General features: G+C 41.6%; 8 protein-coding genes and 1 long non-coding RNA gene across 12 annotated transcripts in view; 5 read left to right on the top strand and 4 right to left on the bottom strand.

Moving 5' to 3' along the window:
* Positions 1-16,371: 16,371 nt before the first annotated feature.
* On the top strand, positions 16,372-21,021 carry LOC134329437 (uncharacterized). Of its 2 annotated transcripts, none has more exons than XR_010014872.1 (4): positions 16,372-16,431; positions 18,101-18,169; positions 19,448-19,493; positions 20,461-21,021. It is a non-coding gene; the product is annotated as an uncharacterized LOC134329437 (long non-coding RNA). The 2 variants fall into 2 exon arrangements; XR_010014871.1 differs by lacking the exon at positions 16,372-16,431 and adding an exon at positions 17,870-17,989.
* Positions 21,022-21,962: 941 nt separating this feature from the next.
* On the bottom strand, positions 21,963-58,830 carry cenpe (centromere protein E). Of its 2 annotated transcripts, XM_063010365.1 has the most exons (59): positions 58,739-58,830; positions 57,171-57,277; positions 56,947-57,036; positions 56,727-56,845; positions 55,046-55,165; positions 54,870-54,951; positions 54,709-54,776; positions 53,865-53,939; positions 53,687-53,738; positions 53,328-53,415; positions 52,903-53,032; positions 52,351-52,470; positions 52,119-52,271; positions 51,296-51,443; positions 51,103-51,202; positions 50,317-50,596; positions 49,946-49,993; positions 49,612-49,821; positions 49,435-49,509; positions 48,738-48,806; positions 48,515-48,646; positions 47,144-47,321; positions 46,902-47,056; positions 46,063-46,356; positions 45,542-45,754; positions 44,519-44,680; positions 44,012-44,224; positions 43,284-43,394; positions 43,103-43,186; positions 42,288-42,581; positions 40,898-41,119; positions 40,728-40,814; positions 40,525-40,608; positions 39,116-39,277; positions 38,315-38,536; positions 38,010-38,225; positions 37,251-37,469; positions 36,389-36,607; positions 35,593-35,790; positions 35,083-35,304; positions 33,734-33,955; positions 33,333-33,443; positions 33,157-33,240; positions 32,162-32,245; positions 31,525-31,641; positions 30,015-30,227; positions 29,769-29,903; positions 29,593-29,673; positions 28,618-28,713; positions 28,096-28,284; positions 27,738-27,953; positions 27,415-27,621; positions 26,912-27,115; positions 25,813-25,959; positions 25,168-25,280; positions 24,987-25,084; positions 24,788-24,899; positions 24,168-24,433; positions 21,963-22,294 (listed from the first exon to the last, which is right to left on the bottom strand). In XM_063010365.1, the coding sequence occupies exons 1-59, from the start codon at positions 58,792-58,794 to the stop codon at positions 22,182-22,184; spliced, it is 8,685 nt and encodes a 2,894-aa protein (XP_062866435.1). In that variant the 5' UTR covers positions 58,795-58,830; the 3' UTR covers positions 21,963-22,181. The 2 variants fall into 2 exon arrangements, with proteins under 2 accessions (XP_062866435.1, XP_062866436.1); XM_063010366.1 differs by lacking the exon at positions 49,946-49,993.
* Positions 58,831-62,586: 3,756 nt separating this feature from the next.
* Positions 62,587-67,197, bottom strand: grk1a (G protein-coupled receptor kinase 1 a). The gene is made up of 7 exons (XM_063009672.1): positions 66,496-67,197; positions 65,483-65,610; positions 65,171-65,328; positions 64,507-64,590; positions 64,219-64,343; positions 63,358-63,559; positions 62,587-63,022 (listed from the first exon to the last, which is right to left on the bottom strand). The coding sequence occupies exons 1-7, from the start codon at positions 67,195-67,197 to the stop codon at positions 62,730-62,732; spliced, it is 1,692 nt and encodes a 563-aa protein (XP_062865742.1). The 3' UTR covers positions 62,587-62,729.
* Positions 67,198-69,118: 1,921 nt separating this feature from the next.
* On the top strand, positions 69,119-74,177 carry LOC134329420 (potassium-transporting ATPase subunit beta-like). The gene is made up of 7 exons (XM_063010676.1): positions 69,119-69,230; positions 71,231-71,359; positions 71,442-71,555; positions 72,209-72,414; positions 72,497-72,559; positions 72,641-72,733; positions 74,019-74,177. Exons 1-7 carry the CDS (start codon positions 69,119-69,121, stop codon positions 74,175-74,177), a joined length of 876 nt encoding a protein of 291 aa, XP_062866746.1.
* Positions 74,178-77,885: 3,708 nt separating this feature from the next.
* On the bottom strand, positions 77,886-86,890 carry tfdp1b (transcription factor Dp-1, b). Its single transcript, XM_063010827.1, has 11 exons — positions 86,834-86,890; positions 86,693-86,759; positions 84,800-84,906; positions 83,506-83,633; positions 82,310-82,469; positions 82,066-82,212; positions 81,006-81,074; positions 79,986-80,134; positions 79,303-79,469; positions 78,876-78,930; positions 77,886-78,386 (listed from the first exon to the last, which is right to left on the bottom strand). Exons 1-11 carry the CDS (start codon positions 86,888-86,890, stop codon positions 78,248-78,250), a joined length of 1,245 nt encoding a protein of 414 aa, XP_062866897.1. The 3' UTR covers positions 77,886-78,247.
* Positions 86,891-96,924: 10,034 nt separating this feature from the next.
* tmco3 (transmembrane and coiled-coil domains 3) lies at positions 96,925-108,085 on the bottom strand. The gene is made up of 12 exons (XM_063009646.1): positions 107,660-108,085; positions 107,313-107,492; positions 107,032-107,226; positions 106,194-106,322; positions 105,649-105,741; positions 105,023-105,209; positions 104,833-104,950; positions 102,846-103,041; positions 100,891-101,041; positions 99,572-99,651; positions 99,331-99,480; positions 96,925-98,336 (listed from the first exon to the last, which is right to left on the bottom strand). The coding sequence occupies exons 1-12, from the start codon at positions 108,083-108,085 to the stop codon at positions 98,223-98,225; spliced, it is 2,019 nt and encodes a 672-aa protein (XP_062865716.1). The 3' UTR covers positions 96,925-98,222.
* A 3,574-nt stretch (positions 108,086-111,659) lies between these two features.
* On the top strand, positions 111,660-119,514 carry dcun1d2b (DCN1, defective in cullin neddylation 1, domain containing 2b). Of its 2 annotated transcripts, none has more exons than XM_063009648.1 (7): positions 111,660-111,747; positions 114,137-114,353; positions 114,536-114,704; positions 114,858-114,988; positions 115,103-115,185; positions 117,069-117,165; positions 118,795-119,514. In XM_063009648.1, the coding sequence occupies exons 2-7, from the start codon at positions 114,179-114,181 to the stop codon at positions 118,872-118,874; spliced, it is 735 nt and encodes a 244-aa protein (XP_062865718.1). In that variant the 5' UTR covers positions 111,660-111,747; positions 114,137-114,178; the 3' UTR covers positions 118,875-119,514. The 2 variants fall into 2 exon arrangements, with proteins under 2 accessions (XP_062865718.1, XP_062865719.1); XM_063009649.1 differs by lacking the exon at positions 111,660-111,747 and adding an exon at positions 112,679-112,691.
* A 6,564-nt stretch (positions 119,515-126,078) lies between these two features.
* On the top strand, positions 126,079-132,043 carry adprhl1 (ADP-ribosylhydrolase like 1). Its single transcript, XM_063010683.1, has 7 exons — positions 126,079-126,292; positions 129,240-129,404; positions 129,508-129,633; positions 129,778-129,918; positions 130,127-130,254; positions 130,870-131,002; positions 131,886-132,043. Exons 1-7 carry the CDS (start codon positions 126,079-126,081, stop codon positions 132,041-132,043), a joined length of 1,065 nt encoding a protein of 354 aa, XP_062866753.1.
* Positions 132,044-135,681: 3,638 nt separating this feature from the next.
* Positions 135,682-143,373, top strand: part of grtp1a (growth hormone regulated TBC protein 1a) — a 16,752-nt gene continuing 9,060 nt past the window's right edge. Inside the window, exons 1-3 of the mRNA XM_063010597.1 lie at positions 135,682-136,202; positions 139,011-139,162; positions 142,330-142,488. Of these exons, the coding sequence (XP_062866667.1) occupies positions 136,120-136,202; positions 139,011-139,162; positions 142,330-142,488 (394 nt within the window). The 5' untranslated portion in view covers positions 135,682-136,119. The remainder of the gene's footprint in view (positions 136,203-139,010; positions 139,163-142,329; positions 142,489-143,373) is intronic.

Raw genomic sequence — 143,373 nt, forward strand, 5'->3', positions numbered from 1 at the left:
TTCTTCCTTCACTACGAGTTTACCACGTTTTAATAATTTACACTGGTATCCCTCCACCCAAAACGATGTGGTGCATCTCTATACTGACCACTGCTTCTTATGTCTCTTTCCAGTCAGTCCAAATGAGTATCAAAGTGACTTCAACATCAACCCAAACACCGGGGTCATATCTGTGACCAAGGCGCTGGACAGAGAGGAAGTAGAAGGAATCTCACTCCAAATACAGGTACAGTTCATCAGAATAGTGCAGTTTACAGTTGATAAACGTATGACAGCTGTATCATTCCAGTCTCCAGTATCTCCAGTGTCTGTTAAATTCCAGCACAGACTCATCTCATTGTCTTTGTGAAGGATGCATGATGTTTAGGACTAATTTACACTACTTGCACAATCTAATTTATATGTATATGTATGTGTATATAAGTATATGCGTGTATACAGTTTTTATACATATGTATGTATATGTATAGATTAGTATTGTGTATTTATTATTTATCACATCTGTATAGCATTATGTTGCACAGTTTCTGCACTACTTGTCACTTTACACACTTGTTCACTTTAAATTGCTCTTTTTAATTATATTGTTAATTTTTCTAATGTTTCTAAATTCTTACTTTTAAAAACATTCTATATTTTTTGTATAATATATTTTTTAACTATCTTGTAGTTTTTGTACTGTCTGAGCAGTCACTAAAGCATTTCACTGCCAGTTGTACTGTGTATGACTATGTATGTGACAAATAAACCTTGATTTGATTTTGATTTGATGATGTGTACAAGCTATGTACAAGGATCTCCTAGAAGAAAATATCAAAAAACTAAATCAGTCAGAAATTAATCAGATGTTTTTTCTGTATCTGTGTGTATTACTAGGCAGCTCAGGATGACGACAGCACGAAGACGGCGGCCGCTGTAGTATTTCTAACCATCGAGGATGAAAACGACAACCCACCAGAGTTTGACAAGACCGAATACGCCGCAGTTATTCCAGAAAATTCTCCTGAAGATCTGTACGTGCTTCAGGCCAAAGTAACCGACTTGGATCAGGTTAGAATTCACATTAAAAATCACAATGAACACCCAACACTTCACTAAATAACCACGCAGAACATCCAACCTGCATTAAAAACAGATTAATCTGCCCTGTAGGGGGGTTTTGTAGGGACGCTGAGGCTTATTCCAGATACAGTTCCTTTCTCCATCAGTCCAGATGGGTTCATCAGGGTGAAGACACCGGCCGAGCTGGACAGAGAGACCGTCAGCGGCTTTTCCTTTCAGGTAGGGGCGGCAAAGATCTGTATTATTCTTCTACAAATGTGAATAATCCACGGCTGATTCGACGAAGCTTGCAATTTTGTCCAGTCTCCACAATAAACACATGCAGCCGAATTCAGTGGTGCTGAGGTCAGCGCTCTGTACATTTACATTTTCGGCATTTAGCAGACACTCTTATCCAGAGCGACTTACAGAAGTGCTTCCATAGTAAAGATTTAATTACTCTAGTTTAAGTAAACAACAGTCCAAGAACACAAATCTGCTAAAACCTGTTAGAACCAAAGTTTTTTTTTTCCAAAAAAATGAGTAAGAGCGTTAGTAAGTAAGTACAAGTCAGCTTAAGTGTTTAGTAAAGATGTGATGAATCGTTTTTTAAAGACAGCAAGAGAATCAGATGTTCACAGACAGAGGAAGTTCGTTCCACCATTTGGGTGCCAGTACAGAGAAGAGCTTTGATGCTTGTCTTCCTCAAGTCCTGGGTGGGGGATCGAGTCGAGCGAGACTAGTGGCTCGGAGGTTGCGTGGTACAGCGCAGGGTTTGATTAGACCTCGAAGGTAGCTTGGGGCTGGTCCATTTTTGGCTTTGTAGGCGAGCAACAGGACACTGGAGTTTTTTATGTCTGAGTTTTTTTCATGTCTTTATAGAGCTGGAACAGGAAAGGGCCTTCCCTAAACTGTTGCTGCAAAGTTGGAAGCATATAATGTCTTTTATAGAATTGATTTATTACACCTGTAAGCAGCAACTGTTGTGGTTGGATCACATTTAATTCAGTCATTATTAGTGAAGTCCCAATACTTCTGCATATATTTACTTTTTTGGCATTTAGCAGACACTTTTATCCAGTACTGTAACAGTAATTGAGGGTTAAGGGCCTTGCTCAAGGGCCCAAAAGTGACAACCTAGCAGTGTGGCTTGAACCAGCAACCTGATTACTAGTCCAGAACCTTAACCACTAGGCTTCAACTATACACTACATGCCTGTCTGTTAATGAAGTTCATGTCTTTGTTAAAACACACAGATCGAGGCGAGAGACGATCCTCCCTCCACTCACAGCACTACAGCCCTCGTGAACATTACCCTCTCGGACGAGAATGATAACACCCCCGTGTTCGGAAGCGCCAAGTACGAGGGCGAAATTCCCATCGATCAGACTGTTGGCATGCTGGTTGTTCAGGTGACGTCTCCTTATTTATGATATTTGTGTTTTGTTTTGTTTCTAAGCACGGTGACTATCAGCATGTGACACACATTTATGACCAAGGAACCTGAATCACTGCTGTGTCTTAGGGTTTTACAGCAGGGCAGGGTTCTCATATATCGGTATATGACTGCAATATTTTATTGGTTTAAAGTGCTACAAGAACTGGCCTTTTTATTTACTGATATACGTTTATGAACAAGTAACCGGCCACTTTATTAGAAACACCTGTATGCATCCTCATCAATCAGTCGGTTTATGTGTTTGAAACCATACATACAAGGAATGAGAGCTTAAAGTCATGTTAAATCAAGCATTAAAATGAGGAAAAAATAAGATCTGAGTGAGATTAACACTGACATGAGCTGGTTCGAGTGTTAAAGTATAAAAGTTATAAGTTTAAGTTAAAGTTTTCTGGACGTTAAATTTGTATTAGAAATAAACCTGACCACTTCTGACATCTCAAGTTTGTGAATTCGAATCTCAGCTCTGCTAGAATTGACTCATCTAGGGAGGGAGGAAGGGCTGTAGAGATTCTTCATAACTGCTGCAATTATGACCTCTCCTGGCTGATCGATGGCGCCTGCACAGAGGCGAAAGATAATAAAGGTCAATGCACGACTAAGTGTGCAATTCGAATCTCAATATGAACCTCATGCAGGTGAAAAGAAGTGGTCGGCTACTGCACACGTGTCGGAGGGGGCGTGTGTGATTTATGACCCTCCATGGTCAGGAGTGAAAAACGATCGGTGAAATTGGATACAACTATATTGAGAAGGAAAATTAAATAAAGTTGACTTGCCCTGACTGTGTTTTCTTATAACAATGTACAGGTAGAAGCAACTGACCTGGATGAAGGACCAAATGGGCAAATTAGTTACTCCATTACGTTTGGGAATGAAAAAGGCTACTTTGATGTAAATAAAAACACAGGCGAGATCACACTGAAGAATATCGTCCCTCTTTTGGAGAACGAGATCCTCCAGTTCTCATTATATGTGACTGCAGAAGACGGTACGATATCAACGCTTCCTTATTCTCTTATTTAATAAATGTATGACAAATGAATGTGGAATTTTAATTTCTTCTTCATACTTATAGAGGGCGTTATAAGCAGATCTTCATCTGTTATTGTGGACATTAAGGCACCTGGAGATTCTCATCCACAGTTCATTCAGAAAATCTATCAAGGAAAAGTGGAAGAAGAGCAAGAACCAGGAGCTGAGATTGTTAAGGTGACGTTGTTTTTATTAGCGGTGCTTCCTCGTCTTTACTGGAAAGTAACGCCGCAGTATCTATCTGATACATACTAGTTTTTCTTCATTTCCTTCAGGATTATTAAAGTATCTATCTATCTATCTATCTATCTATCTATCTATCTATCTATCTATCTATCTATCTATCTATCTATCTATCTATCTATCTATCTATCTATCTATCTATCTATCTATCTATCTATCTATCTATCTATCTGCCTGCCTGCCTGCCTGCCTGCCTGCCTGCCTGCCTGCCTGCCTGCCTGCCTGCCTGCCTGCCTGCCTGCCTGCCTGCCTGCCTGTCTGTCTGTCTGTGTCTATCTATCTATCTATCTATCTATCTATCTATCTATCTATCTATCTATCTATCTATCTATCTATCTATCTATCTATCTATCTATCTATCTATCTATCTATCTATCTATCTATCTATCTACTAAGTTCTGTACTTGGTCCTCATTTGGTTTTCATAACTCTAATCTTCTCATGGTTTCTCTCACCATTCCTAAATAAAAATGAAAAGTGTTTAAGACTAAAGTCTGTGCTTTGATCCACAGGTAGCATTTTTATCACTGTCTCCTGTCGTTCCCATCACTTTAACCCTTGATACTGAGGCTGACAAGTTCTCCATCGACCAGCTGACTGGAATTCTAACAACAAATATCAAGCTAGACTACGAGACGCAGAAGAACTACACCGTCCGTGTGTCTATCTCTGATGGAACCAGCCGGGATGAAGCCTCTGTCCATGTGGAAGTCTTGGACATCAATGATAACAGTCCCGTATTTGAACCCAGTTTAACTTCTGTTACGATCCCAGAAAATATTGGGACTGAAGAGAACGTAACACTGGTATCAGCCACGGATGCAGATTCCGGGCTAAATGCTGAAATAAGCTACACACTGGAGGGTTCCGCCGGGATGTTCAGCATTGACCCAGAAACCGGTTTAATAACTGTTGCAGCAGCACTGGACAGAGAGACTAAGGAGAAGTACGAGCTGACAGTGGTCGGCCAAGATCTGGGTCGTCCCCCTCTGTCTGCAAAGGCTTCTGTGGTCATCACGCTGAGCGACGTTAACGATAATGCCCCCGTCTTCACCAAGCAGCAATACGAGACCTTAGTGAAAGAGAACACCACAATAGGAACCGAAGTGATTAGCGTCAGTGCTACTGATAAAGATGAGGGTCCCAACGGCAATGTGACCTATCACATCATCAAGCAAGAGCCGCATACTGAGCCTGCGATGTTTTTCGTAGACGCTGCTTCTGGAGCTGTAAGCCTGGCTCAGAAGCTAGACTATGGCCAGGCTAAAAGATATACTCTGCAGGTAGAAGGGAGGGATGGAGGTACCCCTTCTCTTACAGGAAGTACGGCGGTGATTGTTTGGGTGGAGGATGTCAAGGACAAACCTCCAAAATTCAGCAAGGATCAGTATGATGTGGACGTGTACGAGAACATCGCACCTGGGTCTCCACTGGTGTGGCTGGAGGTTATAGACGAGAACGAGGTGAGGTTACAGAAACGGTGAAGAAATAAAAATGAAAATATGAATTTTTATATGCATATATATATATATATATATAATGTATATACACACTGATTAGGCATAACATTATGACCATCTTCCTAATATTGCAATGGTCCCATTTTTGCTGCCAAAACAGCCCTGACCCAGCCTTCGCTCCACACGTGCATCAATGGGCCGCCCATGACCCTGTCGCCAGATTACCAGTGTTCCTTCCTTGGACCACTTTTGACAGATACTGACCACTGCAGATCGGTAACAGTTTACAAGAGCTGCAGTTTTGGAGATGCTCTGACCCAGTCGTCTAGCCATCACAATTTGGACCTTGACAAACTCACTCAAATCCTCACACTCGCTCATTTTTCCTGCTTCTAACATCAACTTTGAGGATAAAATGTTCACTTGCTGCGTAATAGATCCCACCTACTAACAGGTGCTGTGATTAAGAGATAATCAGTGTTATTCACTGCATCTGTCAGTGGTCATTATGTTATGCCTAGTCTGTGTGTGTGTGTATATATCTGTATATGTGTGCCCTCCATCTTACCACATACGAACTTACTGTTTTTCAACCTTATTTTTTACCCAGTGTTGGGAAACATTGGTTTTTTTTACAACAACAAACAAACAATATAGGAGGGAAATGGCTAGCATGTGCTTCCTCTAAGACGTTTTTAAACTGCAGTGCATTTGCAGGACGGCACCACCTACTATATACAGTACACAGTATTGGCTATTATTGTCCTGATTTATGTCATAAAATGAAGAAAAGGGGGGATGTGGGAGAAAATGTTCATTTACACACAGGCTGTGTCTGCCACATCACACTACCAAGTAGCACCCGTGTGTTGTGAAATAAAGAACACGTTATGCGTCAGTAAGAATATGATCTCAGTGAAAGGTTGGAGGTTTGGAGGTTGAATGCTTTGCTCTGTATAGATTCTCCTCTGCTGTGTTTCTCTGAAGGGCGGATTCTCAAACGGACACTTTCTTCTGGACAGTGATGTTTTCAGCATTAACAGTGCAGGAGTGATTTACCTTCTGAGTAACTGCAGCCTTGACAGAGAGACAGTAGATCACTACATGATAGAGGTAAGCTGTTTTTTGTGGGTTTCAATTGAAGTGACTTTTCAGTTAAACATTTAATCAATATAAGTGAATAATATCCTATATGGTAAATCATGAATATACTGTAACTGTCAGATGTGTTTATTTCTTTTTATATTCTGTACTGCTTTTGTATATGTGTAAGAGAGACAATTCCACACAGTTGGACCTGCAAGTCATTGTGGAAATAGGTGATTGTTTTTTACAGCTTTAGGAAATAATGGAACCAAATGGTAAAGGGACCTGTCAATCACTGTGATTGTTTTTCAACATGGGTAATAATGTGAAACCAAATGGTGGGAAAGAGGGGTCCATGTCATAAACAAGTGATGGATAAGATTTTATATTGACTTGACAGAAACTGTTTCTTGATTTCTCCTCTGCAGGTGGTGGCTGTAGATCAGCCTGTCGACGGCTTGAGCTCCACAGCTCGGGTCAACGTGACCGTGCTGGACGTCAACGACAACAACCCACAGTTCCATGAAATTGAGAATCCGTTCATGATCCCAGAAAACAGGAGGGGTGAAGTGACTAAGATCAAAGTTAGCGACCCAGACTTTGGTCGGAATGGACACGTCAGTCTCACCGCTTACTCTCAAGGCGATCTGTTCGGCTTTACCATGGTGAGAGAACAATCTGCAGAACAACCTCAAAAAAATCATTGCTCTTATTTGGAGAAGGTTAGTTCAGATCCCTCATGAAGCTGTGAGGTCATATATACGCTCAGTGACCAATTTATTAGGAACACTTCTAAATCTGAGCACGACAAAATGGTTCAACAATACATTTGCAGCATTTAGCAGATGCTTTTATCCAAGGGCCTTGCTCAGGGGCCCAACAGGGCAACTTGGTGCCTGTGGTGCTTGAACCAGCAACCTTCTGAGTACGAGTCCAGTACCCTAACCACTGAGCTACCACAGCCCTGAAATGGTCCTTGGTGGGTCTGGCAGGAAACACTTCAAACAGGTTGCCAATCCATCACAGTGTACACACGCGACCCGGACACAGGGAGAACATGCAAACTCCAAACAGAAAGGACCCTGGTCCCCTGGTGGTTTTCATCTCACATTTAAATGGTTTCAAACGCATCTTATTTTTAGCACGTTTATTATTACTGAAACTCAATAACACACACACACACAAGCCAGACCTGCCCCCTACCCCCCTCACCCACCTGTAACAGAACCTGCAACAGCATCGTTTGTGTCGTGTTCATGTAACATTCGTGTATTCGAGTAACATTGATGATTATTAATTGCATTTCAGGATGGCACCATGTTTCTGCGTGAAGAACTCGATCGAGAAACACAAGAAGAACACGACGTCTTCATCCTGGCCATAGATGACGGCTTACCACAGAGACACGTAAATCTTTCTTTTTTTACTTGTCTGACTGAACCGCAGCAGGACCTTGCTGTGACTATAACTGATAATAAATAAATAAATAAATAAATAAATAAATAAATACATCACAGCAGTAGCAACATCACATGCATCACAGCCACTTTCATCCTGTTCACCACACCAAGTCTGGTCACTGTTCAGAACTTTTGGCTTCTTATTAACCATCATTGCAGCAATTAACAGTTTAATTCTTTGCTTTTTGACTTATTTTAACTAATTTCCTGGAAATAAGTCACTGATTGATCAGCAATGTTAACTATTAAGGTTAATATTTGGTTTTAGAGTGGAGCTGTACACATCACGCCTGGGTAGAGAAAGCTACTAAAATCTGATTAGACAACAATTGACGAACCAAAACGTGTCAGACAGGTTATGCTGAATTCTGCACCCCTTATAAATAATTCACATTACATCCAAGGATATTTTCTTCTATGCCTCAAAATATAAACATAGGACTCTACTTACCATGTTTTACACTTTATGGCAGTGCTGTGCAAACATTTTGGCTCAAGGGCCACACTGGGTTTTAAAATTTGACAGAAGGGCCAGGCCAGTAGCAGATGTGGGGATGAACTAATGTAAATTATCACTCAAAGAATGAATATCTGTGTGTAGAGACTCGATTTTAGCGACGGTCGGTAGTGTTTGAAGTACGTCATCTAGTGGAATCAGCTGAAAGGCAGGGCACTGCATAAAAGGGAATTTAATCTGGACAATTTTGTAAATACTCAACAGGCCAGATTAAACAAGGTCCTTAAAAGTCCACACCAACCATCAAAGCGTGCCTTTAAATACCTTGATTTGTGCACAGGGGAAACAATCAGGCTGGAACAGTAAAGGGCCTTCCCCAAAGTGCTGCCACACAGCCATCAACACCAGTGCTCTTAGGATGTAGTGTTTGTTTGTTTATTATTAGGATTTTAACGTCATGTTTTACACTTTGGTTACATTCATGACAGGAACGGTAGTTACTCATTACACAAGATTCATCAGTTCACAAGGTTATATCAATCAAACACAGTCATGGACAATTTAGTGTCTCAAGTTCACCTCACTTGCACGTCTTTGGACTGTGGGAGGAAACCGGAGCACCCGGAGGAAACCCACGCAGACATGGGGAGAACATGCAAACTCCACACAGAAAGGACCCGGAGCGCCCCACCTTGGGATCAAACCCAGGTCCTTCCTGCTGTGAGGCGACAGTGCTACCCACCGAGCCACCGTGCCGGATGTATTGTAACATGAAAATGAAAATGATTTTCCTTCTGCAGAATTTTACAAACCTGAAGATTATCGTAACGGATGTTAATGACAATCCTCCAGTGTTCAGCCAGCATTTGTATTCAACACGCGTCCTGATTAAGGATGTTAAAAAAGGAGATCTGATACTGACTGTGACCGCTACAGATCAGGATGCTGGCAACAACTCTCTCATCACCTACAGGTCAGTTAAGTACTTTAAAAAAAGGGTTAATGAGAGCTCGGATTTCTGTATTCGCCAATTGAGGTTTGATTGTATTTATAAATAGTTTATTAGTTTATTCCACCCAAAAATAACCTGAAATTGCAGCCACACACTTACAGTTTTATTCTGCAGTTCACCTCAGGTTATTTCCTTTAAAATATACAAACCCCATTTCCAGTTAAGGACACTTTTTAAAAAACACGATAAAAAGTACAGACAGTGTCATTTATTTGATCGCTCAAACTTTATTTAACTGATAAAAGTACAAAGAAAACATTTTCACTGACAACTAACCCTAACCCTAACCCTAACCCTAATAAGGTTCTGTCCGAACATCTGAGTCTCTTTAAAAAACGATTAAAAACCCACCTTTTTACTAAACACTTAGGCTGACTTGTACTTATTTACTAACATTTTGTTCCATTCTTTTCCATTTCCCAAAAAAAAAAAAAAAAAAAAAAAAAAAAAAGGCACTTTGGTTCTAACAGGTTTTAGCAGATATATGTTCTTCAACTGTTGTTTACCTAAACTTGAGAAATAAAATGTTCACTATAGAAGCACTTCTGTAAGTCGCTCTGGATAAGAGCGTCTGCTAAATGCTGAAAATCTAAATGTAAATGTTATATAAGCAACACTGTTTTGGATGGAGGCTTCCACAATTAGCAGTTTAACTGGTAACAGGTGAGATCATCAGGACTGAGCATAAAAGGAGCGTACACCAAAAGCTTAGTCTATGTAAGCGGGTCGTGGTCCAGCAGTTTGTGTCAAACTTTGGGAGAGAATATTGTCAATCAGTTAAAAGAGAAAAAAATACCATCTTTCACCATCTTCAGTTCATAATACATTATATTAAAAAAGAAAAAATTATAATAAATAAGTAAAATACAATAAAATAAAATAAGATTATGGCCTCTTAAGTACATCCATAAATGCCCTCCAAACAGAAAGGGATCGCCCCAGTGCAACTGCACTGGAGCACCTTAACTGTTCTAGTTGAGCAACCTTGGTCATCTCAGATAGCCATCTTCTGAGACTTGGAGCCTGAGAAAATTTCCAGTTTAGAAGAATAATTTTCTTAGCTGCAACCATGCCGGTCATAAGAACCTGCTGTTGTGCTGGTGAAAGAGAGTTCATTGAGTCAGAGTCAGAGTGCTAGGGCAACACTGGGATAAATGCGACCATAAAATACATCTGACAACAGTGAGAAAATATTGGTTCAAAAGCTGTGGAGTACAGGACAAAACCAAAACAGGTGAGCTAGAGTGCCCTGTGCAGTTTTGCATTTATCACACAAAGGAGAAACAGAAGGATATGTTTTACTTAATCTGGTTTTTGAAAAGTAGAATCTGTGAAGCACTTTGAACTGCATTAATCTATACCTTGAGTTAACAGAGCATTGTGGAACTCTAGACAAGCTTTCGCTCCAGTCCTGCTCTGTACCATTTTCCCTGGCCCATTCCTCCCTGTACTAACTGGTATCTGGGGATGGAGATACAAGTGACACAAACTGAGTAATTAAATGACGTATGAGGGGACTTGAGAGAAAAAAATCTGAAATTGGGGGAGCGGCAGGTTTGGAAATGTAATTTGGGATATGATGCTGAACATAACATCTAACCTGCAAGTGAACATAACATCTAACCTGCAGGTGTTCAATGTCATTTTTAAATGATTTAATAGGAGGGGAGAATGTAAACCACATAGCCAATCACGTCTGTGTGTAGACATCTGACCAGCTGGTAGCACCGATGGGTTAGCGCGGCTGGGGCATATTGACCAGTGTCCAAAAATTTTTTTTTCTACTTCTAGATTCTCTTCTGGCTCTGACCTGGTGGATCTGGATCCTGAGACAGGAGCAATTACCTGGAGCCCTGACCTCCCTGACCTCACTAAGGACATGGAGATAGAGCTGATGGTTATAGCAGAGGATCACGGATCACCGCCGCTGAATGATACAGGTCTGAGCAGAAAAAAACAAACCACACGTTCACTGTTTCTCAACACCGCAAGAAAAAACTGTTAACATGTATTTTTAGATGGACACAGCTCATGGATTTCAATAGATTCTAGCTCATGGAGGCCTCGTGTAGGTGGAATGATCTCACCATTTTTCTCTCTCATTAGCGACGGTCTTGATCGAGCTGAGAAGCGACTCTTTGTCCGATGGCCTCGTCTTCAGGAACTCCACCTACTACTTCTCAGTTAAAGAGAACGAACCAGCAGAGACGGTAGTGGGTGAGGTCCAGGCCATACCAGGAAGCGGGGAGATCGAGGTCTCCTACCAGCTGATCTCACACACAGACCTGTTCTCCCTCGACAAAAAGGGTCTCATCAGAACCCTGAAGTCACTGGATAAGGAAGAAGAGGAAAAGTACATCCTCAAAGTGGAAGCGACCGACAGCAGGAGCCCACCCAACACTGCAGTGGCAATGGTACTAATCTGAGGACTAATCCACACCAACAGTCATAGATTTAATATCTTATACATTTAGTTTAAAATGTAAAAATACTGCTGCTCCCGTACTTAGAGAGATCTGGTCCAAGTCCATTTTTATGCCTGATGCCCTTCCTGACACAACTATTTCTATCTGGGCTTGGGACCAGTGCTGAGAGCACACTGACGAGTGCACTTCCCAATGGCTCGGCTGTTTCAGTCATCCCTCCCCTCCTCAGACATTAGCCAATCATGTCCATGCACCATTGTGATTCGAACCCTGAATGCCTAGAGCTCAGCAGTAGTGGGCTAGTGACTTAACCGCTGTGCCACCCGAGCGCCTTGTTTGTCTGCACTTTATATAAAATCCTCACTTGTTATGCCTCCCTGTGTTCAGTGTGTCTAACCGGATTGTTCTCATCTCTTTCTTCTTGTAGGTTCTGGTTCAGGTAGAAGACGTGAACGAGAGTCCTGAATTCACCAGTGAACAGTACACAGCAGAACTCTTCAGTATCTCCCCGTTCAGATTCCCAGTAGTAACAGTAAAGGTAATCACGCCTGTACAGTACAGGTATCTGTCCAGCCAGAGAGGTGGACAGGATGGAACTGGTCCAGTGTTTTACTTCTGCTTTAAATGTTACACATCAGGCTGAGCTTAATCCAGGTTTGTGTGGGTGCAGGCGTCGGACCCTGACGTCGGCGATGGTGAGGGGCTCAGTTACACTCTACAGGAGTCCAGTTCACTGCTGGGAGTCGAGAGCTCCTCTGGTCTGGTTTACGTACAGGATGTGACAGAATTGGGTGGGATGATGATAACCACACACGTGAAAGCAACAGATAAACTCGGACTGTCTGCTACTGTTAAAATACAGGTGAGTCCGCGCCATCACTGCACATAAAATATGTCTTACTGATATTACTGAGACATGTTGTCTTGGTCAGGGTTGCAGTATGTCCAGGAACACCAAACAGCACTGGGATTAAATCTTTAAATGTTTTCACTAATCGAGTTCATTGTATTTTTTTTTAAATATAAACACAATTAGAAACAGAAAGAAGAAAATAAAACAAAAAGTGGGTTCCTGTCATTTTAATACATTCCTGCCATATTAACAACTGATGGGAACTGATGGATAAATGTTTATTTATTATTTTTATATCAGTATGCCGGGGGTGGAGGAACATTTTTGGTGTGCTGTGCAATTTACTGTATATTGATTACGGCTTTGGTGATGAATAGCTCTGAATAGGATTCGTCACTTTGTTGAAATGCTGTTCACTGTGACAGCTGTGGTACAACGTATTTACAAGAAACTAAGAATTCAGTCTCACCTGTATGAGTACATACAGTAGCGTAGGGAAGACGAATAAGGTAATAGGCCGCTCAGGTTGCGCAGCGGTAAAAACACACGCTGCAACCAGAGCTGGGATCTCGAATACATCGTATCAAATCTCAGCTCTACCTGCCGGCTGAGGCTGAGCAGCCACATGAACAACGATTGGCCTGTTGCTCAGATGGGCGGGAGTAAGCCGGATGGGGTCAGACTCTGTCAGACTGGTGCAATTATGACCTCTGTTGGCTCATTAGAGGCGCCTACACAGAGATGAGGAAAGAGTGCTGTCAGGGTGTGTCTCTCCGTACACAACGCTAGGTGGCACAACACTCGTCAATGTGTGGGTGATAAGATGCATACGGCTTGCTGCCCACGTGTGGAGGGGGCGTGGGTTAGCTTTGATCTCCTCGGTCAGAGCAGGGATCGGCATTGGTGGAGAGGGAGCATGACACAATTGGGCAGTTGGACGCGCTAAAGGGGGAGAAAAAAGGGGAGAAAATGCATTAAAAAAATAAAAAAATAAAAAAAATAAGGTAAAGGATGAAGATAAATTTTAGATCTCCACGAGCGTCCTCAAGCTCGTCTGTCGGTCAGGCCAAACCCAAACGAACTGACCATCTGGGGTGCCAAATTAATTTAATAATTACCTTGAAGACAGGATTGTAAGTAGAAAAGAGGTTTATTCTTGTCTGCGGAGAAGGATTGCACTGACAAGCCTCACATAGAAACCTGAGCAGCGCGACCCACCCAAAGAAAGAGAATATATACATGAAGACAAATGTCTTTGTGGGACAGTGGGAAATTTCACATGTTGACAGATGTTACTTAGGTAGGAAACAGGAACTGTTTGAAGACAGCTACTACAGGATCTGTTAGTCGTAAAACTGTGAGCAACAGTTATTAAGAATTAACATTTTCTTCACACGGCTTAAAAGTCTTTGTGCGTCTTTTCCAGGTTCATGTAAAACACAGCAGCAGTGAAAACGTGGTTCTTATTACGCTGAACCAGCCAGTTCACACTGTTGAGAAGAAAATTTCAGAAACTCAGGAGTAAGTATAATGTGTGACTTTGGGATGTGATAAACAGTTCAGGTTCAATTTACCGCATAATTTGTGTGTTTCTGTAATGAATGAGCACAATTCTGTTAAAGAAGATACGATAGAGATGGCTCATTAGTTAAAGTGCTGTACTAGTGATCCAAAGGTCACTGGTTCAAGCCTCAGAAGCACCAATTTGCCACTGTTGGGCCCCTGAGCAAGACTCCTAACCCTTAATTGCATGCACTGTTATCAGCTATATTACTATTACTCATAGAGTCCATCGTCACCACATCCATCACAGTGTGGGGCAGCGCTATCACAAAACATGACACCAAGAGACTGCAGCGCATCATCAAGTCTGCAGAGAGGACCATCGGTGTAAAGCTGCCCACACTGCTGGACCTGCATGCCTCCAGAACCAGGAAGCGTGCAGAGAAAATCATCACTGACCCGTCTCACCCTGGTCATCACCTGTTTCGGTGCCTTCCATCAGGCCGACGCTTCAGCCACATGAAGACCCGAACGACCAGGCTACAGAGAAGCTTTTATCCAAACTCCATTACGCTCATGAACAATTGAACACTACTGTACTGTTAATACTCGGGACACTTGCACATCAAAAACTACCTATTTCATTTATGTAATGGCATACACAGGATTTTCACCTTTACTTGCATTTCATAGTTATATATTTTTATATTTTCTATAGTTTTTATATTGCACAAAACTGCACCTTTTTAAAATTACAATGTAAATTGCACATGCTAAATGTTTACAATGTTTTCTATGTTTACAGGTATGAATGTGTGTGTTAGAGAGAGAGTGAGCTGTGTGAATAAGATTGTCTGTATTGTATTTTTCGTGCACTGCAAGCATCTGTGTAACCAAAAGCAAATTCCTTGTATGTGTGAGCATACTTGGCCAATAAAGCCCGATTCTGATTCTGATTCTGATTCTGATTACAGTTATAAGTTGCTGAAATATTTTCCTCTCTCAGATCTCTGGAGAAAATACTCGGCTGGAGAGTAAACATCATCAGCGTGAGAGCTGTGACCCAAGCTCAAATGTTCACACTGGTGAGGAAAACATCAGCCAGGACTTACATCAGCTTTATAGCAGAAGATACGATCACCGGGGCCATCAGTGCCGAGGAGGTGCTGAAGTACGTACACACCACAACACACGGTCCAGTGCTAAAGTTCATAAGGTTTAGCAGATTTACAGTCATATACAGAAAAACTAAACACACATAAGCGTAGCCATGATTAAAATTGTAATAATAAAATCAAACTGCATTAAATTGTTTGAATGAAATCATACGTAGCAGATAAATGCTGAAACATTTCTCCACAGACATACAGTACATGGACAAAAGCATTGGGACACCCCTTCTATTTTGAAATCATGCTTTTCAGCCTCAACAGCTGCCAAGAGGTGTAAAAACACAATTATATAAAGGAAATTACATGCTTTCAACTTGGCAGCAACAGTTTAGGGAAGGTCCTTTTCTGTTGCAGCATGACTGTGCCTCTGTAAGAGCACAAAGCAAGCTCTATAAATATAAAGACATGATAAAGCTAGGTTTAAAGAAACTGCAGAGCCCTGAACAGCTTTGGCTCACTTTGCTGTCCTCTTTTGACTGAATGGGCACAAATTCCCACAGACAAACTTTTAAGTCTGTTGAGAAGCCTTCTCAGAGGAGTAGTGGAGGTTGCTCTATTTTAATAACCTTTGTTTTTGTAATGGGACGTCCAACAAGCTTACGGTCTGGTGTCAGAATACTTTTGGTTGGCCGCTCAGGTGGTGCAGCGGTAAAAACACACGCTGGAACCGAATACATCGTATCGAATCTCAGCTCTGCCTGCCGGCTAAGGCTGAGCGGCCACATGAACAACGATCGGCCTGTTGTTTAAATTTAGCGATGATCTTACAAAGGTTTCATTTACAGAACCTGGATCTTAGAATTAGTGAGCTAGAGTAATAGCTTCTCATATTTACTAAAATATTCATTAAATACTGACTGACAGCTTGTTCTGGATCATTGTGGAGAGTCAGTGGGGGCAGATGAACAACTGCATCAGTGATACTACAGATACTCTAGTTTCCTGGGTGGCTCTGGACCCACAGCGACCTCATTCAGAACAAGGCAGTAATGAATGAATGAATAAGTATTGAGCTGAACGTGTGATGTGTACAGGAAGCTGGAGAGCGAGAGTGAGAGTGTGAAAGCTGAACTGGAGAAAGTGTTTGGTTCTGAAGTGGAACTGGAGAAAGTGGATGACAGGAAGTCGGGAGACTCTGACGACACGGCCGCTCTGGTTCTGGGTTTGCTGTTAGCGTTCAGCCTCATAGCGCTGATAGTTGTGCTGGTGGTGGGCGTGGTCAAGTAAGTAAATTACAAACTTTTTACATTCCAATGTGGCATTTTGTTCGTTTTGTGTTTGTCTGATTTCAATTAAATTGTGTTGTTAGTTTGTAGTTTTCTTCTCTTTAGGTCTTTGTGCATGAGTGGGAACTCATAATGCCAAAAAGATAAACTTAATACAGATATCAGGTTTAAGTTACACCCGGAAATGTAACTACTTTTTAGCACCGTTTACATTTATTTAGTCAAACTAGCCTTATTTACATGGACACACAGGAGTCACCACTTGTACTTAATCACATTCAATATTAAATTAAGAGGGAAAATTGCTATTATGACTGTGAACCTTCCAGGTCATTTTGTGTGTGTGTGTGTGTGCATGTGTGTGTGTTTTAATGGAGATTTTATGTTTAAAAAACTTCAGTTTCGAAATAATTTTAATTCTTCAGTGCACAAACCAAGTGTGGTATCTTTTGACTTTCGCTAAAAAGTAAACAGATGGTGGGTAGCACTGTCACCTCACCAAACAGCAGGAGGGGTCTGGGTTCAATTCCCTGGCTGTGTGGTCAGGGTCCTTTCTGTGTGGACTTTGCATGTTCTCCCTGTGTCCATGTGGGTTTCCTCTGGTGTCTTAATTGGCAGATACATTCACCGTTTATTTATTTTTGTTATGTATTTTCTCCCCATTTTCCTCCCGATTTAGCGCATTCAATTTTGTCAGATAAAAAAAAAAAAAATGCTTGAATGTGACTCAAAGCATTAATGTTCTCCAGTTTTTAGATAAACTCTTTAAAGATTTCAGGCACGCTGAGAAAATGAATATTTTTCACTGAGTTTAGAGGGAAGTGGGTATGTTTCATTTAAAGAAGTATAATAATCTTCTCATTAGGATTATAAACTGGTGAGTGAAATCTGCAAAATCTCAGTTTACACGACGCTGTCAACAATCGATCATCAGTCACTTAAATCAAAAGGAAGTGGAATTTTTTACTCCATCCGGCCCCCAACAAGAAAAGTTTGGACACCCCTGCTTTAAGGGGCTTGGGTGGTGCAGCGGTAAATTATGCTATCCCACTGGATTGGCGATCCGTTTGGGGTATGTTCTGGGGTAACTGGACCCACAGCGACACTGATCTGGATGTGGCGACTTTTCTTTCCTTGCATTCTTGGAAGGAGCAGGAAATTAAGATTAGGAATCAGTGAAATAAGATGAAAGTGGTATTATGCAACTTCTGTGGATTGTTTGTTTGTTTATAGTATTTTAACGTCATGTTTTACACTTTGGTTACATTCATGACAGGAACGGTAGTTACTCATTACACACGATTCATCAGTTCACAAGGTTATATCAAACACAGTCCTGGACAATTTAGTATCTCCAGTTCACCTCACTTGCACGTCTTTGGACTGTGGGAGGAAACCTGAGCACCTGGAATAAACCCACACGGACACGGGGAGAACATGCAAACTCCACACAGAAAGGACCTGGACCGCCCATACCTGGGGATCGAACCCAGGACCTTCTTGCTGTGAGGCGACAGTGCTACCCACTTAGCCAACATGCCGCCCTCTGTGGATCGTAATAAACTTTCTCTTCATTATGAAGTTAATGGATCCGTCCTGTTTCTTTAATCATGGAAACGTGTGATGCTGCGTTTGTGTAACTTAAATCGTTTTTTTACCGATTCAGATTTAAAAAGATGAAGGGAACGTCGCCGGATAAAGAACGGATCATCATAGAACAACAGAGACGTGAAGTGTGAGTACTGAATTTTTGAATCAAAGTACAACCCCAAATGAGAAAAGGTTGGGACAGCATGGAAAATGCAATTAATAAAAAAAACACAGTTTCTTACATTTACTTTGACTTTTATTTGATGTCAGACAGGATGAACCTGAGATATTTCATGTTTTATCTGCTCAACTTCATTTAATTTATTAATAAACATCCATTCCTGCATTTCAGGCCTGCAACACATTCCAAAAAAGTTGACAATAAAGCATTTAGCACTTTGTAATGGTGCTATTCCTTTTCACCACACTTAAGACATTTTGAGACATTAACAGTAACATTAACAGACATTAACAGTCTGGATGGTCCTTTTCGTCTTTGGTTCGGAGCACATGGCATCCATTTTTTCCAAAAAAGACCAGGAATGCTGATTCATCTGACCACAATACACGTTTCCACTGTGTGATGGTCCATCCTAGATGCCCCGAGCCCCAAGAAGTCGTCGCCGGTTCTGGGCATGGTTAACATAAGGCTTCTTTTTTGCACAGTAAAGTTTTAAGTAGCATTTGTGCAGTAACTCTGTATTGTAGAGCTTGATAAAGGTTTGCTAAAGTAATCCCTCACCCATGTGGTTATATCAGATATTATTGAGTGTTCTTGAAGCGGTTCTTGAAGCAGCGGCGTCTGAGAGATTGAAGATCACGGGCGTTCAGCTTCAGCTTGAGCCTTTGGGCTTTACACACTGAAATTCCTCCCGATTCCTTGAAGCGTTTAATGATACTATGCACATTAGAGGGAGAAATATGCAAATCCCTTCCAATCTTTCTTTGAGGTTCATTGTTTTTAAACATTTCAATCATTTTCTCACACATTTGTTGACAAACTGGATCCTCTGATCATCTTTGCTCATCAAAGACTCTCAGCCTTTCCTGGATGCTGCTTTTGTACCAAATCATGATTACAATCACCTGTTTGGAGTTACATCATTGTATAGTTTTTTTCACCTCATTACTAGCCCTAAATTGCCCCCGTCTCAAATGCAGGAATGAATGTTTATTAATAAATGAAAGGAAGTTGAGCAGATAGAACATGAAACATCTCAGGTTCATCCTGTCTGACATCAAATAAAAGTCAAAGTAAATGTAAAGAACACTGTGTTTTTTTTATTTTATCTGCATTTTCCATACTGTCCCAACTTTTTCTGATTTGGGGTTGTAGTTTTATATCAGTAATGATTTCGTACAATGCTGGAAAACACTGAAACATAAAATGAAAACCAGTTTTTCTGTTTCTATTCCATCACAGTTTGACTAATGAGGACACAAATGAGGATGTGTTCAAAACACACGAGGTAAAAGCATAAAATCTTACTGATGTGTTTCATGGTTTCTATTTAAAAATGAACTGAAATGTGTGTGTGTGGGTGTGCGTGAATTTGTGGAAAAATATCAAAAACATAAAAAATATTAAAAAAAAAAACATCTAAAGACCTGCAGACGTCAGCAGCCTGGAGTAGTCCCGCTCATGATCTGAAAGAGACAAGAAGGAAACTCCACAAACCTAATAAAATAGTGTTTTTGGCAACAAAGGGAAAATCAATTATAGTGTTTAATAGTAAAAATATTGTTGCTTAAGGGTGCTTTGCTGAGTCAGAACCTGAATGACATTATTATTATTTAAAATATTTTCTTCATGCATTTTCTCCCCCTTCCTCCTTTTTTAGCGCGTTCAATTGCCCCATTGCGTCATGCTTCCTCTCCACCAATGCCGATCCCTGCTCTGATTGAGAACGAAGCTAACCCACGCCCCCTCCGACACGTGGGCAGCAGCCGTATGCATCTTATCACCTACACTTTGACAAGTGCAGTGCAGCTTAGCTGCGTGTACAGAGGAACACACCCTGAGAGCACTCCTTTCCCATCTCTGTGCAGGCGCACCAGTCATGAGAGAGAGACCCTATCCGGCTTAGTCCCGCCCATATCTGAACAACAGGCCAACTGTTGTTCATGTAGCCGCTCAGCCTTAGCCAGCAAGGCAGAGCTGAAATTCGATACGATGTATTCGAGATCCAGATCTGGTTCCAGCGTGTGTTTTTACCGCTGCACCACCTGAGCGGCTTGACTTATTATTAACTGAACAATAAATGTGTACTGTCTATAGGAAATTATTTCAGGGGAACGTGAGGCAATCTGGCCGTGGGTTAAAGCCGAGGCATAACTAGCTTATACAGCAGGACAAAAACTCACAATACAAAAGCTTGTGTAGCTGAAAAGATGTTTTGTTTAATGACCTAAATCTTTTTCCTTTACTTTTATTAGGAGCAACAGAACCACTGCAGCATCCGCAGAGCATCAGATATTTTAAAGAAAGAAACCAGATCTGTACAAGTGGACGACAACGACAAAGTGACCTCTGCCCTCTGAGAACAGCTCTGTATCATGTGGCTGGTTTCAGAGCAGGTCCTGTTTGAGCCGCACGTTTGATCTGAAGAGGCGAACGCTGCTGCGCTGTTGCTTTTATCAAAACCACAGAATGGATTTAATCACCAATTCTACACGTAATCACACATAATGACAAGAAAACTCAGAGAAATCAGAAATCTCTTCTTTACAGGATTAAACCTCGTTATTCAGTTATTCAGTGGCATTATTGTGTATTTTATCAGTTTAAGAATTCTGGGCCCTGCTCCTGTTGGATGTCAGGATCACATCAGGACGATGGATAAATACGATATTTTATAACATGAACAAGAGTAAAGAAAATCAAAAAGTCTTTTCTCCAGTCCTCGACATGTAATCAGTACTAGAACCACTGAACAGAACAGTTCTAATAATGAATTATTTAATTAATTTCTATCTTATTGTATATATTCACCATATAACAGCAAATAACACTGATAACTTCAGTAAAATTCTTTTTATTTCTTTTCAATTCTGTTTCTTCTTTCCATATAGACAGTCTGTCACATTTGAATCATTTTCATCTTCAGTTTTTTTTTTTTTTTTTTTGGAATCAGAAGGTACCCGGTTGAAGCCCCACAGTTAGCACTGTTGGGCCCCTGAACAAGGACTTAAACGCTGTCTGTTCTCCTGCCTGTGATCTCAATTTTTACTTTTTCATCCCGAGCCAACATTATATGTATATATTTAATTTTTATGGTTTTCATGGTCTCCCTTCACAACGCTGCTCCCCCTAGTTATGCATCCTGACAAGTAATGGATGTCTAACATTACGTCCCCATACATAAATAATACGAACTCGAACCCTGTACTGCACCCCTGAATAAGGACAGAATTATTATTATTATAATTAGTTCCTGTATAGTCACTACTACAGTATACTTTATTACATTTACTTTGGTGTTTATTTCATTTGGGCACTGAGGAGACCAAGTGATTTAGTGTTTCAGATTTTATTGTGTCCTGTTCTTCCTGCAAACACGTCTTAAGATGTGCAACAGTACAGGGTCGTCATCATTTTCAGTGCTACCCACTGAGCCATGGTGCCGCCCCTAAAAGTGGACACTACTTAAAATAATATCCAAACACTTTCTAATTCCCACGCCCTGTCTCAGTCTAATCGGCAGCGTTTCTCTCCCATTGATAAAAGTACGGAACAAAGCGCATCCCATATCAGTTCAATACAGAACACCACGTTTAGTTTCCAAATAAGAAACAATTCCGTATTTTACGGGACAATTGGCAACCCTAGTTTGCACACACACACGATCGCAAGACCACCGTATCAGTTCTGGTGGGCGAACTGTTAGAAATCAAACATAATCACTAATGCACTAATCAGATGTAAACAAAATCAACAATAATAGAAAAAAAATCTTATTTTATTTCAGCATAAGAAATTACAACGTATAATGTAATAAATTTGTTGCAAAAGCAACAAGTTGAACATATTTAATTCAAACGTTAGATAAAGGGTTATTAAGTTTGCTAGTCGAGACAAAATTAAATCACAAAAACAGAAGACAAACAGTGGACAGACGTTAACGTTAAAATAATTACATTAATAATAAGAACAACGGTCACTGTGTTGGACATCCGTTTGCATCCATGTTAGTGTTTGTCTTGCGTGGTGAAGAGTTTGGAATGTGAAACCAGCTGTCCACATTTCCCCCACTGGAGGTGACTGGAGGATCTAAAAAAAACAAACATCATATTTAGCCAAGGAAATAAACATTTTATTATGATTTTAGTATTAAACTATTTCTGAATACTTAGGAATGGGAACTTTAAGAACTTTTAAATCTAAAATCTTGGTTGAGAAATACATTGTTTTTCCCTTTTAGCATGTCCAATGGCCCAATTGCGTCATGCTTCTTCTCCACCAATACCGATCCCTGCTCTGATCGAGGAGAACAAAGCTAACCTACGCCCCCGCCGACACGTAGGCAGCAGCCGTATGCATCTCATCACCTGCACTTTGACGAGTGCAGTGCAGCTCAGCGTTGTGTACAGAGACACACACCCTGAGAGCACTCTTCTCATCTCTGTGCAGGTGCCATCAATCAGCCAGCAGAGGTCGTAATTGCACCAGTCATGAGAGAGATCATCCGGCTTAGTCCCGCCCATATCTGAACAACAGGCCAATCGTTGTTCATGTGGCTGCTCAGCCTCAGCCGACGGGCAGAGCTGAGATTCGATACGATGTATTCGAGATCCCAGCTCTGCTTCCAGCGTGTGTTTTTACCGCTGCACCACCTGAGCGACCCGAGAAATACATTGTTTACATTGATACTTTAGGCATCTTTTTTCATCTCCCTCCAATTTTTAAACTATGGTTAGAAACTTCATATGTTCATATGGCTTTTCAAGTCTTTACTCATGATTGTAGCATCAACAGTGGGCTCTTGTATAATCTATCAATAACTTACAACATAGTACAAGGTAAATATAAATACAATATTGGATTGTCACACCATGAGTGTTCCTTAAATCCAATCATGTTTGGAACTTGCAGTGTAAAGTCTAAGATGCAAAGTTTCCCCACATAAAAGACAATTATCAAATAAGGAAATTACACTTAAAAATTTTTTTTAGCCACATTTATATGGTATTTATTAGATTCATTAATAAGTGGTCAAAGCCCAAAGGAGGTAAGTTTTTTCTGTAACCTAAGCCAATTTTGATTCAGTTCAACAAATTTGTTTGTTTATTAGGATTTTAACGTCATGTTTTACACTTTGGTTACATTCATGACAGGAACGGTAGTCACTCATGGACAATTTAGTGTCTCCAATTCACCTCACTTGCTCGTCTTTGGACGGTGGGAGGAAACCAGAGCTCTTGGAGGAAACCCACGTAGGCACAGGGAGAACATGCAAACTCCACACAAAAAGGACCTGGACCACCCCACCTGGGGATTGAACCCAGGACCTTCTTGCTGTGAGGTGACAGTGCTACCCACTAAGCCAGAGCCCCCCCAATCCACCCCACCCCACCCCACCCCAGGAAGTTTGTAGCCAGTTATAACTTTTCTAACATAGCTAAAGACGAATATATATTTTTGATGTGCACACTTGCAGAACATTATGATTGTGTTAATAATACAATTTTTTCCTGGGTTTAGTGTTAATATAAATACAATATTGGAATCTATCACCACAAATAAGTGTGTTAGGTGCTATATAAGAACAATTCCCATTCCATAAATAATTTTTTTTTTTACATTAAATTCACTCAATCAGATAATGATCAAGCCCTTCACATTAGACAGAAGTAACAGAATCCTTGAAACCCGACAGCACCACAAATGTAGTTTTGCACCTACACCAGTCCAAACTGTGAAACGTAAAAGTTATTACACCCCCAGTGCGTTAGTCAGGCAAACTTTAGTGCAAAACCATTACACAGTGGGTTACCCTCATCGCTTTCTGAAGATTCATCTGTAGTAGCTTCAACTGGTGTACACGAGACTTCTGATAAAGAAAATGTCAAGTGCAAATTTTGCAAATAAATCTGCTTAACAAAAACGATGACCAAAAAGAATGAGACTCATAACTGTGCCGTACCTGGCATGGTTCCCAGGCTGGAGTTATCAAAGAACTGTTTGGGGCACTTCAGCGAAACGGCCTCTGCTCCAGCACGGACGTCGAAGAACTTGCTTTTTGGAGAGTCGAGGAACACTTTCTTGGGGGAGTTCACTTCTGTTTCTGTCAGTGGAGGATGTCTCTTGCTCGGTGTGCGTGGGGAATGAGGAGCTTCCTTTTTGCTTTCCCTCAGCTTATAAGCTCGGCTCTTCCATTTACTGATCTCTTCTTGCTGCTTGCTTACAAGGCTGAGAAATAAATGACATTTTTTAAAAATCCCTTGTAGAAACTAGTGCACATCTTGAAAGAAGAACGCTAATACAAAGAAATTCATCAGAGCATCAATCAGTTCAAATAAAAACATTTCTCAATGCAAGACCGCAAATAATTGAGGTCTTTTACCATCTACCTTACATAATATTGTGAAAAGATTCAGAAAATCTGGAGAGATCTCAGTCCCTGTAGGGCACGAATGGAAACCACTACCGAACGTGTGCAAAACTCAGTGTGAAACACGAATGTTACTTTAATCACCACACAGTGTGTATGGTGGGCTATGTTATGGGTATCGTCATTTCACTTTAGTTTTTAACCATGGTTACCTTTCAAAGTGTGCAGTCTTCCTCTCCAACTCGTCAATCTTCTTCTCTTTGAGCCCAGCATGAGTTTTGGTGTGGGTACCTGCTTTAGGATGAGGTTCCTCTCCTTCCACAACTAAGTAGAACAGAAATACCATGAACATTCAACTACGTAAGTCAGCCAAACGAATGTAACGGTGCGATACGGTGCAGAGGCCCTTACATGAGCGCTCGTCCTCCTGCTGGGTTTTCCTGAGATTCTCCTTCAGCTTGCGATTCACCTCCTCTCTGTGCTCCAGCACCGAGGTTAACTGTGTGATCCTGCAAACCATTAAGAGAATGATTAATAAACCAGCTCCTGATTTTTAGTTTAATCTACGGAAGGCAAAATAAGAGACCCGTACTCTTTTTCATGACCAGTAGTTACAGCGATGTGGTCCAGCTCCATCTTCATCAGTTTGTCTTTCATGGCCTCCATTTCAGCAGCACTAGGTGGCATCTTCACCTTGGCAAGAGTCTTGAAAAAACAAAAAAACTGAACAATGTGACCCGATATCCTGACTAAATATGCAGATATGAAGATGTCATCCCAAGTGACAAAGCAAACTGTGTGCTTGCTAAACAACTTCATACATTTGCAAAGCTTATACATTTATATTTTTATTTAGATTCAGATATACTCAACTTCCCTTCCCTAATTTGCTAACATAAAAATGATAAACATTGTCCACTACCTACGTAGCATTGTAAAGCTTTGTTAGGATCTGTCGGCACTACCATCAGTTGATATGCCAAAAATGTTTTAGAATGGCCATTCTAAAATTCTAAACTCTTTATAAAAAAAAAAAAAAAAAAAAAAAAAAAAAGGCTTTTCCCGATAGCTGTGTACCCCTCAATGTTCAATTCATGGCTATAACCTTGGTAAGCTGATAACACCCCCACATCATGCTAAACATTTTTCTAATTGTAATAGGAACATGTTAAACATGCCCTGACCCCACAACTGCTCGAAATGTATTTGGTTATAACTGTAAGTCACATTTAAGCACCTCAGTCTCTTTGAGCTTGGCCTGCAGGATCTGGATGAGGTATTCCTTTTCCTTCAGGTCAGAGTTCAGCTCTTGAAGCCTGATGACGTGGTTCTTGTTGGACACATCTTCCTGAGTTTTCAACTCCTCCATTTTCTTTAGAACAACCTGACGGACACAATAACCGTATTTTTGGAATCTCATGCTAAGACGTACGCACTTAATTCAACATGATTGTAGGAATCTTAACTAGGTGATAATTTGTCAGATCATTAATACGTAAACACACTATATCGCATTTTAAGTCTTAAACAATCTGTTGTTTGTCGTGGAGGCTAAATTCTGTGTTTGTGGTAAAGTAGTACAATATAACTGTAGATATACATTATAAATATACAGTATACATTTGGGATTTTGACAGCAGACACGCCTCATAACACAAGAGACGTACCAGTTTCTCTTCTTGAAGCACAAACTTGTTTTTACTTTCCATCTTTCATTAAATTTCCTCCTTCTGCTTTAGTTTTCTCTTTTTGTACATTTTAGAATGATTTTCAACATCACTCATGATTTTAAAGTGTATTTTAAGACAATCATACGTCTTTTAAGCTTTCGGGCCTTGAATTTGACACGTGCACTGTATGGACTTTTATTGGTATTGTACTTTTATTGGTATAACAGTTGTAATAAATCAGTTATGTAAAGAAAATTAAATGACCATCACAACAGTTAAGGGAAGGCCCTTTCCTATTCCAGCATGACTCTGCCACTGTAAAAGCACAAGGCGAGCTCTGAAAAGACATGAAGAAAAGCTTGGCCTAAAGAAACTCCAGCTCTGGAATGAACTGGAACATCAACCGAGGCTTTCTTGACCAACATCAGTGCCCAGTTATACAAACACTCTGAACCAAATGGGCACAGATTCCCACAGACATATTTAGAGTTGTGTGAGAAGCCTTTTTCTTCGCATAGAAATCCATTTGTTTTTGACATGGCATGTGCACTCGATATACACTCAAATATCTATCTATACATGCCTACACACACCCTCAGTCACTCATGACGCCAACTAGAACAGATATTAGGGGCCACTGTTGAGAAAGAAAGACGGTGCCGTTACCTCCATCTGTTTTTGTGTCTGTTGTAGCTGGAGCGTGAGCCGCTGTTTGTCCTGCAGGAGCTCAGCCTCAGTTTTGGGTTGCCCAACATTGTTCGCGGCCAGAAGTGTCAGGTTATCACGTCTCTCCTCATTTAATCTCTGCTCGGATTCAGCCTCCAGTGACTTCAGGGTCGAGACTGCAGAGTCGTATTTGTCCAGCAGACCCTGCAAGGTAAAACCATTAATAAGCAGAAGTAATCATACAACTGTAACTGCCACTAATCATCTACCTCAATAGTCATAGTTATCCTGGTCAGGGTGACGATGGATCTGGTTCCACCATGAAAGCAGTGGAGGGTGCTAAACCACTGCAGGGTTTCAGCCTACCCCCACCCCAGACTCAGCCATTTATGTCTGTGTAGCTGCATCGAGATTTAAACCTGGATCGAACCAGCCACTAGTATGCCAGCAAGTGCCACTACAGTCTAAAACAGTTTTATTTATTTATTTAAGCTTGGTCTTACTTTACGGAAAACTCTCAGCCGATCCACCAAAGCTGCTCTGCGTGCGAGTTCTCGCTCGAAGAACTGAATTATAGCAGCAGCGTCAGCCGTCCTGCTCAGTGCCTTGATCTCCTCGTAGGCGCGACTCTGGGCCTGATGTTCCTCTGAAAGCGTGACTGCGTGTTTGGCTGCAGCGTCCTCCAGGACCTCGAGAATGCTCTTCATGTCCTATCAACAGTCAGGACAGAAATAATGCATAACCTGTTTCACCCTTTTATCATAAGACGTACAGAAAGCAAACGTATGCAACCTAAAGTTGGAAATGAAAACATCTAAAAGCTGACCTGCAAATAGAGCTTGCGTCTTCCCAACAACTCAGACAGTCTCTGGTCCCAGATCTGCTGGAAGTTCTCCTGGAGCGTCTGGAGAGATTGTGAAGGTGTTTGTGCTCGCCGTATGAGCACGTCCAGCAGCCTTCTCTCCTCAAAGGAAGCCACGTCACGTTGAACCTGCACCATGAAGTGGGACTTGTGCCGCTGTGCCAGCCTCTTCAGGGTCTCCTAAACAAATATATTCAACAATCTGTGACTCCGGAAGCAGCTTACAAATAAAAGATAAGAATCAGGTTCTCAAACGGTTCTAATTCTTTTCTTTGAGATAATCCTAAACTGTAATGGCTTATTATTGTTCTTACTGACTTACCGCTGTTTTCACAAGAACGTCGTTCAGCTGTGTCGTTTTCGCGGTAAGATTAGCGCACACTGTTCTATGAGTCTTTGGAATAAAAGGCAGCAGCTGACAGAACGAGCTCCATTCCCTGTTAATTCCCTCAGCAAGAGAGTCTTTCGGTGTTGGGCGATCGATGATGGTCTGGAGCTTCAAGAAGGCAGTCTGTGTGAGGCAGATTCAGAATCATGAGCAACGGTTCTCAACATCACCCACTAAATGAGCTAGAAAATCAAAAACTTGTAGTTAACAAGTAAGGGGCATCTTTAGGACAAGAAATCAGACTGTTCATACTGGGGCTGAGCATGTCTGATCATTAAAGAACTATATTTTAAAGCAGTCATATTCTCCTTTTATCTAAATGACAACAAATCATGCCTCCTGTAATGGAATAGCTGCTTTTAGATATAGACATTTGTCAGCTTCATTTGTTTAGACTAGTGTATAGAAAAAAAAAAAAGATGAGTAATATCCAAATATTAAATTGCACTTGCTTACCTTAAGCTTCTCACTACAGGTTTCGATCTCGGACATCACCTTGACCCGATTTTCATTAGATGCCACATCAGCATTTTCATTCATCTCATGAAGAGACTGGAGAAAGAAAAAAAACCCCAAAGTGCACATTAGGATCAGAATTTTTTCTTTTTCGGCTGCTCCCATATAAAGGAGTCACGTACCAGACTTACTGTTATTTCACAATGTCAGTCAGTCAAATTTATGTATATGGCACTTTTTACAATGGACATTGTCTCAAAGCAACTTTACAGAATCCAGGACCAACAGACCAAAAACCCCTACTGAGCAAGCAAAGGGCGACAGTGGCAAGGAAAAACTCCCTCAAAATTACAGGAAGAAACCTTGAGAGGAACCGGACTCAGCAGGGACCTTCATCCCCTTTGGGTGGCTTGGAGGATAATTTAAATAAATAGGATTTACACAAAATCATACAAACACAAAATTAAATTGAACTGAGAGTTCTTCATTGTTCAGTCCAGTCTGTGATAGTCCTTTGTAAGTTCTGGACATTTTATGTCTAGTAGAAGCGGCATGTCCGATGTCCTCCCTGACACGGCCCTTTTTTTTTCTATTCGGCCTTAGGACCCCCCTCCCTGGAAATTAGCCAATCGCGTCCCTGCTTAAGCCTGACCTGCTGATAGCACCACAGAGTTGAACCCTGGATCCCCAGATCTCAGCTGTAGTGGGCTAGAATACTTCACCGCTGTGCAACCAAAGAACCCCAGAAGTAAGATAGTTTAAAAACAACCAGTAATACACAAACCCTGATAAAATAGTTTCAGTTCAGATAATCTTATAATAATAATAATAATAAGATAATAATAATAATAAGATAATGTTCTTAGATTGTTTTGTGTTTTCACACACGTGCATTCCCACAGAAACATGAACTGCTGACGTTACTCCATTACACTTACACACACACACACACACACACACGTAGACGACACTAACCTGGTTGAGAGAGCTGACTTCAGACTGTAGAAGCACATTCTGCTTTTCAAGCCCCTGAACTTTTTCTTCAGTGTGTGTCAGCTGAGAGCAAGAAAAAAAAATCATTCATAATTTGCTGAATAAAAATACTGTAAATAAAAGTGTTTCTTTATTTGCCGTTTTTTTTTTTTTTTTACCTCGTCTACTCTTTCCTCCAGCTCTCTCCTGATCTGGTCTCTCTCCTCTCGGACCTGATCGGCACGAGTCTTCTCGTGAAGAAGCTGATCTTGAACACCACCAAGACACTCGAGCTCGTCAGTCAAACGGAGTCTCTGCAAATTCATTCAACCCAGTTCAGGTAACAAGCAGGTAAATACGCTTTACTACTAAATACTAAATAAAAAACATAGAAGCAAACATTAATTCCTATAAATATTTCTTACCCTCTCTTCACTCTCTTTAAGCTCATTCCTCAGTGAAGCTCCTTCCTCTCTGGTACATTCCAGCATTTCTTGGAATTTCTCTTTTTCCTCCATGAGAGAAGTAATGTGGGTTTGGAGATTCTGCAGCTCTGTGTTTAGATTCTGCGTCTCGGAGGTTTTTACAGCCAAAAGTTGCTCGCTCAGAGATTCAAGGTCTGTGTTTAATTGGTATATCTAGTGTATGAAATGAAACAAGAAGGAAACTGTACATCAGCTTTACAAATAAACTGTAAACTCTTTATTTTACAGGTAGATTCTGAACACACTGGATCGATGTTACCTAAAACAGGCTTTATTACACAGAGCAGGGCTGGAAACGAGAGGTATAGTATGACCGAGCAATTTATTAACGTATTCAGTTGAAGTTGGTCATTTGTTGGAGTTTTTTTGTTGAAAGTCACTGCTTTGTTGAGTACTAGATGTGTTACAATTTAATATTTACAAAGTTGAGTAAAGTATCCGCTTTAATCTGGTTAAAGATCCAATCCATTGTTTTGGAGGTACACGGGACACTTTGTATGACCGTGCAGAAAACTTATTTTGCACAATGTTTACAGGTAGCGAAAAAGTTAGGCTTGAAATCTAGCCAGGTTACCTCTGAGACATTAAAAAAGGAAATACAAAGGAACCTCGATTTAACGGACTGAAAGTGGGGAGCACTGGTCCGTAAAATGCGAATTGTCCGAAACTGCGAGGTTTCTTCCAGGGGTATGAAAAGCACTAAGGTCCACAAGTGCGCTAAACATGCACATATGATCAACAGTAAATAAATCTGTAAATATGCATTGTAAAACATGTAAATAAACATTTAAATTGGTGTTCTGTACTAGTGGGGAGCAATTTCAAATTTCATACAGAACCATATTCCTCACATACACAAGCCACAGAAACACAGCTTTCACTTTATTAATAATAACAATAATAATAAGTTCAAACTTTTCAGCAACAACTAGATGCTCCTTATTCGCTTATCACTTCTCATCTTTCGATGCCATAAGTAAGCACTAGAACTTGCAACAATTAGGCATAAAACACTGAGAAAAAAGCGAGAACAAAGTGAGTCTCCCAGCAAAACAAAGCCCATCACTAATGTAAACAGAGAGACGTGCACCGACTAGTGGACAGTTACTGAACTACAGGTTACTGAACTACGCTTCTTCCAGGACATTCTGTTTTCCAGATTTTGTCTGTTAAACCCGAAATCCGTTATGTCTGTTAAATTGAGGTTCTTTAGTAATTGTTTAAATTTACACCAGTGATGATCTCTATCCAATTAGTGATCATACTGGCCAAGTCGTCAGCTGCATCTTTTCACTTGCCTGCGATGGAGTCTAAGCGGGAGCTGCTTTGTGTCCAGAGAAACATACTAATCCATACTAACCACTGAGCCACTGCTGCCCTATAACTGGACCCTTCATTCAAACTCCCTGAATGAGTGTTGAATCTCCACCGCATTCAGATAAGAACTCACCTGCTGCTGAAGTTGCTCTTCCTTTTCAGCACTGTGGACCATCAGGTCAGAATTCTCCTTCTGCTGCTGCTTCAGCTCCTCCTTGGTGGAGTGGAGCAAGTTCTGGTAGGCTTTTGACTGGAGAGAAAAAAAAACATGAAATAAAAAGGAGTTTGTCACTGGTCACTAAGCCTGATGTCCATTTCTTAACTTACCAGGTGCTTCATATAAGCATCACATTCATTGTACATAAATCCAATCTCTATTTAAACCAGTCCTTTTTCAGCTGGGTTCACTGGAGGATGAGGATCTTTTAATACAGTATTTATACTGATGTGATTGTTTCAAATCATGACTGTTAGAAATCATGTTTCCGAACACACATGCTGCTTGTTTACTGTCCTGCTATATGGCTTCATGTTCAGATTTTTTTTTTTCCCCCCATTATTGCAGGATACAATCACCACACCATACAAACTTCAGTGTACAAAAGTACAATTGTATTTCATTTAATGCACTAAAGTACAGAACCCATCTCATATAAATAAAAAATAAAAAACCCACTACAACTTGGTAAAGCATGGGAACAAGATCCTAATGCCCGGTCACATCCAGTGCAAGTTGGACCAAATGATGTGAACTGACTAAAAGCCCATACCATTTCAGCAGCTTCCTGAAGATCTTTTCTGAGTGTCGTTCTCTCGCTCTTTAGAGTCTCGACTTTATCCTTCAAGGCCTGGATCTGTGTAAGAACAGGGGAAACATCCTGAAATGTTTGAAGATACTTTTACAGAATCTTCCCTTCAGCCCAAGTCTCAATGTCATTTCTCTCCCAATGTAGTCGGTTCTGGATTTGTAATTACGCTGCCTAGGAAAGCAGGATCACCACACATCCCTCTTCAGCATGTGTCCAATCTACAGCTGGGTTTCCACACAAAGCCAAGCAAGGCTCCCATTTGTTTAGACCCCCAAACACGGCATATCAAAGCAGAAACCTGGGGAGAAACCTCGTCCCACCTTTCGTCCCTCAGACGAGGCCAATTGTGTTTGTGTGCAAGCATGTTAGACTGCTGCACCACACGAGCACCTATAGCCCTCTTTATTTATTTATTATTATTTTTTTAAATGTATTTTCTCCCCATTTTTCCTCCCGATTTAGCACTCAATTCTTGTACTCCGCTGCTGAGACACCAGATCGCATCCAAGGAGAGCACGCCGCCGCCCATGCCTTTTTCACACGTGTACAGCCAGCCCTCCTCTTCTCGCCCGTGCTTTCTGCACAGACGTCTCTTCTGCCAATCAGGGTCCTTACACAGACCCACCCTCCAGATACGGTGGCCAATTAATATCTGCTGCAGGCACTGCCAATTATGCCCGCCAGATGGCGCCCAGCCGGCCGGTGGCAACACCGAGCTTCGAACTGGGGAGTTCAGAAACTCGGTGCTGGTGAGCTAGCAGAAAATCCCACTGCACCACCTGGGCACCAGCCCTGTTTATTTTTTAACATAGTCACAACAAATTATTTGCCAGGCTTTAGTAAAGAGGTTTAACTATACGGTTAATAAGGATGTGTACAGGAAAAAAGAATATCTTGTATGAAACCACATGTTGATCCTTTTAAAATGCATAAATTAGTTAAGAGAGTTCACTGACCTGCTGATGTTCTGTTTCTTGTCTTTCCCCCAGACTTGGTTTGTTTGAATCTTGTTGCTTCTGTTTGCCTTGGACTTGAATGAGCTGTAAAAGAAACAGCCCAGGTAAACGTCCTATTCCGTCTGTAATCTACCAACCAACGTGCAGTGCAGGAGACATTTGGTGTGTAATCCTACCTCTCTTACTCCTTGGAGTAGCTCTTGCAGCTGGACGTCATCCTCATTCACATTAGCAGAAGATCCAGAGTCGTTTGAAGCACTGCACTGAAGTTTCTTTAACTGCAGTATCTGTAAATGTAACGTGTGGAAAACACTAAAGTTTATTACTAGGCCAAAAACACCTGAACTTTTCAAATCAACGACCGTTTGTTGTTGTTTAGGTTGGGCTCTGTGTAGGTCAGCCGAGTTTTTACCCCAAACAAACTTGGTAAAAAAAACAAACAAACAGCAACACCAGATACATACATATAGTAATATACATATCAGGCCTTCACGGTTGTGTTCCACAGTCCAGTGAAAAACCTTCCCAGAAATAACCAATGAAAGAAGATCCTTAGCAATTTTACATGTTCCCCTACCAGCTCCTCTTTCTTGTCCAGCTCTTCTCTAATCTGGTTTTTGTCCTCTCTCATTCCCTGGAGAAGCTCTAGCAGTCGGTCTCTTTCTTCAGTCAACGATGTGATGTTTGCTTGAAGTCTTTCCAGCTCGCCCGTGTTATCCAGGTTGCATTTGTCATTTTCAGCCAGAAGACGATCCTTCTCGGCATTAGAACTCTGGACTTCTTTCCTCAGCTGCATCACCTATAGAAGGACGAAACGGAAAAGTTACGAGACGTCCCATGTAGTCGGGGTGTTTCTCACATGAATTCTTCGTTACACATTTACTGTTCAAAACAATGTACAGTTGTGACTAAATACAATACAAGCAACTGAGGGTTAAGGACCTTGTTTAGGAGTCGAACAGTGGTAACAGAAGTGGTGGGCTTGAACTAAAGGCCTTCTGATTACTAGTCCATTACATAAACCACTGAACTACCACTGTACTTTGTGTGTTCAGCATGCGACAACAGTAAATCTACAATTTCAAGTAATACACTACCGTTGTTTTTGTTGATGGGTCTGTGTGACCGATCTAGATAGATTGATCTACTGCTGCCATGTGAGTTTTGGACTACCAAGTAGAATTAGAAATGCAGCAGGATTTCCTTAGGAAGTTTATAAATCGCCACGAGATTATAGTTTAATTTTTAATGACAACTCTAACAATTAGACAATTCTAACGGTCACAAATTCAAAATATTGTTCGAGACTTACAGTGAAGGAAACTAAACACTTGGGACTTAATGTGTCTATAAGATGTTTCCCCTTTAATTGTTTTTAATTTAGTTGTGGTACCTAGTTAAATAGGTATTACACTTGCTGTGTATTAGAATGGTTAATTCTAGTCCTGGTAAAAGCAGAAGATAAATGAGAAAGTGCTGAGAGAAAAGGTGAGTCTTTAGGAGAGATTTAAATTCAGAGAGAGAAGAAGTGGAACGTAGAGGGGAAGGAAGAGAGTTCCAGAGCGAAGGGGCAGCAAACACTAAAAGATCGACCACCCACAGTACTCAGCCTGAACCTGGGAACCTACCAGCATCTGACGACCTTAAAATTCCGGGATTGAGTGTAGCACTTGAGACGGTCCGACAAATAAACATGAAGTGCCTTAACCATGAAGTACTTAAATGTGAGAAGCAAAACTTTATATTGTATACACTTATAAATGGGCAGCCAACGAAGCTGCTGAAGGACAGGGGTGATGTGATCGGATTTCTCTGTACGAGTTATAATCCGAGCAGCAGAATTTGTAATTATTTGTAGAGGGTGAAGTAACTTAGGACTTAGATTAGGACTGCAGAGTTAAAGGGAAAAAGAAACGTCTTTTTTACCACGTCTTCCATCTCCTCAAGCTCTTTTTTCAGCTGGTTCTTCTCATCTCTCAGGCCCTGCATGATTTCTAGGAGCTGGTCTCTCTCCTCATTCAGTGAAGAAACATCTGTACGCATCTGCTCGAGTACAGACATGTGAGCGAGATTCTCGGTGGTTTTCTCACACAGAAGATGCTCCCTCTCTGTGGTCGCAGACTGAAGTTCATCTCTTAACTGAATCACCTGTGTAGCAAAAAAAGAAAAGAAGGTCGAGCTGGGTCCAGAAACACTGGGCGCAGGGCAGAAATACCCTGGACAGGATGGCAATTCATCCCAGGGCTTTGCAGGCTTGGGATCATAAATATAAGTGTTTTATTGACATTTATGGCATTTAGGAGACACATTTATCCGAAAGGACTTACATCTGAATGAGCAAATTAAGCATAGAGAAAAAACCCACAACCCTTAAAATGTGAAAGTGAAATGGCATAATAATGAATCTAGTTTTAAATACTACATATAAGTTCATACCTTGTCCTTGATCTCATCTAGTTCTGTCTGTAGCTGTTTATTCTCCTCTTTGATCTGGTCTTTCTCTTCGGTCAGAGATGTGATGTCCTGATATCTCTCCAACTCAGTCTTGTTGTCCAGCTCATGTTTCATTTGTTCAGCCAGTAGAAGTTCCTTCTCAGAACTAATGGACTGAAGCTCCGTTCTCAACTGCATTAACTGCAATAGAGAATTACAATTACATCAGACAGCCCTCGTCTAAGCTTTACATCACAGCCTATGTTACTCTCTCTCTCTCACTACGCAACAGCGCCACCTAGCCAAGAAGGAAAAACCTACAAGTAGGTTGAATTGACTTCAGATCTGGCAACCCTAGTAGTTCTATTCAAAGTATGCTTCCATGTGGCTATACTGTTTCTGTCCTCCCATTTGGACATACAGATGCCTGACGGGCTGATAGCACAGCTGAGATTCAAACCCTGGATCCCCAGATCTCAGCAGTAGTAGATTAAAGTACTGTACCGTTGTTGCACCACCCAAACGCCGCCTCAAAAACACGATCTCTGTTTTTTGACAGGTCATATTGTTCAAGGTTTACGCGTTCTGTTCGGTCACAGTTATGGAACATTAAGTCACAGACACACAAATACAGGTTTGGCTGCTATTCATTACATGACTGTAGGCCGACTCACTTACTGCTCATGTGTTATTATGGGATAAATTTAACACATTTATTACATGACGTAGATCAGAAATGGTCAGTCTAGTTCAAGGGTAATTTAAATATGCAATAATCAACACAACATCACTTTTTTACCAGATCATCTTTTTCTACGAGGTCATTCTTGAGCTGGCACTTCTCATCTCTCAGGTTCTGCAGTATCTCCAGCAGCTGGTCTCTCTCTTCACTCAGAGCAGCGGCGTCGGCCCTGATGGTCTCCAGCGCAGCACCGTCCATGTCGTCTCGGCTTCTTGCACACAAAAGATCATCTCTCTCGGCAGCGACTGAACAAAGTTGATTATTTAACTGCACAACCTGTAAAGAAAATATCAGAGTTTAAGATCCAAAGATCATCAACCGATGCAAAAATGTACATGGCTAAACTACTCCACCGAACAACATTAAAATGAGAATAAAACCTAATCAGACTAATACTGTCTTCTCTCCACCAGCTAAACTTATATGCAGCCGTTCTTAGTTGGTGGAGCGATTTGTCTGGTTAATTCCGATAACAAACGAGACTCCGGCATGCTAAATAGCCGCAGTCGGCGTCCAGCCACGCAAGATGGAGCAATAACAGGTCTGTGATGCCCTAAGATGTCCGGGGCTGCATGCGCGCCACAATGGTTGGCTCAGCGTGTGCCTACCCTACACCGAGAGGCGCGGGTAATCCGCTGAACTCGACTCGTGATTGGGACTGGCAATTATTCCCCATGAACGAGGAATTCCCAGTAAGCGCGGGTCATAAGCTTGCGTTGATTAAGTCCCTGCCCTTTGTATTTTTGATACAGTGGTAGCCTAGTGGGTAAAGCTTTGGGCTATCAACTGATCTCAGCTCTACCATGCAGCCACTGTTGGGCCTTAAACCCTAGGGGCGCCGTATGATGGCCGACCCTGCGCTCTGACTAAAGACGTTCTATCTATCTATTCTATAAACTGAGATTAAATCGTTAGGTACCATGTCATCCTTCTCCTCCAGGTCACTCTTCATCTGGCTCTTTTCATCCCTCAGGCCCTGCAGAACCTCCAGCAGCTGGTCTCTCTCTTCACCGAGAGAACTCATGCTGGCCTGAATGGTCTCCAGTGCAGCGTTCTCCACGTCGTCTTTACCCTCCACACCCAGAATATCATCTCTCTGTGTCGAGGCTGACTGAAGTTCCTCACTCAACTGCATGATCTGGAAATGAAAACAATTTTGATTTACAGTCTATAATCTCATCATCGTGTGACCATATCACACCAGGTTGTGCGTGTATTATTGGTGTGTCCACAAGCAAAATGTTTTCAATGAAAAGAAAATGTGTTTCATGATGTTTTAAGCCATCCCCGCTGGCTAGCATACGGCTCCTTTGTGTGAAGTCAGTGGATTAGTGTGTTTAAAGGAACGCGGAATGCCTCATTTATTGCGCTGCCGTTCAGTCTTGATTGTTGTGTCCGCACAGAGCCCATTCAGGCTGGTGGTACTTCTGAGACCTGAACTCGAGTCTCTGCAGTGATGGGCTATTGCTTTAAGACTGCAGCACCACCTGAAGGCCCCTAAAAGCCATTTTTAATTCACCAAGGTGTAGTATTTAATTAACAAGGTGCTTATTGTTCCCCCAGATCCCAACATGACAACTGCACATCCTTGCTTGGCTCAACCAATAATCGTTTGCATGACCAACACATCGAGATCTTTAATAAAAATTCTAATAAAAATATCCTTGTAGTTCCTTACCTGTTCCTCTTTTTCGTCCAGGTCGCTCTTCAGCTGGCTCTTCTCATCTCTAAGGACTTGCAGTATCTCCAGCAGCTGGTCTCTTTCCTCCCCGAGAGCAGTGATGTTGGCTTGAGCGGCGTCCATCACATCCTGGCCGATTGAGTCCTTGCTTGCCGCACACAGACCGTCTGTCTCCGCCACGGCTGTCCGGAGCTCCTCTCTCATCTGCACGATCTATTAAAAAAACACCAACGCTGGCATTAAGCACACACAAGTTCCACGGTACAGTATGGTTCTCCTAAAATGAATGTACTGGTTCTGACCAGCTCATCTTTCTCCTCTAGGTCATTCTTCAAGTGGCTCTTCTCATCCCTCAGTCCCTGCAGGATGTCCAGAAGTTGGTCTCGTTCCTCGGCGAGAACAGTGAGGGTCGCATGGACTCTCTCCAGCTCTGCAGCAGTATGGTCACTTGAATTGGAGTTCTCAGACAGAAGACGGTCTTTTTCTTCACAAACAGCTTCGAGTTCTTTATTTAACTGGTTGACCTGAGGAAAGGTGGAGAGAAATATTTAGATAGTAATACATGTTGGGATATATAAAAAAAAATTGAGCTAGCATGGTTCCTAGCTATCGGTCACCGTCTAGGAAGCCTTGCATGCTCTCCCCATGTCCAGGACCTTTGCTTTTCTCTCAGTGAGTGTAGTGTACCAGTAGGAGCCACACTGATGATAAACACAGTGCCTGAATTCTGAGGGTTCAAATATTGTGTAACCCTTGAATTTGGAACACAGATCAGAGCACCCTCAGTGCCAGTCCCAAGCCTGGATGAATACAAATGTTATGCCAGGAAGAGTATTTAGCATATAAAGCACCAAATCAAATATGCAGTTGAAAGACCAACTGTGGTGACCCCCTAACAGGAGCAGCCAAAAGAAAGCACTCATTTCAGTTTTCTTCCCACATCCCAAAAAAATGTACGGAAAGCGATTTACATAGTTTTCAAACCTAATAACTTTCATGTAGATATTTATTGAAACAGTACTTCAGTGTGAGACATTTAGGACCCCAAAAAAGTGCCACACAGACCTACTCATATGCGAGTTCACTACATGTACTGTAAATACCTGAGTTTTTAGATCCTCCACAAGTTGATTATCTTCACTGCACTCTAGCTGGGAGAGTTTAGACTCCAGTTGATCTCTCTGTACTTCTAAGTCCCGTATTTTCTCCTTCAGCTCTTTAATGTTTGCCAGCGCCCCTCTCAGCTCTTCTTGATTTTCAATCATCTGTGTCGAAATTAAAAGAACTTTAATAGTAATAATAAGACATAAAAGCAGAGAGAGAGAGAGAGAGAGAGAGAGAGAGAGAGAGAGAGAGAGAGAGAGAGAGAGAGAGAAGTAGGGCAAGATTTATTCAGAGGGAAATTAATTGTATTACAAAAGGATCTAATACAAATAAAGTAAGTAGGGTGTAGTGAATGTTTGTTTGTTGTTTATGTAAATGCCATGTTTACACATTGGTCATTCTCATGGCAAGATAGGTATCTAGATCTTGTACAGGTTATTTATTCATGTTCTTTGTCTAGTGTCCTTTCTGTGTTTAGTTCTAGATGTGCATTGATCAGTGTGAGTCTCCGTTTTGGTTTTGTTAAATATTTCAACCGTTGTATTTGGTATTGCAAGTCTTTGACGTTCTGTTATGATCTGTGCACTTTGTTAATAAATGTTTAATGGTTATTTGTGTATTACAGTGGTCACATATCGGTGAGTGTTCTCCCTTCACCAGGTGTGTGTGTGTGTGTGTTAGGTGAGAGTGCCCAATACGACATCTTGTATAGGTGTAGCGAATGTACAGTGTGCATATAAACAATACACGGTGTGCAAAAAAGTATGTGCAGTATGTGCATCTGTCATAATAAGAGCAGTAATGTATCTATTCTTTAAAACAACACATATAAGCACAAGTATAAATATAGTAATAGGAATAAAGAGATTGTTAAAGGTATAAATATATATACAATAGGAGAAATAATATACGTCGTTTTATATATACAAATAGGTGTATATATTAGGATAAATATTAAATATAAACAATATCGATATAGATATTAGTGGTAATATACAGATAATAATAAACATAATAAACAATGAACTAACTAATGAAAGATGGAGAGCAAGACAAACAGCACAGTTTGTATCAGCTGCCACAAACTAAGAGCTGACCTTTATTAAATAATAGACAGAGCATGGGTATATAATACTGCACTACTTTCAATGGTATTTGATTTTATTTCTGTTTACTTGTATTTTATCTCTCCTATGTTGTTTTTCTAGACCGGTTTGCATCTTTTTATATTTTTGTTTGCACCGTTTAATTTTATATATTGTTTATTATTGTAACCACTGGCATGAATGTTATTGCCAAAGTTAAGTACTTGAACTAGAGAGCTAGAACTGGATAAGTAGCCAGATAGGGAGCTAGAGCAATAGATTGACGGAGCGAGAAAGAGAGCGAGAGAGATCAGATATTTTACCATCTCCACATTCTCCTGAACATCTGTCTTTAACTGCTGATTTTCCTGAGTCACTGATTCCAGTCGTTCTTGTAGCTGTTGCACCTAGAGACAGCAACAACGAAAGCACTTTAAAAGGATTCACACGTGTGCAGTTAGAGCAAAACATCAGACTTTTATACAGAAGTTTATACAGTATAAATGTAAAGTCATTATATACACACTTGTTGAAGCAGTTCATCTTGCACAGACGCGTTTGCTTGTTCTGAACCGAGTTCATCCTGCTTCAGTTTATCCTGAACCTGCAGAAGCTAAAAAAAAAAAATTCATACATTTTTAATCAAATTCAACAGATGGATTAACTGGTTTTTAAACCATGGAATGCCTGTGTTACCTGGTCACTGGTCTCGTTCAGTTCTCTCTTCAACTGGTTCTGCTCCTCCATCAGAGTCTGAAGATTCTCCTGAAGCTGGTTTCTCTCCTCTGTTACTGAAGTAACTGCTGCTCGAAGACTCACCACCTCCTCTCCATAACCCTCAGCGCTCTCTACTTTCTCAGACAGAAGTGTTCCCCTATCACAGCGGAGTGATTCAAGCTCTTCGCTCCACTGTGCCGCCTGTACAAAAGAGACATGTTTATAATGACGATAGTGTATAATCAGCTCAAAACTGAATTCAAAGAACAGACCAGTATGAGAACTGTCTGCAAAGTAGTTTATTTGTTTGTTTATTAGGATTTTAACGTCATGTTTTACACTTTGGTTACATTCATGACAGGAACGGTAGTTACTCATTACACAAGATTCATCAGTTCACAAGATTACATCAAACACAGTCATGGACAATTTAGTATCTCCAATTCACCCTACCACACCCGGAGGAAACCCACACGCACACAGTGAGAACATGCAAACTCCACACAGAGACCTGGACCGCCCCACCTGGGGATGGTACACGTGTTGGTGTGGCATAATAGTCTGCAGCTCTCCCTGATCAGGGCAGGGAGGTTGCTTAACGTCATGTTTTACACACTTTGGTTACATGACAGGACAGGTAGTTACTGCTTACACAAGAGTTCTAGTTTAATGTCAAACACAGTCATGGACAATTTTGTATCTTCAATTCAGCTCACTTGCACGTCTTTGTACCGTCGGAGGAAACCCACAGACACAGTGAGAACCATGCAAACTCCACACACCACTCCACCTGGAACCCAGGACCTTCTTGCTGTGAGGCGACAGTGATGCCCACTGAACCAACGTGCCACCCACAAGGCCTAACATTAAACAAGGAATTCAGCACAAGAGCGTATAATCAGCTCAGAACTGAATTCGAAGAACAGACCAGTACGATAACTGTCTGTCCACATATTAAATACTTTAAAAAGCAAGCCTGAGGAGCACGGGTGGCACTGCATTAGATGCAATTGGTATCTAAGGGAGGGAGGGAGACTAATGCATGAGGGGTATGAAAAAAACTCAAGGCAGCAAAGTGCTTTTGTATCACCGTATGCAATTCGGATCTCTGTCAGCCTCCATCTCTGGCAAGTATGCAGCAACTACACCCATGTCTAATGGGGGGCGTGATAGTCTCTCCCCAGTCAGGGCAGGGATGGTGCAAGCAGCAAAGGTATAGCGATCAGGGTAATGGGAAATGACTACTTTGGGAGAAAACGCAAAAATATAAAAATTTTGATTCAAACTTCACTATTTAAATCCCCCTACTAACATTAATACTTCAAAATTTACATTATACACCAACAGTTCCAATAATAAATCAGCTTACTTTCAGGTTGGCCTGTTCTAGAGAGGTGAGCAGTTGGTTCTTTTCCACAGTGAGGAGTTCCAAGTCTGCCTGGACCTTTGCGAGCTGTTCGCTGGTTTGTGTGTGCTGCTCAGTGACTTCAGCTTCCTTCAGCTGAGAATCAATCATCTGACTCTCCATTTTGACAAGTTCGTCCTGGACCTTGTCGACGTCCTCCTTAAGTCTCAGGTTGGCTTCATTTAAGGTGGACTGAACAGCGAGCAAATCGTCCTTCTCGCCTTGGACGGTGTGGAGCACTGTGGAGAGCTCGTCGACCTGGGAATGATTACACGTGAAAGTCTTTTACTCGTTCAGAAACGGCTTGGTATTTTCCACATCACAGCAAAATGGTCACACCCGTGCACTGCTGGACGCAATATGCTACAAATCGGCGCAATTTCAAGCAAATCCAGTTTACACCAAGATGCACTTCAGTGTAAAGCAGAGCCACTAATGATTAACTATCCACACTCAAAACACCTCATGCAAATCTGTGCTTTCATTTTAACAGAAGGAGCATAGAAGTCCAGGCTGGGCTCAAAACTACAGAAGGTGCATGGTGGAACATGAGCCAAGCCCTTGGGGAACACATACTGGTGCACCCTTAGTGTTGGTCCCAGGGCCGGATAAATAGGGGTGTGTCAGGAACAGAATCTGGTGCAAAAACTGTGCCAGATCCAATATGCGTGACAATATCCACTGTGGTGAGCTTAACTGGGGGCGTATTAACAGAAGGAGAAACCGAAACCCGATCAACGGTTCAGCAATAAAACATCTGTCAAGAGTTTGAACCTTACCTTATCAGACATCGTCTGAAGTTCGGTTCTAAGCTGGGTGTCCTGCTGGGTCATCTCTGTCGTCTCCCTCTTAAGATCCTCAATCTAGAAAATAAAGTACAGTAGTAGAAATAAATGTGCTAAAAAAGTTCAACAGAATATTCACAACATCGATAAAACGACTTCACACACACACACACACCTGTTGAAGCAGACTCTCTTCTCTCTCACTGCTTATACAAACAGAGTCGGTGAAGTGACGTTCACGAGCGGTGACCTGCTCCTTGTTTAACTCTGACTGGAACTGGATGATCTGGGGGTAGGAAGGTACAGCAGTTTCTAAGATTTAGAAATGACATTTACTGTTACATTAGCCTGAATAGACTAGTATAGTATAGTACTATTATTGTTAACTGTTTCTGTCTGCGCTATTCAGATTTCAAAATGTCGCTGGTTCAAGCCTCAATGCGGCCAAAATGTCACTGTTAGACCCCTGAGTAAGGCCCTTAAGTCAATTGCTTTAATTTTATTTTGTCCATTGTAAGTCAATTGCCATAAAGGAGAAAAGTTAAGGGTGGCGCAGCAGTAAAACACACCGACATCTCAAGCTAGAATGTCGGACAATAATTAGCTTGTCTGGGGGAGGGAGAGCTGGAGGGATTCCTCATAACTGCTGCAATAATGACCTCTGCTGGCCGGTCAATGAGACACAAAAACACTGGGGATAGTGGAGATCAGTGCCTGACTCGCCATGCACGATACAGATCTCCATATGAACCTGCCTACTGCAGAAGTGGTTGGCTACTGTACACTTTTCTGAGGGGGTAAGTGTTAGTCACGGCCCTCGTCGGTCAGAAGTGGAGGTGGAAAACAATCATTGGATATGACGAAAGCATTTTCCTTTAATGTTTCTCCTAATTTAGTCATTACCATCTCAACTTTTTCCTCCATTGCTCTGTTCAGCTGGGTTCTCTCCTCTCTCAGCCCCTGCAGGATCTCTCGAAGCTGGTCTCGCTCTTCAGTCAGAGAGCCGATGCTGGCCTGCATCCTTTCCAACTCCTCCGTGGCACAGAGAGATTTCTCAGACAGAAGACTGTCTCTGTCTGCACAGACCGACTGCAGATCCTCCTGTAACTGTTTCACCTGTAAAGAAAGACTCGGGCCATCAGGCTTTTCTCTGAGGCTGAATCAGAACTATACAGATATTTTTTACACCTTCAGTGTGACCAAAGGTAAAGGCAACAATTACAAACGCTGAGGGCAGTGGTAGCCTAGCGGTTAAGGTACTGGACTAGTACTCAAAAGATCATCGGTTGCCACTGTTGGGCCCTTGAGCAAGGCCCTTAACCCTTAATTGCTTAGAGTGTATACAGTACTGTAAGTCGCTTTGGATAAAGGCGCCTGCTAAATGCTAGAATGCTAGAAATGATTTAATACCTGTGTTTTCAGCTCCTCCACAACGCCGTCCTGCTCACCGTCAGCCGAATGAGAAAGTTTGGACTCAAGTTGATCTTTCTGAGCCTCCAGCGTCAGTATTTTTTCCTTCTGCTGCTTGACCTTCTCCAGGGTTGTTCTCAGTTCTTCCTGATTCTCGATCATCTACAGTAACAAGGACAGTGTCAATGAGTAAATGTACACAGACACTCGATCTGACTGCGTATATCCGATTACAATGCATATAAAAATACTTTGATGTAGCCAAAACAATCTAGGTCTAATAAAAAAATATATATATATTTATTTAAATTAATGCAACGAATGTTATTTAACATTTTACCTCAAAAACACTACATAAGCAGGTAAAGATATACTATAAAGACAAAAGTATTGGGATATTCCTTCTAGTTACTCATTGTATGTGTTTCAGCCATATCAATTCCTAACAGGTAATAAATAATACATAATAATAAAAACGATTGCTAACAGACTTCCCCCATCAGATCCCAGCAGGACCCTACAGGTTTAAAGATACTCCACAGGCCTACACAGAGCCCTGACCCCAGTCCCACTGAACAGTTCTGGAGTGAACTGTGTTTTCTTGACCGACATCAGTGCCCAGCCATACAAATGCGGTTTTGACTAAACTGACACAAATTCCCACAGACATACTCCAAAGTCTTGTGAGAAGCCTTCTCAAGAGCGTCTGTTATAGCTGAGAAGATCAGAGGTCAACGGTTTTAATACCATTCCATTTTTGAATGATAGGGCGGTTGTAGCCTAGTGGTTAAGGTACTGGTTCAAACCACATGACTGCCAGGTTGCCCCTGTTGGACCCTTAACTCTCAATTGCTTAGACTGTGTACCGTCACAGTACTGCAAGTCGCTTTCGATAAACGCCTGCCAAATGCCGAAAATATAAATGAAATGGGATGTCCAGCAGGCTCATGGTCAGGTGTCCAAATACTTCTGGCCATATAGTGCATATCCTGTAAATCATTACTATCAAATACAAGCCATTACCATTTCTACGTTTTCCTCCATGTCAGTCTTCAGTTGTTCTTTCTCTTCTTTAAGGACCTGGAGCGCCTCCTGGAGCTGGTCTCGCTCTTCAGCCGTAGACGTTAATTCTGAGCGAAGAGTCTGCAGTTCCTTCTGAACGTCCTCAGATGGCTCGGACGGATGCGCGTCTTGTGCACAGCGAAGCAGTTCAACTTCCTCACCCAGCTGTACAGACTAAGAGAAAGCAAACCACACAAACACTTTATACATTTTCATAAACATTTATTATGGTACCTTTCCTTAAAAAAAAAAAAGTAAACAAATATTAACTGCTCGTTACAAAAAGAAAAACAAATACACAACTAGGTGCACCAATATTATATACCATGATATTTGGAATGATTTTAAATGTTATGTAAATTCATTAATAATGCTTTTTACTAATCTACGAACTCAGATTAAGGATTGTGAGACTTTTTGGCTCTTGATCCGAGTTGCTAACCACTCTTAATAAGCCTGGTTTGAATAAAAATAGATCGAACCTTCTGGTTAGCTTCCTCCAAGGTGGTAAGCAGGCGTGCGTTTTCCTCCGAGAGACGTTCCAGGTCTGCTTGGACCTGTGCGAGCTGCTCTGTGGTGGCTCTGTGCTGCTGGCTCAGCTGAGATTCTTTCAGTTCTGCTTCAGCCAAATCATCCAGCATTTTACCAAGTTCTTGCTGGGCTTTCTCAGCCTGGGCTACGAGTCTCTCCTTCTCCTCGGTGGAGTTAGCCTGAGCGGAGACGAGACCGTCCCTCTCGCCCTGCACGGAGTAGAGCTCCTCGGACAGCTCGCACACCTACAGAACAAAGTGACAAATTAGCACAAATTTGGGGGGGGGGGGTTCAACTGCCGAACCTCCTAGATCTTTACACCAACCGCTGCCTGAGGAAGACCAGACTCCACCCACCCCAGCCACTGCCGGTTCTCAAAGCTGCCGGGCAGCAGGAGGTACAGGGGCATCATGTCCAGAACCAGCTGGTTCAGAGACAGCTTCTTCCCCCGGGCCATCGGGCCGCTGAACAATAATGGTCACTCACACTCTTCATCACCAATACGGTGATCTCTCTACTCACTCCACACACCCCGTACAACTTATTCCACACATATATGCCATATAAATATTCTTGTACAATACCTGTACATATTGGACCTATAATGAATATTTGAACATTTTATTAACTGACTCACAGTATATTATACTATAATGTTTTATATCTGTACATGTATAGCTTTACCTGTATATATTGAACAGATGAAGCTACTTTATGTACATAATGTGTGTGAGGGACCTTTCACACCTGTGTTCCTGTGACATGACAATACAAGTGATTTGATTCTTACCTGTCTTAACAAATCATCCACTTTGGCAGGAAGCAGCTCCAGAGGCTTCAGTTCGTCCAGCTTGCTTTGCAGAGCCGTCTCGCTCTCCTGGCTCTTCTCCAGCTCCTTCCGTAGGTCCGCGACCCTTTTCTCCAGGACGAGGTTCTCCAGTAGGTCTGTGTGAAGATCCAAAGACGTCCGAGCTTAAAAGAACGAACTCTCCTGAAAATGTGACGCAAGGGGAGGAGGAACGTGTTACTCACTTTTAGGAACTTTGCCGTCAAGAAGGGAAGTCAGCTTGGTGTTCTCGTCGAAAGCCACGAGCAGCTCTTTCTGAAGGTCGGCCTGCATCTTCTTAAAACGCGCCTTCTCGTTCTCCAGCGAGTGCTGCAGGGATTTCACCTCGGTCTCCATCTGCCCGTGTTCGGCAGTCAAGATCCCCTGAAGTATAGAAAAAAATTAAATAAATAAACTTGCATCATTAAGGCTCGCAGTTCATTTATTTATTAGTCATGTTTTAAACACTTTGGTTACTTTCATGACAGGACGGGTTCATTCATCAGATTCATCCATTCAAGTTTTAAATGTATGTTAAACAGTCATGGTCAATTTTGTATCTCCAGTTCACCTCACTTGCTCGTTTTGGGACTGTGGGAAGAAACCGGAGCGCCCGAAGGAAACCCAAGCAGACACAGGGAGAACATGCAAACTCCACACAGAAAGGACCCAGACTGCTCCACTTGGGAATCAAACCTAGGACGTTCTTGCTGTGAGGCGACAGTGCTACCCCTTAGCCACCGTGCCACCCTCTCATTAAGGCTTGTAATTTATTTATTCATTAGCATTTGAACGTCATGTTTTACACACTTTTATATTTGACAGGGCAGGTAGTTACTGTTTTATTTATTTATTTATTTTTTTAAATATCAAACCCAGTCAGGGGCAATTTTGTTTATCCAATTGACCTCACTTGCACGTTTTTTGGACTGTGGGAGGAAACCCAAGCAGACACGGGGAGAACATGCAAACTCCACACAGAAACGACCCAGACCGCTCCGCTTTGGAATCAAACCTAGGACGTTCTTGCTGTGAGGCGACAGTGCTACCCACAAGCCACTGTGCCGCCCTGTCTCTGTCTATTGGTGAAACACACTATATGACCAAAAGAATTTGGACGCCTGACCGAGAGCTCGTCGGACATCCCATTTCAAAAACAAATGGCCTAGATGTGATCTCTATCTCTTCAGCTACAACATCCACTCTTCTGAGAAGGCTTCTCACAAATTGTAGTAGCTCCAGTTGGTCTGACTGCATGCGTTTGGCCTTGGGAGAAAACCGGAGCACCCGAAGGAAACCCACACAAACGCAGGGAAATATGTAGCTCCCACACAGAGCTGTATTGTGTACGGAGACACACTACACTCCATGTGACTCTTGTCAGTGCCCAGACCAGTTTGAACTTGAGCTTAAAAGACTCCGCAAAGATCTTAGACTGATACACACCTAAACCATTCATGGTTTGTATTTCCCTGTAGCAACATTAATAAGCCGCCCCAAATCTTCCAATCCTATTTGTTTTTAATATGGACATTCGAACAAATTCCCCTCTTTAATCTCTGGACTTTGATACTTGCATCTCTTTCTTTGAGGGACATGTTCTCGCTGCGCAGGAAGGCCCACTCCCTTTTGGTCTCCAAATTGAGTCCCTCAGCATCGTCTAATGAACGTCGGAGTCGCGTGACCTCCTGAACAAGATCCTTACCGTTCTGCAAAACAATAAGACATTAAAGGCTCATATGGTCACTAAGAGGTATTAACTATCTAGGTTTACTTATTTAAAAACATCCACACACACACCATGGTCTGTAGCTCAGTCACCAAGTCTTCCTTCTTCCTCAGCTTGCCTGACAAGGTTTCCAGATCAGCCTATTAAAAAAATAATAATAATAAAAAAATAATAATAATAAAGCACAGGACGATTATCCAACAAGCTGTATAATATTATTTAAAATACTAATTAAATTTGGTTTTGCTTCCTGTAGTTTTTCTGTACTGTTTTCTGTATTATTTTTTTATTTTATACCTTCCCTTGTTTTTTTGGGGGCAGGAAGGGGGGTGGAACTGGAGTTGATCAAGGCAAAATGGGACTTTGTGGTTTGGTAAGATCTGTCAATCTATTTCCTTGGCTTCTTCCCATTAGGATCATGATCCGCATTATTGATCTGGCACAGTTTTTACACCGGATGCCCAACCTGACACGACCCTCCCTATTTATCTGGGCTTGGGACCGACATTACAACGCACTGGTTTGTTCATCTAGTGGCTAGGTACCTATGGGACAATTCAGTGTCTCCAATTAGCCTAGCTGCATGTTTTTGGACTGTGAGAGGAAACCCACAAAGACACGGGGAGAACATGCAAACTCAGCACAGAAAGGACCCAGACCTCCCTACCTGGGAATCGAACCCAGGACCTTCTTGCTGTGAGGCGACAGTGCTACCCACTCAGCCACCGTGCCGCCCTTGGTAATATCGGTCAATACGTATTTGCAAACCTTGAGCTTCTGGACCAGAACTTGTGTGTCTGCTGAGGCCTTTTTCAGTGCAGAGATTTCAGCCTCCAACTCTCGCTGGAAAAAATACAAATCAAATCTTTAGAAATGCATCACGTTAAATAGCACAAGCTGCAAAGGTCGCACATCCAGTGCCTCCCAACCGCATGAATAAAATACCTCATAGTCCTTCTTGCTTTCCTGCTCGAGTTTCTCAAACTCGTCCGCATCGTTTCGCTCCTCGATCTCTTTCAGGACAGTCTCTTTGTCCTTCTGCAGCGCTTCTTTGTCTTTAAGAAGAGCCTCGTTGTCCTGCTTCAGCCTCTCGATGTCCTCAGTCTGGAGCTCAAGGGTCTGTTTTAGCACGTCCAGCTCCGTAGCGATTGATTCCTGTTTAACAAAACGAATACAATATTAGCACCCATTTCATCACTTACCCTAACCTAAAACAATAAACCAGTACAGAAAAAGTAAAAAAAGTATAAATAAATAAATAAATGAGCAGAGCACTCACCCTCTCAAAGCTAAGTCTCTCACAGAGCTGTATGGTCTCACCAAGGTACTGTTGGGTGGAGAAGCAGAGAGAAAACGGTTGAATTGATAGAAGTGTGTGTTTCTGTGGAGGGACCCAAAACATTATGTCCGCCCACCTAATATGCTGTCAAAACAGCTCAGGGCCCACTGAGACATGGACTCCACCAGATATCTAATGAGTCCTGTGGTATCTGTTACCAGCAGGGGTGTCCCAATACTTCTGTCCATACAGTGAATCTGTTTAGAATTGTTTTGTATGGCACAGATGTGATCTTGTGAACGTACACAACACGACACTTGTGCATGTAAACAGACCTTATGGAAGAAACGATGGACGGCAGAAGGTCCTACCTGTTCACAGTCAGTGCTGGTCTTTTCCTGACCAGAAGGCTTTTCCAGATCTGCGACCTTCACCTCCAGTGCAGCAAATTTCTCCTCAGCTTTTTGTTTCTCCTCGACTTCCACCTTCAACTGTTGCTCCGAGGCCTGAAGCTGCTTCTCAAGCTCTTCGGTCCTCTGCTCAAAAGCTGAACTCTTTTCTTCTGCTCTTTGTTTCTCCCGAGTCTCCGTCTCTAACTGACGCTCCAAAGACTCGACTCTGTACACCAGCTGAGGAGAGTCAGGGCAAAGGCTGCAAAGTGCAGAGAGAGAGACGACACAAAATGTAAGACGAGTACTTTTGCCCTTTTAGCGCATCCAATTGCGTCATGCTTCCTTTCCACCGATGCCAATCCCCGCTCCGATTGAGCAGCAGCAGCCGTATACATCTTGTCACCTACACTTTGACGAGTGCAATGTGGATCAGCACTGTGTACGGAGAGACACACCCTGACAGCACTCTTTTCCTATCTCTGTGCTGGCTCCAATCAGCCAGCATAGGTCGTAATTGCATTATTTATGAGAGAGTCCCTATCTGGCTTTAATATCCCACCCCTATCTGAACAAGAGATCCCAGCTCTGGTGTTCAGCGTGTGTTTTAACGCTGCACCACCTGAGCGGCCCAGATAATTTCTTTATAGACTCAGACAAAATACATGATACAGACAAAAGTACTGGGACGCCTGACCAGAGCAAATTTAGCTGCCTCCACCTTCCTCTCAGAAGCTGTTCTATAAAACCCAGTAACGTGTGTCTCACCTCTCCGCAGGGCTGCGCATCATAACAGTACTCTGGTTCATCTCCAGTTCAATGGCAGTATCGTCTGTGGTCGAGTAGAATTGGTCAAAGTCGTCCATCTCTGAAGATACGACGACAAACAAGCATCAAATGAGATGTTACGTTGGCATGACTCCTAATTTGGACTTAAAAATGCAGCCGAGCGAAACTTTACCGTCTCCTTCCTCGGTCACGGTGAGGTCAGCTCGTCTCTTTTTGAAATAGGGCTCAGCAAAGCTCATGTCAGAGGATCCCTGGTCTTCTGCCACTAGCTGAGCTGATCTCAAGAGCTTTCCACCCCATGTCACTCTTCTTTTAGGAACCTTAAATAAATAAACGTCATGTTTTACACTTTGGTTACATTCATGACAGGAACGGTAGTTACTCATTACACAAGATTCATCAGTTCACAAGGTTATGTAGAACACAGTCATGGACAATTTAGTGTCTCCAGTTCACCTCATTTGCACGTCTTTGGACTGTGGGAGGAAACCCACAAAGACACGGGGAGAACATGCAAACTCCACCCAGAAAGGACCCGGACCGCCCCACCTGGGGATCGAACCCAGGACCTTCTTGCTGTGAGGTGACAGTGCTACCCATTGTAAGTCACCATGGGTCACTTTCAGAGAAGGAAGTGGTAGTGATGGATAAGCGTCATTGTTTCTAATCTGGGTCTTATTTTGCCCAGTGATCTAGACGAGATTTGAGAAGAATGGTCGTCTTTGTTAGGACTGAGGTGCGTCCTGTGATGTCCGCCAAAGCAAACTTAGTAACTCATACATTCGGTCAGTATGTGTTTGACTGTTAAAGGGGATAGGTGCACTCTCTCCCCTAATTAAGAATGCATGTGTTAGTGACCACATGCTGTATTGGGCATAGGAACCTACCTTTCCCAGCACCTTGGAAACAATCATGAACAATAAAGTCATTCCATTTACAGCCAGCAATATTGTTTTGGCTTTCAAGCTCAGTGAGAAACGATCTGAAGCCCTTACCTTTTGAACCTGCACCACATTTGATGCGGTCACTAAAAGCTTGGTTAGATTTCTGATTCGATCTGCTTGTTCTCGTTGTAGCTGCTCCTTCTCTTGTAGAAGCTGAGTCAGAGATTCCTTCTCAGTCACGGTTGTTTGGGTGACGGAAGAAACCTAGCGGATGATTAAATGAGTCAAGAGAACCTAAAGCACACGTTTTTAGCAGCCTTGAAACAGCCTAGACGTGAATTACCTCATGCAGACGTCGCTTGAGGTCCACAATTTCATTGCGATAGCGTCTCAGAAGAGCTCCATCATCTGAGACCTCTGTAACATGAGGGTCATTCTTCATGCGCTTTGCTGCACTGGCAAACTAAGTTGGAGACAAAGTACATAATACATTACGAACAGCCAAGTTCTGTGATCTTTTAATGTACGTTTGTTTGTTTATTAGGATTTTAACGTCATGTTTTACACTTTGGTTACATTCATGACAGGAACGGTAGTTACTCATTACACACAAGATTCATCAGTTCACAAGTTTAATATCAAACACAGTCCTGGACAATTTTGTATCTCCAATTCACCTCACTTGCACGTCTTTGGACTGTGGGAGGAAACCCACGCAGACACGGGGAGAACATGCAAACTCCACACAGAGTTCAAGGACCCGGCCCGCCCCACCTAGGGATCAAACCCAGGACCTTCTTGCTGTGAGGCGTCAGTGCCGCCGTGCACTTAGCCACCGTGCCGCCCTTTAATGTAAGCGGTGTTAATAAAGACAGTGATCGTGCTAGGATCGTACCTGCAAAGTGCTCACGGTTTCATCCACAGTGGCCGGCGTGATTGTGCAGATGATGACCGTCTTGGCGTTCCCACCCAAAGAGTTTTGAAGGATCCGCGTCAGTTTACTGTCTCTGTAATTTGTAAAACCTCTGTGGAATGACACAAAAAGTTGTTTTCAGCATTAACAAGCACATAAGAGCTTACTCAACAAGCTTACGTTGAAACAAGACATATTTATTTACATATTTTATATTAGGATTTTAGCATCATGTTTTACACACTTTGGGTAAATCAGCTCCCAACAGGTCATTCAGGTCATTATACTGATCACTATGTAATTTCTCAGCACTATTTGATGCAGCAAGAATTTAAAACACCAAGATTGCTTTCTCAACAGCACAGATAATAATAAATAATAAATAAAATATTGATTTTGATTCATACTTTTGGCTCTCGTCAGACAGTTTCTTGATGACTTGTCCCAGAGTGAACAGGCTGCGATTGATATTGCATCCCTCCTTCAAACGAGCGCCTGAATATTTAAAACAATAAGAATTAAAACAATTCCTATATACACCAAAAGCCTACATTTATTTAAAAAAAAAAAAAAAAAAAAAAAAAAAAAAAAAAAAAAAAATAAAATAAAATAAAAAAAAAAAAAAAAAAAAAAAATCTTAGAACATTCAGGCTAAAATATGTCACTTTAGATTACAGCTAAACAGGAAATGTAAATAAACACTTTAAAAATGCCAACATGCAGTCAAAAGCACAACGGATTTCACACACAGACAATAAACACGTACCCTCAGCTCCAGTCTGACTCGCTCTTTCAGCTCCAGCAAGATCCACCAAATTCTAGTAAATAAAAAATGTGAATAATAGAAAAATTAACCAAAAATCGGGCACCGTTTAGTTTAATCACATGGTTCTAGTCATTTTGTGAGTGCCGTTTCGCTTCTAATCATTTTTAAGTCAACACACCAGATGTGAAACTATGATGGCTCCGTCTGCACTTTCACCAGATGCCGGGTCACTTCTTTCTCTGCTCTCCAGAATCTAAAAACAGACATTACATTGGTTAACTCATTCTGTATATCAGCACAATTGTCACACAGAGCTTAGCATGGCTCTCCATACACGATACAGCTCTGTGTGTACACCAAACACTGCCATGTGATTTATTTATTCATTTGGATTTTAATGCCATGTTTACACGTGTGGTGTATTTGGGGCGTTCTATAAGCATGCGTTTTATTGTTACAGGTGTTTGCAATGGCAGGTGATAAGAGCTTGGACGTTACTGCATTACACCCATTAATTACAGGGAAGGCAGATCCACCACATTAACAAGGACAAAGCATTGGTAAAACAGGAGCATGAAATTAAACTATATATATATATATATTTATATTGAGTCATGCTTCCACTCCACCAATGCCGATCCCTGCTCTGACCGAGAAGATCAAAGCTAACCCACGCCCCCTCCGACACGTGGGCAGCAAGCCGTATGCATCTTATCACCCACACATTGACGAGTGTTGTGCCACCTAGCGCTGTGTACGGAGAGACACACCCTAAGAGCACTCTTTCCTCATCTCAGTGTAGGTGCCTCTAATCAGCCAGCAGAGGTCGTAATTGCACCAGTCTGACAGAGAGAGACCCATATTCGGCTTAGTCCCGCGCATCTAAACAACAGGCCAACAGCCGGCAAGACAGAGCTGAGATTCGATAGCAACTTGCTATTTTTACTCCCCCCCCCCCAATGTCAAGGTTATAAAGCCATAAAACTTTTATGTACTAAATTCCTTTAAATGACAGCACTCACCATGCGGAAAATAGTGTGAGAGCGACTGCTGCGCTCGTTCATTTTTGTTTTTCCATAGTGACGGTTTTCTAGGAAAACAAAAGTTGAAAAATTGTTTTGGGTGCAACGAAAACGCAAGACCGAAAACAATCAATAAAAAAACTGCAGGAAAGCACAGTTACTTTCTCCCTTCCGGATCCAGGCCAGGGCTTGCTCTGGAGAGGTCACCAGCTCTTCTGTCAGGTCTGCCACGTAGACGTTTTTCTGTGAATGTGCAAAACAAATCAGATGTTATTACTCGTGCTCATGGTTAGAGAGAAATAATTATTATTAATATTTATGCCAGCAAAATGCTTACATAGTTTCCTTCCCGGATTTCCAGAGGTTTTCTTTTCCAGCTTTCACACAGCAAATCTGTTACAGTTTCGTTGTAGATTTCCATGTAACTCACACGGAGAAGAAACTCTTTCTTCGGACACTAGAAAAATTAAATAGGAATAAAATCATGAATTTTCTAATAGATTCAGGGAAACTTCTTGTGTGGCGCAGCGGTCCGGGTTTGAATCTGGGCTGTGCCATCAGCCAGGTGGGCGTGTACACAGACATGATTGGTTATGTCCAGTGTTTCTGATGAGCCTGGATCTGCTGCAACCCTGACCATAATAAAGCAGTGGACAAAATGGAAATTTGAGGTGCTCGGACAGCCCTCAGTTCCTCCAGCTAGATCCAACTGTCATAGCTTTTATAATGACTGCCAATTTTATCATAGAAGGTAATATTAATTTTAGTTGAACATGAACTGTTTATTACATTACAATAAACATCATACGTCTTAGTTTGATGAAAGATTAAGGGTGTTTTTTCCCCAGACTAGGGGTGTGTGTCTCCGGTTCTGGAGATCCGGATGCGTGTTGGCTTCTGGCTGCGCCCAGCTTCTGGACTATGGGACCAGAGCTGTCCACCCCGAATATAGACAAAGGCACAGAGCTTGGGGGGTTCTTGGTCATAGAAACTTGTGGTGATCAGGGATGTTGGGTTGCTGTTGTTCTGCCTCTCTTGTCCGATCACTCAGGTTTGATGACGGTGGGGGAGGTGGGCGCTGATGTCCTGATGTGAAAGCCTTCATGATCTTGTTACCTGCTCGCTTTCCTTTTAGTTATGCTGTAATAATTAGGGCTGCCGAAGTCTAAAGCTACTCACAAGCTAACTCACATTTTTAACTACATTTTCTGTCATTTTACCCCGAGGTGGTTCTGATGGAAACCTGTTTACCCGACAGACACCTGGAGTATTTGCACCAAGAATGTCAAGAACTCACTACAGACTATCACTGGACTGAATAAGAACTCCAATAATTTTTTTGCTAGTTATAACTTCTAGTTCATTTTAATTTTGTGTTTGTATGATGTGTAAATCCTATTTATTCAAATTATTCTCCAGGCCACCCAAGAAGGATGGGGGTCCCTGCTGAGTCTGGTTCCTCTCAAGGTTTCTTCCTGTAATTTTAAGGGAGTTTTTCCTTGCCACTGTTGTCCTCGGCTTGCTCAACAGGGGTTTTTGGTCTGTTGGTCCTGGATTCTGTAAAGTTGCTTTGAGACAATGTCTATTGTAAAAAGCGCTACATAAATAAAGTTGACTTGACGAGTGACATTGGTGTTGCTCTTTGCTATTAAAGAATTTAAAGAAACTATTTAAAAAGTTGGCTCATGTTTACATTTTGTATGAGGTTCTGAAATTATTCACTATGCTTTAGTGCTAAAAATCTATTTTTCTGCATTGTGGGTTCTTCAAGGTCTGAATCTGCATAATGAACGAAACTAAATATTGTATTGTAAAGCATATTCACACTATAAACTCTTATAATTTTAAAATGTTATTGGACTAAAAAATAACTGCCCTCACACTCAATCATGTGCACTTATTAAATAAATTTTTTTTTATCAAACATACAGTACAAATATATTGAGAACAAAATTCCACCTAGAGAACACAGTTAATGTACAAAGAACACAGCAAGATTTCCCAACATTTGTACTTACATTTTTGATTGTAAGAAAAACATCAGCCATGGCAAGAGGAATCACCCCAGGAATGTGCTCACTGCCCATCATTGTAAAAGTCTTTCCAGAAGAAGTCTGACCATAGGCAAATATGGTTCCTGTAGGTTGGGAGTAATCAGAGTGCAGGCATTAAACTGTGCTTCACACATACAGTATTTGCTACAAATAAATAGCGTGCAATACATGAATTAAATCTTACCATTGTATCCTTCTACAGTGGACACAACCAGGGGTTTGGCAATGTCTTGGTAAAGTTGATTGGTGGACTCCTCTGCATTAAAAACTCGGTCTGGAGAACAATAAGTAAAAAAATAAATAAAGAGCTAACGTCTATCTATATTTGCCAATAACATGAAAAGGAACAGATAGCAAAGTGTACAAAATAGGCAGAGGAACAAACACTTGAATTAGGTCTTCACATACCAAAGCTGAAAGTTTTGGTCAAGTTGCCATCATCATCAATCTGGTGAATAGCTTGTTTGTCAGCCTTCCAGTATAACTGCACTGGCTCTGCATTTTCTGACACCTCACTACAATAAAAAAAAAAATCTCAATCAACTTCATAATATAACACAAAATAATAATAAAGTACTTTGTAAAATTCTAATGCACGTAATATCTCTAACATGCTCATTCTGCTAAAGTGTGTTGTACTGGACCTAGATAAAGCAGGACTAACATACACAATTTATTTCACATTATTGTTTTTAACATGTACAAAAAAATTAGTGCAACTGAATCTACACATACTCATAGCAGAATTACACTACCTCGTCGGTGTCATTGCTGGACTAATAGCGGCTCACTACCCAAGTACTATAATGGTCCACACACAGGTAAGAAGGTAAGAAATAAATGTACAGTATATAGAAGAAAAGAAAAATAAGAAATCTAGATCTGTAAGCATCTAAATTTGATTTTAGTTCTTAGGTTTGCAGAATGCATGCTATTGTTCCTTTAAAAACAATACAGAGAAAATACATATGCATGGTCACCAGTGCATTTCACATCATGTTAGTGTTACCCTGATGATGATGATACCACTAAAGCTGCAGTAAACCCCAGTCATTGAATGTTTCTGAATATTACTAATGGATTACTGGAGAGTGAGTGGTTAGGGTATAGGGTACCATTACTAACAGTAAAACATTGTAAGATCTGTCAGCCTAATTAATTAACAAACAGTAAGATATTTTCACCATTTTGGTATTATATACAAACTCCACTTCCAGAAGAGTTGGAACATTTTGCAAAATGCAATAAATACATGTGTGACTGGCTAATTCTATTGACCTTTTAACTGAGAACAGTACATAGAATTGATTTATAACGTTTTTTGGCTGATCTATTTGATTGTATTCTGCAAATATAAACATAAATATATACAAATAAGTACAAAACTATATAAAAGTTCTGAATTTGATGCCTGCAACACACTTGAATATGTTTTAATATAAAATGTACAGTAATACATTTACAAATGTTGAAAGATTCCACAAAAAGCAGGTGGGGATCTTTATTGACACTGTTGAATTAATGACAGTTCTATTTTAGTTTTCTCTAATCAAAGTACATCCTTCCAGTATGCATGCGTTATAAATGTATGTGTGTGTGTGTGTGTGTGTGTGTGTGTGTGTAGATGAAGCCACTTGTTTAAAAACAGATTATTTATTTTTGAATAATGGGGGGGATGGGCTAACTGCTTTAGCTTAGCTTGGCTAACAACATTGCTAAAGTAGATGTCACACTTCCTTCAGTCATGCAGATTTCCTTCTGTAATGTGTATATGTATATAATATATATATATATAACTAAGCACTTTAAATGATAACAAAATTAAATCAACATGAATTGACGTTAATGAGTTTTAACCGCTAGCTACAGCCGAGCAGCTACAGAATGATTTAACTTCAGCTAGTCAAAAAACAACAGAATCAGCAAATTACATAATCTATATTAAACATATATGTGTGTTTATATATTTCTCTTACCGCCTAATGAGGGGTCGGACCCTAACACAGACTTTAACAGCAGATTCTTCAGTCATTTTTCTATCATATCCGTTTATCTCGGGCTGCTAACTGATGCTGCTCACACTGCTGCTCCCTCCGCTCAAACTGCTCCGTTTCAGGTTTAAATTTCACAGCGCGTTTTGATTGGACGGCGCCGGCAGATCTCCGGCCAATCACAGCGCAGCTTTCTCTAACGTAAAGGCTTTAAAAGGTCGAGTCGGTGATTTTTGGTTTAAACGGTTTTTTGAGGGAAGCACTAAAATTTAAATTTTTTTACATTTTCAGCATTTAGCAGATGCTTTTATCCAAAGCGACTTACACAATGAGCAGAACAAGATGAGCAATTGAGGGTTAAGGGCCTTGCTCAGGGACCCAACAGTGGCAACTTGGTGGTGGTCTGGCTTGAACCAGCAACCTTCTGTTTACTAGTCCAGTACCTTAACCACTGAGCAATAACCTGGTGACTGTATTAATCCTCACTCCCTCACACAGTCACTCACATTCAGCAACTTTACTTATTTTAGTATCTGTCCCTTTCCTTTCTTTACTGCAGTAACATATCTTAGTACCTCAGCTTCATACACTACATTACCAAAAGTATTCGCTCGTCTGCCTTCACACACACGTATGAACTTGAGTGACTCCCATTCTTAATCCATAGGGTTTAATATGATGTCGGCCCACCCTTTGCAGCTATAACAGCTTCAACTCTTCTGGGAAGGCTTTCCACAAGGTTTAGGAGTGTGTTTATGGGAATTTTTGACCATTCTTCCAGAAGCGCATTTGTGAGGTCAGGCACTGATGTTGGATGTCTCCGCTCTAATTCATCCCAAAGGTGTTCTATCGGGGTGAGGTCGGGACTCTGTGCAGGCCAGTCAAGTTCTTCCACACTGAACTCGCTCAACCACGTCTTTATGGGCCTTGCTTTGTGCACTGGTGCGCAGTCATGTTGGAACAGGAAGGGGCCATCCCCAAACTGTTCCCACAAAGTTGGGAGCATGAAATTGTCCAAAATCTCTTGGCATGCTGAAGCATTAAGAGTTCCTTTCACTGGAACTAAGGGGCCGAGCCCGACTCCTGAAAAACAACCCCACATCAGAATACCCCCTCCACCAAACTTTACACTCAGCACAATGCAGTCAGACAAGTACCGTTCTCCTAGCAACCACCAAACCCAGACTCGTCCATCGGATTGCCAGACGGAGAAGCGTGATTCGTCACTCCAGAGAACACGTCTCCACTGCTCTGGAGTCCAGTGGCGGCGTGCTTTACACCACTGCATCCGACGCTTTGCATTGCGCTTGGTGATGTAAGGCTTGGATGCAGCTGCTCGGCCATGGAAACCCATTCCATGAAGCTCTACACGCTGTTCTTGAGCTGATCTGAAGGCCACATGAAGTTTGGAGGTCTGTAGCAATTGACTCTGCAGAAAGTTGGTGAACTCTGCGCACTATGTTCCTCAGCATCCGCTGACCCGCTCTGTCATTTTACGTGGTAACACTTCGTGACTGAATTGCTGTCGTTCCCAATCGCTTCCACTTAGTTACAATAGAACTGACAGTTGACTGTGGAATATTTAGTAGCGAGCAAATTTCACGACTGGACTTGCACAGGTGGCATCCTATCACGGTACCATGCTGGAATTCACTGAGCTCCTGAGAGCGACCTATTCTTTGTAGAAGCAGTCTGCATGCCTAGGTGCTTGGTTTTATACACCTGTGGCCATGGAAGTGATTGGAACAACTGAATTAAATTATTTGGATGGGTGAGTGAATACTTTTGGCAATATAGTGTATCTCACTATTTTACCTCTGTATCATATCTTACTGTTGTACCTCAGTACTTTCTACTTCAGTATTTTGGTCCTGGGTTAAATCCCCAGGTGGGGCGGTCCAGGTCCTTTCTGTGTGGAGTTTGCATGTTCTCCCCGTGTCTGAGTGGGTTTACCCCGGGAGCTTATCTCAGCATTTAACTTTAGCACCCTAGCCCAGCTCTTACTTCAGCATTTACTTCAGTATCTCAACTTTGTATATTATTGCAATATTTGACATTCTAATCTTACCTCAGAATCTTTATTATTGTACCTCAATAATCTGAACTTTCTTAGGTTTCTTAAACCAGCACATTACCTAAGGAGTATCTTCCCTTTTTTATTTTACCTCAGTATATAACTTCAGTATTGTACCTCTGTACCATCTACTTTAATATCATACCATGGTACAGTATCATACCTCAGTATACTGTATAACTTCAGCACTGTAGCTCCTACCTCATTGTATCTCAGCATCTTACCTCAGCATTTTACCTCAGTATTATATCTTACTATTTCACCTCAGTATTTCATACAGCAGTATTTTAGTATCTTACCTCTGTTTAACTTCATCATTCTACTTCAGCATGTTAGCCCAGCTCCTTTCCTCATCATATCTCAGCATTTTACCTCACTATCTTAACTTTGAGTATTATCTCGATATTTTACAATTATTATCTTACCTCAGAATCTTTATTATTGTACCTCAGTATCTGAGCTTGGTTTCTTAAACCAGCACATTATTTAAGCAGTGTCTTCCCTTTTTATTGTACCTCAGTATCTTACCTCAGTATATAACTTCAGTATTGTGCCTCAGTAATTCCTACTTCAGTATCTTACCTCAGCATTTTCCTCAGCATATTACCTCAGTATCTGAGCTTGGTTTCTTAAATCGGCACATAACCTTAGCAGTATCTTCCCTCAGCATATTACGTCAGTATCTTACCATAGTACAGTATCTTACCTCAGTATATAACCTCAGCACCCCATCCCACCATTAGCCCATCTTACCTTAGCATTTTACCTTAGTATCTTAACTTTGTATATTATCTCAGTATTTTACATTATTATCTTATAGATTTGACAACACTTAATAATAATAATAATAATAATAATAATAATAATAAAATGAAGAAAAAAATTCAGTAGTTTTCTAAGTATCTTACCTCGTCATTTTTCTTAGTATCTTATTTCAGTATCTTACCTTCAGTATCATATCTTCGAATTTGGCATCAGTACAGTAACTTATCTTATTTCAGCATTTACCTTTCTATGTTACCTTACTGCATTACCTCAGTATCTCAGGATTTTACCACAGTACCGTAACTTAAAATCTCAGCATTTTATCTTAGATTTTTATCTCACCATAGAATCATACCTTACAATGATGTTAATCTCAGTGTTTTACCTCAGTGTTTTACTGACATTTTAAAGTTAAAATAGGTACATCTGTATGGTAAATTATTATAAAAGTGACTCCTACAAGAATTAATTACTAAATTATTATTTTCACTATATGCTTCATGCTGGTCTGGATCACAGTGGCTTCAGAAACACAGGGTGCCAGGCAGGTCCATACCCGCTTACTTGGTAAATGAATACACATGTTAAATAGCAGCTCAGATCCTTAAAAAACTCAACGGCTCAGGTAAGAAATACATTTCTGTCTGTGTTACATCTGAAAATGAAATCTAGCTCTGTAAGCATCTAAATTTGATGATAGTTCTTGAGTTTGCAGAATGCATGCTTTTGTTTCGTTAAGAACAAAACTACAGAGAAAATACATATGCATGGTCACCAGTGCATTTCACATCACTCTTCCAGTTATGAAGCTGACAACATGTTAATATTACTCTGATGATGATGATGATGATGATACCACCAAAGCTGCAGTAAACCCCGTTCTTTAAATATTACTGAATGTTGAGTGTCACAAAGTATCTTAGCAAACTAGTCATTTAAAATAAGCTTTACCCAACAGTTTATTTAAAAGTAAAAGACTTGTAAGCCTGCTGGTGTAGCACACTGTGCACTGTAGTTTTTTTTGTTAATGATGATATGAAATGTCTTCATTATGTCTGAATCTCTTTGCGTCCATGATATCGACCCAACTGGGAGCATTTCTGAAATGTCATACAAGTTTTCTTTGAGTAGAACTGTTTATGATACACTGCAGGTGGAAGATTTTGGAGGCTGCTCCAGGATAGATTCACGTCGCAGGTCGTTAGGCAATGTTCCACCAGGACCCCAAACATTGAGCTCCCCAAAAATCCCTGTTTCAATCATCTCCTCCTGCCAAGGTATGGAAATGTTTCCGGAGGCAAACTCATCGAAAAACTCTTTATCTGGGTCTTCCAGGTTGACCCCTTTTACCGTGGAGAATGCGCCTACATCATCCAGATTTTTGGCATACACGGTCTTTGAATCAGGAATAAATGGTGGTGGTAGGATTCCTAAGGGGATAAAAAAGATGACTGAGGATGGGGGCGCATGTGAATAATACAATCTGATTGACATTTAGATAACATGTCGAACTTGAAAAAGTTCAGTTTAGTTGCACAATATTATTCAGCTGCAATTGTAAATTCAGTTTCCAAGGTATTAAAATGGGGGGGCAACTGTATAAGCAAGACCTATATAAGACATGTCTGTTTTGGTAATCAAATTGATAGATACGCAGTGACAGAAGCACTACTATTGGTAGTGACAATAACGACTGTCAGGTCTATAAAACAATTCATTTAAACACATAGAGACACAACTGGATTGTGCTGACATTCTGTTTTACCTGCATCTAACTTTCTCCAGTTGATGCTGTTAAAGAACGGGTGGCTACACAACTCCTCACAAGTACCATTCTTGAAGCCGAGCCTTTTGTCCACCTCTTTGGCTAGCAAACCTTCACACAGGGACTTAGCATTTTCACTGAACTTCTCTGTGTAGTTTACAGGGTCATTCAGAATGCGCTTTTTCACTTCTTTGTTCTCCACCTGCATGAGAAGAAGATTAGTGAAGAGCATCATTAATAAGATAGTTTAAAATGTGGCTGTAAATAAAAAAATAACAACTCTCAATATTTATCACGTTGAAAGAAGTAGCTACAGCATTTCTCTTACTTGCAGACATTGTTACTACTATGGTATGTTTTACCATGCTTACACCAAAATGAGCTCTTGGCCAACTCTGTATAATACATATTTATAGTTATTATTATTATCTTGAAAGCTTTACAGGCTTTTTAAAGCTATCAGCTATTTACTGCTTGTGTGAAAGCCTGGGGTATAACACAAGTTGTAGAATCTACACAGTGGACCAAATGTCCAACAGAACAATTTCAACAACTTCAGCCACATTAAAAATTAAAATAAAGGGAGCTCGAATGGCACAGATGTCTAACGTGCTAGCACATCACTATCTAATCTATCTATTTAATCTTATTAAAGTCAAGGGCCGGGGGTTCACACAAACACAACAGGCCATGTTTGAGGGAGGGAAGGTTAAACGGGGTCTCTTCCCACTGCCACTGCGGGATCCGATACCTGGGACTGGTCTGGATGCCTGCCTGAGTTGGGGGGTCCATATAGAGCTTAGCATGGCTCTCCGTAACCAAACGGAATTGATTTGGAAAAAATCAAAACACAGTTCCCACCTTTTCTCCTCGAGTCCTGAAGGGGCCTTTGGCAGCAATAAACTCATAGAGAGTGACCCCAAGAGTGAAGTAATCTACAGAGTAGTCATATTCCTCTCCTTTCAACAGTTCAGGTGCCATAAATCCTAAATTTAAAAGAAGATTATAAAACAACATAAAATATTGTTTAAAAAATTGAATTGTGTCAGTCCAAAAGTTTGTGCTCATTTAGTGACAAAGAGAAGTGCTTGTGTACGCTGGACCACATGCTTGATTGGTCTAGACAACTATTTAGAATCAACAACTCACCCGGAGTCCCAGCGTAACCCTTCGTCTTCTCTTGGTCGTCTGCTAACTCCACGGCCAAACCAAGGTCAGAGATACGAACGTTACCTAGGAGCAAACATCAGCACAATGGCAAACAGACGTCAGAGATTGTGCTACTAGTGAAAAGTTTATTTTACAATACCGTGACAGCATTAGGTGTTTTGCAAGTGTTTTGTTTCCTTTAAAGGTTTCGTATGTGATCCATTATGTTTTCCATGATGTTCTTTCTCTTCTTTAGAGAATTGCCTTTATTTGGCTTTGAATGGTTTTCCAGCATGAACTGTCTGTTTAATGTCCTGCCACAGCATTTAAATCTGGTTCGGGTCAGGACTTTATTTAGTTTCTTTTAAGTTATTCAGAGGTGGATTTACTCTTTTGCTATGAATGTTGTCTTGATGTAGAACCTAGTTATATTTGCTTTAAGACCAACTGACCCTGTCTGTAAAGAGCAAAACCAATACCCCAACACCATCACAAACACCAGACCATGTTTGACTGTCAGCATGTTCTTATTGTGAAATGCTGTAATAATTTTATTTCAGTTGTAACAGGGTCCATGTATTTCAAAAATAAGATCTTAAGTACCTTCACATAAGGCTCATTGGTCAGATCATTGGTCATGAGCAAAAACCCTTCTTGTTTTTACCTTCATTGTCTAGAAGAACATTCTCCGGCTTTAGGTCCCTGTAAATGATTTTCTTCTGATGAAGGTGCTCCAAGCCCTGAATAATCTGAGCAGTATAATAACACGCTCTGGCTTCATCAAAGCCTGGATTATTCTCATCCACATTATAGATGTGGTACCTGAGAGCAAAGTAAGCACAACATTTTTTTTAAGATAAATTGTATAACTGAGAATTAAGAAAAACAAAACACATATTCCTGGTGCTAAGGTACCCAGACAACAGAATTCTATAAATCACACAGGAAAAACAGAGTACGAGTGTGTGATCTTAACCTCAGGTCTCCTCCATTCATGATGGTCATGACCAGGCAAAGTTCTGTCTTGGTCTGGAAGGCGTAGGCCAGGGAAACAATGAATCTACTGTGAACACGAGCCAGAATCCTTTTCTCCACCATAGCACCCTAAACAAGTCCAGAATATTTCTATTATTTTGTGTTTTCATATTTTAGAGGTGTTTTATATGATTCTATTTGCATAAACTTAAATATGCTCACATTTGTTTGCATTGAAAACAAGACTTGCTTCCTGTCACTTTTAATAAATCTCCATATTAATTATCCCAACAATCACACTTATAAAACTGCAAAGAAGAACTATGTAAATGTAAACGTGAAACCCCTTTGATCGTATTCTATGTATAAATGTAGGTTCATATTTCTTAAATTGTGAAGGTTTGCAAAATTTTCATTCTAACATCCCAATAGTAGCATGCAAACCAAGTATATGGTTTGCAACCCCCAGTACAATCACTGTAAGTTATATATCCTCCATGTATCAAAGCCATTCAATACAAAAAATTCATATAGTACATGAAGTAACAACAAAATGAAACAAACCATCTTCATTACAGAAGCTATGTGGCCACATTTCACTTTATGGATCTGCTATTGTAGTCTGAGGAAACTGACATCTAATATTTAATGTGGAAAATATACAAAGAATAATGTTATTTAAAAATCTGCTAATATAAAAAAATTAATTTTTTTAATGATCTGTATTTATTTGTCTATTATAAAGGCAAAAAAGTATTGCCGCAGACAAAAGTCTCATTTTATTTTGTTTCTTGCCAGTACGTGAGATATTTACTGACAATTCTTGATGCAATCTGTGACATTGAATAAAATCTTATTTATTACTTGCTATACTTGCCAGACTATTTGGTCCTGCATGTACAAACACTTCTGAACACAAATGATTTTCTCTTTAAGGGTTTTCTAACTTACCCTGAAAAATGAAGTTCCTTAAATTCCACCCAAGTCTGTGCAAGCAGTTATTATGATTCTCACCTCATAGCCTTTCCTCTTCTTCAACCTTTTCTTGTTTAGCTTCTTGCATGCATACATCTTTCCAGTGGCCCTCATCTGGCAGGCAAACACCTCTCCGAAGCCGCCCTTGCCGAGCACACGGAAGTCCAGGAACCAGTCCTCACCAATAGGTTGCATTTCCAACCACTTCCACTGTAAAAACCTCTTGAAGTACATGGTCTCCAGGTAGAAGGTGTATGGAACCTCCTTGAGAAAGTCCAGAACACAGGTCAGGATGTTAACAAATAAATCATCCGAAGCGTTAGCATGCCGCTCTTTCACCTTGGTGATGTCATTTTCAGGAAGAAATGGGCAATAGTACTTGGCCGAGGGTTCCATGTAACGTTGAAGGATCTTGGCGGCCTTACTGACACGGTCCTTGTCCTCAGCTGTGTCGTACTCCTCCACGTCTTTCCACAGGCGACACGGGCCCTTGTATTCATTAGTTTTCTCAAGGTATTCCTGGAACAGCCGCTTGCCAATGGGTTGTTCGACACAGATACTGTTGAACTGGAGGTCCAGTGTCTCTCTAAGGCCCTCACATACTGTGATATGAGGCAGTTTAAGCTTGGCATGGTACTTCTTGTCACGATTTGCACTTGCATTGGCAGATCCATCAAAGCTGCCACGAGCCGAGATGTACGCCGAGTTGGCTACAACTGTGGTGAGGCCGCCAATATCCATGGCGTAAAACTGAGGAGTAGATCTGAAATTAGGAGCGAGCCCAACAGAAAAACTAAACTGGATTACAGCAAGAGCACCGGAGCTCAGCGCTCCAATCCAGATAGAAAGAGTACCAGGCACAGAGGAATAAAAAAGTAGACCAGATAACAACACATCAGAATCCTTACTGGAACTATGGAAAGTTAATGTTGTTGGGACTGGAGAAAGCAAGAATTCTGGGAAAATCCAGATAGATGCCACACAAAAGAAAGTGACCATCAGTCGGAGGCTTTGGTCAGACAGTAGGATGAGACACTTAGGTCTATGCTGCAGACACTCATGTACACAGATCTCCTTACTCATCACCTTTCATTAAGCCTATAACTCCATAATACCTTCCCTAAGTAAAACCCTTGAGAACTCAAGTCCAAGAATAAATAAATAAATACTAATATTACTGTGAAACAGACTTAAACATCTCTGATCAGTTTACCACAACAAAGTAGTCAGCAAGACATCTTGTTCGTCAGGTAGATCACTGATGTTTGCTTTATGATTTTATGTGGACAGTACAAGATACACTTGACCCCTGGGGTAGATTATACATAGGGGTCATGAACTCTCATACTACTAAGCTTCTTTTTACCAATCCCAAGCTATACACAAGATTTACAAAGTATTAGGGTGAACACCACAGTCCCTGAGAAAAATATGGTCTCATAAAGTCAAGAGTCTGCTCTCGTCAGAAGAAAGATCAGCTCATATGAACCCTGTATTTTTGGATGTACAAAAAAGGCATCACACACCAAACAGCAAGCCCATATTCTAACTGTAAAGTATGGTGTAGGGAGTACTATGGTTTGGTATTGTTTTTCTTTGTGGACAACTTTTTGGAAATTTTTTAAAGGAGAATTTCAGGGTAGTGATCCAACCCTGAAGATTTATAGTAGTTGGTGGACGCAAAATGACAAAAGGAAAAATGTGACGTGTCCTCCTCACTGCTGTGCAAATCTAATCAGCAGCTACAGAGAATAAAATTGCTTATAGAAAAGAGTCTAGCAGTTAAACACCAGGGATCACATATCCTTTCTAAGCTGGACTGAAAGATTAATAAATGGTAAATTATTTGTTTGTTTGTTTATTAGGATTTTAACGTCATGTTTTACACTTTGGTTGCATTCATTACACAAACGGTAGTTACTCATTAAACAAGGTTTATCAGTTTACAAGGTTATATCAAACACAGTCTTGGACAATTTTGTATCTCCAATTCACCTCACTTGCACGTCTTTGGACTGTGGGAGGAAACCGAAGCACCCGGAGGAAGCCCACACGGACACGGGGAGAACATGCAAACTCCACACAGAAAGGACCCAGACCACCCCACCTGGAGATCGAACTCAGGACCTTCTTGCTGTGAGGCAACAGTGCTACCCACTTAGCCACCATGCTGCCCAAATGGTTAATAAAAACATAAAAAGAAGAGCTCTGGGTTGGATAGAAATGATATTATTAGTAGTAATTCATGCAGAAATTAAAAAGTTCATAAACGTTTTTGTAACTGTTCTTCCAGTGGCCACAGTTAAAGCAAGGACTAAGTGTTTATCTCTGAATCCTGCCCGGTTTCATGCTGTGATAAGGAGCTGTGATCTTACTCAAACAACTAACTGAAATGCTGATCTAAGGCTTCAAGGTTACCACAACCACTCATAAGTGGATGGATGAGGGTAAATGAGCGCTTAGTCCTGCCCAGAGATATGTTAATGGTGTGCTTATCACCGTGTATAAAAAGATGGGTCATAGTTACCCAGCCTTGCACCCCACACCATTTAAAGAACTTGAATAAGGGACCATCGGTGATGAAGTAAACAAAAGAGGACCACTTGGTTTGGTTAGATTGTATAAAAACAAGAAGATCTAAAAAAAAAAAAAGAAGAACATTATGGCTACTTTAAAGGAAAAGAGAACCTGTGGTCAAAGGTGTCAAGACTTTGGTCACTTTATCTGGAATTCAGACGATGGAACTTTTATGGGCAGAACAACAACAAAATGGCGTAAGTCATCTTCTGCATTAAAAAAATATATTTTAAATATTGAGCATTGCAATCTAGAGATATACCATTATTAATGTAAAAAATAAAGCTTATATTTTTATTTGAAACATCATGTTTTACACTTGGACAACTTGTAATCACTGTGTGAACATTTTTTAAAGGAGAATTTCAGGGTAGTTACTCATTACACAAGATTCATCAGTTCACAAGGTTATATCAAACAGTCATGGACAATTTAGTATCTCCAGTTCACCTCACTTACACGTCTTTGGACTGTGGGAGGAAACCGGAGCACCCGGAGGAAACCCACGTGGACATGGGGAGAACATGCAAACTCCACACAGAAAGGACCCGGACCGCCCCACCTGGGGATCGAACCCAGGACCTTCTTGCTGTGAGGCGACAGTGCAAGCACATAATGAACCAAAATGAACACAGAAGCTCGTCTCGTATTTGCCTAAAACATCTAGATGATCTAGATTCTGTGGACTGGTTAGTGAAAGATGGAACTTTTTGGAAAGGTTCTGTTAAATCTAGCACCATCATAACATCATACCAACAGTAAAACACGGTGGTGGTGATGGTGTAAGGATCTAGGCAACATGGTTAAAACTGAACTGGACCATGAATTCTGCTCTCTATCATAAAATCCTAAAGAAAAATGTCCAGCCGTCAGTTTGTAACCTAAAACTAAGTGCAGTTGGGTTTTGTAGATCCAAAGCACACAAACAAGTCCAACTTTAAATGCTTTTGGAGTGGCCGAGTCAAAGTCTGACTCGAATCCATGTGGAAATTGATTTATTTTCAGGTTTAAAAAGGAATTCATTTGAGTTTTATGTTGGAAGTGCTTATGGTAATATTCATGATCCTTACATACACCGATCAGCCATAACATTAAAACCACCTCCTTGTTTCTACACTCACTGTCCATTTTATCAGCTCCACTTACCATATAGAAGCACTTTGTAGTTCTACAATTACTGACTGTAGTCCATCTATTTCTCTACATACTTTGTTAGCCCCCTTTCATCCTGTTCTTTAATGGTCAGGACCCCACATGACCACCACAGAGCAGGTATTATTTGGGTGGTGGATGATTCTCAGCACTGCAGTGACACTGACATGGTGGTGGTGTGTTAGTGTGTGTTGTGCTGGTATGAGTGGATCAGACACAGCAGTGCTAATGGAGTTTTTAAACACCTCACTGTACCTGCTGGACTGAGAATAGTCCACCAACCAAAAGTATATCAAGCCAACAGTGCCCTGTGGGTAGTGTCCTGTGACCACTGATGAAGGTCTAGAAGATGACCAACTGAAACAGCAGCAATAGATGAGAGATTGTCTCTGACTTTACATCTACAAGGTGGACCAACTAGGTAGGAGTGTCTAATAGAGTGGACAGTGAGTGGACACGGTATTTAAATACTCCATACCAGCACAACACACACTAACACACCACCACCATGTCAGTGTCACTGCAGTGCTGAGAATGATCCACCACCTAAATAATACCTGCTCTGTGGGGGTCCTGACCATTGAAGAACAGCATGAAAGGGGCTAACAAAGCATGCAGAGAAACAGATGGACTACAGTCAGTAATTGTAGAACTACAAAGTGCTTCTATATGGTAAGTGGAGCTGATAAAATGGACAGTGAGAGTAGAAACAAGGAGGTGTTTTAATGTTATGGCTGATCAGTGTATAATCTGCATTTTATTGTGGCGTGTTTGAATATGCTGAACCTCTGCTTCGTATGACCTTGTCCTGTCCTTGCTGTGTGAGCTTTGTTTGTCTTTGGTAAAGTGACTTTTGATATTTGGTAATATTTGATAACAGGTGATATTTGTAGATGATATTACAGTCTGTTCTCTGTACGTTGCTCTTTCACTGTTTGCCCTTCAGGTCAGATTTACACAAGTCTACAGAGCTGTAAAGTAAAAAAGGAAATGTTAGAACAGATTTGTTCCTGATAAGTAACACACATTCACCGTTTCTTCCCAGTGTTCATCAGCATGTACTATGTAGCGTTCTATGTAGTGATGACGGGTCTGTTTGCCCTGTCCATCTACATTCTCATGTACACACTGGACCCGTACACACCCGACTACCAGGATCGATTACAATCACCAGGTTCGTAAATCCAGTAAACCTAATGTTAAGTTTGTATAGTGTCTGATACACAGCACATGACTTTCCTCCTGCTCTTCTGTAGGTGTGATGGTTTGGCCGGACACATATAATGATGAGGTGTTGGAAATCAGCTACAATATGACAGACAAGAAAAGCTGGATGACGATGACCCGGAGCCTGGAAAACCTGCTTGACCGTATGTTTCTATTCCAAAAAGAAGTCAATCAGTTCAAGAAGACCTTAAACATATTCTTTTAATATGTTAATCCTGGTAACATTTTATCCTGGTCCCATTTACACATTCACGATGGGTCACGTTTGTCTTAAATTCTGTCGTGAAATACACTGCACGGTTTCGGCCATTCCTGACTCAGACATAACCAATCATGTCTAAATGTAGACGCCTGATCGGCCAGTAACACCACCAGGGATCCGAACCCTTATAGAACCCAGCAGTAATGGACCAGCATAATTTATCACTGCGCCACCCGAGCACTCCTGCCCATTTGTTTAATCTATAAATGATCTTTCAAATAGTACCTTTCCTACCAACACTAGATATAGTAATAGACGTGGTTCTAGAAAAGCTAAACAGTGAACAAAAATGTTAAAAGATTTTAAACAACCCTAAAACACAAAATCAGAAAACAAATGCTCTCCACTCAGGTGGCGCAGCGGTAAAACACACGCTATTCACCAGAGCTGAGATCTCGAATACATCGTTACATCGAATACAACAATTGGCCTGTTGTTCAGATAAGGGGCGGAATTAAGCCGGATGGGGACTCTCTCTCACACTAGTGCGATTACGATTAACCTATCAGTGTGTCCACTTTTTTTTCCATGTAGCCTACAACGACACCAGACAGAGCCAGATTAACAATTACAACTGCACTGCAGGCGAGTACTTCATCCAAAACCAGTTCAAGGCTCCTAAACACACAAAGTGGTCCTGTCCTTTCTACCAAAGGACGCTGGGAAACTGCTCTGGAATCGATGACCCAACGTTCGGCTACACGACTGCCCAGCCATGCGTCATCATCAAGATGAACAGGGTAAGACGCCTCGGGTATAAACATTCCAAGAGGGCCTCAAACTATTCAGTGATCATCTATAATCATCTGTTGTTCTTTTCAGATCATTCATTTCATGCCAAACGACGGGACAGGAAGTGCTCCGTATGTGAACTGCACCGTGTCGGTGAGTGTATACCAGAACAAAATTAAATCCAGTGTTCTTATTAGTAAAAGAAAGTCTAAAAATAAGTGTGTTTGTACACAGAAAGGACAGGAGAATGTGCGTGGGTACACGTACTATCCTCATAACGCCACTCTGGACCTTTCATACTTTCCATACTATGGAAAATTGGCCCAGGTAAGAGACCTTCTGGAAAGCCTTTGAAATTCTCTAATTACAACATAAATTGCTTATAGTTTGTGGTATTTTCAACCCTACACACACTTTTCGTATCACTTACAATCAAGGCTAAACAGTACACAAACTCCTGCAGTTTAAACTGGATAAAATATTTACCTGTAGCTACTGATCAGATTTAAAGCTACAGGAAGTTTAGATCAGACAAACATCTCTGAGAAGAGAAGAGCTACTGATTTCCTTCAGGCCTCATCAAGGATTAATAAACACGCAGGTCGTTGGAACGGCTTATACACTGATCAGCCATAACATTAAAACACCTCCTTGTTTCTACACTCACTGTCCATTTTATCAGCTTCACTTACCATATAGAAGCACTTTGTAGTTCTACAATTACTGACTGTAGTCCATCTGTTTCTCTGCGTGCTTTGTTTGCCCCCTTTCATGCTGTTCTTCAATGGTCAGAACCCCCACAGAGCAGGTATTATTTAGGTGGTGGATCATTCTCAGCACTGCAGTGACACTGACATGGTGGTGGTGTGTTAGTGTGTGTTGTGCTGGTATGAGTGGATCAGACACAGCAGCGCTGCTGGAGTATTTAAATACCGTGTCCACTCACTGTCCACTCTATTAGACACTCCTATCTAGTCGGTCCACCTTGTAGATGTAAAGTCAGAGACGATCGCTCATCTATTGCTGCTGTTTGAGTCGGTCATCTTCTAGACCTTCTTCAGTGGTCACAGGACGCTGCCCACGGGGCGCTGTCGGCTGGATATTTTTTTGGTTGGTGGACTATTCTCAGTCCAGCAGTGACAGTGAGGTGTTTAAAAACTCCAGCAGCGCTGCTGTGTCTGATCCACTCATACCAGCACAACACACACTAACACACCACCACCATGTCAGTGTCACTGCAGGGCTGAGAATGATCCACCACCTAAATAATACCTGCTCTGTGGGGGTCCTATATGGTAAGTGAAACTGATAAAATGGACAGTGAGTGTAGAAACAAGGAGGTGGTTTTAATGTTATGGCTGATTGGTGTATAAAAATGTTATCTTTTCTGAGAAGACCAAGAATATGGATGTTCTTGTAAAACAGGGCACCTCTGTAACCTTCAGCTCTGATCTCATCTCAGTGAATAAACCAGCACTGATCTCAACAACTGTTTTGTTTGCTAATACTTAAAACATGATTAGACCACATTTTATAAGGAAAGAAAATCAAAAAGCTTTTTGTGTTATTTGTAAACAGACATTAATACAAAATTGTGTTTTTGCCTTTACAGCCACATTACACGAATCCCCTGGTGGCTGTAAAATTTGATCTTATCAACGAGAAACATGCAGAGATCCAGTGCAGGGTGATGGCCAACAACATTGGTTATCAGAACTTCTACGATCCCTACGAGGGAAGAGTGACCTTCCTCTTAAATGCTTTAAGCTAGCTCTGTGGTTTTTTATTGATATTACATTTATATTACACACAAACGTAAATCAAAATACAATTTATTACTACCAACCTTCAGCAAATAAAGATGTTCTATTTACTTTCCAAATGCATTTAACTGCTCTATAATGTATAAAAATGATTTATTAGTCTTGGAACCTTTATGCCATATATATACAGTATATATATAATGTTGTTTATGCATCGTCACCCTTTAAGTGCATCCAATTGCCCGATTGCATCATGCTTCCTCTCCACCAATGCCGATCCCCGCTCTGATTGAAGAGAACAAAGCTAACCCACGCCCCCCCCTACGACACGTAGGCAGCAGCCGTATGCGTCTCGTCACCTACACTTTGACGAGTGCAATGCGGATCAGTACTGTGTACAGAGAGACACACCCCGACAGCACTCTTTTCTCATCTCTGTGCAGGCGCCATCAATCAGCCAGCAAAGGTCGTAATTGCATTAGTTATGAGAGAGAGAGACCCTATCAGGCTTTAATATCCCACCTCTATCTGAACAACAGGCCAATCGCTGTTCACGTGGCCGCTGAGCACAGCTGGCAGGCAAAGCTGAGATTCGATACGATGTATTTGAGATCCCAGCTCTGGTGTTCAGCGTGTGTTTTACCGCTGCGCCACCTGAGCTTTAATGGACTTCAGAAACACAAATCTGACCAGTCACTGTGTAGCTTTTGTCTTCTGCACATGAGATTTAACACCAATTCTACAATCCCCTTTTATCCAAGCATCTAACAAACGCTTTCAAAATATTTTTAATTGCATTAAAAAAATGATAATCTAGGGCAGATGGAACTTTACTCATTATAGATCCATCTACACCTGTACAGCACAATGGAATTCTTTATACGTATATCATGGCATTTTTAGAAGCTGGGGTCAGCATGATCAGTCATTGTACAGCGCCCCCTCACCAGATTAGGATAAGGGCCTTGCTCAAGGGCTCAACAGTGGGCCATCCAGTTGCAAACCCACAGCTCTGAACCCACTGCGAACCCTCGTAGTATCCACTATGCTACTAAAAAAAACTTAGCCCTAAATTTAAGATCTGAATTTGTACTGTGAGTTTTAAAATCAAATGTAGTGCATGAAGAAAACTTAAACATGCTTATAAAAAAAAAAAAGTTAGGTGTGTGACTGCTGGTTTCAGGCTGGAGTTCAATGGCATTGTGGCAACTGTTGACACGCAGGTCATTCTGTTGATTTTCTTTTTCCTGCATTTTATGGCATGGCAGTAAAAATACATCATGAAGAAAATCCATTTAAAATATAGACATACAGAGGAATTATTTTAAAAACATTGTCATATAAATCGTGTTTAATTTTTAGACCAATATAAAACGTACATTCTGCAGCATGTTGTACTTTACAAAAATAAAGGTACAAAATGAATTTTTTACATTAAACTTGGGTTCAGTCTTCAACTACATGCAGGTTATCATCATCATCATCATCATCATCATCATCATCATCTGAAACTGGTGAAAAAGTTCTAAAAAACTACACAGCGACGGAAAATAATCAACTATATAAAAAGAAAATAGAAAAAGCTATAAAAACTCAAAAGGTAAAGACAAGGCCTAGTCAAGAATTCATAAAGCAGTTTAAGACAGGAGCTTCAACATTGGACACCAATACCCCCCCCCCCCCCCCCAAACCCCAACAAAACCCAGCAAAACCAACCACAACCCACCCCCTTGTCCAAAACCATCACCACCCTTCCTGTATTTAGAACACCACCAACAAGATCAAATAATATATAACTTTATACACTGATGTGTTTCAATGTGTTAATGTGTAGTAGTATGAAAAGGTTTGGGAACACCAGTCAAGTAACAATACCAGTGGATTTTAATGTAAATAAAACAATTTTTTGGAAAATAATTTTTTAGTTTCTTTACATTTATTGTACTTCATAAAATTATAGAGAAAATGTGATTAAATTACTCTAAGCATCTTAAAATAAAGCTAATGGATGCCTACAAAGCAAGAAAAGGATCCTTCTTGCTGTGAGGCGACAGTGCTAAAAGAAAAGAAAAGGATTTAAAATCAACTGGATGCATTTTTACTTTGTAAATTCTCCTGTTCTGTGGACAGAAATGTGAGGAAAAAACCACCATGCCAGCTGTTCAGCATGGGGCTGGATATATATTAAGCTTTGGGCTTGTGTGGCAGCCAGAGGCACAGGAAACATCACGCTGCTGGATTCACGGATAGATTTGAAGAAATATCTGCCCATTATAACTGCAAATGTGACCATTCAGAAACCCACCGCACCATTAAGTCCACCATTAATGACTTAAATGAATGAATTAGTGGCAGCGCAGCTCAAGAACTAGAAGCGTTCTGCAAGGAAAAGGATTGAAAGACCACTAGCGGGCTAAGAAAGCGGGTGTTAGTGAGTATTGTTCTTTAGGGATGTTTAAACTTTTGCATGTCACTGAAACTTTCCTACTTTTATAGTTTATTTCTCCATCACCATGTACTAAAACATCTATTTTGTCTCTTCTTATTTCATAAAAAACCAAAAAGATAAGACCACCAGGGGTGCCCAAACCTTTGCATACGATAACATTCAGTGCAACAGTTAGTCAAGCTCATTTCTGCATCACATCAGAGAAATCCGAGAATCCATTTGCACCTGAAAATTCACTATATGACCAAACGTATTTGGACACCTGACCATGAGCTTGCTGGACATACAATTGCAGAAACAAATCATTTTAAAACTTAACTTTGCTGCAAAGTTGGAAGCATAGAATTTATTTTTACATAATTGATTTATTAGCTGTTTGCAATTGTTGTGGCTGAAACGCATGAATTCAATAGTAAGTCGAGATGTCTCAATACTTTTGGTTATATAATGAAGGTACACTGATCAGCCATAACATTAAAACCACCTCCTCGTTTCTACACTCACGGTCCATTTTATCAGCTCCACTTACCATATAGAAGCACTTTGTAGTTCTACAATTACTGACTGTAGTCCATCTGTTTATCTGCATGCTTTGTTTGCCCCCTTTCACCCTGTTCTTCAGTGGTCAGGACCCCCACAGGACCCCCACAGAGCAGGTATTATTTAGGTGGTGGATAATTCTCAGCACTGCAGTGACACTGACATGGTGGTGGTGTGTTAGTGTGTGTTATGCTGGTATGAATGGACCCAGCAGCGCTGCTGGAGTTTTTAAACACTTAACTGTCACTGCGGGACTGAGAATAGTCCACCAACCAAAAATATCCAGCCAACAGCTCCCCGTGGGTAGTGTCCTGTGACCACTGATGAAGGTCTAGAAGATGAACGACTCAAACAGCAGCAATAGATGAGCGATCGTCTCTGACTTTACATCTACAAGGTGGACCGACTACGTAGGAGTGTCTAACAGAGTGGACAGTGAGTGGACACTGTATTTAAAAACTCCAGCAGCGCTGCTGTGTCTGATCCACTCATAACACACCACCATGTCAGTGTCACGGCAGTGCTGAGAATGATCCACCACCTAAATAATACCGGCTCTGTGGTGGTCCTGACCATTGAAGAACAGAGTGAAAGCAGGTTAAAACAGTATGTAGAGAAACAGATGGACTACAGTCAGTAATTGTAGAACTACAAAGTGCTTCTATATGGTAAGTGGAGCTGATAAAATGGACAGTGAGTGTAGAAACAAGGAGGTGGTTTTAATGTTATGGCTGATCGGTGTATGAGAAATTTCCACTGTAAAAGTGTGACACTACACATATTAGGATGACGTGAACCATGTGTTAACAGCTGATGCTTTTAGACTGATCCTGGTTTAGCTTGTTAATCCTTTTTGAAAGAATATCAGCATGTCACCCACACACATGGGTTGTTTAAAAGAATCGTTGGATAAAAACTGTACCTCACCCAAGCACCACTGCGCTTCCTAACACAGCAGCTTCACTTTGCTCAGAGGACCGAAAGGTTTCGCATACGAAAGTCACCACACAGACCTCGCCTAAAGCAAGACGAGCACGCTCAGTTCACACTACCACGCTGCAGGCTGAGAGAACGGGCACGGGAGAGACGTTAATCTTCATTATCATTCTCATCGAAGTCCTCGTCATCTTCATCCTCTTCCTCCTCGTCCTCCAGGAAGGACGCCGGTGTGTCACGAGCGCTGCTGTGGTAGCTGTTGGAACCCGACGCCACCGTGCCGACGTTATTACTGTTAAGAGACGGATAGGACGCGTTACACTATACACTGATCAGCCAAAACATTATGATCACCCAGCAAAAAATTTGATCAGGGATTTATTAAATTTACTTCCTTGTAATTCATGTGTTTGTTTGTTTATTAGGATTTTAACGTCATGTTTTACACTTTGGTTACATTCATGACAGGAACGGTAGTTACTCATTACACAAGATTCATCAGTTCACAAGTTTACATCAAACACAGTTATGGACAATTTAGTATCTCCTATTCACCTCACTTGCACGTCTTTGTACTGTGGGAGGAAACCGGAGGACCCACATGGGGAGAACATGCAAACTCCACACAGAAAGGACCCAGACAGCTCCACCTGGGGATCGAACCCAGGACCTTCTTGCTGTGAGGCGAGATTTTCCTAACAATATTGTGTGGAATAAATGAACAGTACCAGGCCTCGCTGTGAACACGGACACATCTGAACATAAGGTTAAACGAACTTACTTGTTAGTGTGAGAGAAGCTCTCGGTCGTCTGTCTGAGGAGTCCCTGTGCCATGTCTAAAAAGAGCCAATATAATAAAGATGCATATTAATAAACGTATAAAGCGCTTTCAGTATTATTTATTTATCTACAGTTATCACTGCACCGGGTCAGAAATACAGCAGATCTGGTGCCAGGTGGAATCACATGAATACAAGGCAATAATGCATCTCAGACAGGGTGCCAATCAATTATAGGATACCAAACCTACAACCACTCTCACAAAAAAAAAATTGGACCAGCCAATCCATCTTCTGTATGTTTTCGGAGGTGAACGTTTGATGGAAACATGACCAACTCTTCACAAAGAGATCAACTACACAGAGCTCAACTCTATAATATCAGAGAAGAGAAGCAAAGAGAGGCCGAGTGTTTTAGGGTATTCTGACCGGTCACGTAGGGTTCCAGAGCTTTAGGTACGAGGGTCCGGGCGAGCTTCAGATCCTCCGGGGTACACCTGCCCGCCTCGAGTCCGAAGGCCATGCCCATTCGCTTCAGCACCTCGATGTCATCGTGAATCTCGAACATGTTGTCAAAGTTAAACAGGTACTCGAACCTGCAGAGAATGAAAGCATAAAGAAGCATTTTAATCTGACTTCTCACTCACTTTCTTAACCGCTTATCCAGTTAGGGTCGGGGGGGGGGGGGGGGCACAGTAACACCCTGGACGGGGCGCCAGTCCATTGAAGGACAGACCCACATACACACACACTTCAGTGTCTCCAATTAACCTGACCGCATGTTTTTGTACCGGAGTTCCCGGAGGAAACCCAAGCAGACACGGGGAGAACATGCAAACTCCGCACAGAAAGGATCCGGACCGCCCTGCCTGGGGATCGAACCCAGGACGTTCTTGCTCTGAGGCGACAGTGCTACCCACCGAGCCACTGTGCCGCCCAGCAGGGCAGGGCAGTCCGGGTCCTTTCTGTGTGGAGTTTGCATGTTCTCCCCGTGTCTGCTTGTGTTTCCTGCAAAAGTCCAAAAACATGCAGTCAGGTTAATTGGAGACTCTGAATTGCCCTATAGGTGAATGGGTATGTATGAGTGAAAGACTATTTAGCACAGAACTTACTTATCATTAGAGATGCTGCAGTCGATGACGGTCTTCTTGCTGGTGTTCACTATGATGAACGGGAGTTGGATGATTGTGTTGATAGGAGGTCTGTGGTTCCTCTGCTCGGCCTCTCGGTTCCTCTGCACCAGCCTTTTAAAGGCTATTTGCTGAAATGTGCCAAAGGTTAAAAACGTCATTACGAACCATAAGTTTGTTTGTTTATTAGGATTTTAACGTCATGTTTTACACTTTGGTTACATTCATGACAGGAACGGTAGTTACTCATTACACAAGATTCATCAGCTCACAAGTTTAATGTCAAACACAGTCATTGACAATTTTGTATCTCCAATTAACCTGACTGCACGTCTTTGGACTGTGGGAAGAAACCGGAGCTCCCGGAGGAAACCATGAAGACACAGGGAGAACATGCAAACTCCACACAGAAAGGACCGGGACCTCCCCACCTGGGAATCGAACCCAGGACCTTCTTGCTGTGAGGCGACAGTGCTACCCACACTAAAATATTTCAAATTAAAACTTTCACGCCTTATTTACTTATTTATTAGGATTTTAACGTCATGTTTTACACTCTTTTGTTACATTCATGACAGAAACGGTAGTTATTCCTTTCACAAGATTCATCAGCTCACAAGTTTAATGTCAAACACAGTCATGGACAATTTAGTATCTCCAATTCACCTCACTGGAGCTCCAGGAAGGAAACCCACACAGACACAGGGAGAACATGCAAACTCCACACAGAAAGGATCTAGACCGCCCTTTACGCCTTATTTAAGCAATGATGGTATACCAAGCGCTCAGGTGGTGCACCGGTCTATTGCAGTAGCCTAACATCACTGAGATCTGGGCTCCAATCTCAGCTGTATCTACACAGACATTTTTCTCTATGTCTGAGGTTATGGGTACCTGAAGCCCTGTGCCCTGTGTTTCCGGGTGAACCAGACCCACCATGATCCTGACCAGGATGAGCGGTTGATGAAACTGAACCGTAATAAGAATGAAATCATGGTTTACCTGCAGTATGAGCTCTTGAAGCTGAGACTGCTTCTGCTTAATTCTCTCCAGGCGTCTCTGACGTTCAGCCTTTTTTGAGGGGGGATAAAAGGAGAATCTGAATTACAATAAAGAAAATACTTTTGTATGGATACCCCCCCCCCCTCCTAATTTTCTCCCCTAATCTAGTCGTATCCAATCACCCTGATTGTGTTACGCCCATCACATTACACTTACTAATAAACAGCATGATAACACATACAGCACTACACAGCATCATATTAGAAACCTAATAAAGCTGTAACTAACCACGCCGACTGTGCGTTAGTACTGTGAGAACTGAACACCCCGCTTAGAGCCCGACAGGTCACATAAAGCTGGCACGACTCACCCAGTGGACCATGGTGAGGACTCTCGTGCCTGCGTCTAAGGAGTAAGGAACTGAGCGCTGGGGGTCCGAGGGCTGGTTAACAGTGTATTAAGACCTGGAGCTTCCCCTCTACCGATACGACCCTCCACTGCTGACTGAGGAGCTTCGCAACTGACACATGCCCCCTCTGACATGTGTGCAGTAGCCGACTGCACGAGGCGAGTTTACATGCGGATCAGCCCTGTGTACGGAGAGCCACACCCTGATCGGCATCAGAGGTCGTAATTCGCTCAGGCCAATCGGTGTTCATGTAGCAGCCCAGCCCAGTCGGATGGCTGAGCCGAGATTCGATACGATGTATTCCAAACCCCAGCTCTGATATGCTAGCGTGTTTTACCGCTGCGCCACCTGACCGCTTTTGTATGCATAGTAAAATTATCTTTTCTTTTAATCTGATACCATTCTGTCCCAATTATTTGGAGTCTAATCCCACTTACTAAATAATCCTGTCACACAAATGCAATCAATCAGCAAAACATACACACTCATATCAGTATTTGTACTCTTTAGAAAGTGACCATTTAGCCACAACATGTCTTCCAAGTTTCTTCTAAACTAAACAGCATTGATAATGCAATCACACAAAAGCTGGCTTAAACTGACGATGATGATGATGATTGTGGTGGTGTACGTTGCGTGCCGGTCGCTAACCTCCAGGTCCTTGCACTCCTGAGCAGAATTGGTTGGAAAGCCAATCCATTTGATCTCCTTCTTGTCCTTGGAGATGATGTTCATCGCCATCAGGACATTCAGTGCATCATAAACCCGCCTCCTGATGTTCTTCTGATCGTATACGTGCTACGGCAGGAAGATTCAGAAGAAAACTGAATTAGATGACAAAATGAACAATAGCATTCTCCTGAGGGAGACGGATTCAGACAGGGTGAGAACTTACAGCCTCGTTAGGGGAGATGTTGTCTCCAGAGCTCAGTTCAGCCACCAGCTCGTCTGCTACCTCGTTGTAGGAGGTGACGCCTTTCTTCTGAACCTTCTCGCACACCTTCATTGAGAAATGCCTCAATCCTTTTCCATTCTTGTCCCCTTTCCTACCTCGTCTGAAGAAAACAAAGCCACAAGAAGAACACGAACATTAGGAATTAACTAAACACGCCTAATTATCTTATCCAGAGCTTAGAATTTTGGGTACATTTCAATTATGGCTTTGTTTGGATGTAGGATGATGGAAGACAGTTTTAAAAGATAGAGGAAACAATGATTAGCATTAGCCTGTATTTACTTCACTGAGGTTTGGTCAGTGGTGCAGTAGACCACAGGTTTATCATCAGGCTCCTAGAAGCATTTTCCACCATGATGAATTTAAGTTCTTCTCAGCCCTTCTGCCTTTCATGTTTCGTAGCATAGTGTTCTCATAGAAACGTTAAGATAACTCCTTGACTTTAATGGTAAAATTTAAGATCAGCAAGATTTATGTTTTACAAGACATTTTTAGCTACACTCACATACTAATTACAGTGGATTCGGAAGGTATTCAGACCCCTTGCATTCTTTTTTTTAAACATTTTCTCCTCTTTTTCTCCCTTTTTAGCGCGTCCAATTGCCCCATTGCGTCACGCTTCCTCTCCACCAATGCCGATCCCTGCTCTGATTGAGGAGAACGAAGCTAACCCACGCCCCCTCCGACACGTGGGCAGCAGCCGTATGCATCTTATCACCCACACTTTGACCAGTGCAGTGCAGCCTATCTGCGTGTACGGAGGGACGCACCCTAAGAGCACTCCTTTCCCATCTCCGTGCAGGTGCCATCAATCAGCCACGAGATTCGAGATCCCAGCTCTGGTTCCAGCGTGTGTTTTTACTGCTGCACCACCTGAGCGGCTGACCTCTTGCATTCTTAAGCACTTCATATTTTGTATTTCATTTTAAATATTTATAATTTGCCCGTCACATTACACTTACTAACAAACAGCATGATAACACATAACGGGGGCACTTGGAAAAGGGGGCAATACACAGCATCGCACTACAAGCCTAATAAAGCTGTAACTAACCACGCCGACTGTGCGTTGGTACTGCGAGAACTGAACACCCTGCTTAGAGCCCGACAGGTCACATAAAGCTGGCACGACTCACCCAGTGGACCATGGTGAGGACTCTCGTGGCTGCGTCTGAGGGGTAAGGAACTGAGCGCTGGGGGTTCGAGGGCTGGTTAACAGTGTATTACCACCTGGAACACTGGGCCTCTGAGGAGTGCCAATGACCTGCGGATTAGAAGAACATGTCATTTGAACATGCCGTTTAAATAACTGCATGAAAGAGAGTGCAGAAAGTCCTGTCTTTCTTTAAAACGTGAAGAGCATTATAATGCATGATTTAAAGCAAAAACTGCTGGATTTTTTAGCTGCTAAAGTGTTGCATCAAGAATGGAAAAAAACTATTGTCCCAAAATTGTTGTCCCAGATAACAGCACATTGTATTGTTAACAGTATTTTAGGAGTGGTGCATATACCCCCGAAATAGCTGAAATATGTTGCAGCTATATTTAGAATGGTATACATCAAATATTTTGTCTTTATGAAGGTTTTCTTCATTAAAAACAAGTCACATTGTTCACATTTATTTTAGGAATTGGGGTTGTGCATTATATAAACTTGCCATTAAGCTTCCCAGTGGTGGGACAGAGCGACAATATCCAAAAATATCTCGTCCATGGCCTGGCTGGCTGTTTTAATAGGATGATAATCATGTGTGTTCTAATCCTGCTGACTACAAACTTTTGTGATCAGCTTAGATGGAACCCAGGTCACCTCACCTAATTTTGAAGGAGGACTCGGCCTGGACATGCCTCAAATTTAAAATCGATATGTTTAAATGGATAGACCTTCCCAAAACTGTTGCTAAAATGTCAAAAAACATGGTTTTACACAACTGTTAGCGATAAGTCTGGCTGAAACACACAATGACAATAATTAGGAGAGGTTTAGTCGTACTTTCAACCACCACTGAAGCTACAAACAGTGTTCTATAAAACATTATATTGTAATAGGTGCTCTGCTAGTCCACTATCACTAGAATCCAGGGTGCGAATCGTGATATTGGTGCGATTGGCTGGTCAGGCATCTAGAAACAGATATGATTGGCTGAGGCCCTGTGATGGATTGGTGTCCTGTCTGAATGTGTGATTCTGCAACGCTGACCATGACATAAAATGAAATACAATATTTTGCACACGTTTAGCACCGTACCAACCAAAAAGTACTTTTCTCTTTACATAGAACTGATTGTAAAGTCTAGATTTACTGCACAGAATAGATCTGACATTTTATGATGTATTTTGATAGTCAGTAATTAAATATCTGAGATTTTTAATTTAATAAGACATTTATTCACTACACATGAGATGGAGATACTGGGCTTCACGTCTTACCATGTGTGACACTACATTAACACCGGGGGCTCCATATGCTTGGGGCATGATCTGTTTTATTCCAGTGACAGCTGAAGGGTGGACAGTAACGAGAGACAGCACAGCACCTGACAAGGACAAAGCAAGAGTACGTCAACATAAACATACCACAGAAATCTGTGCGTGGTCATGAAAATGAAAAGATGATCGATTTTCACTTTCAAAATGCAGAGCATGGCTGCTCTCTGCTGGAGAACAAAAAAAGCTTTAACTGTTTTCATTATCTAGAAGTATCTGCACACGCTCCATGATCTCCTACATTAATACAATTAAATGATTGTGCATTTTGCAACCAGACCGAGGTTAAATCTTCATAATTGGAGAGGCATGAACTTTTATTCTACTTATTCTACATCTTCAATCTGAACTTTAATGGCTCTGGAGAGCAGTTCACACAGGAAAACTCACACAAAACAAACTATACGTCCAATCAATTGATCTGGTGCATTAAATATCAAAGCAGCAGAATCAAAAGCAAACAAGAGCCGCTCAGGTGGTACAGCGGTAAAATACACTGGACCGGCTACATGAACAACGTTTGGCTGTTGTTCATCCAGGTAGGGAGCTGGATAGGGACCTCATAACTGCTGGCTGGCTGATTGATGCCGTCTGCACAGAGGAGGAATAATGCTGATCAGGGTGCGGCTCTCCGTGCACAAGGCTGGTTGGCATGAGAACTCGCCTCAGGCAGGTGAAAAGATGCAGTGGGGGGCGGGGGGTCAGTTCACTCTCCTCAATCAGGGGCAGGGGTTAGCAACAGTAGAAAGGAAGCATAACAATTGGACGCGCTAAAAATGTGGGGAGAAAATGCATTAAAAGCAAACAAGAGAACAGTGGGATTGGAGCATGTGACCATCAGACAGCCTTGTCCAGCATAATCTAAAAGTAATGGTGTTTACAAAGTCAAATAAGATGCCATCGAATCTTCCATCAATAACCACCTTGTCGGGGAGTGTGGTTGAAACTGTATCCACATATAAATATCTGGGTTTAATGTTAGACAGTTCCTTGACATTTAAGGCTCATATTACTCAGCTCACAAAGAAATTAAAGGTTAAATTAGGCTTTTATTTTAGAAATAAATCATGTTTATCCTTTCAAGCAAATAAAAGGCTTGTCTGTGCTACTTTTTTTTTACCAGAAATTGATTATGGAGATGTCATTTATATGTATGCACCCATATCTTATCTACGTTCACTAGACATTGTTTATCATAGTGCACTGCGATTCATTACAAAGTGTTCGTTTTCTACGCATCATTGTGTTCTTTATGAAAAAGCAGCTCTGTCCTCATTAACCACACGAAGACTAATCCATTGGTACACTTTAATTTATAAGTCTATTCTAGGTTTATTACCTTCTTATTTATGCAATTTTATAAATCGTAAACAACCTGGAAATTACTGTCTGCGCTCTCGCACCTTGTATCTTCTTAAGGTCCCCTTGGCACGTACGAAATTAAGGAAACTTTTAATTATGCTGCACCATCAGATTGGAATATACTGCAGAATGTTTTAAAATTGCAGGATTTGGTGAATTTAAGTCATTTTAAAAACATGCTTTTGAAAATGGACATAGGAAAAACGGTTTGTAATTGTTTTAAATGATCATTGTATTGTCTATATTATGTATTCATGTTTGTTGTATGTTGTTTGTGTAGGTGTAACTAGGTATTATGCTGCTGCTTATCTTGGCCAGGACTCTCCTGCAAATGAGATTGTAAATCTCAGTGAGATTAATTTCCTGGTTAAAAAAAAAAAAAAAAAAAAAAAAAAAAAAAAAAAAATCTACAGCACAACTATAAAACACAAACCAAACAGTCAGAGCGAAACCCTTATTCTGAGCCGTACTCACCTCTTCCAGGACTGAGGTTCTGACTAGTGAAAGCCTTCAACTCTCCACTGGTTTCTTTCAGCCCACCCTTAAAAAAGGCAAGTAATCAGAATAACACTTATAAAATATGTACATATGTTACGTAATACAAGCTTAGCCCACTAACGCTGGGATCCAAGGGTTCATATCCAAATCGACCAGTCGGGCGTCAACATACATGTAAATACACACTGCATAAACATGTTACAGTCCATAATAGATCTGGAATAACTATCCCTCAGACCTTTTATACAAAGATTAAAATTATTATCCAGGCATCAGTGACCAAAATTATGATTTTTTTTAATTTTTTTATTATGACCACTTTTAATTCTAACGTTTGGTGGACGCTCTGTAGGAAGTATGCTGCCTAAACTACTGTACATACTATGTCCTTAACAATATGTAAGCATACAGTATATCTATATATGTACTGTATGTATATATTTACATTTACATTTTCGGCATTTAGCAGACACTTTTATCCAAAGCGACTTACATAACAGTTACAGTATACAGTCTGAGTAATTGAGGGTTAAGGGCCTTGCTCAAGAGCCCAACAGCAGCAACCTAGCAGTGGTAAGGCTTGAACCAGCAACCTTATGATTACTAGTCCAGTACCTTATCCACTACACATACACATAAATATATGTATGTGTGTGTATGTATATTTGGTTTCAAAGTGAGGGGAGGCACAGGACTTCAATTCGAGCTTCTGGTTTCTGTTCACATTTTCAGCATGTAGCTGACGCTTTTATCCAAGGCGACTTACAGTACCGTGACAGTATATATACTAGTCCAGAACCTTAACCGCTAGGCTACACGGTCCTAAAACTGATTTCAACACTCATTCTTGTGCTGACACTTTAACTTTAAATGTGGTGCAAACAAGAACAAATGCACCTTAACATTTGTGTGTTTCCATTCCACTTGTGTGAGCCACTGCTTTTCATCCAAGTGGTTGTTCTAAGTGAGTAACAACTCTTTATGTTAAACACAGCAGCATTATTGCAGCTTTTGGCTATATTGTTTACTAATTCATAGCATAAAAGTACATCTGGAACCAGCCCAAATAAATAAAAAAACACAAATGCGTTGTGGTAGAGAAGAAACCAATGACCTAAAACATTTCAATTTGCGTTTCCTCTTTCAGTTTTTGGTGGTGTTTTGGAGCGGACATGTAATAACTGCTCTAAATGTCTCGTGACACTCACGTCTCTCGCCATCATCTTTGCTCTTTTTGAGCGGCACGGGTTTGTTCCTCGTCTGGTTTACCTGGAGAGAGACAGAAAATCCAGATTTTACACTTACATACAGAACTGAAACAACCACATTGATTTAAAAACATCATAACATTACTAACTGACACTAACAGAAAAGTGAAAAGATTTTACACTAGATGTAACGAGACCCGTGTCTTCAAAAAGGTTCCACATTTGAGCCCACAGAATATCATTCCAAAAGTCTTGGTGGTCATCTAGACATCCAGCTAAACTTTTTTGGCTGCTAGCTTCTTGCTTATCAGTAATTAGAGAGTTTGTTGGGTGGAGCACCTGACCAGGGAATTTATGCGTTTGCGGTACAACATTATTTATTGTTGTGCAACATTTACTGCATGTTATTATAGTGATGGAACACTTTTCTCCCTATCAGTTTCATTTTAATGCTGAAAAACATTTTCATGGTTTAATAAATGCATTTTTTTTATATTTATAAGCACAAACAGGTATCATGTAGGAAGGAATGTGAGTTGTGAGTTCTGTGGAATCTCTTTTGTTTGCAAAAGTCGGTTAGAAATCGGACAGCAGTGTAAAAGCAGTTAAGATTAAGATTATTGTTAAGATATAAACTCTCTTTCTTTAACAGCATGAATGTAATGTAGAGTCGTGGTGGGTACTATTGACTGGGTGAAAGGACACACACACTCATACTTAGGGGGACTCTTAGTATCTCCAATTAACCTGACTGCGTGTCTTTGGACTGTGGGAGGAAACCGGAGCACCCGGAGGAAACCCACACAGTCACTGGGAGAACATGCAAATAATGTAGGAAGATTTGGAGTAGATATATGTAGTGGAAGTGTGTAAAATAAAACACTAACATTAGTTTTATGGATTTCTATTGAATTCCACATTGAATTGACTGGAATATAAGTTATGAATTCTGTGGAATCTCTTGTTTGCGAATGTCGGTTAGAAATCGGACAGCAGTGTAAAAGCAGTCCAACTTTCCACCTTGTATTAATGTTGTTAAGATATAAACTCTCTTTCTCTAACAGTATGAATGTAATGTAGAGTCATGGTGGGTACTATTGACTGGGTGAAAAGACACACACAGACACACACACACACAGACACACACACAGACACACACACAGACACACACAATCTCCAGTTACCCTGACTGTACGTCTTTGGACTGTGGGAGGAAACCGGACACTGGGAGATTGATTGATTGATTAGTTTTAGCACCATACCAACACACTGGGGTCATTTATATGGCGATACTCAAGTTGCTTCTTCACTTTGGGACACTGGGAGAACAAGCAAATAATGTAGGAAGATTTGGAGTAGATATATGTAGTGAAAGTGTGTAAAATAAAACAATAACATCAGTTTTATGCAAAAGTAGGTTACAAATAGGACAGCAGTGTAAAAGTAGTCCAACTTTCCACCTGGTATTAATGTTGTTAAGATATAAACTCTCTTTCTTTAACAGCATGAATGTAATGTAGAGTCGTGGTGGGTACTATTTTGACTGGGTGAAAGCACACGCGCACACACGCGCACACACTCATAGGGTTACTTAGGGTCTTTGGACTGTGGGAGGAAACCGGAGCACCCGGAGGAAAGCCATGCAGACAATGTAGGAAGATCTGAAGTAGATATATGTAGTGGAAGTGTGTAAAATAATGGATTTCCATTGAGTTCCACGTTGAATTGAATGGAATGTGAGTTGTGAATTCTGTGGAATCTCTTTTGTTTGCAAAAGTCGGTTAGAAACAGGACAGCAGTCTAAAAGCAGTCCAACTTTCTACCTTGTATTAATGTATTAATGCTGTTAAGATACAGTGTGAGTGTAATGTGAATAATATACTAATATAAGAGGAATAAACAGGGCCATTCTAATATAACAAAGTGCTTAGCTAGCTGAGTCCAGGTCCGGCTAAAGTGTGCTAACAAGCTACCACAGAGTTAATACGGCGTTAGCTGGGTTAGTTCTGATAGCCGGCTGCTAGCTGTTATCACCTGTAAAGTTGAGTAAACAGAGTTGTAATGTTCCTACCGTCGCTATGTTTCCGTCATTATAACTCTAGAAGACTTCAGAGCCGGTGAGCGAGCGCTTCAGGTCGGAGCTGATCGGCGCTGTTAATGATCATTAATAAATAATAACAATAACACAGTAACGCAGGCGGACGGAAGCTAGCTCGCTGAGTTGCTATGTAGATTAGCTAGCCAGTACAAGCCCAGGCAGCTACATTGTTGAGTTAGCCATCAAACTAATCTTGGCGGTGTCCTAGGGTGGAGCGTTCTGATTGGACACGCGTGCCGTTGCGTCAGCACGCCGGCTGCGCTAGGGCCCCGCCCCCCTGGTTAGTTTCGGTTTTTGGCGCGCCGAAGCGCACTTGGCTGTGAGCCAGGTACTGAACCAGTTAGTGGTGGTAAATCCGGTTCGTTTTATGCACTCGGGTTAATCTGAGTCACTCAGTAATGTGATCCGGTTCACTTGAGAGTCCAATCAATCAATCAATCAATTCCCAAAGGGCAGTGGCGGAGCCAGATAATTTTCATAGGGGTGGCCAGACTGAGACCATTGCTCACACACAGGGGTGGCACAGAAACTGATACCTTATTTATGTGGTCACTCACTCATTTACCTATGGGTCATTCTATAATTTTGGGTACATTTCACATCACCAGTGGTTCAAGTTAATATATTCCTTTAGTGTAACATATCCACTAGTTGCAAAGCTTAAACATTATTATTTTTTATTATTTTAAAGGGACAGTAGATGTAGACTACTAGGTAACTTAGTTGACAGGTAACATAGTTGACAATTTCCCTATTTTGACCCATAACTTCAGTGGTAGACCTTGCCTGGCTGGTATTTGAACATACATTTGAATTAAAATTATAAAACAAATTGTAACCATAACAATGTATGAAACATAGTTGACGGTCAGTTAATATACTCATTGACAATGTTCTATTATAGATAAAATATTTTTAAAAATAAGAGGACATTCACCACAGTTTGTTCAATATGCCCTCCACAGAGAAAAGTGATCACATGTAATGCTGGTCACATAGTTTTAGAACAAACCATTTTGAGTTGCTGAGTGGAGTTCTGTTAGTAACATAGTTGACAGAACTTTTGCGGACATTAATAAATAAAGATATTTAAATTATTTAAAAGAGAAACTCAATTTAAAAAATATTATTTTTCTTTAGTACTTGAACTATTGAAATAAATAAAAAAAATAGATGTTGTTGCCCTTAATGATTTTATTCATTATTTTGAAACCAAGGCACCCTCAACTTAAAAAACAAACACAGCAAAAACTGTTCATTTAGGAACATCATGACAAATTTCAAGCTAAATGAAGCATAGGATGCACATAATGTTTTTGTGATATTACAACATGTTTTCCATTAATAGGTAAAATATGACATTTTTAAAGAAAATAGTTAGAATAAATATAATTATTATCATTGGACATGGAATGTACCCCAAATTATAGAATGACTCCTATACAGGCAGTGAGTGCCATGTAGAATTACATCACGAAGACCCGCATACATACTAATAAGCTTTTTTTTTTTATCTTAATTTTCCCTGACAAGTGAAAAACCAAAATATAGCAACCTTGACATTATGAGGAAGAATTTTAAAGATATTCCTTTGCAATACTTTATCATTTACATTTGGCTGCCAACTTGTGTGTAATGATGACACTCAACTGAACCCCAGAACATGCTAGTGTGAATGCATGGAAAACAAATTTTAATTTTCTTTCAAGAATATGATACAGACTGACCAACACTATTAAGCCAAATCGGCATTGAAAATTGACTTTACTTTTAATAGCCTTCTACAGTACAATACTGGAGCTTCTTAAAACGGAATATTTTCTTTTAAAAAGAAGTGTTATTTAACTGCTATTATATCTATATCTATTATCTATTAAATAAAAGTATATCTATATCTATTAAATTGTTTTCCAACAAAATCCGCCCAATTTGGCGGATAATCGTCCAATCTGGCAACACTGGAACGCGCAGAGCCCGTTGGCGCCTTCACTCGTAGTGCGCCACAACTACTGCACTGTTTTGGTGGAGAACTACTTGTTTGAGGTGCGCTGTTGAATTGCGTTCCTGTGGGAACACCTGCGTGCAGAAATGCTTCCGCAAAAAAGTTGCCGGCAAAGCGGTGGTGGGGGGGCCGGAGGGGTGGGCCGAAGATCAATTTATGGTGGCCTTGGCCACCACTGGTCACCCCCGGCTCCGCCCCTGCCGAAGGGCAGTTGTACCCTAATGATTAAGGTACTAAAATAGTAATTTAAAGGTCGCTGGTTCAAGTCCCACCACTGCCAGGTTGCCACTGTTGGGCTCTTGAGCAAGACCCTTAACAATTAATCGCTTAGACAGTATACTGTCACATTACTGTAAGTTGCTTAGGATAAAAGCATTCGCTAAATGCTGAAAATGTAAATTGGCAAACAGTAGCCTAGTGGTTAAGGTACTGAACTAGTAATCAGAAGGTCGCTGGTTCAAACTCCACCACTGCCAGGTTGCTGCTGTTGGGCACTTGAGCAAGGCCCTTAACCCTCAGTTGCTCAAAACTGTAATGTAAGTCGCTTTGGATAAAGGCGTCTACTAAGTGCCGAAAATGTAAATGATCAAAAAATACAATTGATGATAAAATGCCTCTGTCCCAACTTTTTTGAGTGTGTTGAAAGCATCAATTTCTAATTTTGACTATATTTAACAAACAGAGTTAAATTCATCTTTCAATTTCCTCGGTTGCTCCCGTTAGGGGTCGCCGGTGGATCGTGATCCGCATTATTGATTTGGCACAGTTTGTACGCCGGATGCCCTTCCTGACACGACCCTCCCTATTTATCCGGGCTTGGGACCGGCACTACAATGCACTGGTTTATGCATCCTAGCGGCCGGGTACCTGTAGGACAATTCAGTGTCTCCAACTAGCCTGGCTGCATGTTTTTGGACTGTGGGAGGAAACAGGAGCTCCCGGAGGAAACCCACGCAGACACGGAGAGAACATGCAAACTCCACACAGAAAGGACCCAGACAGCCTCACCCGGGGATCGAACGCAGAACCTTCTTGCTGTGAGGCGACAGTGCTACCCACCGAGCCACCGTGCCACCCTGAATGAATGAATTCATGATTCAATGCTACAATTAGTCTTTCAACTGCATATTTGATTTGGCTCAGTTATTTTTTTGTCAGATGTCCGTTTCGACACAACCCTCCTGTTTATCTGGGTTTGGGATGTGCACTAGAGGTGCTAAACAAATATTTAGAGTTGTGGTGGGTACTTCTGACTGGGTGAAAGGCAGAAAACTCCCTGGATGCACACACTCATACTTAGGGGGGACTTTTAGTTTCTCCAGTTATTTTTCTATGTATTTATGCATTTTCTCCCTAATTTAGTGCAGTCAATTTGTCTTCCGCTACTGGGGGATCAGTGTACGGTATTCAGTCACGGATATTCTGTGACACTGACTAAGATAAAGTGGTTGATTACAATAAATGAAAAAAAAAAACTAAATAAAATAAAGAAACATATCCAAAAAGCTAATTAGCTGTACTGTTTTAAGATGTGAGAATCATTGTCGTCTGTATTTCAGTGGGGGCCAGTGATAGCTCAGTGGTTAAGGTACTGGACTAGTAAGTAAGTAAGTAAGTAAGTAAAGTTTATTTATATAGCGCTTTTCTAGGACCAAGCCACAAAGTGCTTTACAATGCGGTCAAGTATAATACAATAAAAACACAAAAATTAATAATCATAAAAGCTACACAGTGACATAAAAACATTAATACAATAGCACAAATAAAATTTTTAAATGCACTTTAACTACACATACATACATATATATACACACATATACATACACAAACACTTTACCAAAGAACGTCAGCCCCATTGCTTAAGATCACTACTCTGAAATGCTAATGAATAAAAATGTGTCTTAAGACATTTCTTGAAGGTTAATGTAGACTCAGAGAGTCTGATATCGAGTGGGAGACTATTCCATAATTTAGGAGCCTGGACAGAAAAAGCACAGTCCCCTTTCCGCCTCTGTTTGGTACGGGGCACAACCAGAAGCTCTTTATTAGATGACCTCAAAGACCTACAACTTTTGTGAGGAACCAGCAATTCACAAATATAATCAGGTGCTTCCCCATGTAGAGCCTTAAAGGTAAGAACTAAAATTTTAAAATCTATCCTAAATTTTACTGGCAACCAATGAAGTGAGGCCAGCACTGGACTGATGTGGTCTCTACGTCTAGTTTTTGTTAAAAGCCGAGCAGCTGCATTCTGAACCATCTGGAGTCTTGACACAGCTCCTTGACTGAGGCAAGTATACAAAGCATTGCAGTAATCCAGTCGAGATGAAATAAAAGCATGGATGATTTTCTCCAAGTCTTGAAAAGACAAAACCTGTCTAAGCTTTGCAATATTTCTTAGCTGAAGGAAGCAAGACTGAACAAGCTTATTTATATGGCCAGAAAATTGCAAGTGAGAATCAAACACAACACCCAAATTTCTTGGGGAAGTGTTAATTCTTGAAACGAGAGAACCAAGGGCCATCTCCAAATCTCTGGGTATGTTGTCTAGACCAACAACTAGAACTTCGGTTTTGTCCTCATTTAATTTAAGAAAATTATAATTCATCCAATTCTTGATAGCTGCAATGCACTCAGTTAGATTGCCTAATCCACTGAATTCATTTCGTTTAACAGAGAGGTACAGTTGCATATCGTCTGCATAAAAATGAAAAGAAATATTAAAACGTCTAATTAAATTACCCAGGGGGAGCATATATAATAAGAATAAAACAGGGCCAAGAATAGAACCCTGAGGTACCCCACAGGTAAAATCAGCCTTCAAGGACATCTTATCTCCAATGGAAACAGAAAATTTCCTATTGGATAAAAATGACCGAAACCAATCCAGTGCTGATCCCGATATGCCAATCCATTCACTGAGCCTGTTTATTAGGATATCATGATCTACTGTATCAAAGGCTGCACTAAGATCAAGTAAAACCAACACTGTTATTTCCCCTGAATCTGAGTGCATTAAAATATCATTTAAGATTCTCACCAGTGCAGTTTCTGTGCTGTGCTTTTTTCGAAAACCAGACTGAAATTTTTCAATTAGTAAACAGAAGGTTGCCGGTTCAAGCCCCGCCACCACCAAGTTGCCACTGTTGGGTCCCTGAGCAAGGCCCTTAACCCTCAATTGCTCATTGTGTTCAGATCATTGTGTAAGTCGCTTTGGATAAAAGCGTCTGCTAAATGCTGAAAATGTAAATGTATTTACTAATATTTTTCTTACTGTCCCTAATTTTTTGAAACTGGTTTGTGGTTGCTCATGGGAGTTGATAAAGTCAGAGAACACAGTGGACATTTTCACTTTTTATTTATTTTAATTCATGATCTTTTTTTGTAAAATGTACCATCTATTTATAGTGCATAGTTCAACACAATAACACGGGACGTCCCTATGTTTCACGTTAGCATGACATTTACATCAAAAATAGACTTAACATGTTTTACTACAGGTTCATACAGAGTTAAATATCGCCACTCCTACAAGCGACCACATTTTTGAGCACACTGGAATGTGTTTACTCTTTTCATCACACCTTAATTTTTCCCAGGTAGAAAAGCCGCCGACCTTTACAACAGTCGAAAAGAATGTGCAAACATCTACACAAGCAAAACCAAGACTTGAGACTGAGAAGGTGGGTGTAGCTGAACAAACCGGTAGGAAGTTTATTTAGTAGGTCTGTTGGTATCAGCTAATGTCAAGGCACATATGGGCATTTCATTTCTCATTAGAAATGATTTGTAGTTAGAATAAATACAGATCTTTATACGGTTTAAAAAAACAAACAGCTTTTAAGACATAATATGACAGTAACAAACAAAAATCAAGTAAAATCAACAAAAGCTACAGCAGATCTGGTTATAGAAGTATTTATATTGATGATACTGTATTGAAGTAAACCAACCAGCTGCCAAATAAATGACATGAAATTAATTCCAGTCAAGTTAAGCAAAGAATTTACTATCCATCCCATAGAACTGCACATAATACATTCTCTTGAACCAAGAGCACTTTAATTTATTTTAATGTTTTATAGCCGTGTCCCAAAACCAATCCAATGGCTATATAACTCATTCCTGATCTTTTACACCATTTACCATATAAAACGCCTTCACTTCTTTTAACAATGGTGCAGTAGTACAGTCATACACTATACTGCCGAAAATATTCGCTCACCCATACAAATCATTTAATCCAGGCGTTCCAATCACTTCCATGGCCACAGGTGTATAAAACCAAGCACCTAGGCATGCAGACTGCTTCTTTTGGGGAGTTTGGGGATGACCCCTTCCTGTTCCAACACGACTGCTAACCAGTGCACAAAGCAAGCTCCATAAAGACGTGAATGAGCCAGTTGGGGTTCTGTTTGAGTCCTGACCTCAACCCAACAGAACACCTTTGGGCAAGCCAGGGCTTCTCGTCCCACATCAGTGTCTGACCTCACAAATGCGCTTCTTGAAGAATGATCAAAAATTCCCATAAACACACTCCTAAACCTTGTGGAAAGCCTTCCCAGAAGAGTTGAAGCTGTTATAGCTGCAAAGGGTGGGCTGACATCATATTAAACCCTATGGATTAAGAATGGGAGTCACTTAAGTTCATATGCGTGTGAAGGCAGGAGAGCGAATACTTTTGGCAATATAGTGTATGTTTATGCTGGTGGCTTATTATGTACATCTGTATGTAATACAGACTTTACACTTGAAGCATAAAAATGTCTCCGGTCTAAAACAATTAGTATGAAAAACAAGACAAATTTCCTCTCAGCATCAGGTGACAGTTTACTAATTCAACCTTGACAAAGAGACTACTGCTCCATGTACTTTTTGGCTGTAACCAAGTTAGCCCTATTTAAATAGTCAATCGTACTAACAAAAAACACAGAGTGACATTATAAAAAAATCAACACTAAACAACTAATGATATAAAATACTGTATGTTTACTTAACAGCCACTTTATTAGGAACCCAGTATTAGTACTGGGTAGGAATCCCTTTTTGATCTCAGGAGAGCATCAATTAATTTATGGCAATGTTTTTGGAAACATTAGTGTCTTGTTGAATCTTCCAACTACTGCAAATCCCAAGTACCACAATCTGAAATGCTCTACTGGATTCAGATCTGGTGACTGGGAGGGTTATTATAGCATCCTGAACATGTGCTTTGAGACATGGTGCCTTATCATGTTGAGAGTGATGTATAACATACACCGTGTAATACATCTAGTAAGTAATACGTTTACTTCTTAATATATAGCATTTTTTCACGCTAATTGGTTATTGCTTATTTTTGGTCTTTCAGCTTCTCAACAGGGAGCTCAGGCTTCATTTCATTACTGATCATTTCAAACATGTCTGAAAATATTCAGCTCTACGTGTACTGAAAACTGGGGTAGTCAGCTCATTCACACTACCCAAACTGGGCATGAGTCGAGTTTGGTCATTGATAAAGGAAAGGTCTGGCTGCCTTCATTAATCCTTTAAGTCAGCGGTCCCCAACCCAACGGTTTCATATAAGATATCATTTCACGGACCGGCGGGGGAGGGAGGATTTAATATAGAATAACTATAGATTTAAAAAATCTGCAATGAGACGCTGCTCACACCTAGTGGTAATAAGAGACAACAACACCCAAAGTGTGTTGGAAATGTAATTGCTCTTGTAGCAATCTCTAATTATATATTCTTTCTGTGGGGCCCGGTAATAAATGGTACCGGGCCGTGGCCTGGTGGTTGGGGACCACTGCTTTAAGTGACTGAAAATCAGCTTGCACTGTGCTCTTGTGGTGAGTTCAGCTTGTCGGGTTTAACATTATTTCTAAAAATCTAATTCTTCATGCCCCGGAACTTTCATATTATCCACGATGATTCCGTTTTAATACCAACCAATACCAATACAGGAGCTGCACCTCATACATCTGACTAATTTCAAGAAACTAAAACCAATTGACTGAAATTACAGCTTGCAGCCACATCAGTCCTAGCATCAGTAAGTACTGATCTAGGAATTATTGTGTTCAATCCGCTCATACATTCTTCATCCCAGATGTGCTTAGACCACACAAAGTTTGTGTGTTTCCTGGATCACAAACTGATCATGATCTCCCATCACGAGAAAAGAGATCGAATTCCTTCATTGCTTAATGTGGGTCAGGTGGACGTTTTCCTTTCAGCTCGTGGGATGCATTTCAGAGTGGCAGCTCTCCACAGCACGGGTGCTAACAGCAGACTTAACGTGGTGACACTCAGGACCAGAAGATACACCTATGAAGAAAACATTGTATTTAAAATTTTACACAATTAAATCTGTCCCTGTGAAAGATAATGCTTCATGAATTGTCTTTATATCAGAATTAGGATGGGTGATGTGGATATTTCGTAGCTATCCAGCAATAAGACAAAGGCTAATGAATGCTGTTTTAATCAACTAACCTTAATCAAGCAACCATAGAAATAAAAATAATTCTCCCTTTTTTCTCCCGACCTTTAGCTCGTCCAACTTCCCGATTGCATCACGCTTCCTCTCCTTTAATGCCAATCCCCGCTTTGATTGAGGAGTACGAAACTAACCTACGCCCCCTCCGACACATGGGCAGCAGCCGTATTCATTTTTTCACCTGCACTATCCGCCCTGTGTACGGAGAGACACACCCTGATCAACGAACTCCTTCCTTGCCTTTGTGCAGGCGCCATCAATCAGCCAGCAGAGGCCGTCGTTGCATCAGTTACGAGGAGTCCCTATACGGCTTACTACTACCCCACCCTTATGTAAACAACAGGCTAATCGTTGTTCATGTGGCCGCTCAGCCCAACCGGATGGCAGAGCTGAGATTCGATACGATGTATTCGAGATCCCAGCTCCGGTGCGCTAGCGTGTTTTTTACCGCATAAACCATGTTAAATATTATTTGATATGTTGTTTAATGCCCAACAAACCCTAAAATTGCATTGTAGCATCATGGCCCTTTCAAAATTTGCACAAAAAAAAAAAATCAAGAAAATGTGCACCTTAAAACATTTGGGAGTTCAAGAAGCTGCTGAGATCCAGGGTTTAATTATTATTATTTAGAACATGTGGCTGTGGGAATGTGTACCAATTCTGTTATTAACCTCCAGAAAAATTAGCAAGGTCGAGCACTGATGTTGGATGCCAAGGCCGCACAATTGACATTTCAATTAATAAAAAAGGTGTTTCAGTGTGGCTGAGGTCAGGGCTCGGTGCCTACGCCTGTACATGTAAACGTGTGCATCTTCTCACCTCTCTTGAGATAATGCCAGCCCGGCGGGCACGGCTGCCCAGGACAAAGGAGAACTCGCTGACTTGTGCCAACCCAGCTGATACGATCCAGCGTATGTGTCGCGAGCTGGGGGGAAGGATGGCCGACAGCACCAGCACCGCCATGATGAACTTAGCAAAATTATATGGAATGAAAGTTATTTTAAACTCGTACTGAAAGAGAACAATTAGGACAAAACTCAACAGATCTCGGTCTAATTACCTTCAGGATCACCAGTGACAAGGTCAGAACCAGGAGGATCGTTAACTCATACAGGACAAAAGTGGGAAACACATGCAGTCCTGAGAAAAACACAAACATAAGAACTATTACACTGGAAGTAATTAAAGAAACAAAAGTCTTGGTCTCACGTTCACTATTAAATTCACCTGGAAATTGTTCACAATTCTGCATTTGAACTTTGGATAGCGAAGAACCTAAACCCTATTTATTCTGATATGAGAGGGGTTCTCAACACGCCACCTGTTGTGGCCAGGCTGACAACAATGTTGAGAAAATATACACACCGATCAGCCATAACATTAAAACCACCTCCTTGCTTCTACACTCACTGTCCATTTTATCAGCTCCACTTACCAAATAGAAGCACTTTGTAGTTCTACAATTACTGACTGTAGTCCATCTGTTTCTCTACATACTGTTTTAACCTGCTTTCACCCTGTTCTTCAATGGTCAGGACCCCCACAGGACCACCACAGAGCAGGTATTATTTAGGTGGTGGATGATTCTCAGCACTGCAGTGACACTGACATGGTGGTGGTGTGTTAGTGTGTGTTGTGCTGGTATGAGTGGATCAGACACAGCAGCGCTGCTGGAGTTTTTAAATATTGTGTCCACTCACTGTCCACTCTGTTAGAAACTCCTACCTATTTGGTTCACCTTGTAGATGTAAAGTCAGAGACGATCGCTCATCTATTGCTGCTGTTTGAGTCGGTCATCTTCTAGACCTTCATCAGTGGTCACAGGACGCTGCCCACGGGGCGCTGTTGGTTGGATAATTTTGGTTGGTGGACTATTCTCATTCCAGCAGTGACAGTGAGGTATCTGATCCACTCATACCAGCACAACACACACTAACACACCACCACCATGTCAGTGTCACTGCAGTGCTGAGAATGATCCACCACCTAAATAATACCTGCTCTGTGGGGGTCCGGTGGGGGTCCTGACCATTGAAGAACAGAGTAAAAGGGGGCTAACAAAGCATGCAGAGAAACAGATGGACTACAGTCAGTAATTGTAGAACTACAAAGTGCTTCTATATGGTAAGTGGAGCTGATAAAATGGACAGTGGGTGTAGAAACAAGGAGGTGGTTTTAATGTTATGGCTGATTGGTGTAGAAGTACTGTGTATAGTTCTGCTTTAGTGGCGTAACAGGCTTATATTTATTTCTGCATTTTTTCCCAATCTAGTCGTACCCAATTGAACCCCGGATCTTAGCAATAGTGTGCTGGCGTATTTCACCACTGCACCACCCGAACTGGCCGTGACAGAGAATCTGAAACATCAAATCACTCACCAATAGACGCAAAGAAGATAATAGCCAGGAAGTCTCTGATTGGCTCAATGCAGCTGATGACTTCACTGGTAACCATGTGACCTTGTGAGGAAATGAGAGCTCCTGCGAGGAAACATCCGAGCTCCATGGAAACATCCAGAAACTCTGTTACCTGCAAGGTGGGGGCACATTAACACGTGTTTTCAAGCCTCACAAGATCGATTAAGAAAATGTTCCTTCATTTATACTGAATCATCATGAGCTGATACTGTTAGAGGCACTGCAAGGCTGCAACACCCAGAATCCTCTTAGCTTTCCGAAGCACCCCCAGAAATCCTGGTAACAACATCTTATGTGGCCTAATGTGTAGTGTGTGTTTATTGTTTGTTTGTTAGGATTTTAACGTCATGTTTTACACTTTGGTTACATTCATGACAGGAACAGTAGTTACTCATTACACAAGATTCATCGGTTCACAAGTTTAATGTCACAATTTAGTGTCTCCAATTCACCTCACTTGCACGTCTTTGGACTGTGGGAGGAAACCGGAGCACCTGGAATAAACCCACCCGGACACTGGGAGAACATGCAAACTCCACACAGAAAGGACCCGGACCGCCCCACCTGGGGATTAAACCCAGGACCTTCTTGCTGTGAGGCGACAGTGCTACCCACTTAGCCACCGTGCCGCCCTGTGGTGTGTTTACATCTATGCATTTGGTGCACAAAAGTTACAAATGGACGGTCACGTAATAAAATATTTGTGTGATTAAGTAGCCACTTGGTTCTCAGGGGTGCAGAACTAAATTAAGCAAGTCCACTACTGCTGGGAGCTGGGGTTGCTGACCGGGCGCCCACACAGGCATTGATTGGCTATGTCTGAGGGAGGAGGGGACGGTGGTTGAAGCCATGTGATGGACCGGTGTCCTGTCCAGAGTATTAAATATGAATATGATCATGAATAAGAATAAGAACCTTGCCGCTCAGCTGGCGCAGAGGTAAAAGTACGCTAGCGCACCAGAGTTGGGGTTTCGAATACATCGTATCGAATCTCAGCTCTGCCTTCCGACTGGGCTGGGCGGCTGCATGAACAACGATTGGCTATTGTTCAGGGTTAGGGGTAAAAAGTCGGATCATAGGTCCTCATGACTGGTGCAACTGCGGCCCCTGCTGGCTGACTGATGGCGCCTGCACAGGGCTGAGGAATAATGCTGATGGGGGTGTGGCCCTCCGTATACAGTGCACATACACAGTGTATGAACTCGACTCGTGCAGGTGAAAAATGCAGTCTGTACTGACTGTACGTGCCAGAGGGGGCGCATGTCAGTTGGGAGGCGTCCTCAGTCAGCGGTGAAGGGTCGAACCAGTATAGAGGATGCAATCAGGGTAATTGGACACGACTAGATTAGGGGAGAAAATTGGGGGGAAAAAGTGGGAAAAATAGAAAATAATTTTTGTTTTAAATAAATAAAAGAATAAGAACCTTTATGACCCAGCCGTAACAAAGCTCACACACTTTCAACAGCAGTTTCCAGCCATCGGAACTGAGATGTAACAAGATTTCTGAAGCTTTTCACAATATTATGTATAGAAGATGGTAAAAGAGCTAAATTATTTGTAATTTTACCCCTAATGTAATTAATAACTCTCTAACCAAGACCCAGAATTACTTACACTGAGCCTTTTTGCTTTTATAGCCAATCATGGTATCCTCACCTGTTTCCAATTCACCTTCAATAATCAACATTCTACAAACGTTTCACTCTTATTTTGACCCTGTCTCAAGTTTTGTGTGTGTGTTGAAGGCTTTCAATAAAAAATTAGTTTAGTGCATTGTACAAAATGTCCTAACTTTCACAGAAATGAGGTTTGTATAATGTCAGCAGTTTCCAATATTCTGTCCATCTCTGCATATTTCCACACCACGACCACCTCTAAGACCTGGGTGGGTCAGCTGTGATTAAAATGAAACTTACTGAGAGCATTAAGAACACGAAGGCTGTGGTCCCCAGCACAAGCATTTCTTTGTTCCCTTTACTCTCGGCGTGTAGCTTTCTGTAGAACGGACCAATCAGATGAGACCTGAGGATCCAGCAGATCAGCAGCACAATGGCGATGGACACGAGCACCTGAGCCAGCAGCACCAGCACATGCAAACCTCCAATCAGAGCACTGCAACAGAGTGGAGGAACCAATCAAACACTGCTGTGGAGTGGGCATGAGTCAGAGCTGTACAAGGACTGGAAAAGATTAGAACATGGAACAGCAGACTGAAGTCGTGGTTCACCGCTGCTGCAAGAACACTCGATCACATGAATTGTAAAAAAGAATGATAAGAAATAGCAGTGACTGGCACAACTGGGAAGGCTTACCATCTAAAATAGTGTTCGCTATAGTAAAACTGAGCTCTTGCTCCTCACAACTGGTTAATGTATTTTGTTTGTTTGATCCTTATCGCAATGTCAGCTGCTATGGCTGTTATCATGGCTGAATAATAGGTTCTGTCCTTTAAGAGTTAAGGTGGGGATCGATTTATTTCTTTATTTGTGTACTCAGGGATTAGGGAGTCATTTCCGTGACTATGAGGGTGTAGAGTTTAACTGGTTTATCTTACAAGGTGCTTTTAAGTCTTAGTGCCTCTAAAAAGTTAGGGTTTCTTTTATTTAGGATTTGTTGTTGCTTATTAGCTTTGCACTGAACCTAAGAGGCTACTGTTTTATCCAAAACTGTTCTTATCACTGCAATCAAATACAATCTAAGTAACTGAGGTTTAAGGGCCTTGCATAAGGGCCCAACAGTGGCAACCTGGTGGTGGTGCTTCAACCAGCAACCTATCCTATCCCAGCTCACCATCACTAGGATACAGTGCTATCGGCTGGCCAGGCGTCTACACAGACTTGATTCACGTCTGGCAGGATGGCTCGATGGCTCCCTATCCACGGCATGTTCCAGCTTTGAGCCCAGTCATTCCAGGTGCTTTTTATCATCAAGTTGTACCTCCACTTCAGCCTAATCAGGGTCGTGGTGGGTCCGGTTCCCCTAGGATCACTGGGCGCAGTACGGTAGCACAGATTATGAAGTAATGAAGTAATGAAATTATCTTCTTAAACAGACTGCTTTTTAGTCATTGTGCTTCTAAGAATTTAGGTTTTTAAACAATCTGTATAAAATTGAGGCTCTAACAGTCTTTTGGGAAGACTTTTTTTTTTAAGGCAATATTTATTTTATTTACGTGACTTAGAGGATCTGTAGCTTTAAACTGCCACTTTTGGGCCCCTGAGCAAGGTCCCCAACCCTCAATTACTCATTTACATTTTCGGCATTTAGCAGTCGCCTTTATCCAAAGCGACTTACGGTACTGTGACTGTATAAGTCTAACCAATTGAGGGTTAAGGGACTTGCTTAAGGGCCCAAGAGCAGCAATCTGGCAGTAGTGGCGCTTGAACAAGCAACATTCTAATTACTAATCCAGTACCTTAACCACTAGGCTACAGCGTCCCTATAATTGTAAGTCACTTTAAATAAAAGTGTCTGCTAAATGCTGCAGATGTAAAGGTAAATGTACTGGTAAAGGTAACTGATGTATTCACACCTCCTGACCAATCAGAATTAAGAATGCAACATTACTCTGGTATGAGGTTCTTTAATCTGAACTGATTAGAGAACGTCAAACATGCAAGCTGAAAATGATGCAATTAAGAGCAAGTGTGCATGTATGGGTATAAACATGTATGTAAAGTGTATGGCCAAAACTATATGGACACCTGAACATAAGCCTGTTGGACATCATTATATTCCAAATCCAATGAGCATTAATATGGAGTTGGTCTCATATTTACCTCCAAATAGTCTGGCTAACTAATAAATAGAAGCATGGCGTTACACACCTCAAACAAACAATGATTGTGGCTGTGTCACTTGTACTTTTGACAGGTATATACGTGTGTGTGTGTGTGAACTCACCTGTTCATGTCACCACTTCCAGCTTGAATTAGTGTTGGCATGATTGCAATAAACAGGCTCAACTGAACATCCTGCATTACCAGCATTCCCAGCAGTACACTGCTATAATCCAGTTCACCTACACACACACACACACACTTTCAAGATGGCCCTTTGATCTCAAAACCCGACCCCACCTTCACTCTCTTACCTTCTTTATCCCCCCTGGATCCACCAGAAAGGAACCGTGAGACCAGAGGAGTGCTGGAGAGCGACAGACAGCTGCAAATGAAGACTGTCTGAATGGGGTGGAGCCTAAACATCTGTCCCCAAAGCAGCCCCGCCCCCACCATCAGGAGGGTGAGGTAGCAGGAGCCTTGAACAGAGATCTTCCAAACCTAAAAGAGCCAAGATGTAAATGAGGAGCTTGCAATTTAGTTTGTTTTACAGTGGTCTACATTACAACAACTACATTGGCAAAAATAGGGAAAAAGCAAAAATAAATGTGTGAAAATTGAGTTTAGACAGGAATTACTTTTTTATAGGTGATATCTGTGTTGCATGAACCTTTTCCTCAACCCTCCTGTTATGTTCGTTTCTCGTCAATTTGACCCGGGGCATGTTTAATCATCCAAAAGTGTCAGAAACCAAAAAATCCCAGTAATTTTTGTTTATATCTCATTATTAACTCCTTCTGCTAGGCTTAGTAAGTGAAATTAATGAGGTTTCATAGCAAAAAATACTTTTAACTGTATCTTATTAGATTTTGAAACATTAAGACGTGTCAATCTGACCCGTAAACATAACGGGAGGGTTAATATTTCCTCTTTTTTTTACCTTGTGAAGTCGCTCCGGAGAGAACTCAAGGCCAACAACAAAGAGTGTAAAGAACACACCCAACTCCCCCAGCGTCTCGACTTGAACCATGGACTAAACAGAGAGAAAATCATGAGCAATAAAGACATTAACACACACTAAACTACTTTAGACACAGACAAAGAATGACTGCAAGGAATGACTTATTTATTATATTAGGATTATAATGTCATGTTTGACACTTCTTGGTTACATTCATTACAGGACAGGTAGTAAATAAATCAATATCAAACACAGTCACAGCCAAGTCTGTTTTTCCAATTCACCTCACTTGCATGTCTTTGTACGCAGACAAACCGGAGCACCCGGAGGAAACCCACATGGACACGAGGAGTACATGTAAACTCCACACAGAAAGGACCCTTCTGGGGATCGAACCCTTGCTGTGAGGCGACAGTGCTACCCACTGAGCCACCGTGCCACCCCTGTGTGACAGTACTTTTCAGAGATCGTGAGGTAGACACACTCGTCGGCCCTGTTAGCTTATGCAATATAATGTTCTTTACCTTAATGCTGTTCAGCCCAGAAGGACCAAGCAGAACTCCACACACTATGTAGCCAAACATAGGAGGCAGTCCGAGCAGAGTGCACAGCCAGCCGCAGGGTAACGACAGCATGACCACCGTCACCAGGTCCTGTGGGAGCAACTACAGCTTTTACTTCTGTCTGATGAGAACTATTTCCTCGCCCAACCAACTTAACACAAAATAACAATAAATCTTACAAAAATGTGTTGTAAAGAGCATTTATTACAGTAAAAACCTGTACTCTTTAACTAATTGCAGCCAATCAGATCAGAGTTTTAATGAAGGACAAGACTGATCATTATTAAATGAATTATTAAATCAGACGGTTAGCAACGGTTGGTGTCTACTGTTTGCTTATTAGCTTTGCACTGGAGCTAAGAGGCTACTGTTTCATCCAAAGGGACTTACCACTGCAACCAAATACAATCTAAGTAATTGAGGTTTAAGGGCCTTGCATGAGGGCCCAACAGTGGCTACCTGGCATTAGTGGTGCTTCAACCAGCAACCTTTTAAATACTAGTGGCACAGTGATCTATCACGCTAGCTCACCATCACTAGGATAAAGTGCTATCGGCTGGCCAGGCATCTACACAGACTGGATTCAGGTCCAGTTTCACTAGGATCCCTGGGAGCAATAAGGTAGCACAGAATATTCAGTAATGAAATGATCTTGATGGAGCTAAAATAATGTAAAAAAAAAAAAAAAAAAAAAAAAGCTAAACTGTGCTTGGTGTACATTTCTAAACCAACCGCTACAGGCCACCACTCTCCAGTTAAATGTACCAGAGATTGAGGGACTGAGGATTGTGTCACTGACCTTGATAAAGTGGTGGTCAGCTCGTGGAATGGTAGAATCTCTTGGTTTGGTCAGCACATACTGGTTGTTCTGAGAGTCGATGAGCATGCTGAGTCCCAGATCACTCTGTGCCACCTGCCAGGACACGTTCTTCTTCTTTCTGTCCTCCTCATCTTCCTCCACCCTCAGGACTGCCTCCACATTAACCCCCTTCATCTGCCAATGACCAATACAGACTGTCCCTTCAACATCAGCTGGCAGGTAGTGATATTGAACAACCGAGCAACTGTGTGACGTCTGACCTGCTTGTTGTTGTCAAAGACGTGGTCCTCGATCTGCTCTTCCAGCCGGTCAGCTGCCCTCCGGACGTCCTCGAGGATCTCGTCCAACATGGATAGGGTCTTGTTCCGGTCCTGCGCCACCTTTAACGCCTCTTGCTGGTGCTTTTCCGCAGCAACCAGCTCAACATACTCCTGCTCCTCCTGTCAGAAGAAATGCACGATGTAAATTAGAAAGAGCTACAACTCTCATTGTGTAGATTTAGTGTTGGTGCACGTTTTCCTGTAATCTGACAAGACATATTTCCAAGTGACATTTCACCCAGGATCTGAATTCTGATAAGGTTCCACCTCTTTACTAAGAACCTCACCTTGATGGCGGCTTCCCTGAGTGCTTCGAGCCTTTGGCGGCTGCTCTCCTTCATGTTCGCCACGTCTTTGAGGTCGCCCTTCAGCACCCGCTGAAGTCCCAGCACGGCCTGGAAGAGCGAGCGCTCACTCTCGTTTAACTCCTTCTGAAAAACCTCGAGCGTGTGCACCTGAAAGTGCCGCTCGGCGCCCGAGAGAGTCCGGTCGTGCTGTGCTGCCGCCGCCGCCACCTCCAGCTTCCGTACGGCGGCGCTTTTCTGTCGCAGGAGGCTCGAGAGGCGCCGGCAGTTCTCGGCCACCCAGAGCTGCCCGCTGGTAGATGGTGCCCCCCGGCCACGGTGAAGCTGGATGGCGTGCTGGGCGAGGTGCTCCGCCGGCTGCAGCGCGCCTGCCAGGCCTAGACATAGCAGCGCACACAGGGCTTGCATTCAGCTGCTCGGTCACGTCAGCTGGAGGCAAGAACAGAAACATTTTACACACAGACACACACACAACAAGAGCTTCTGTGGTAGATGAGTGGTTAAGGAACTGGACTAGTCATCAGAAGGTCTCTTGTTCAAGCCCCACCATCGGCAAGTTAGCACGGCTGGGTTAGCACCCCTCAGCAAGGCGCTTAACCTGCAATTCTTTGCATTGGAGCAGTTGCATTTGTGCGCTACAAATACATTTTGATTGATTGACACCAAGTATTGGGTTTTTTTGTGGTTAAAGTGCTAAACTAGTGATCAGAAGGTTGCAGGTTCACTGTTGGGCCCCTGAGCAAGGCCCTTAACCCTCAAGGATAAAACTGTCTGCTAAATGCCATAAATATAAATGTTTACATCAAACATCTTAGTGCCTTGTGGCACGATTGTTGGTGCCAGACAGGCTGGTTTGACAACAATTGTTGATCTCCTGGAATATTTATGCACAACAGTCTGGAGAGTTCACACAGAATATTTTGGAGAACTGAAAAAACATCCAGTGAGCTGAAGTTCTACAGACAAAAACACCTTTTTGAGAAGAAAGGTCAAGGGCAGTAAGGCTATGGTAAATTTTCCTTTACAACTCTTGGTGAACATGTTGAACCTGAGTGGGAACGAGGTACAACAGCAGATCACCACATAACGTTTCTCTCCTGTTAGCCAAGTACAGGCAGTGAGCACAGACTAACTAAATACATAGAATCTTTATTTGTCATATATACATATACAGATGTGCAGTACAACAAAATTCTTTTTTCACATATCCAAGCTCATTTGGAAGCTGGGGTCAGAGTGCAGGGTCAGTCATTGTACGGCACCCCTGGAGCAGAGAGGGTTAAGGGCCTTGCTCAAGGGTCCACCAGTGGCTGAATGGCAGAGCTGAGATTTGAACTCTCAACCTTTCAGTTAATAGCCCAAAGCTCTACCCACTAGGCTACCACTGTCCCAGAAAAAGCATGCCTCTGTATACACCAATCAGCCACAACTTTAAAACCACACACTGTACATTTTATCAGCTCCACTTACCATATAGGAGCACTTTGTAGTTCTACAATTACTGACTGTAGTCCATCTGTTTCTCTACATACCTTTTTAGCCTGCTTTCACCCTGTTCTTCAATGGTCAGGACCACCACAAGACCACTACAGAGCAGGTATTATTTAGGTGGTGGATCATTCTCAGCACTGCAGTGACACTGACATGGTGGTGGTGTGTTAGTGTGTGTTGTGCTGGTATGAGTGGATCAGACACAGCAGCGCTGCTGGAGTTTTTAAACACCTCACTGTCACTGCTGGACTGAGAATAGTCCACCAACCAAAAATATCCAGCCAACAGCGCCCCGTGGGCAGCGTCCTGTGACCACTGATGAAGGTCTAGAAGATGACCAACTCAAACAGCAGCAGTAGATGAGCAAGGAGGTGATTTTAATGTTATTGCTGATCAGTGTATATATACACTTAAGGTTGATGAGGGGTAAACTAAGACCTGGTGATTAAAAACGTTGTATTAAATTATAAAAAATACATTATTAAACTTTTGGCCCTCACTGCACCTGCTTTTAACAACAGCTTCACTAATATAAACTCAGGAGAGCTGTTTTTAACAAGTCATTTGATAAAACCTACATTAAGCAGGATATTTGCTGACACACATGAGTGAATAGGAAGACAAAGTGTAAAGTTGACCAGCGAGTAGAGCAGAGAAGTGCAGAAACTGGGCGATACAGCTATTTTCCAACACAGGTGAGTACACCCAGTTCAGTTCATACAGGTGGAGCCCGAGGCTGAGCTGTTCAAACACAGATTACACACGTCATGTGACACCATTGTATGTTTGTCTGTCACGCAACAAGATGTTAACCAGATCATTAGGCTGAATACTTATTTTATTGGTTATATGGGGTGCTGGAACACGGTTAAATAGACATTAGGCAAGTGAAGCCAGGTTAAAAACCCTAAAGCAGACAACAATTACCAAGGGTTGGAGTGGATCCAGCTCCTCCGTGAAACACTGGGAGCAAGGCAGGAAATCCCTGAACCACACAGGGCTTCTGTCATCCCCTCACATGAGACACAGCCAATCATGTCTAGGTCAACGCTTGGTTTGCTGATAGCACCGCCCAGATACGAAGTGTTTGCTCTAGAAGCAACAGCAGCTCAACCCCCAAAAAAAGAATAAAGTAATAATGTAGCGCTGTAAAATAGCATAGTCACTGCACAGAGAACTTTAAAACAACACGGTATGTACAACTTAGCCTCATTACTTTAGAGGACAGTTATCCAGCACCCATGTAACATCTGTTAGAAAAAGGAAATGTTCCCCGAGCTTAATAACACGCTGCACTGGCTTTTGCAGGAATGACTGAGAACAAATACTTTTTATAATGTCATTGTGCTCTTTTTATGTCAAAGAAGACAAATATTTAACTAAACAGTTTAACTAATTAACTAACTTTAGATTTTTGACTCTCTCTCCTGTACAAATTCCAAGACTAAAAAATTCCAAGTGCAGATAATTTGGAGAAAATGACCTTGTTTTGGGATTTTCTTAGATCTTGGTAGTGTTACTGTTAAAAGCGGAAGACAAATACTGAGTGGTGGCTCAGTGGGTTCAATCCCTAGGTGGGGCGGTCCGGGTCCTTTCTGTGTGGAGTTTGCATGTTCTCCCTGTATGTATGTATGTTTGAATGTAACCAAAGTGTAAAACATGACGTTACAATCCTAATAAACAAACAAACCCTCAACTCCCAGAAATGTATCATGACATTGTTTATTGCGATGTCAAAGTTGTAAACCACTTACTCACACATCCCAGCACTTGGAAGCTGGGGTCAGGCATTGTACAGCACCCCTGGAACAGAGAGGGTTAAGGGCCTTGCTCAACAGTGACAGGGCAGAGCTGGGATTCGAACTCTCAACCTCACAGTCCAAAGCCTGGTGGGTAGAGCTTTGGGCTATCAACCAGAAGATTCAAATCCAGGCTCTGCTATGCAGCCACTGTTGGGTCCCTGTCTGCTCCAGAGGCGCCGTACGATGGCTGACCCTGCGCTCTGACCCCAGCTTCCAAACAAGCCGGGATATATGAAGAAATAATTTAATTGTACTGCACATGTGTATATGTATATATGACAAATAAAGTATATCTTAACCTTTTGGTTGATAACCCTAAGCTCTGTGTATACATTTGGTATTTCTCATGTTAAAAAATGTATACATTTTTGGGCCCCACTTACATTTATTTTAATCATTATAACAAATCCTGTGGTTTCTGTTCATTAGACAGACATGCAGCATGTCAGAACTGATGTGATGTCTTTCAAGTCCATATGATTCCCAAACACATGAGTTAGGATGACACACACCCCGACTGCCACATCACACATTTTACCTTTCAAAGTCATAAAGGAAAGATCGGAGAAAACTGAAATATTGAGAGCCTACCTGGAGAAATCTGGAGGTGATCCACACAGCCCGGTGTGTTTCAGTAAGTGAAGGAAACAATCGAGCTCTTGTGATGCCGCCCCTCTTCATCCACACGCCACATACTAACCTCCACCGAGCCTGAGCCCTGCTGCAGCACTCAGCCCAGCCTGCTCCAGCTAACACCCACCTTCCTCATTCCAGCAGGTAGGTTTAAACCTCTACATTCGGTTAATTCAGCGCATGTCAACCATACAGCCATGATAAATAAACTAGCTTTATTATTTATATGATTTTAAATGGATCATTAAACATCTCATACTACTAAAGTATCAGTCGGGTTGAGCTCAACAAGTCAACCAAAGCTATTCAGAGCGAGGCTGTGTCCCAAATCATGCACTACTTCACTAAATAGTATGCTAACAATGTCGTCATCACAGCTGTTATCGTGCACTAGTTAGACATACTACAGAGTGCTTTACCGTGCCGTTTAGAACACAGCCCTAGCTTTTCTCGGAGACTGTTTACATCAATACACGTAAAATAAATAAATAAATGAACTTTTCCTAAACATGGTGAACTGTGTATTTAATGGACACGTCTTGAGTCGTGAGCGATGTAATCAGCTAGGTGGCTAAACAAAAAACAAACGTAAAAAAATAAGAATTAGAATGAGGTTTTCTTCCGAAATACACCGACAGGGGTGGCTGAACGAGGTGCATTGTGGGTAATGTAGTTCTTTTCGCACCTTCCACTAATGCCTTACTGGTGTGTTTTTTTTAATCAATTTGTTTTATTTTATTTTTTACCAACGCTTTATTCTAGTCAGGGTCCCGGTGAGTCCGGCTTGCCCAGAATGACCGGGCTTAATGCTGGGAAAATGAGGTGTTTCCGCCTTGCGTAGACAGCAGTGTTTGGACTACAGCAAAAGAGCTTAAAAACTACAACTCCCAGTGCTCAGGTAAACGCCGCCGCTCGGTTCTCTGGCGCAGTTCAGGCAAGGTCCTGCGCAGGCGCACTAAGGCCTGTTGCCTATCAACTTGGTCCAACAGCGGGGTGATAAAAATGGTAGGTAAGATAAACACTGTTCAGCAAAACTTACAAACAGACAGCAGGAGGTGAGATGTGCGGGGTTTAACAAGACACTAGAGGTGAGATTCGGTTTCTGGGACTGTGGGAGTGTCCGGAGCCTGTGTTGTACTTGTTCCTGGGCTGGACTGTGGTCATTAGTGAGGGAACGGAAGGTCAGTTTGTTGGTATTTTGAGAGCTGACAGCATGCACTTGTCCTGCTGAATATAACCGACTCAAACTGGAACCAGTACAGCTTCCAGATCCCAGTAGCCTGGAGAAACTGTCCTGATCAGCCCTCCTGATCATGCTGCAGGAGCTGTCACATCAGCAGGCTGTACTCGTGTTGTTGGGTTGTCCTTTATATCAACTGAACCTTAAGAGTTCCTGATGTTTGGAATGGAGATGACTTTTGGTGTCTCAGATGATCATGCAGGACTGCGGTGAGCTGTCATTACTGTCTGCATGTCCACTGAGTGCTTGTAAATAGAGGAATAATTACATATTCTATATATGACCACACACACTGCAAATTGCTGATTACCACGGACACTAAATAAGACTTGTTTGTCTGTACTGAGGGAAGAACGGAAAACCTGATGACTGAAGGTCACCCATCACAGAAATGCAAGGGCAGCGTTTGAGGCTATTACTGTGAATCACTTTCTCCAATTTATCCATCAGAGTTATTTCATTCACATTTCACATTTTCAGCATTTAGCAGACGGCTTTATCCAAAGCGACTTACATTACAGTTACAGTACACAGTCTGAGCAACTGAGGGTTAAGGGCCTTGCTCAAGGGCCCAACAGCAGCAACCTAGCAGTAGTGGGGCTTGAACCAGCAACCTTTGGATTACTAGTCCTGTGCCTTAACCACATGGCTACGGCTTGCCCCAAAGAGGCGCTCAGCCTGGGACGGGTGGTGTTGTTTTTTTTGTGACACATTTTTGCTTTAAACACAACCAGTATCTGAACAATGCGCTGTTGTTATTTTTCCTGATCTGCTTGTTCTTTTATGTTCTAAATAAGGCACCTATAAAACAGGAGCAGGTTACTGCCAAATAAATGTTTAAAAAAAAAAAGTGACTTAAATGGTCAGTGCACATTTGTCTATTCATTAGGAGTGTTTTATTTATCATGATGTATAAAAGTATGAACTGTGGGCCCAGTGTAGCCCAGTAAATCAGGGTGTGACCCTCTGTGTGAGATACAGACCTTCATAATAACTCGGTTCATGCAGGTGAAAATAAGCGGCTGGCGTGTGTTAGTTACGGCTTTCCTTGGTCAGGAGGAAAGGTCTGCAGCAGTATATGGTGGAGTACGTTCGGGTAATTTGATACGACTAGATTGAGAGAAAATTAGGGGGGAAATTAATAAACAGAAAAGACAAAATCTGTGAACATTATCAGCATCATGAAATTCATGTGGGCCAAAAGGTTGTGTGATCAGTGGGACTTGTTTATTTAATTCATTTGAATAACTGCTCATTAATTAGGGTTCATGAGTTGTACGATGTGTGTTGCAGCATAAGCTGAAGTCATCGCAGAAAGACAAGGTTCGCCAGTTCATGTCCTTCACTCAGGCCGGGGAGAGGACAGCGGTCTACTGCCTCACACAGAATGACTGGAAACTAGAGGTGGCCACAGACAACTATTTCCAGAACCCGGATCTCTATTACAAAGAATCCATGAAAACCACAGTGGACCGCAAGAAGCTGGAGCAGCTGTACAACCGATACAAAGGTAAACAAAGCACCCACACGTTGGTCACTGTTTCTTACACTTCAGAGTGGGCTGTAAGCTGTTATGCACTGTTCAGTTGTAATCTATCTATCTACAATGTTAACACTCATTACAGATTCATGGTGGATTTGTTCTGCCCACCTTTTCATCTGTGCATGTCGTTTTCATCATGTCCCCCACAGACCCTCAGGATGAGAATAAAATTGGAATCGACGGGATCCAGCAGTTCTGTGATGATCTCACGTTGGATCCGGCCAGCATGAGCGTGCTGGTGGTAGCCTGGAAGTTTCGGGCAGCAACACAGTGTGAATTTAGCCGGAAAGAGTTTCTGGATGGCATGTCTGAGCTGGGGTTAGTGCTGCCTCTTCCTCTATCCTCACCTTAATCCTAAACCACTGCTGTACACTGTACAAGAAATCTGATTTTCAATTAAATTAGAGATCTGGATCAGTCCGTTAGAGACCCTATAGGAGTCTGATTGTTTACATTTCTGCTTTTCACCAGGTGTGACAGCCCAGAGAAACTGAAATCCATCTTACCCAGATTAGAACAGGAACTGAAAGACTCCGGAAAGTTCAAGGACTTTTACCAATTTACCTTCAACTTTGCCAAGAACCCCGGCCAGAAAGGTTTAGGTAAGAGTCACAGATTAAAAACACCTTACATTTACAGTCCATGACCAAATGTGTAATTAAACTACCTCTCTTCGTATTCCCTTTCTTGCTCTTTAAATACTATCTGATGCCCAGATTTAGAGATGGCTGTGGCCTATTGGAATCTAGTTCTGACAGGTCGGTTTAAGTTTCTCGATCTCTGGAACAGATTTCTTCTGGTAAGTTGTTTGTGCTTTTCCTAAAAATTTTGACATGACTGGTAAACAGATGAGAAAACAGAAATGATGAGCTTTAATAGTTAATTAAAGTAACAATAATAATAATAATAATAATAATTTGTATTAATGAAAGTGCATTACAGGACAAACAGGCACAAATGCACGACAGGAATCAAATGAAAAGAAATGCTTGATTAAAAAATGAATGAATAAATAATTACACTGTAAATCAGCACGTCTTTGACGCCCCAGGATTTTAAGCCAGTCATGATGTTTGGGTAAATTGTCTCTGTGTCAGGGGCGTAACTACCGGGGGGCAGGGGGGGCAGGTGCACTGGGGCCCATGGCTGGGGGTGCCCTCCGCGACATGAACTCAAACCCCCTACCGCACTGCCCCCCCCCTATTGGCTGCACTCACCAGGTCGTTATTATTATATTACAATATTGTATAGCGGCAATATGTGAGTGACATTCAGCTCAACCAATCAGAATGCAGCACCCGGTTTATACATGTGCGTTCGGACGTTCTGCAGTTAGTTAGTTTTGTATGTGAGACTCGCCGTATGGCCCCAGCATTGAAGTTCAGGTGCTGGAGCTAGGCAGTCTAAAGTGTCGTAACGCTCATTGAAGTCCTGACTAAACAGTTAAAGTGAACTCTACCTTGTTGTGTGCCTTTACTCCCACACCTCCCCCACTGCACGCAGCACGTTAAGTAAAATATTAAAATAACTACAAGACAATTAAAAAAATCTGAATACATGTAATCAAAATATACAGTGAGTGCACAGCAAGAGATTTTGGGAATCTGTGTAACCTGCTTAACGTTACTAGACCATATATATACACTATATTGCCAAAAGTATTCGCTCGTCTGCCTTCACACGCATATGAACTTGAGTGACTCCCATTCTTAATCTATAGGGTTTAATATTACGTCGGCCCACCCTTTGCAGCTATAACAGCTTCAACTCTTCTGGGAAGGCTTTCCACAAGGTTTAGGAATGTGTTTATGGGAATTTTTTTACCATTTTTCCAGAAGTGCATTTGTGAGGTCAGACACTGATGTTGGACGAGAAGGCCTGGCTCACAGTCTCCGCTCTAATTCATCCCAAAGGTGTTCTATCGGGTTGAGGTCAGGACTCAGTGCAGGCGAGTCAAGTTCTTCCACACCAAACTGGCTCATTCACGTCTTTATGGAGCTTGTGCTTTGTGCACTGGTGCGCAGTCATGTTGGAACAGGAAGGGGCCATCCCCAAACTGTTCCCACAAAGTTGGGAGCATGAAATTGTCCAAAATCTCTTGGCATGCTGAAGCATTAAAAGTTGCTTTCACTGGAACTAAGGGGCCGAGCCGAGGTGCTTGGTTTTATACACCTGTGGCCATGGAAGTGATTAGAACACCTGAATTCAATGCTTTGGATGGGTGAGCGAATACTTTTGGCAATATAGTGTATATATGTGAAATTTGTTGCACTGGGGCCCATGAGCTCCTAGTTACGCCACTGCTTTATGTTGGAGTAAAACACAGGAAAAGTGCATCTGTACTCTTCAGGTTGGGACTTGTCCAATTTAAAGCAGGACTTTAATCAGAGCAGGACTTTAACCTACTCCGTTTCATGTATGTGTGTTAAAGAAGCAAAATTAAGTAGGAATTAACTGAATAAAGTAGGAAGCCATGTTTTATTAGTGAAAAGGAAGTCAAAGGAATCTAGTTTAGTTCTTACCCTGTTTAATACAGACATTTTATTTTCTTTCATTAACGGTTTTGGGGGAAAAATAATGCATTTGTTAAAGCTTCAAGTTCTTAAAAATAGCTGAGCTTTACAGTTAACAAAGTATATGTGCCGTGATTGTATTATTAATATTTATTTCTGCCCATTAAAGGAGCATCACAAGCGCTCCATCCCAAAAGACACGTGGAATCTCCTCTTAGACTTTGGAAACATGATTGCAGACGACATGTCTAACTATGACGAGGAAGGTGAGGAGCTCCGTCTACATCAACACAATCAAATACTTGAGACAACAAGCTTCATTTCAGTTCAGAGTGTTTTCTTAAAGCTCATGAGTTCAACAAACAAGACGTGATTGGTATCAGAAATGTGCTTCTTTTATTCTACACGAAGGCACCAAATGGTCCCATGGTCACTGTTTGAATGTAGTTTGGCACATTCTAATTTCTGTCAGAGTGGGTAAGATTCAAGTACCTAGGCTTCTTCTCTCCTCTGAAAAAACATCCGTAGGTGGATTGGCTGCTCCAAATGGTCTTTAGGTAAAAGTGAAAAAAAGAATTCATCCTGATCAGGGTGTTTTTGAACCTGTATGTCAGAGGTGGTATAAAGTACCGCTGCGGCACCCAAGCACCCCACAAAGAGAGATTTACATTTTCAGCATTAAGCAGACACTTTTATTTAAAGCGACTTACAGTACTGTGACAGTAGCTTGTCTAAGCAATTGAAGGTTAAGGGCCCAACAGTGGCAACCTGGCAGCGGTGGGGCTTGAACCAGCGAACTTTCGATTACTAGTCCAGTACCTTAACCGCTAGGCTACAACTCTCCCAAAGATGAGAAAATTAAACGTTTCACACCTCTAAGTTAATAATCTAAGGTGCTTTTTGTATATATTTCAATATACACTGATCAGCCATAACATTAAAACCACCTCCTTGTTTCTACACTCACTGTCCATGTTATCAGCTCCACTTACCATATAGAAGCACTTTGTAGTTCTACAATTACTGACTGTAGTCCATCGGTTTCTCTACATGCTTTGTTAGCCCCCTTTCACCCTGTTCTTCAATGGTCAGGACCAGCACAGAGCAGGTATTATTTAGGTGGTGGATCATTCTCAGCACTGCAGTGACACTGACATGGTGGTGGTGTGTTAGTGTGTGTTGTGCTGGTATGAGTGGATCAGACACAGAAACGCTGATGGAGTTTTTAAACACCTCACTGTCACTGCTGGACTGAAAATAGTCCACCAACTGAAAATATCCAACCAACAGCGCCCTGTAGGCAGCATCCTGTGACCACTGATGAAGGTCTAGAAGATGACCAACTCAAACAGCAGCAATAGATGAGCGATCGTCTCTGACTTTACATCTACAAGGTGGACCAACTAGGTAAGAGTGTCTAATAGAGTGGACAGTGAGTGGACACGGTATTTAAAAACTCCAGCAGCGCTGCTGTGTCTGATCCACTCATACCAGCACAACACACACTAACACACCACCACCATGTCAGTGTCACTGCAGTGCTGAGAATGATCCACCACCTAAATAATACCTGCTCTGTGGGGGTCCTGTGGGGGTCCTGACCATTGAAGAACAGCATGAAAGGGGGCTAACAAAGCATGCAGAGAAACAGATGGACTACAGTCAGTAATTGTAGAACTACAAAGTGCTTCTATATGGTAAGTGGAGCTGATAAAATTGACAGTGAGTGTAGAAACAATTGATTTTTGTAAGAAATCAGCCACAAAATAAATGATATTTAGTCTTTTAAGTGTATGTAAACTTTTGACAAACTGTAGATTCATGCTTAAATAAAATCCTGCATTCATACTTTTGAAAATACGTAAGTGCTGATAATAATTTGCTCTGTTTCGTAGGAGCGTGGCCCGTCCTCATAGACGACTTTGTGGAATTCGCTCGGCCAATCGTTACCGCAGGCAAATATAAACACTTATAATTACCACCTCCCCTCCTCACGGAGAAAGACGTGACCTCTCTGTTTAGACTTTTTATATGAGAAATACTCAATAAAGAAACGATGAGGGGAAAAATACTAAAGACTTCAAAGATCTGAGTGTGTTCTGCCAAACCTGAGCTGACGAGAGTTCGTGTTAGGTTTCACCACCAGGGGACGACGATGAGCGAGTCACGGGATACGGCTGGAGAAGCTTCGTGTGCCGTTTCTTCTGTGCTGCCCTGCCTTCATACAGACTACATGAGGGATCCATGCACCAGTTCTCCCAGTCATTCATCAGCCTACATGTCTACATGTCCCAAAAAGATTCTTCTGCTTGGAATGAGGTGGAAAGTTCAGCATCAGAAGGAGAAGATGATCAAAGCTCGGAACAAGCAGTTTGTGTCTGCCCGATGGATTTTCACCTCTTTACATTTGCCAGACTAAGAAAGGTGGACATACTGACCGTTCTGGTTTCCACCATCCATCCATCTGCACTCTGAAGGTGGTGGAAGAAAACGTAGCATAGCTATAGAGTGCCAAGCGTGGAACCTTTACATAGGAATTTAATTCGATTATTAATGTGTGTCGTATTTGTGTTGGATTTTAAGCTGTGTGAGTAAGTAAAGGAGATGGATACGAACGATGGGATATGTTAAGCAACATCATGGTGTAGATCATGGTGTCACATGGAGTGTTGTTACAATCAAAACCTAGAAATATAAAATACAAGCCGAATATTATTCCGCTATAACTCAGATTTTTAAAAATGCTTTAAAAAAAGTACATATATTTTCTAAAATGATAAAATTCCCCCTGAAATTGCCCCTGAACATACAATAAATGTGTTATTGTATTTTTGTGCTCCAGGAAACACTAAAAATAAACATACAAATACCTAAAATCAAGATTTGGAAATGTCTTAATATTGACCTGCCTTCCCCTAAACTTGTGCATGATTTTATGATTTCATTCTCAGAAATGTATCAGGGGCCAATTCGAATTCATCTTTCAGGCAGACATTTGTTTAAATCTGGAAAAATGCTGAAAATAAATTAGAATTTCTTACATTTTGTCACAAATAGCATGTTAAATTAGTGCTCGATCAGCGAATGGTATTATTAATCTAACACACTGTGTGTAATATGCAGTATGAGGATTGGAACACAGCCTTGTGTTCATTAGCCGGTCGTAGACTAGTAGTGGACCCAGTTAAGATTTCAGTACCGGAGTTACACTTTACTTTATTATACATTATTATATTCTCAAAGTTTTTTTTAAGAGAAGTCAAACCACAACCTGACAAGCTGGCACTTAGCCTTGCCACCTAGTTCCTAGTGATGGTCATCCTTTATTCATCTACATATCGGATGTAATTGGCTTTAATATTCAGAACTACTGGGATGAAGTTTCAGTTTCGTTTTTGGTGTTTTAACCAGTTTATGCAAACTCCAGTCTGTGGAGTTCAAATGCCGATGCAGGACGTGATCAAGCTTTGTCAGCAGGAACGGTCGATGGTGCTGAAACGATGAGCACTGGTTTTTGTGTTGAGATGAGCCATTCTTTATCATGTTCTCAACAAGCAAATGAGCACCCTCAGAGAGAGGGGTTGTGGCCCTCAGAGCGAGAGGTTGTGGCTTTCAGCGTGAGGGGTTACGGCCCTCAGAGCGAGAGGTTGTGGCCCTCAGCGTGAGGGGTTACGGCCCTCAGAGCGAGAGGTTGTGGCCCTCAGCGTGAGGGGTTACGGCCCTCAGCGTGAGGGGTTACGGCCCTCAGAGCGAGAGGTTGTGGCCCTCAGAGCAAGAGGTTATGGCCCTCAGAGTGAGAGGTTATGGCCCTCAGAGTGAGAAGTTGTGGCCCTCAGAGAGAGAGGTTACGGCCCCTTAGAGTGAGAAGTTGTGGCCCTTAGAGTGAGAAATTGTGGCCCTCAGAGAGAGGTTACGGCCCTTAGAGTGAGAGATTGTGGCCCTCAGAGCGAGAGGTTGTGGCCCTCAGAGCAAGAGGTTGTGGCCCTTAGAGTGAGGGATTGTGGCCCTCAGAGAGAGAGGTTACGGCCCTTAGAGTGAGAGATTGTGGCCCTCAGAGAGAGATGTTACGGCCTCTTAGAGTGAGAGGTTGCGGCCCTCAGAGAGAGAGGTTGTGGCCCTCAGAGCAAGAGGTTGTGGCCCTTAGAGCGAGGGATTGTGGCCCTCAGAGAGAGAGGTTACAGCCTTTAGAGTGAGAGATTGTGGCCCTCAGAGAGAGCTGTTACGGCCTCTTATAGTGAGAGGTTGCGGCCCTCAGAGCGAGAGGTTACGGCCCTTAGAGTGAGAAGTTGTGGCCCTCAGAGTGAGAGATTGTGGCCCTCAGAGAGAGAGAGGTTACGGCCCTTAAAGTGAGAAGTTGTGGCCCTCAGAATGAGGGATTGTGGCCCTCAGAGAGAGAGAGAGGTTACGGCCTCTTAGAGTGAGAGGTTGCGGCCCTCAGAGCGAGAGGTTGTGGCCCTCAGAGAGAGAGGTTATGGCCCTTAGAGTGAGAGATTGTGGCCCTCAGAGAGAGATGTTACGGCCCCTTAGAGTGAGAAGTTGTGGCCCTCAGAGAGAGAGGTTACGGCCCTTAGAGCAAGGGATTGTGGCCCTCAGAGAGAGATGTTACGGCCTCTTAGAGTGAGAAGTTGCGGCCCTCAGAGAGAGAGGTTACGGCCCTTAGAGCGAGGGATTGTGGCCCTCAGAGAGAGAGGTTGCGGCCCTTAGAGTGAGAAGTTGTGGCCCTCAGAATGAGGGATTGTGGCCCTCAGAGAGAGAGAGGTTACGGCCCTTAGAGTGAGAGATTGTGGCCCTCAGAGAGAGATGTTACGGCCTCTTAGAGTGAGAGGTTACGGCCCTCAGAGAGAGATGTTACGGCCCTCAGAGAGAGATGTTACGGCCTCTTAGAGTGAGAGGTTACGGCCCTCAGAGAGAGAGGTTACGGCCTCTTAGAGTGAGAGATTGTGGCCCTCAGAGAGAGATGTTACGGCCTCTTAGAGTGAGAGGTTACGGCCCTCAGAGAGAGAGGTTGTGGCCCTCAGAGAGAGAGGTTACGGCCCTTAGAGTGAGAGATTGTGGCCCTCAAAGAGAGATGTTACGGCCCCTTAGAGTGAGAAGTTGTGGCCCTCAGAGTGAGAGATTGTGGCCCTCAGAGAGAGATGTTACGGCCCCTTAGAGTGAGAAGTTGTGGCCCTCAGAGAGAGAGGTTATGGCCCTCAGCGAGTGGTTGTGGCCCTCAGAGAGAGAAGTTACGGTGGCTGTTGTGCTGTCGAGGCGTTTTACAGGCAAAGCTCTACGTTTTCATTAGGACAAAAAGTTCTCAGCATATCAATGCAGCGTCGTTATTCTGCCTGATCACCTAGTCATTATGATAAAGCATTTCTGTTCTGATGGGAATGGTCTCTTCCAGGATGATAATGCCAACATTCACAGGGCAGGTGGTGTAACTGACTGGTTCTGTATGTATGAGCATGTTATATATTATAATTTCAGCCCAGTTAAACACCTATAGGAGATTCAGCCTAATGTCAAGAGACGGCATCATCACCACCATCATCAAAACACCAGTTAGGAGAATCTTTTGGATGGCTTCAGAGAGGCTGAATAATCAATACCAGTGCACATTAAAGCTCTTCTGGTGGCTTGTAGTAGAACATCTGCTTCTTTATGTTGGTTTTGCCTTTTATTTGTCATCCATCTATCTACAGATGTTGTTACATGTCATTTATTAATGTGACAAAAGTGTTTGGATGAATTTTGCATATTGGATGTTTTTATTGTAATTTAGCAGATTTGAGATGCTAGAGTGGTGATTATTTTAAAAGTTTGTCTTTTAATAAGTTGAAAACTTGTTTTCAGGTGTCAGATCTATCTACGAAGCTTCGCGAAATATGCACAGACAGTTTAAGTCAAACGTTTACAAATATCTTAGAGGTGTGATGATTTTGCAACTGTTCTTTTGCTGTGACTGAATGACTAAAACATCTTTTAAAAAAAAGAACTTTTGGCCGCTCAGGTGGCGCAGCGGTAAAGCACCATAGTTGGGGTTTTGAATACATCGTATCGTATCAAATCTTAGCTCTGCCTTCCGACTGGGCTGGGCGGCTGTATGAACAACGATTGGCTGTTGTTCAGGGTTAGAGGGTAAAAAAGTCAGATCATAGGTCCTCATAACTGGTGCGACTGCGGCCCCTGCTGGCTGACTGATGGCGCCTGAACAGGGCTGAGGAATAATGCTGATGGGGGTGTGGCCCTCCGTACACAGTGCTCGTCGGTGTATGAACTCGACTCGTGCGGGTGAAAAATGCAGTCTGTACTGACTGTACGTGCCGGAGGGGGCGCAAGTTAGTTTAGAGGCGTCCTCAGTCAGCGGTGAAGGGTCGAACCAGTATAGAGGACGCATTCAGGGTAACTGGACACGACTAGATTAGGGGAGAATATTGTGGGGAAAAAATTATATATATATATATATAAAAAAAAGAACTTTTTAAAAACCTTTTGTTTGTTTTTAGTGGGTTTGTATTTCAGAAAATATACACAGCAAGTTAGTTCCATAATGTACTTTACCTTTGTGTCCTCCACTATTGACTACAGCTAGTGACTTTTGTGTCAGTACAAATAGGGTAGTTTGACTGCACCCATTAAAAGGTACGTAGAACACCAGTCTCTTACCAAGGTTGGGAAGGAAACCCAAACTGTCGCCTGATGCTGAGAGGTGTCCACAGCCAAACGAGCTTCAAACGAGTGAGTGTGTGCAATCCAGACAAATTCCCTCTCATCATCAGGTGACCTGACAAGCTGATTATTGTACTCTTGAATGGGTGCAGTCAAGTCAGCCTTGTTTATATGGACACAGAGAAGTTGCTTATTTGGCCCACTGGGGTTTGTGTAAAATTTTGACGTCACCTGGATCAAATTGTGTACCAATAATGCTGGAACAATGAGAAAATAATAATAGGAGGATGTCGAAATTAAGCTTGTTATTTTAACATATTTTACAACACTAACTTAGATGAGTGAATGAATGACATTTTTACTTTATTTAGATTAGTTCGACTTGTTTCCTAATAATGCAAACACATGCGCACAAACTATTATGTTTCTGATTATGTACCTTTAGGATGTTTGCTTTTATTTATCTCTGAATTCTGGACATGGTGCTATGTGTGTTCTGGATCTTCTGTGATCGTTACAGCCATTTTTCATCCAGTTTTATACGTCCGTCTCTATCTTGCGGGGTGTAACATCGTCCTCGTGTGCTGCCTCGCAGAAGTCCCGGTCGGTGGAGTTCAGCTCATCAGAATTAGTATTATTTCATGTGTAAATAAAGTTTATTTAAAGAAAAGCAGGTGGTACATGTTCTGCTGGGGAACTGAACCTGGTGGTTTAACTGTGGAGTACAGAGGCTGTTCAATAAAGCATGTTTTTATTAACAAGCACACGACTGGATTTGTTTTTGGAGAAACTGCAGTGTGCACAAAGTATGTAGACACCACAGGATACTTTACCAGGTGCATAAATCTTACATTTCTCTCAGGATAATCATAATTAAATAAGCTAATTTTAACAGGCACATACACTGATCAGCCATAACATTAAAACCACCTCCTTGTCAGCTCCACTTACCATATAAAAGCACTTTGTAGTTCTACAATTACTGACTGTAGTCCATCTATTTCTCTACATACCTTTTTAGCCTGCTTTCACCCTGTTCTTCAATGGTCAGGACCCCCACAGGACCCCCACAGAGCAGGTATTATTTAGGTGGTTGATCATTCTCAGCACTGCAGTGACACTGACATGGTGGTGGTGGTGTGTTAGTGTGTGTTGTGCTGGTATGAGTGGATCAGACACAGCAGCCCTGCTGGAGTTTTAAAATGCCGTGTCCACTCACTGTCCACTCTATTAGACACTCCTACCTAGTTGGTCCACCTTGTAGATGTAAAGTCAGAGACGATCGCTCATCTATTGCTGCTGTTTGAGTCGGTCATCTTCTAGACTTTCAGCAGTGGCCACAGGACGCTGCCCACGGGGCGCTGTTGGCTTGATATTTTTGGTTGGTGGACTATTCTCAGTCCAGCAGTGACGGTGAGATGTTTAAAAACTCCATCAGCACTGCTGTGTCTGATCCACTCATACCAGCACAACACACACTAACACACCACCACCATGTCAGTGTCACTGCGGTGCTCAGAATGACCCACCACCCAAATAATACCTGCTCTGTGGTGGTCCTGTGGGAGTCCTGACCATTGAAGAACAGCATGAAAGGGGGCTAACAAAGCATGCAGAGAAACAGATGGACTACAGTCAGTAATTGTAGAACTACAAAGTGCTTCTATATGGTAAGTGGAGCTGATAAAATGGACAGTGAGTGTAGAAACAAGGAGGTGGTTTTAATGTTATGGCTGGAACGCCCCCTTGTGGAGGCTTTACGTTACATCTCGTAAAGCAGAAGCATGCTGTATTGGTGAGGTGAGAAACATTGAGGACCATTGATTGGTCAAACAAAATCATTACTGGACGAGTCTTGAATGCAGCTATGGAAAAATTAAAAACCACAACTAGGACAGTAGGGTAAACTGATCATGTGCTATTGTTGCTTTTGTTTACGTGTATTAATGGCCTCGTCCTCATCGACTCATCCTAGTTTCATTTGTACCCTTGTTGAACTGGAAACAACAGCACATTTAGTCATATAGTTCTGAATTTGGATAGTTCTGAATTTGGATAGTTCTGAACACTTCCATAGTGGACGGTAGGTCTATAGGGAATCGTGCAATGGAAAAAGGGCTTAAGCATAAATGTGACAGACGAGATTTATGGCCATTTCGGATCTTGTACGCTGTGTGATGGCTGCTGTCACTCGTTGGTAAACAATCCTTTCTGGTCTGGGCCTTCGGGAGGGGATTTAGTGCTGATCCTGGACCAGCTGACAGACTCTGCTCTTATCCTGGTGACATAGCGATTGCCTTTTTAGGAGACACCTGATCGCAGTAACACAAAGAGGGTTTGACGATAAGAGCCTGCCGGTTGTGTGTGTGTGTGTGATTAATAAGGCCATGGTGATTAGAAAGAAGGCCTGGGAGGGGGTAGGGAGGTGGGTGCAGTCGCTGTTTTGGTTATAGTGTACAGTGCTTTCGCGCATTGGGTGTAAGTCCGAGACTGGAGGTTCAACTCGGGGTTCAAGCCTGAGGCACCAGATGGAGAAATTCCAGGCTGCGATGCTCCTGGGTGCAGTAGGAGATGCCCTGGGGTACCGCAAGGGCCGCTGGGAGGGTTGCACTTCGGGATCCCAGATACAGAAGGATCTTTCGGCTCTCGGCGGACTAGAAGCCCTAAAACTAGACCCAGACAACTGGCGCCTGAGTGATGGGGCTTTAATGCACATGACCACAGCCGAGGCCCTTGTGTCAGGTGAGGAAGTGTTTGCTAAGAGTGTAGAAAAGTAATTGGGACAGTAATTAAAAATACAAAAGCATGTACACAACTAAATTGTTTTTGATTTGGAGTGGCCTAGTTTGTTTATTAGGATTTTAACACAAGATTTATCAGTTCACACAAGGTTCTTTTAAACACAGTCATGGACAATTTAGTATCTCCAGTTCACCTCACTTGCACGTCTTTGGACTGTGGGAGGAAACCGAAGCTCCCGGAGGAAACCCACGCGGACACGGGGAGAACATGCAAACTCCACACTGAAAGGACCCGGATCTCCCCACCTGGGAATCGAACCCAGGACCTTCTTGCTGTGAGGTGACAGTGCTACCCACTTAGCCACAGTGCCATGGAGTGTGTCTGATTATCAAAAGCATTTCTACAAAGAAGACGGGTATAAAATTCCTCTGCATTGATGTGAATATGTGTTTGGCTGGATGTTAAAGTTCTTCTAATCTCTTTGCGTGGCTGGTTTGAGTGACAAAATAAATGAATGATTAAAACTGAATAAATGTAAAGTTTTAGTTATTTTCAACCCTATAATTAAATTGTATTACTTTAAGACCTGTTGTGGGGTGCTTGGATGGCACAACAGTGAAGTATGCGAGCCCACCACTGCTGAGATCTGGGCTCAGGGGTTCAAATCTCAGCTGTGCTTTCAGCCAGTCAGGCGTCTGCATGGACTTGATGGGCTTATGTCTGAGGTTTGGGGGGCTGTTGTGTGTCAGGTGGTAAATAATGATAGTTTTGAGCAACTCAAAGTTATTTAAATCCATCCTAATGTTTTATTTACTTTAATGAGCCTTATTCATGTAGACTTGATGCACTAGATGCACTATGCCGTATATAGACTGCAGATGTATCTTCAGACTTTAGTGCTGCTCTGTTACGGTTCTAGAATGACGCGTATTTAAACATGTATTGTTTACTGGAGCTCATAAAATATGAGCCAGTACCAGGTCTCTCAGAAGGTCCTTCCATATCACACAGCCGTTATTATCCCTCGCTGAAACACAATGATCCCCATCCTGCGGGGGGTCTTCATGCAGACATCTGATCACTGTGTCCTAAACGGTTGATGACATTCTCATGTGTGCATACACCCAACAAAACACGCCCTGCAGTTCCCTTCTCAGCACCCACCCTTGGTGCCAGGGGTTCTGTGCAACTCTGATTAGATATGCACACAGTCCTTTATGAATCTGTTGTTTGTGTCTAAATGAAGCTTTCTTTTAATACACTATATGGTTTAAAGTACGCACTTCTGCAGCTCCCCAAACCCTCAGATCACCGCACCTACTAAAGAAATCCCGGAAACTGTTTAAGAACCTGGAGGCTTTAATCTGTTCTGGATTACGAGGGAATTGAGGGTTTGTTTTCCACTAGTCCTTAAGCCCTCGTGTTCAGAAGTTGGTCTGCACTAAAACTCTTTGCCTGTCTCATTCATTCATACGTAGCTAATTTTAGCCTGACACATTACTGCTCAGTTGTCTGGAATTCCAAGCATGCCAGTTCCACAAGAAATAGAAAAAGACTGGATTGTGGCTGCCCTGATGTGTGGAATTTAACAGTGAGTTGATGTCATTTACACTTAAAGTCAAAAGTTTACATACATTTAAAAAATCTTGAGATTTCAATCAGTTCTGTTACTGTTTATTTCTGTTTACTTCAACTGTACATCAGTAAACATGGAGGAGGTTATTAATCCAGGTCTGTAATGTACACAGTGTGTAACCTCGTTTTCCTGGTAGTCCATTTACAAAGTCACATTTACAAAGTGACACATTTTCTTGAGTAGAGTAAACTAGACAAAAAAACAGACAAAAATGCATTTAAAATTTAACAATGTGATTACAAATACAAACTGTAAAGCAGATATTACTGTGGTACAGAAAACACTAAATACATAAATCAGAAATGATGATTTATAGCAATATTTTTCATAGGAATTTGGTTCCAGTATGTCACAAAGAATTATAATTTGCATTTTTGTCAATAACGTTGCTTAGAGGTAAACACACTGATCAGTCATAACCTTAAAACCACCTCCTTGTTTCTACACTCACTGTCCATTTTATCAGCTCCACTTACCATATAAAAGCACTTTGTAGTTCTACAATTACTGACTGTAGTACATCTGTTTCTCTACATACTTTGTTAGCCCCCTTTCATGCTGTTCTTCAATGGTCAGGACCCCCACAGGACCCCCACAGAGCAGGTATTATTTAGGTGGTGGATCATTCTCAGCACTGCAGTGACACTGACATGGTGGTGGTGTGTTAGTGTGTGTTGTGCTGGTATGAGTGGATCAGACACAGCAGCGCTGCTGGAGTTTTTAAATACCGTGTCCACTCACTGTCCACTCTGTTAGACACTCCTACCTATTTGGTTCACCTTGTAGATGTAAAGTCAGAGATGATCGCTCATCTATTGCTGCTGTTTGAGTCGGTCATCTTCTAGACCTTCATCAGTGGTCACAGGACGCTGCCCACAAGGTGCTGTTGGCTGGATATTTTTGGTTGGTGGATTGGTGTAAATACCATATTCTAATTTGGACTGATTGCTCCTTGCAAGCCAACTTGTGAAATAATTACACTATATGGACAAAAGTATTGGGACACACCTCTTTATCTTTTGAATTCAGGTATTTCAGTCTGAAATTTTTTACTGTGTGGACTGAGTAGCTGACCCAATATTGACAACCAGTTCTCATAGTGATTCTATCCTTTTACTTTCTCTGCTGGGACCTACGTTGATATTTCCTTTAATTTCCTTTAAGTTGTGGCTCTTTTGTATATTGGGTTAATTTTTAAATTCTTACTTTGTGTGTGAAACTTAACACCTAATACAATCTTTAGCAAATAACGAGAAAATGCCATACACACCGTATTTTACTGAGTGTAATATGTTGTGTTGTGTTGTGTAGAACACTGGTGTCTGGAGGATCTGTACAGGGAGGTGGTGCGGCTCTATGTGGAGGCCATGGTGTCCCTGCAGGGTCGACCTCCCGACCCCAGCACTGCAGAAACTTGTTCCTACCTTAAACCAGACAATCACCTGCTGGCCTGGCACACACCTTTCAATGAAAAAGGTACAATATTATCTGTAGTGTTAAGTAAATAAACCAGAACTCAGAGCTACTTTACTGTGTTTACTTATTGTCAGCTTAGATGAGTAAAATACTTTATGTCCAGGTTCTGGATTTGGAGCTGCAACAAAGGCTATGTGTGTAGGCATGCGCTACTGGCAGCCAGAGAGACTGGAAACACTGGTGGAAGTGAGCATTGAAATAGGTCGGATGACCCACAACCACCCTATAGGTAACAAATCATCCTTATCCCATAGGATCATGATCAGTCAAAAGTCATTTTTCCACCCAGCACTGATGTCTTCAAAACACTGCTCAGCTAGTTTGTGTTCAATGTGAGACTAAATGATTCTTTATGGACTGGTTTTGTGTGCAGGCTTCCTGGGCTCTCTGTGTACGGCCCTCTTTGCCTCGTATGCAGTCCAAGGTAAACCCGTGGTGAACTGGGGCCGTGATCTCATGAAGGTGATTCCCAAGGCTGAAGATTACTGCAGGAAAACAATACGCCACATGGCAGGTGCCCGCCGTATACGATTGTTTACGTTCCCTTAACTGTAAACTTCAGTCAGCAAGCATGAATACTGGCATTACGTACAAGTCCCTTCTGTATTTTAATAATTACTGATGCTGATTTATTGGTACACGTTTAAGCATTTTAACTAAGATCCTTGAGGTAAATGTTTGTGATCGATATCTGAGAGCAAATCTCTCGTTTTTCTGTTCAGAGTATCAAGAAAAGTGGTTTTACTTTGAAGCCAAGTGGCAGTTTTATTTGCAGGAAAGGTCCATTGAAGAGGACGGTCAGAACGAGCCTCTGTTTCCGAACTGCTATGACGCAGATGAGACAGATAAGGTAAAACTTAATTACTTTAACTATTACTTGCAGGGCCGCTCAGGTGGTGCAGCGGTAAAAACACACGCTGGAACTAGAGCTGGGATCTCGAATACATCGTATCGATACGATGTATTCGAGATCCCAGCTCTGCCTGCCGGCTAAGGCTGAGCGGCCACATGAACAACGATTGGCCTGTTGTTCAGATGGGGTGGGATTAAGCCGGATGGGGTCTCTCTCTCATAACTAATGCAACTACAATCTCTGCTGGCTCATTGAGGGTGCCTGCATGGGAACAGAGTGTGTCTCTCCGTACTCCGTACGCATTGCACTCATCAAAGTGTAGGTGACGAGATGCATACGGCTGCTGCCCACGTGTCGGGGTGTTGGTTAACTTCGTTCTTCTCAATCAGAGCAGGGATCGGCATTTGTGGAGAGGAAGCATGACACAATCTGGCAATTGGACGCTTTAAAAGGGAGAAAAAACTAAATATATATAAAAAAAACTATTACTTATAATAATTTAATTTTTATGAGACTCCTGCACATAAATGTTTTCCTTATCTGCAGTTTTACCCAATTTAATCAATTCTCAGTATAATAAAAGTCTAGTAAAGCAAAAGAATCTGCTCCTAGGTGTACAAAAGCTGGAGCTCAGAGGGACGAGGAGGGCGAAAGGGCCACGATGCTCCCATGATCGCCTATGATGCTCTGCTAGCTGCCGGCTCGGACTGGGGTGAGCTGTGCAAACGGGCCATGTTCCACGGAGGTAAAGCATTAGATTTCAACCAAGGATTTGTTAGGTAGGGGGTCACTGCAGTGATACTGACATGGTGGTGGTGTGTTAGTGTGTGTTGTGCTGGTATGAGTGGATCAGACACAGCAGCTCTGCTGGAGTTTTTAAATACCGTGTCCCCTCACTGTCCACTCTGTTAGACACTCCTACCTAGTTGGTCCACCTTGTAGATATAAAGTCAGAGATGATCGTTCATCTATTGCTGCTGTTTGAGTCGCTCATCTTCTAGACCTTCATCAGTGGTCACAGGTCGCTGCCCATGGGGAGCTGTTGGCTGGATATTTTTGGTTGGTGGACTATTCTCAGTCCAGCAGTGACAGTGAGGTGTTTAAAAACTCCATCAGCGCTGCTGTGTCTGATCCACTCATACCGGCACAACACACACTAACACACCACCACCTGTTCAAATAATACCTACTCTGTGGTGGTCCTGTGGGGGTCCTGACCATTAAAGAACAGCATGAAAGGGGGCTAACAAAGCATGCAGAGAAACAGATGGACTACAGTCAGTAATTGTAGAACTACAAAGTGCTTCTATATGGTAAGTGGAGCTGATAAAATAGACAGTGAGTGTAGAAACAAGGAGGTGGTTTTAATGTTATGGTTGATCGGTGTATATTCATAACCCAGCAAGAGCGCTCAGGTTTAGAGCACTCAACTCCTTAACTCTTTTTTTCATTCACATAATCACAGTAAACATGCTGCACTGTTTCCACAAGACAAAGCTTTTGGCACTGTAGCCACACTGATCACATCGTGTTTGTTGATGTGTGAATATACGTCGGACTAAGATAAATAAAATTAAATATAATCTTAATTACCCAGCTCATGTAAACTGATCATTGTGCTGTTTCAGGAGAAAGCAGTGCTACAGGTCTGATCGCTGGCTGTCTCTATGGCCTGCTGTATGGGTCGAGTCGGGTTCCTGCAGGTCTGTACCAAGACCTGGAGAAGAGGGACAAACTGGAGGAACTTGGAGCCAAACTGTTCCAAGCTGCTTCTGCTGAAAAATGACACCGGCTCCCAAACGTATTCTTTAAGAAGGGACTATCACACAGTTCCTAAAGCTGCTGCTCCCCGCTGCACCCAGCATCCTGCTCACTTTGAGAAGCATAAACGTATCCCACAGGAGCCAGATTTGTAAATATGCAAGTTCTGCTAGACGCTAAACAGGCTTGTAGTTACTGTGACAGAGCTTTTCCAACATTCAAAGATGCTAACCACAAACATTGTTACATAATGTGTGTTTTTATTACACATTTATCATTTTTTAAATTGTAGACGTGTGGAACTATTAAGAGACAAGATTTTGCCACCAGTACCATAGCCAAAAGAATGTAGACACCCATTCTAATTTTTGATTTTCATTGTTAATTCAGTTATACACATTTAGATTTACATTTGCGTTATTTAGCAGATGCTTTTATCCAAAGCAACTTACAGTCATGACTCAATACAGATTAAGCAATTGAAGGTTAAGGGCCTTGCTCAGGGGCCCAACAGTGGCCACGCGAAGCAACAGGGCTTGAACCAGCCACTAGTTCAAGTTACTAGTCCAGTACATTAACCACAGAGCTATCATTGCCCTGTTATACTATGAATAGAATATTACTGTGTTATTTCACCTATTATTACAATTATTATTATTATGTGTCTCAACCCTATAATGGTTTAGGAACGGCCTTTGCACAAGCCCCAAGTCTGGTGTAAAGGAATTTCAGTAGCCTGCACAACGCCCTTACCTCAACCCTGTTTAACACATTAGGGATGAATTAGAATGATGATCCCATGCCATGTCTTCTTGTCCAGTATCTGCATGATCTCAACTGATTTTCCACAAATGCTCAAAATCTTGTAAAATAAATGCCCAGAGTTTTCTGAAGGCCAACAAATTACTCCGAATGCTCGACACGAAACTGACCTACGTACGAGGAGAGGACGCTGGCGCGGTCTGTTCGCCGCTTCTCCAAGTTTATCCAAGTCTGCCCGTTTTTAGCAGTGTTTTGAATTGGCACTTTGAGATTTGCTTCAAATATAAAGTGCATTACAAATAAAATTTATTATTATTATTAAATTCCAACTTCCAACTTGTCGGAAGGCCAACAAACTCATGATTAGGTGTCCACATACGTTTGGCTGTGCAGTGTACATGTTGGTTTGCCAGTGACTGTAGGAGAGTGCGCATATATTTTGTAATCTAATAAAAAGACATTTATAAGACCAAAGTGTCTGCAAATAAGCTGCCTGTCTGTTGTGTTGTGTGGTGATGTTCACCGATGAGGTGCTAGTGCCTAATCAGCTACTACATGTTTCCACTGGCACCATAATGGAGTCATTCAAATCCAAAATTCTGCTGGAACCCAGTGTAAAAAATGTTGCTTAGACATCATGGAATAAGCTCCTTTATGGGTTTTATTGAACTATTTCAATCCTTTCATAATAATGTCACTATCTACTGCCAAAAAGATTATTCAGAAAATGAAGTGACTGAAAAGAACCAAATACTAATAAGACAACTTCTAAACTTGTCTACTAACTTTTCTAATCTAGAAAATTAAAATGATGAAAAAACACAAAATCTTATAAAGAAAGCTCGCCCCCACTTTTACTGTATTTTGGAGTTGATTTCTTTGTCGCAGCCACACCCGTGACTCAACTGTTCTAATATTTGTGAAGGCCACAGTATACGCCCTGCCTCACGTGATGACATTTGTTTGACAGCTTTGGCCTCACCTAATGCCTTTGATGTTGAACAATAATTAAAGTGAAGTAATGGAAATAGTTTAGGGAGGTTCTGTAATAAAGATCCTCATCGTGCTCACGAGGGTGTGGTGAAATCTAAGAGCGACGTGTTTTTGTTTGCTTTCTGAGTGATTACGCAGTTTAAATACACCCGGCACAATTTTCCAAAGAAGGAGCAATTTGTTAATGACTTCCAATTCATTTTAAAGTATTTTCCCCAACTTTCTCCTAATCCAGTCGTATTTAATTACCTGATCACGTTTCTAGCGAGCACAGGCGCCATCGATAAATCAGCAGCCAGCAGAGGTCGTATGTGCAGCAGTCCTGCTGAAACAGTAAATTATCTTTTACAAACTGGTGACACAAAGTTAAGAGTGCGCCAATTCATGGCCGTGAAAATCACCTCACAGACCGTGAAATTATCTGTTTCCTGTGTAATATACAATTTACTGTGAAATTCAAAATTTAAGGTGTTTAGTAATTTTACATGCCTCATGTTTATTGGTTAATGTCCAAGATGTCGAAGTCTAAAGCAGCTAAAAACACGACTTAGGTAACTAAGTTTGGAAAACTCCCAACCATTTCTGTAGATGCAGAGAGGGGGTGTGTGTGTGTTAAAACACAGATGAGTACTTCCGTATTTGAGACTGAGCCTCGCACCATCGCTAAATGTTCTGGGTTTACATTTAACCTGTTAGGTGGCTGTGCTGTGTTTTGTAGCTTCCATTTAATCTATCATTCAGTTTATGAGTGAAATTTAGTGACTGCCGTGAAATGTGGCTCTTTTCTTTAAAATACATGAAATCTGTGATTTTTGAAAAACAAGGTCTGTGAAATTAAGCACATTTTCCTGTGAGTTTAGTAGGGCCCTAGCTATAGCATTACAATTTCTCATTCCTCCTCCACCAAACTTTACAGCTGACACATGGTTTGAGCAGAAAGCTTTCTTCTGGCATTTTCCAAACCTTCATTGATCAGTCAGATCACCATCGACCGCGATGGTAGAACATGTTTAATTAAACCAGAGAATATAGTTCTACTATTACATGTACATGTAGCAGAGATGTTTTTATCCAAAGCGACTTACAGTGTATTGTCTAAGTAATTGAGGGTCCAGCAGTGGCAACTTCGCAGTGATGGTGCTTAAACCAGCAACCTTTTGATTACTAGTCCAGTAGCCTACAACTACCTATTAAAACTATTAAATCAGAATCAGATTTATTGGCCAAGTATGTGGATACACACATTTACCAGACACTTTTATCCAAAGCGACTTACACGATGAGCAATTGAGGGTTAAGGGCCTTGCTCAGGGACCCAACTTGAACCGGCAGCCTTCTGTTCACTAGGCCAGTACCTTAACCACTGAGCTATCACTGCCCCTCCTACACAAGGAATTTGGTTCTGGATGCTGGTATCTCTCTAGTATAAATACAGTATACAAGCAATGTACAAGTTGCAGACAATGCACAATAACTTTAAACATTAAACACAAAAATATACAAACTATAAGACTATATACAGGCAATATACGTATTGAAAGTGTGTGGACGTGTGCATGTATGTATGTACAGTATTCAGTGACCAATGAATATTGTCACGCTCAAGTCTGTCATTTATTTATTAAAAAGTTTTATTTACAATACTTTCCAGGTGTAATGGATCATGGTTTCTCATCCACAGTCCTGGACACCCAGTGCCCTGCAGAGCTTCAGGTTTTCCTTGCTGGTAACACACCTGATTCAGCTCCTTCTGGGACTGGTGTGTGTGGTAAACAATGACGAACTGATCACAGACGGCACTGTGAGGCCTTGTATTTATACTGGGGGCGTGGTCTTAGACCGGTCGTAAGCCCCGCCCCTCGGTTTGATTGACGTCTGTCCTTGAGCTCCCGAAACACGTTAATGGACGTGGCAGTGGGGACACTGGGAAACCCGGTGTGGACGAGGGAAGTGTTCGGGGATGAAGTGCTGATGTGTTGGGGATGAGTTCGGACCGGAGCGCGGTGTGAAGAGTTGGTTTATTCCAGTACAGCGCAGGTTCATGGACGCTGAAGCAGATAAACGTGATGGAAACGTGACTACATGATAAACCTGAGTCCTGCCTTAAAGGCTTTTCTTCTGCGTTTAGTTCTCTCTAAACACTGATCCCGGATCAGATGCTGCACTTTATTCTTTATAGTTTTGACGCATGAAAGCGCAAACTGGACGCACAGATCCACATGAGACCCGACACGATGAAGCGATGAAGCGATGAGCTGCGAGTGAATTTAAGTGAGCGGATTAAACGTTATTGTGACCAAGAGACGCTTCACAACCTGCGGATGAATCCGAACTTCTGTGGCTACAATGGAGAGGAAAGTGAACGGGACCGGGTCAGGTCCACAACACCGCATTAATGTACCGAGTACAGCAAAGGAAAGAGTTCCCAGGTCAGTGCAGTTTTATTATTCAGTACTTATGTTTTGAAATGTAAAGTTAACGTTTAACTTTCAAAATGTTGCTTCTGTGTGCTTATTTTTTCAACTTGACGTCTGACAAATAGTGCCTGAACTAGAGACTGAAGTGTTTGTCTTTAATAACACCTGTCAGTATTGTGAATGTATATAATACTGTATATAAATTACAATATCTATTGTTTTATTATATTATTATATAATATAAAACGTTATATTATCTATCTACCTATCTATCTACTTTTATATATCTATCTATCTATTACTTTTGTATATATTACTTTTTTGATATTTTTTAAGAGTAAATAACTACACACTATCTGTGTGCAATATTTTCACTTAGTTGTATTTCTTTCTGTTTTTCCTGTCTTCATACTGCTGTAACAAGTTAATTTCCCTAAGGGGATCAATAATATCTTATCTTATCTTATCTTATCTTATCTTATCTTATCTTATCTTATCTTATCTTATCTTATCTTATCTTATCTTATCTTATCTTATCTTATCTTATCTTATCTTATCTTATCTTATCTTATCATGTTTATTAGGATTTTAACGTCATGTTTTACACTTTTGGTTACATTCATGACAGGAACGGTAGTTACTCATTACACAAGATTCATCAGTTCACAAGATTATATCAAACACAGTCATGGACAATTTAGTGTCTCCAATTTACCTCACTTGCACGTCTTTGGACTGTTGGAGGAAACCGGAGCACCCGGAGTAAACCCATTCACTCAAAAGAGCATTTGTGAGACACAGTGTGTGTGTAATATAAAATACAAACAAATAGATATTTTAACTTGTATATTAAATAAATTTACAAAACTAACAGGTGTTATTAAAGACAAGCACTTCAGTCTCTAGTTCATAATAATATAATGTGTTGTAATTCATTTTGTTACACCTAATAGCAGTGGGGTGTGGTTGGTTACTAAATAATTCGAATGGGGTGTTGTTTGTTTATTTTACACTTTTGGTTACATTCAAGACAGGAACGGTAGGTACTCATTACACAGAGTTTATCACTTCTTAAGGTTATATCGAACACAGTCACTTGCAAGTCTTTGGACTGTGGGAGGAAACCGGAGCACCCAGAGGAAACCCACGCAGACACAGGGAGAACATGGAAACTCCACACAGAAAGGACCCGGACTCGGACCGCCCCACCTGGGGATCGAACCCAGGACCTTCTTGCTGTGATGCGACAGTCCTACCCACGTAGCCACCGTGACGCCCATATGTATATGTAAATGAATGATTGAATGATATGGGCTGTTGACTCTAAATGGCAAAAACGTCAACACCCCATTTTGGCAAAGTGGGTAGCACTCACAGCAAGAAGGTCCTGGGTTCGATCCCCAGGTGGGGCGGGCTGGGTCCTTTCTGTGAGTGAGGTGAATTGGAGACACTAAATTGTCCATGACTGTGTTTGATATTAAACTTAAGAACTGATGAATCTTGTGTAATGAGTAACTAACGTTCCTGTCATGAATGTAACCAAAAGTGTAAAATAAACACACAACACCCCATTTGAATTATTTACTAACCACACCTCACTGCTATTAGGTGTAACAAAATGAATTACAACACATTATATTATTAAGAACTAGAGACTGAAGTGCTTGTCTTTAATAACAACTGTCAGTTTTGTAAATTTATTTAATATATAAGTTGAAATATCTATTTGTTTGTGTGTTAACTTACACACACACACACACACACTGTCTTTTTTTGTAACATTAGTGCCTCACAAATGCTCTTTTGCATGAATGGATTATCAACATGCCAAAATCTTGCAAAAAGCCATCATAGATGAGTGGAGGCTGTTATGGTCACACAGGAGGGGGAAAAACATATTAACATGCATGATTTTGCAGTGGGACGTTCAACAAGCTTGTGGTCAGGTGTTCACATACTTTTTGAACAGTGTGTTTTTGTATATGTTTGACATACAGGGTAAGTAGAGTTTATGATTGACTACCGCTGGTGATTTCCCTGTTCCTATGTAAATTAACCATATTAACTATCCATGGCTCAAAACATACTTTTGTTTTGACTAAGAGGGTCAACAGCCACTCGCACCAGCCTGTGCTTTTAACCTGGTCAGGGTTACGTTGGGTCCAGTGTCCTCGGAATAGTCCTCGCTAGTCCATCACGGGGCCTCGGCCATTGGCCACATAGTATAGGATAACGTAGGATAAGTTGCTAAAAGCACAGTAGCTTGTACAGGCTAACAGATTTAGAAGAATGTGTGTTTTGTGGTGTGTTTTAATGTTTGCTCAGGTGGTGTAGCAGTGTAATACACTCACCAAACACTACTAAGACCTGGAACTAAGACTTGGCAGCTCCACCCGGATGGTCTGATGCTCAAAAGACACATACGTTTGGCAATTTCTAAACGAGGAAAGGCTGAATAAGGAGCTTACATGCTGCTATAACTGAGAATTTTACTGTCTGGTCGTGCTGCCCAAAGCCGTGGTGGAGAAACACATGGAGCAGAGTGTGATGTTCTGTACGTGTTAAAGCTCTGGAGAAATCCACTGCTGTCTGGTGAAAAGAGGGCAGATTAGCTGCATGTCTGGGGAGTCATCTTAGGTCATTTTGGGTGTCGTGCATGTGGTGAAACCTTCTGTACATTGTATGTTTACATTGGTGTGTCTGTTTCAGCCGACATTCACGTTCATTAACGTTTCTCTGTAACAGTGCAGAATTCATCCTGAGCTGTTTGGTTTTTATTCCTTCTGGTTCATTTTCTTACTGAACTCCATGTCTCTACAGTTTGGATCCGTACGGCTTTGAGAGATCGAATGACTTCGATTACGAGTCCTATGAGGAGTTTATGTCGGAGTATATGGCCGTTCTCACCAAACGATCCATCAAATGGTCCAAACTACTGCAGGGAAGAAGCCGCATCGAGAGGAACCTGAAGGGTGAGTGTGTGAGGTTCAGAATAACGTTGAATCTTAATTGCAGTGCTGTGAAATGTTACACACTGTTTCCAGAACATTTAGGACATTTTGTAAAATCCAAACATTGGTTTAAGAATGTAAGCAATGTGCAGTTGGCTAAAATGTTTCAATCAGTGACACGGTGTGCTGTGATAAAAAAAAAATCCAGAAGCCGTGAGCAGGGAGGTTACTGAAGTACATCAGTCTGAAAATGATTTACTAAGTTATGGTTTTCTCAGGCTGAAATCCTGAACGTAAATGTACGTTTATTAACCTGTGCTTTAAAGCCAAACTTACACTTCCGGAGAAAAATTGCCATGGTCAGGAGCTAAGAAAGAACCCAACGGTCGACCACACAGCTACAAAAGTTTAAAAGATGAGAGAACATGTTAGACAGAACCAAGTTAAATGTATTTTTGTAGCGCTTTGTATAGTAGACATTGTCTCAGAGCAACTGTACAGATTCCGGGGCATCAGTGCCCGGCTTCCACACCGTCAACAAACCTGAATGATTGTGTGTGAGATGCAGAACGACAGCAATCCAACACAAATCTCAGTGACCATGAACCCAAGCTCAAGATCTGCTCCTTTGTCTAAAGGCGGGGTGGACAGCACCAGTCCTAGAGGACCAAAACCCATATATATACACACTAATCAGCCTTAACATTATAACCACCTCCTTGTTTCTACACTCACTGTCCATTTTATCAGCTCCACGTACCATATAGAAGCACTTTGTAGTTCTACAATTACTGAATGTGGTCCATCTGTTTCTCTACATGCTTTTTAGCCTGCTTTCATGCTGTTCTTCAATGGTCAGGACCCCCACAGGACCACCACAGAGCAGGTATTATTTAGGTGGTGGATCATTCTCAGCACTGCAGTGACACTGACATGAGTGGATCAGACACAGCAGCACTGCTGGAGTTTTTAAATACCGTGTCCACTCACTGTCCACTCTATTAGACACTCCTACCTAGCTGGTCCACCTTGTAGATGTAAAGTCAGAGACGATCGCTCATCTATTGCTGCTGTTTGAGTCGGTCATCTTCTAGACCGTCATCAGTGGTCACAGGACGCTGCCCACAGGCGCTGTTGGCTGGATATTTTTGATTGGTGGACTATTCTCAGTCCAGCAGAGACAGTGAGGTGTTTAAAAACTCCAGCAGCGCTGCTGTGTCTGATCCACTCATACCAGCACAACACACACTAAAACACCACCACCATGTCAGTGTCACTGCAGTGCTGAGAATGATCCACCACCTAAATAATACCTGCTCTGTGGTGGTCCTGTGGGGTCCTGACCATTAAAGAATAGCATGGGCTAACATAGTATGTAGAGAAACAGATGGACTACAGTCAGTAATTGTAGAACTATAAAAGTGCTTCTGTATGGTAAGTGGAGCTGATAAAATGGACAGTGAGTTTAGAAACAAGGAGGTGGTTTTAATGTTATGGTTGATCGGTGTATATATATATCAAATCAAATACATTTTATTATCCTAATTACATTTTCACTCTCATGGAACAGACGTTAGATCTTTCACTTTCAGTTTATTAAGCTGCACGAGTTCCTCTGCTGTAGGACCACATGCTGAAATATAACCCGTGTGTATTCTGATTATGGGTCAGCGCCACTGAGGTATTATAAGAGCTGACCTGAGTGGTTAGCGTTAGCCTCTATTCATTATAATAGGATTTGCAGAGTGTCACAGTGAAACAGCTGTGCAGTATTGACGTCACTTTTGGAGGATTATTTTCTTTTATAAGAAAAGTGAGATGACGGTCTTCATTAGTTTTACTTCCTGTGTCCATTCGCTCCTGCATAAAGCTGTTCATGCTGTGCCTCCACCCCACGTGAGAATCCGTACATTCACTGACCTGGATCTGACCCCCTGGAGTGATTTATATTGTCTGAATGTTCATGTCTTGTTGACTCCACATTCTGAAGCCACTTTTCCACTTTCACAACTACAATTTTTGTTTAACGGATTCTATTAGAGACTTTTTTGTTTTATGCATTTTCTCCCGACTTTCAGCTCGTCCAATTGCCAGATTGCGTCATGCTTCCTCTCCACAAATGCCTATCCCTGTCTGATTGAGGAGAACAAAGCTAACCCATGCCCCCTCCAACACGTGGGCAGCAGCCGTATGCATTTTGTCACCTACACTTTGACGAGTGCAGTGAAGTCAAAGAAGTCGTCTTCCTTTAAAACTGTCAGTTAAAAAGTTCATTTCCGACAGCTGATGCTTGATTCCAGTTGATCGCAACACTACAGTCTGTACAGACACAGAACACCGATTTGAAACACACCCTTACCCCTGGTGTAAAGCGTCAGCTGTGTGTACGCATTGGATTTGGCGTGACTAACCCAAAAAGGATGACTCTATATGCATTTAAGTTATTTAAATAATAAACTTGCGCTCAGGTGGCGCAGCGGTAAATTACTCTAGCCCACTACTGCTGGAATCCAGGGTAGACATGATTGGCTACGTCTAAGGGGGGGCGGCCTAGGTCCCACGATGGATTGGTGTTCTGTCTGGGGTGTGCTACTGCATTGTGCTCAGTAAACTGGACCCACTGTGACACTGACCAGTAGCCACTGGTACATACTATAAACAAGATTACGCTTAGCTGGGTCTCCCATTATAATCTTTACAGATGTGGTGAAAGAAACACTACTCATCATTAAGAGATGCTCTTTGCCTCAGCTTCATTTATTATTTACTTTTATTTACTTTGTGAGCATAAAGATGATGATAAATACTGTAGCTTCAATGTTTCAACATTGTTGGATGTTCTTTTCCCACCACTAAAGTACAAGTATCAGGCATGATGTGACATTTCTTTTTCTCTCTTTATAAAAAGCTGGTTGGTTACGTAACTGATGATTAGACCTACAGTAGATGCCACACATCCCTGAGAAAAGCATCAGCCTGGTGTCAGTTGGACATGACAGTCTGATTACACAAGGCTTTCTTAAGTAGTTCACTTAACAACTCACCAGTGACCAGTGGTGGACATTGATATGTACTTTTGAACGTCTACATTTTCAAACCTCCTGTGATTTTAAGGTTACAGAGTAGTTGAATGTTCATTAAACAGGCCCCGTGTAGAGATAATTATCCGTGTGTGTTTTTCCCCACAGTAAAGCGTTATGTACGGAAAGGAGTCCCCAACGAGCACCGGACTTTGATCTGGATGGTGACGAGCGGCTCCCAGGAGCAAATGGAAAGAAACTCAGGGTATTATCACTCGCTGCTTCAGGCCCAACACGACCCCAAACTGGTGGAAACCATCCGCACAGGTTTGCACGGCTCATCCCATTAATAAACTGATTCTGAAAGGAGGGATCAGCTACTAACTGTTATTAACGATTAGGAGTGAAGTGTTTTATAAAGTCTGATCACAATTTAATTTTAGTTCTTCGCTGTAATTTATTTATATTAATTCTGTAATTGTATACTATACTATGCTTATTTTATACTAAACTACACGCTTACTGTTTGCTATTAGCTTAATGTATACTACACTGTAAGCTTAATGAATGCTATACTATAAGCTTATTATATATACTGCTATACACTTACTGTATATCATACTATAAACTTACGGTATACTATAAGCTTATTATATATACTGCTATACACTTACTGTATATCATACTATAAACTTACTGTGTACTATAAGCTTACTGCTATACATTTTCTATAAGCTTACTCTATAAGCTTTATAAGTTTACTTATTGTATATACTGTACTGTTATTTTTCTATAAACCATGCTATAAGCTTACTATATATACTGTTATACGCTTATTGTATACCATACTATAAACTTACGGTATACTATAAGCTTATTATATATACTGCTATACACTTACTGTATATCATACTATAATCTTACTGTATACTATAAGCTTATATATACTGCTATACACTTTATTTCATACTATAATCTTACTGTATACTATAAGCTTACTGCCATACATTTTCTATAAGCTTACTTATTGTATATACTGTTATTCTTCTATAAACCATGCTATAGGCTTACTATATATACTGTTATATTCTTGTTGTATACCATACTATAAACTTACTGTGTACTGTAAACTTACTGTACACTATAAGCCTACTGTGTATATACTGCTATACACATCATATATCATGCTATATGCCTAATGTACATATGCCT

The sequence above is a fragment of the Trichomycterus rosablanca genome, chromosome 15, assembly GCF_030014385.1.
Source record: "Trichomycterus rosablanca isolate fTriRos1 chromosome 15, fTriRos1.hap1, whole genome shotgun sequence".
Lineage (NCBI taxonomy): Eukaryota > Metazoa > Chordata > Actinopteri > Siluriformes > Trichomycteridae > Trichomycterus > Trichomycterus rosablanca.

Excerpts from the sequence above, each read along its gene's own strand:
- cenpe (XM_063010365.1), bottom strand. The coding sequence starts at position 58,794 with ATGACTGAAGAATCTGCTGTTAAAGTCTGTGTTAGGGTCCGACCCCTC. Across the intron at positions 47,322-48,514 it reads TGTCCCTCAAAGAAAGAGAT|GGGATCTTGACTGCCGAACA; the intron begins GCAAGTATCAAA and ends TCTATACTTCAG. Across the intron at positions 35,791-36,388 it reads TCGTAGAAAAAGATGATCTG|TTAATGCAGTTGAGAACGGA; the intron begins GTAAAAAAGTGA and ends TCTCTATTGCAG.
- grk1a (XM_063009672.1), bottom strand. The coding sequence starts at position 67,197 with ATGGATATTGGCGGCCTCACCACAGTTGTAGCCAACTCGGCGTACATC. Across the intron at positions 64,591-65,170 it reads TGTTCTTCTAGACAATGAAG|GTAACGTTCGTATCTCTGAC; the intron begins GTAAAAACAAGA and ends GTTTGCTCCTAG. Across the intron at positions 63,023-63,357 it reads CTGGAGAAAGTTAGATGCAG|GAATCCTACCACCACCATTT; the intron begins GTAAAACAGAAT and ends TTATCCCCTTAG.
- LOC134329420 (XM_063010676.1), top strand. The coding sequence starts at position 69,119 with ATGGCTACTTTAAAGGAAAAGAGAACCTGTGGTCAAAGGTGTCAAGAC. Across the intron at positions 69,231-71,230 it reads CAGAACAACAACAAAATGGC|TGTTCATCAGCATGTACTAT; the intron begins GTAAGTCATCTT and ends GTTTCTTCCCAG. Across the intron at positions 71,556-72,208 it reads CCTGGAAAACCTGCTTGACC|CCTACAACGACACCAGACAG; the intron begins GTATGTTTCTAT and ends TTTTCCATGTAG.
- tfdp1b (XM_063010827.1), bottom strand. The coding sequence starts at position 86,890 with ATGTATGTTGACGCCCGACTGGTCGATTTGGATATGAACCCTTGGATC. Across the intron at positions 82,213-82,309 it reads ACATCTCCCCTAACGAGGCT|CACGTATACGATCAGAAGAA; the intron begins GTAAGTTCTCAC and ends TTCCTGCCGTAG. Across the intron at positions 79,470-79,985 it reads TGCAGCATCTCTAATGATAA|GTTCGAGTACCTGTTTAACT; the intron begins GTAAGTTCTGTG and ends CATTCTCTGCAG.
- tmco3 (XM_063009646.1), bottom strand. The coding sequence starts at position 108,085 with ATGCAAGCCCTGTGTGCGCTGCTATGTCTAGGCCTGGCAGGCGCGCTG. Across the intron at positions 107,227-107,312 it reads TCTTTGACAACAACAAGCAG|ATGAAGGGGGTTAATGTGGA; the intron begins GTCAGACGTCAC and ends GGTCATTGGCAG. Across the intron at positions 105,742-106,193 it reads CTGGGCTGAACAGCATTAAG|TCCATGGTTCAAGTCGAGAC; the intron begins GTAAAGAACATT and ends CTCTCTGTTTAG.
- dcun1d2b (XM_063009648.1), top strand. The coding sequence starts at position 114,179 with ATGTCCTTCACTCAGGCCGGGGAGAGGACAGCGGTCTACTGCCTCACA. Across the intron at positions 114,354-114,535 it reads GCTGTACAACCGATACAAAG|ACCCTCAGGATGAGAATAAA; the intron begins GTAAACAAAGCA and ends TGTCCCCCACAG. Across the intron at positions 115,186-117,068 it reads TCTGGAACAGATTTCTTCTG|GAGCATCACAAGCGCTCCAT; the intron begins GTAAGTTGTTTG and ends TGCCCATTAAAG.
- adprhl1 (XM_063010683.1), top strand. The coding sequence starts at position 126,079 with ATGGAGAAATTCCAGGCTGCGATGCTCCTGGGTGCAGTAGGAGATGCC. Across the intron at positions 126,293-129,239 it reads AGCCGAGGCCCTTGTGTCAG|AACACTGGTGTCTGGAGGAT; the intron begins GTGAGGAAGTGT and ends TGTGTTGTGTAG. Across the intron at positions 129,405-129,507 it reads CACACCTTTCAATGAAAAAG|GTTCTGGATTTGGAGCTGCA; the intron begins GTACAATATTAT and ends CTTTATGTCCAG.